The 144,179-nt window shown below is 34.8% G+C and overlaps 8 protein-coding genes, 1 non-coding gene and 1 pseudogene across 12 annotated transcripts; 3 read left to right on the top strand and 7 right to left on the bottom strand.

The window, feature by feature from the left end:
* Positions 1 to 3,256: 3,256 nt before the first annotated feature.
* LOC132281143 (cytochrome P450 94B3-like) lies at positions 3,257 to 5,127 on the bottom strand (annotated as a pseudogene).
* A 10,088-nt stretch (positions 5,128 to 15,215) lies between these two features.
* Positions 15,216 to 19,850, top strand: LOC132284263 (SNF1-related protein kinase regulatory subunit gamma-1). The gene is made up of 6 exons (XM_059786351.1): positions 15,216 to 15,536; positions 16,305 to 16,477; positions 17,575 to 17,775; positions 17,900 to 18,175; positions 18,857 to 19,020; positions 19,295 to 19,850. Exons 1-6 carry the CDS (start codon positions 15,335 to 15,337, stop codon positions 19,590 to 19,592), a joined length of 1,314 nt encoding a protein of 437 aa, XP_059642334.1. The 5' UTR covers positions 15,216 to 15,334; the 3' UTR covers positions 19,593 to 19,850.
* Positions 19,851 to 21,385: 1,535 nt separating this feature from the next.
* Positions 21,386 to 26,537, bottom strand: LOC132282383 (exocyst complex component EXO70B1-like). Of its 2 annotated transcripts, none has more exons than XM_059784044.1 (2): positions 24,258 to 26,537; positions 21,386 to 22,001 (listed from the first exon to the last, which is right to left on the bottom strand). In XM_059784044.1, exon 1 carries the CDS (start codon positions 26,227 to 26,229, stop codon positions 24,271 to 24,273), a length of 1,959 nt encoding a protein of 652 aa, XP_059640027.1. In that variant the 5' UTR covers positions 26,230 to 26,537; the 3' UTR covers positions 21,386 to 22,001; positions 24,258 to 24,270. The 2 variants fall into 2 exon arrangements, with proteins under 2 accessions (XP_059640027.1, XP_059640028.1); XM_059784045.1 differs by lacking the exon at positions 21,386 to 22,001 and adding an exon at positions 22,622 to 22,761.
* Positions 26,538 to 52,361: 25,824 nt separating this feature from the next.
* LOC132287252 (U6 spliceosomal RNA) lies at positions 52,362 to 52,467 on the bottom strand. The gene has a single exon (XR_009472969.1). It is a non-coding gene; the product is annotated as a U6 spliceosomal RNA (small nuclear RNA).
* A 21,209-nt stretch (positions 52,468 to 73,676) lies between these two features.
* Positions 73,677 to 81,752, bottom strand: LOC132281142 (exocyst complex component EXO70C1-like). Its single transcript, XM_059782875.1, has 2 exons — positions 81,662 to 81,752; positions 73,677 to 74,560 (listed from the first exon to the last, which is right to left on the bottom strand). Exons 1-2 carry the CDS (start codon positions 81,750 to 81,752, stop codon positions 73,677 to 73,679), a joined length of 975 nt encoding a protein of 324 aa, XP_059638858.1.
* Positions 81,753 to 84,229: 2,477 nt separating this feature from the next.
* On the bottom strand, positions 84,230 to 85,701 carry LOC132285251 (F-box protein At1g67340-like). 2 transcript variants are annotated; one of them, XM_059787421.1, is made up of 3 exons: positions 85,457 to 85,701; positions 85,203 to 85,365; positions 84,230 to 85,081 (listed from the first exon to the last, which is right to left on the bottom strand). In XM_059787421.1, exons 1-3 carry the CDS (start codon positions 85,603 to 85,605, stop codon positions 84,452 to 84,454), a joined length of 942 nt encoding a protein of 313 aa, XP_059643404.1. In that variant the 5' UTR covers positions 85,606 to 85,701; the 3' UTR covers positions 84,230 to 84,451. The 2 variants fall into 2 exon arrangements, with proteins under 2 accessions (XP_059643404.1, XP_059643405.1); XM_059787422.1 differs by having other exon boundaries at positions 85,463 to 85,699.
* A 13,124-nt stretch (positions 85,702 to 98,825) lies between these two features.
* On the bottom strand, positions 98,826 to 99,506 carry LOC132286107 (non-specific lipid-transfer protein-like). Its single transcript, XM_059788371.1, has 2 exons — positions 99,106 to 99,506; positions 98,826 to 98,996 (listed from the first exon to the last, which is right to left on the bottom strand). The coding sequence occupies exons 1-2, from the start codon at positions 99,438 to 99,440 to the stop codon at positions 98,981 to 98,983; spliced, it is 351 nt and encodes a 116-aa protein (XP_059644354.1). The 5' UTR covers positions 99,441 to 99,506; the 3' UTR covers positions 98,826 to 98,980.
* A 3,367-nt stretch (positions 99,507 to 102,873) lies between these two features.
* Positions 102,874 to 105,175, bottom strand: LOC132281141 (uncharacterized). Its single transcript, XM_059782874.1, has 4 exons — positions 104,804 to 105,175; positions 104,244 to 104,716; positions 103,017 to 103,249; positions 102,874 to 102,935 (listed from the first exon to the last, which is right to left on the bottom strand). The coding sequence occupies exons 1-4, from the start codon at positions 105,173 to 105,175 to the stop codon at positions 102,874 to 102,876; spliced, it is 1,140 nt and encodes a 379-aa protein (XP_059638857.1).
* Positions 105,176 to 110,542: 5,367 nt separating this feature from the next.
* LOC132282839 (proline--tRNA ligase, cytoplasmic-like) lies at positions 110,543 to 130,738 on the top strand. Of its 2 annotated transcripts, none has more exons than XM_059784643.1 (13): positions 110,543 to 110,810; positions 113,814 to 113,878; positions 113,987 to 114,072; positions 114,921 to 115,013; positions 115,932 to 116,048; positions 116,580 to 116,767; positions 120,001 to 120,067; positions 120,439 to 120,561; positions 120,673 to 120,825; positions 122,204 to 122,488; positions 124,036 to 124,254; positions 124,619 to 124,712; positions 130,538 to 130,738. In XM_059784643.1, the coding sequence occupies exons 1-13, from the start codon at positions 110,647 to 110,649 to the stop codon at positions 130,600 to 130,602; spliced, it is 1,719 nt and encodes a 572-aa protein (XP_059640626.1). In that variant the 5' UTR covers positions 110,543 to 110,646; the 3' UTR covers positions 130,603 to 130,738. The 2 variants fall into 2 exon arrangements, with proteins under 2 accessions (XP_059640626.1, XP_059640627.1); XM_059784644.1 differs by having other exon boundaries at positions 110,672 to 110,810; positions 113,794 to 113,878.
* A 1,647-nt stretch (positions 130,739 to 132,385) lies between these two features.
* Positions 132,386 to 141,426, top strand: LOC132283506 (ubiquitin-like modifier-activating enzyme 5). Its single transcript, XM_059785452.1, has 14 exons — positions 132,386 to 132,711; positions 133,453 to 133,521; positions 133,616 to 133,729; positions 134,387 to 134,515; positions 134,791 to 134,859; positions 137,437 to 137,589; positions 137,776 to 137,812; positions 138,665 to 138,747; positions 139,151 to 139,225; positions 139,559 to 139,633; positions 139,861 to 139,947; positions 140,054 to 140,169; positions 140,439 to 140,485; positions 141,127 to 141,426. The coding sequence occupies exons 1-14, from the start codon at positions 132,622 to 132,624 to the stop codon at positions 141,267 to 141,269; spliced, it is 1,287 nt and encodes a 428-aa protein (XP_059641435.1). The 5' UTR covers positions 132,386 to 132,621; the 3' UTR covers positions 141,270 to 141,426.
* The last annotated feature ends 2,753 nt before the right edge of the window (positions 141,427 to 144,179 follow it).

The following is a 144,179-nucleotide window of genomic DNA, read 5'->3' as shown; positions in this document are numbered from 1 at the left end:
TCAGATTGTGCGACACTGAGTCATGAACCTATCCTTTAAATTTCAGCTCGATCGGACCACGGACAAAGCGGGTCGGATGTTTGATGAAATCTGGGCAGAATGGAAAAAAACATGTGCGACCCAGTTACTGTTCACGAGTACGAATCACTATTCTTGAGGTCAAACTCTGATCTTCATCATTCAGATTGTGCGTCACTGAGTCGTGAACTTCTCCTCCAAAATTCAGCTCGATCGGACCACGGACGAAGCGGGATCGGATGTTTGATGAAATCTGGGCAGAATGGAAAAAACATGTGCGACCCAATTACTGTTCACGAGTACGAATCACTGTTCTCGAGGTCAAATTCTGATCTCAACCGTTCAGGTTGTGCGTCACTGAGTCGTGAACCTCTCCTCCAAAATTCAGCTCGATCGGACCACGGACAAAGCAGGATCGGAGCTTTGATCAAACCTTGGCAGAATGTGAAAAACTGCGTTTTTCCTTCTCCACTTCCACAAAACGTGTGCTTTGTTTAAAAAAAACCCTACACAGACGTCTACCTTATACTTATAGAGTTTTCCTAAACCCTAGGTTCATTTAAGTCCAACTCACAATCCTAACCGGCCCATCCAATTAACGTAAAAACTTACGACGGCTATAATATAAAACCCTAATTTATACTGTAATTAAAACCCTAATTAGATATATTTACCTAATTACCCTATTCACCATTAAATACTTAACAAATAATCTAATTGAACAAAATAATAATTAGTAAACCCAATTAAACTAAATAAGATACACATAAAATAAGACACACATAGAATAATTAAACCAATTACACTTAAACCATTAATGCCAATTAAATAATTAAAACACTAACAAGTAATTCCAATCAAATAACTAAAAATAAATATCATTTAAATAAATTAAATCACCACAAAAGAAATAAATTAAATCACCACAAAAGAAAACAATTAAGCACCTAACAAAAAAAATAATGACACATAATCAAATAAAATGCACTTAAATAATAAATTAAATATCATTAAATACCAGGAATATCCTTTTTAAAATTAGGGGTATTACACTTGATGAATAGCAATTCATGACTACAATAACATCTTCAAGAAATTCAATTAATTAAAATGTAAGAACGACCTATCAAAGCTCCACATGCTTAAATTACCTAAACTATGGTGCAATCCTCAACATGCTCACTAAGCTAGAGATTGTCAAACAAGTGATCAATTGATGAGAGCACATGATAACAAGTCACAAGGTTAATCCATCAAAAGAAATTCTTAAGCAATGAATTAACAAGCTACTCAAAATCACGCCATTAAAACCATTCCATAGTCTTAGCTCCATTGTCACTATGAAACTACAAGCCATACAACCATGAGATTAAATCATCTAAGACAAGAGTATTTAATGCAACATGATCTTTAGAACATTAAAACATCCATTATATTATGTAACATGCTCTAGATTATGGAACTAGTCAAATACACATTTCATTCCCCTAAATAAATCAAGAACTAGACATGCTTACAAGGAGGAGTTTCATCACCTCCCTAGAAGAGGGTTTAGTTACCCATGGTGGCCCTAGATGAAGGAAGAAGCTTGCACTTTTCCTTCATTTTCGAGCTCCCTTCCTTTTGCTCCAAGAACTCTCTTCTTGCTCCTCTTTCTCTCTCCAAAAATCTGATCCAAAAGTGAGATATGAGATTGTGTGGCTTTCCTCCCCTTATCTACCTCCAAACAAGGCTCTCTCTCCCCTCCAAAAACATCCCCAACCACTCCATAAAGAGGGAGATAAAAAAATGAGGAAAATAAGGTGCAAGTGGCTGAATTCCGAAGGGCATTCTGCCGAAATTTCGACTGCTCGAAATAGGGCCTCGAGCACTCGAAAATGGAGCAGATTGCTCCATGCTTGCCTTGCTTCGCCCGGACCTACTTTGGTAAAACAGCCATAACTTTGCGCTCCGAACTCCGAATGATGAACCGTTTGAAGATTTGGAAAGCTAATTCAGAGCTCTAATAACTTTATGTTTTGGTGTAGATCTAATTCTCAAGTCTGGTTGGTCTAAATTGAAGATAAAGACAGAAATTCATTGCTGCCAGGCAGTTCTGAGCACCTCTGATAAGAAGATCATAACTCTCTGCTCCAAACTCTGAATGATGAACTGCTTAAAGATTTTGAAAGCTGATTTAGAGATCTAAATATGTCATGTTATGAGGGAAGTCCAGTTCTCGAGTTTTCAAGGTCAAAATGGTGAGCAAAGCCCAGGTTCCACTGCTGCCAGAAATTCAGCATTGTGACATTTGATTGCTCAAGATTCCACAAGGCCTTATTCTTGTTCCATTTTGGCTAATGAACCTGAAAATATACAAAAACGTGCAAATGAAGATAAACTACATACAATAATCAAGTAAAGGACTTAATTAATGCAATTTCGGACGCTTGAATATACAATATTCGGCGCTTATCAGAGTCCGGCACTAATTACTGTCCCGAATAATACTGACCCAAATATTTATTAGAGACAGTATTTACCGTCACTAATGGTTTAAATGGGAAATGGAAATGGAATCGGAACAACGACGGTACTGGAATTTAGAGAGGATATTTTTGTAATTTAAAAAATAATAATTTTTTATTTTTAATTTAACATTAAATGATAAGGTTAAATTTGTCATTTCACTGTCCAGTTAAGTGATTGGACTTGGATAGTGGACTAATGTGATAATTTTTTTAAAATGTTGAATTTTTATAAACAAGTTGAGATTTTATTATCAAAAATAGAAAGTAGCGAAGGTTTTATGATTTAGCCTTATCTTTTAAAAATGATATAACGTACTAAAATTAAACACATCAGTGAGTAAAAAATGGTGTGATTAAGTCTTATAAATGACGAACAAAACAAGGTAAAAGAGCAATAAACAGTTTATAGATGGTATATGGACCAAGGGATGGCTGTCGATACCTAAATGACCCATCATCCTATCCTCCGGAGTCCTAAACTTCTCCTAACCTTGGCCTATTCTTTCTGTTCAAACATATTCAGTTATACTTTTATCACTACCTTTTTTTCTTGTCAAATTTTGCCTTGATACGATACAATTAAATCATATAATACGTATTAAATATTTGCCATGCGTACATATATATATATATATATATATATAGATATTGAAAAAAAATAAAATAAAGCTGGTACAATTTCTTAATTAGCACGTTTAGACAAAACTTCACATGCAACTAATTAAGCCCTAAGCATAATGACTCCTCTTAGACACCCTGACTTTGAACCAACTAGCCATGTGAGCTGTTAGGAGAGGAACAAAAACAGGCTGGACCGAATCGGCCGGCCTGATCTCGAACCGCCTCAAAACCGAAGCCATCACACAGTTCATCTGCATGAAAGCCATTTCCTTCCCAAGACACACCCTCGGACCAGCCTGAAAAACCGAAAACTTGTACGGACTCACCATTTTCATACCCCAATCCCCATCGAACCACCGGTCCGGTCTAAACTCTAACCGGTCCTTCCCCCACAACTCCTCCATCCTCCCCATTCCATAAGGAAAATAGGTCACCCCGTCCCCTTGCACACCGGCGTTCCGTCCGGCAACACGTCGTTGGCATTTTAGCAGTTTTGGGCGGGGGTGGGGACGGGGGCGGGGTTTTTAAATGGTTGTGGGGGCGATGCTTAAATATTTTAGGTCATTTTGCACCCCAACTTTCTCTCTCCTCCATCGATGTTCTCTGTGGCAATTTAGGGCGATTCGACTACCAAAATTCAAAATTTCCATTTTTTAGGCTCAATGACCTGCATCCAAATTCCAAAATGCATGCTCTCGGGATCTCCAAATTTATAAAAGTTCGATCGATCGTAAACCATTTTGATCGATCGAACTACCTAGTTTGAGGGTAAAGATGTAATCATTTCTTTAGTTAGCCAAGATAGCAACATAATTTGAAGGGATTTGAGATATTTTTGGCGAGATTGGAAGAGAGAAAAGGGAGGAGAGGAGAGAGTTTTGAGTGGCTACAAGGTTGAGCTCGAAAATGGGCTCCGGCGTGCTTCGAGTCCCATGCCACCGGCGGGTAGAGCCTCATGGACTCACACAAACACGCCTTCATATACTTTATATCCTTCAGTCCATCATAGTCCAAAGGCTTTGTGCCATTGTCTACTAACATCACTTCCTCAACAGTCTCTTTTTCAACATTGCTATGCCCCAACAGCAACCAGAACAGCCACGTCATCGCCGCGGACGTGGTGTCTCTTCCCGCCATAATAAAACTTATCACCATATCTCTCACCACCTCCTCGTGATGTCCGGCCATTAGCAACCTCGACAAAAGGTCACCGTAATCACCATCGCCATCTCCGTTTTGTAATTTAATTTTTTTAAACCGAATTATCTCAAGAACCGAGCTATGGACGAGCTCAACCGCCTCTCTGAGCTTCTTCTCCGACCCCACATTCAAGAATCTCTTCATTTTCCACACGGCCAAAACCGAGGCGGTGTCAAATGCCTCCATGAGAGGCGGCACCGCCTTAGACAGGTCGAGACAAAAAGGGTCCACGCCTAGTGACACCCGGCACACCGTGTAAATTTAAACCGCCTCAGAACGTCCTGCAAGTCCAAAACCCTGCTGTGGCACTCTGCGGCCGTCTCGAGAATCGGGACGAGCCGGGTTTTAACTTCTTCTTCAATTATCTTGACAACAAACTCCTTAGGGACTTGGTGCTGAACTCGTGACTCGCTAACTTGCGCTGGGTGTTCCACAGCTCCCCGTCCGTGTTGAAGATGCCGCGGCCGAGCAATTCTCCGAGGATTTCAGTGAAGGGCTGCCCTTTCAGGTAGTTGTTGAAGTTGGTCTTGAGGATGTACTCCACGTTGGCCGGGTTGGCCGTGACGACGGTCCGGCGTGCTCCGAGCCTGTTCACGACAATGGTGAGGGTATATGACTCAGACAAAAGGCCGGTGTACCAGTCCAAGAGACGGCGCCGGTTCTTGTAGAAAGAAATGAGGCATCCGAGGAGTGGGTGTGTTGGAGGTCTGCCATTGATGGATGATTTTTTTGAATGACGGTTTTGAATTTGAATGAAGAGGTGACGTAGGAAAGTCATGAAGATAAGTACTAGAGAGAAAAAGAGGATGAGAGAGAGAAACATGGCCGATTAGTCATTAGACTAAATTTTAATTTGCTAAATTAGACTATAATATATATATATAATTTTATTATAATATATATGTCTCTCAATAATAGAATTAGAATTTGAAAGTTAGGGCATTGTTGACATCAACAATTTTTTTTTTGCTAGCCATATTGATGTGTTATTTACATATAAATTAAAGAGAAGATTAATGTAATTTGGTAAACAAATTAAGAGAGAAATAAATGTAATTTGACAAATAAAGAGGAGGCACGCTATTTTTGCCAAATTTGACAAATAAGTTCACTTAGTATTAAGTTAAATGAGATGGAAGTCTTAATTAATTCTCATAAATTAAATTAAAAATAATATTATTATTTCACATTAAAAAAATAGTAGACTTAATTATAAAATAGTAGAGTGCATTTATTACTTATTATAATTTTTTTAAAATAATTGCACTCTTAGTTTTATTAAATTAAATGAGATGTATGTCATAATTAATTCTCATAAATTAAATTAAAAATAGTATTATTATTTCACTTTAAAAACATAGTATACTTAGAAAATAATAGAGTGCATTTATTACCTCTCATTAATATTCAGGCTATGTTCAGCTCATTCATTTGAAATCTTGAAATTGGAATGAGTAAAATCGAAAAGAAAAAATTAAAATAAAACAACTCACAAAATTAAATTTTTATTTTTTTCAATTTTATTAATTTCAATTTTTAAGATCTAATTACATACAACTGAATACAGCGTAATACTCTCAAGTCTCAAGAGAGCTCCTTTGTGAGAAGAACCATAAGTTTTTTATATTTAACCACTCAATTGAAATAATTTTTTTAAAATTAAAATAAATCAATTAAAACGGAGAGGTCGTGATGAATGAACTCTTTTCAATATTTCTCTGAGAACCTCGACAGTGGACACTACCATTGGTGTAAAGAAATAAATATATAATAAAAACAATTATTAAGAGAATTCCATGTGGATCTTTCCAAACCCCTTTTGGGGAATGCAAATTAAAATATGTAATAAACAGTACATCACAATTCACTGGACTAGACATCTAAAGGTGTTGTATGGGGCCAAATTTGTTACTCTCTCGTCCCAATTTAAGTGTCATTTATAAAGAGTGGTAATTTTTAATGAAACACGTGGGATATGTATTATTTTTCTAAAAAGTTATTAACTTACTATTTTAAATTTTAGGGTTAATTACAGTGACACTCCTTGAGATTTGGGGTATTGACAGACATATATAAGTTAGCCATTTTTTGAACACTCACACCCCTTGCCAAAAATTTAATCCAAACAAGTCCTTAAAAGTTGTGTTAAGACGATATTGCCCTTCGATAAAATACCAATTATTTATCTAAAATATCAAAAATATATATATATGACAGAATTACCCTTTTTTAATAGGTTTTTCTCTCTACCTCTGCTCTAAAAAAATCCCCCAAAATTTTGCTCTCTATCTCAAAAACCCAAAAAAATTTGTAAAGTGGTGGCGGCAGTTATGGCAGGGCCGTGGAGTGGTGACGGGGCTGTGATTTGGGGGTGGCGGGATTGTAAAGTGGTGGTGGCGGGTGTAGAGCTGTGATATGGTGGTGGTAGGTATGGGTGTGGGTGTGGGTGTGGCGGGGCTGTGAAGATAAGAGGGTTGAGAGAGGCGTCAGTGGAGGTGGCGGTATAGTGATGGTGGCTATGGTGGTGTGCCGCCAATGGAGGTGGCAACTCGGACCTTTGCCACCACTGAGTCTAACTCAGACGATGATGGGCGACGACGAATTTCAAAATTTCCCCTTTCTCTCTCTAAAAAACCTCACCGACATACCACCAATTTCAGAAATCTTTGGTGCCTCACCGGTCCGACATCAACCTCTCCCTCCAAGACTGCCCTCGATCTCGCCTGCCCTGCCGTCATCTCCTATGCCGATATCATCGTCGTTGCTGCCCGGGAGCCCGTCACCATGATGGCTCACCTGCCCCGCCATCGTTTCCTTCCCTTGATGCGCCGTCGTCTCCTGCGCCGAGATCCTCACCGGTGTTGGTGTTGTGATTGTTTGTATATGTGTGTGTGTGTGTGTGTGTGTGTGTGTGTGTGTGTGTGTGTGTGTGTGTATATATGTCTGTGTCTGTCTATATATATATATATATATATATATATATATATATATATATAATTTGTAAATTTACAACCCTTCGTATCCTGCGATGTTAAACAACCCTTCGTTTCGCCGGTAAGCAGAGTTTGGTTTGGTCTTGCATTACAAAAGCCCCATATTTCAAAATTAGGGTTTTGATTGTCGGCGCATACTCTCTACTCTTCCTCTGCTCCACCATTCATCCAGAACAGGGATCAACAGACCTGGAAAGATTAACCCTTAAACTTTGATAACAACTATAATATATATGTATATATAAACTCCACCAATTTCAGAACTTAAAAGACACAGAAAAAGATCTATTACCCAGTTTATACCACCACTCCACAAGACATTGAGAAAAAGATGAGATTAAAGCTATGTTTGTCTATGAAAAAGAGATGAAAGAGAAAGATGAGATGAGAGGGTAGTTTGGTCATTTTAGGTGAGATTAAAATATACCTTAGGGCATATTAGAAATTTCATGTTACTTAAGACTATGTTTGGCAGCATTTTTTAAAAATGGGGTGTTATTGTTCAAGTTTGCAAACTTAGGGGGTCTCATTGTCCAGAAAAGGGCTAACTTATATATATTTGTCAATACGACAAACCTCAGGAGGTGTCGTTGTAATTAACCCTAAATTTTAAATACTCAAATTTGAAATTTTAAACTCAAATGACATAAATAGAAAGAAGTGAAATATATTATTTGAAAAAAGGAAATGAACTATTATTTTGAGAGAGACAAAAATAGAAAAACATGACATTTATTTTAAGATAGAGGGAGTATTATAGTGATCCGTCTAGCCTATAAAACCAATTAAGCCTTGCTCCTATTAAATGCTTCTCTCCATTAAATTACATCCCTAAACCAAATTAACAAAGTTGTTTAATTAAGACCATACATATCACCCTTATTTAATTCAACACCTAAGTACTTTAATGGTTAATTTTTACTTCAGCTATTAGCGCAGTTGGTATAATTTCTCTTTCTTAAAAAATGAGTCATGAATTGAATTCCGGTAATTAATAATTTAATATTTATTTCTGTAATTACTTAATTAAAATGCACTCAATGTGCCATTTAAAATTTAAATTATAAAAAAATGGTTTTTAACAATTTGTATTAATTATATTGAAATTTCAAATGTTCAAACTTCACACACAATAACTAATTAAAAAAATAATAATAAAATAGTCACAATAGGCTTGCACACAGGAAAGAGTGAGAAATTCGTTTCAGGGATGTTCAAGACGACAGCTGGTTCAATAAGATAACAAGTTGAGAAATAGAGCATTTAATAATTTTAAAAATAATTTCTGTAATAATAATAATAAGATCATTTTTAAGAATGAGTTATTAGAATATTTGTTTTTGATGGCATAATTTTGTATTATTTCTACAAGTACTGCTTTAGTGTTTAAGGAAACCAGTTGGACATTGGATAAAGAGTTCTCAACTGAGATATTCAATTTTTTCAGACTACTATTTTGATATATACTACAAAAAATTATACTAGTTTTTATGCAGTTTGAATTGGTTCAGATTAATATTTATTTTGGCTACATTTTATGAGTTATTAGAGAATCTACTTTTACTAAATATTATCCATGTTATTGATAATATTTAATTATTTAGTAAAAGTAAATATTTAACATTTACATGCCATACATCTCTAAACCTTATAGATCTATTAAAATAAGAAAATATAAAAAATATAAATTTATTGATAAATATAAATTTTTTAACTAATAGGGGCAAGTTTTGGGATGTGAGAGGTTTTGACTCTTGTGCAAACCTGCCCTACTATATAATTAATCCAACATGTTTTGGGATGTGTGAGGGATGACAATGCCATATTTGGGTGTGATGGGATTTTTTGTGGTCTCAAAATTGAATGAAGAAAGTAGAAGTACCTATGAATTCAATTTCTAAGTATCCATCCAACCTTGATTGGATTGGGACATCTAGACACAACTAATAGTAAAAAAATAAAATAAAAAGTAAAATAAAATAAAAAATAAAATAAAATAAAATAAAAATTAGGTCATCTCATTGCAATTCCAATACATACCACATATATTACTCTTTACTTGAAAGATAATGATACAGAGACTGGTCATTTGGTTTCGTGATTTTGAATTTAGACTTGGGGTAAGTGTTACTTGAAATATGATGTTTAAGATTCAACTTATCATTCATAAGCAACCTAATAATGTGACAATTGTCTTGAGCTGTATAAAATAATAATTCTAATAAATGGACCAATTACATAAATTTTCTTTTTTTCGTACTTTCTTATTATTCCCTCCGTCCTAAAATATTTGTCCATCTTTCCATTTTGGGATGTTCCAAAAAACATGTTTTATTCCAAAATTGAATGTACTATTTTTTGTTTTTTATTCATCCGGACTAGGAACTTTCAAGTGTTACTTTAGAGTTTTGATGGGTTCACAGTCATTATGATTTAAAAAAAAAAGTTGTGTCATAAAATGATATAGAACCTATATATAATACTTCACCTTTTTTGATAATGTGGGATCATAATATTCTATAATCTGTCAATACTCGCCCACATCATACCAGTCTATAAAAATGGTTGCACCTTATTTATTTATTTATTCAAAATTTATCAATGGTTTCTCATAAATTTTGTATTCAAATAGAATGTTGACACCTGACAAGACACCTACCATTGAATTCAAGAAAATAGAAGAACTTTTTGAATTCAATTTATGAGTATCCCATCGAACCTTGGTTGGATTGGGACATCTAGACACAACTAATAGTAAAAAAAAAACAAAAAAATTAGGTCATCTCATTGCAATTACAATACAGACCACTCCTTTTTAAACTTGATTTTGTGGCTCTTTATTTGAAAGTTAATGATATAGAGGATCGTGGTTTTGAATTTAGACTTGATGTAAGTGTTATCTGAAACATTAAGTTTAAAATTCAACTTCGCGTTCAGAAGAATTGTATTAAAATAATAATTCTAATAAATAAATCGGTTATATAAATTCTCTTGTTTTGTTATTTTTTATTACGTACAGGGCCATCTCATAAATTTTAAATTTTAAAATTATTTTTAATTACTACCGCCGTCTCTCCTTGTCGACATGAAGTGGACGTGACATATATATTGAGCACGTTTTAGTAATTGTGAAAAACTTGACCATCTCCCAATCCCTTTCAATCAATAATTCCCTCTCGCGTAAGCCTAAAAAATGATGCGGCGCAGTATTTTCTCAATAAAGGACGGACCATAAACTTGGGCCCACATGGGCCAAGACAAATATAGTTCGTTAGTGGACCATCAATCATCTAAGTGGGCTCAAAATCGAACCACACACACCACTCATTCGACCCGATCTCTTACGAATTCATCTCACTTGAAGGGTCAGTTCTATGGATATTTTTAGAGTAAGGTAAGTGGATTGAGTCATAACATAAAAGGCTGGTCCCAAAAGACAATTTTACCATCTCTATTTCTTCTAGAGTTGGTAAGTGATAGAGTCATAACATAAAAGTTTGGTCCCAAAAAACAATTTTACCATCTATATGTTTCCTGTATATATATGCACGTTTTTTATATGGAATTTAAATGTATAATTTAATTGTATGTCTTAAGAACACATACATATATTTTTGAGCTCTAAGTCTAGGTATGTCTTTGACATTTAGGGCATATGCCGTTGTATTTATTTGTTCATTTTTTTGGTAAAAAGTAGCATGTATAAAAGTACAAGAAGTTAAATAGAGATGCAACATCATTATTTTTAATTTCGAAATGATAGTGATGACTTGGAATGATAGTTTTACATATTGATTTGATGTATACCCATGGAGGTTGCAACATGATTAAATCGAGATGAAATGATTTTTTATTTTTTGTCTCAAAATAATTGTATTTTAGTTTCTCCTATAACATATCAATCAGTGTGCAATATTATTATTTCTAAGTGTGTTGTAGTCTTAATTTAATCGTGTTTTATCCTCCATCATCATCATCCTTGCCTTCAGACACGAATCTAGTATATAGGCAATGGGGCAATTGGCCCTACTTTTACCTCAAAGAAATAAAAATAAAATAGTCCACACACTCTGTTACTTTAATCATATATAAAAAGTGAAGCGACTCAAATTTAGGAATGTTCGTGTTGGCATGTCTTGTTAACACTTGGGCATTTTGTTATATAAGTTGATATGAACACAAGATGATTATTAATCATGTTAAGAAACATTGACACAAACACAATATGATCATTACACAAATAACACGATACGACACGTGTAATCGATTTAATAAATGATTTAAGACTTAAAATATTATCTAACATGTTTAATTAAACAGATCATTTTTAATACGAACATGACATGTTTAATTAAATGAGTTGTAAATAGATTTATATGTCAAACAAGAATATAATTATAGTGTTAATTTGAATTGACACTACTATAACATGAATAATGTGCCAAAATCAAATCTACTTTTATTTTGAATTGTCTTATGGCGTCATATCAAATAATTAACGCACCCCAATGAGATTGAGTCAAATTCAAACTTAATTATTCCTTATTATGTTCTAATTCTGTTATGGTGTCATGTCAAATACCACCAACTATTCATCAAATCTAACTTTAAATGCAAATATCATTTTCTTAAAAGGAAACAGTTCTTTGAATCGGTAAACACACTCCCACTTCTTTGGTCGTCAGTGTTTGTTCTTAAGTGTTTTTTCTCAACCATTTGTTGTTGCTGGTACACTTGTAGTGGTGTCGTAGATTTTTTGTGATTTTAAGGCGTGCAAAAAAGAAGAGAACTGCAAGCTGACTGGGTTTTTTTGGAAGAGATTTGAAACATGTGCATGAAAAATACTATATTTTATGTCGATACTCGAACTTATTTTTCACGTGTCACACAAAAATCTATTTGGAAAAAAATTAGTAGTTATGGTACTTGTCGATTAATATTTGATGGGCTGATTCAATTCAGACTCACTGATTAAAAATGAACTCACAAAAATATATTAATATATTTTAAAGAAATTTCAACGACGGTCTAAATTGAACTAATTTATCACACAAACTGCATTGAGAAGTGAAAATGCATTTTAAAACATTTTATTTTGAAATCCTTTGTCCCACATTTTGGATGTACCATTTTGTAGGGTATAACATAATTAGGATTGGACTTAAGTTAGGTCGTGCCTATGAAACACGAACACAGACACATGATACGAGTACGACATGACACGAATATGACGACAAAAATAAGACACTTCATGCGACAGAGATACGCCTATGAAATTATATATATATAATTATATATTCAAAATCTACAATACTATAAATCCAACCTTCCCAACAAAATTAAGAACCAAGCAAAGTTTTCAACAAAATTAGACAAATAAGATCAAGTACATTTCTAACATATTTAACATTCTTCAGTCATTAGTTCATCGCCCGTGTAGTTGTTTTTTATTTTTTTCAAAATTTTACTTTTAAACATTTAAAATTACATTAGGTACCCTATTTTTCTTTTAAAAAATTACAAAATATACTTCGCTGTATCTAGTCCGTGTCATTCGCGTGTCCAATAAAAAATAGTTTTTGGACACTTCACAAAAGTGTTGGATACGTGTCCAACACTAGTACGGGACTTCCTAGGGTAAATCGGGCCCAACCTGAAAACAAATCGGAATAATATTATATTTATTTTTTAAATATTATATATATATATATATTGTGATCACCATTTTCCTTTCAAATTTTTTTAATCTTAATTTATATATTAATACTTTGGAAAATTAATTTTTAAAAACTTGTTTGTAATTTTTTAGAAATTTAAATTAAGTTTAAATTTTCTTTTTTCATACTTCAGAGTAATATAATTGAAAACTAACTTTAGATCAACTTGATATCTCTAACTCGGGTTTAATTTGATGTTAAATTTTTTGAATGTGAGTTGGACTAGGATAGTGAGCTTGGGTTGAAAGTTGGGCTCAACTTGGGTTGGGCTCAGCATAATGTATTAGGGCTAACCATGCGTCGTGGTTTGAAATGTTCAGGAAGTGCAAAAATGAGAAATGAATAAAATATAATACAACAATATAACAAATAAATAAATAAATAAATAAGACTGGGATGTATATGTCAAAAAAATTTATTATATAAAAAATAATTTTGCTGATTTTGTTGACATTATCATCAATATAATCACTAATTTACACTGGATGTTACTTTTATTTATTAAAATATTATATTATATTTTCTAATTAATCACAGTAATTTTAAAGTCTAGGAGTGCCATGGTCGTGTCGACCCGAACACACTGTGGAACACATCGTAAACAAATCCGAAATGGTTAAAAGTGTCTCGAAATTCAAATATATATAGGAGACGTCTAGACCACCTTCAAAGACATGGTCAACCCGCTCCATTTCAAGCCCAATCTGATTCTTTGAAATGAATTTTGTACCAAACTATATCTCATGTCAACCCGCTCCATTTCAAGCCCAACCTGTCTACATTTTCATTAAATTATCAAACTATTTATTTTTGACACATACCTTGATTTCAAGCTCAATCTGTCATCCAAATTTCACTAACTAAAAATAAAAGAAGTTGTTGAATTATGAGAAAATGCTACAAAATTATGTCTGACATATTGTATTTTCAAATGAGATGGAAGTAATTCATGTAAATATAGAATTTCACTCTAATTTATTTAAAATAAGGAATCATGAAGCAAGTTAGATATAACTAATCTCTCATTTTATTACCGTATTAGAACAAAGTGTATTGGAATTCGAAAGTGTAATGTCGTATGTTAAGTCAAATAAAGTAGGAGCAGAAACGAGAGCAAATTTGAGAACCGGAGCGTGAGAGCGACAAAATTAAGTCATAAGTAGTGAAAATTTGAGCAAGAGTACTCGCGGAGCATGAGAACGGAAGCGCGCTCGGAACATAAGAACGATACCTGTTGAGAAAAATTGTATGACTTAGATTCTCTCCTCCTCAAATATAGGTATCCTTTAAAATTTAGCACATTAGAAGTGACTTGTTCGAATTGGACAGTGTGTTGTCATATGAACTCTTCTACTCAAATGTTTAAATACTAATTACAGTTAATGTTATATATATTGTTCTTATAAAAAATATAACAATAAATAAAAAGTTGAGAATTATATTGAATTGATAAATTTTGTAGTAAATTAGTCATGATATATATCTCAATTGTTTTTATTTGAAGAAATTCTAAATGTTTTTTTTTAGCAATTGTATTATGAAACTTTCTTTGGAAAAAAAAAATTATATTTCATTGTTCAAAAATTATTAAATATGCCTCTTGAAATATCGAGAAGTATCAAATAATGTGTAAAAAAATTATAATTATAATTACAGGCAGTTTCCATACTTCATAAATTAACAGTTGAACCAGTCTCTATGATTTTGTATTTTTTGTCGATAAATATTATTTGGGAAAAGTTGTAAAGAAAATGATAAACTCAAAATAAATATATATTTTTTTAGGGGCGAAAGAAAAATAAAATAAAACCAATCAAACAAAGAGTGACGTGTTGATAAATACGACATTGGTATGCGCAAAGCACGCTCCGGCGCATGTTAGTGCGGCCGCCAATAAAACCCGGATAAGTGTGTTCTGAAAACTATGGATAAGAAGAGCGAATAGTGCTCTGATCCAATTTGACCACCACACTCCATCACCAATGATACACCCCCAACCATCACGACCACAAACGTGTCATAAAAATCAGTGGATCAAGTCAAATCAAATCAAACAGTCGATGTGGTGGATAAGCACGATTAAAGCTATGGTGTTTGTCACATCTAATAAATTCCCATTCCCAATCATTCATGCATATATTATTCTTGTCACCATTGTGACTTTAGAGTTGCAGAAGAGACGGACTTTTAGAGAGAGAGAGAGAGAGACACAGAGAGAGAGGGAGAGTTTGAGAGAGAAAAAAAGAGAGTTTTAGAGAGAGAAAGTGTGGGAAAAATGCAGGGGATTCGGCCAGCAAATATGCAAATGAAGGAGGAGAGTCCGCGAAGTGAAATGTCGAGTCCGGAGGCGAAGCTAGGAATGCAAGTGGAGGATCTGTGGGACACACAAGAGCCGCAGCTCACTCCTACTGAGAAGCTCAACGCTTGCTTTGAGGGCATCGCTGTCTCTGACTTCCCTCATGCTCCTTCGTCTCAAGGTATATACATATACATCCTATGTGTGTGTGTTTTTTTGTGTGTGTGATATGTATGTGTGTGTGTGTGTATATATATATATATATCTAATTGATGTTCCGTGTACTTGATTTGGCTTTTGATTAATAGGAATTCAACTTGGTAACTGAAAGAGGGAAAGGAATTTGACAATGAAAATTGGAAAACCCATCAATCTTTTGCCCTGTTTATTTATTTTATTTTATAATTTGTGTGAGCTTTTGATGATGGAAATTTCTTCCAATTAATTGTGAATTGTGAAATTTGATGATTGAATTTGTCTTCAATTAAGCTTGAGATTGGATGAAAGTGAAAGATAGGAATTGTAATTTCGTCAGTATTCTGTTTGGTTGGCGAGAAAACTGAAGAGTAGGAAAGACGATAGAAAATTTTACAGCTTAGCCGAGTAGTTTATTACCAATTGATGAAAAAAATTCAAATATATTTGATATCTTTGGATTCCCTAATTTTTCTCAGCAACCAAACAGACACGCATATATGCATGTGTATGTGTACAACTAGGGGGATTAAAGCAGGGACCCTTATTTGAAGTGCTAGTAAGATATTCTTTATACAAGTCATTGTGTGGATTATGTCACATGCTTCTATATTTATTTTTATTTTCGTTACATGTCATTGTGGGGATTATGTAGCTTTTATATATGACCTTTGTGATGTCCAATATTCTATATTCTCTATATTTATTGGGTGATATGTTGCCTTAATAAAGTATTTTCAAATCTTGTGTTTAGTTGTTGAGATAAACTCGAATACCAGTCTGGCAGAGGCGGTTCAATTACTGTCCGAACACAACATTCTGAGCGCACCTGTTGTGGATGTCGACGCACCTGAGGATTCAAGTTGGATTGACAGATACATGGGCATTGTTGAGTTTGCGGGCATTGTCGTATGGATTCTGCATCAGGTTAGCATGCCAACTTTTACACTTGAAAACAGAATGGCTTACTTTATTTTAAATATTAGGAAGACAGTTTGATTAAACTCATATTACTGATCAAGTGCAATTTTGAAATCCATGGCTTGATGGTGGTTGTTTTGCTTTAAAGGGAACAAATACATTTATGTTAATTTGTGGATTATTGCGATAGGGTTAGTTCATGCATATCATTATATTGAAAGTTTGAAACATGCTTTGTTTTGGACCAAAGGTTAAGCACATTGTTATGACAAACACAGGCAAATCAGAAACACAATAAAGAATTGGCAGAAAACAAAAATCACACACAACAAAACGCAAAGATTTAATGTGGTTCGGTTTATATCCTACGTCCATGGTAAAGATCGGTAAAAAGTTTTCACCATATACGAAGAAGAATGGAGATTACAAGTCTCTCAACCCTAATCCCAGTACACCCTTTGTCTCTCTCTCACTCTATATCTCAGTTTTCAATGTTCTCTTTGAATTATACAAACACCAGCACCTTTATATACGAAGTTACATTAGATACTAGAATCCGGGTCAGAGACCCATGAGACAAAACCGGGTTGCGGGGCTGAAAGCGAATTCGGGCCACAGCTCAACACACATTTTATCTTGGAATTCAACATTTCTCCTGGAATAGGTAAGCACAGATAGGAAGTAACACTCAACTGGAGAATAAAAATTCAAGATTGCTATTTCTTCCCTTGTACCCACATTTCAAGTGCACAGGATTGACAAAAAATGAGAAGATTTCTCTATAGTGCTTTTTAGTATAATGTTTAATTTCATTGCTGGCCTTTTCTCTAACATAAAATTATTTTACTTCTCTTTAGTAAGATAGAAATTTTGAATAATTTGGCCAAGGGAATTGACTGTGAAATGAAGAAAAGAGTAAAAATTCATTTTCTTGATTAATCTAGCATGAGTGGCAGCATTTGGCTCTTGTAGAAGGAGATACTTTAAGTCTTCAAATATAACATTTTTATTTTGTCAAAATGTTGATGGCTAATTCATTGGTTCAGCATTTTTTTGTCCTGTCCAAAGGGAAAGCTGAATAAATGGGTTCATTTCTTTTGCAGTCAGAAAGCAAAGATGAATTGGCTGGCTCTGAGTTAGTTACAAGTGGATCAGAAGCAAAGAATGGGCCTGCTGTTTTAGCCGCAGCTAATGGAGTATCTTCTCCTACAAAACTTCGAAACTCAGGCTCTAACTCTGCCACAATAACTTCTGGAAACTTTTTTGAGGCTCTGACTTCTTCTGAGTTTTATAAGAACACAAAGGTTATACTTATTCTATACTATGATGTTCTTTTACAACTTAACAATGGCAGTAAATAATCCATTCATGCTCGTTCATCGTTCTTCATCAAGTACCTACACACACACACTAACTTATGAGTTTCAGGTTCGAGACATCTCAGGGACATTCCGCTGGGCTCCATTTCTTGCTTTGCAGAAATCCAACTCCCTTTTGACCGTGCTCTTGCTGCTATCAAAATACAGAATGAAAAGTGTTCCTGTGGTTGATCCAGGGGAAAGGAAGATTGATAAGGTCATTACACAGTCTGCTGTTATTCACATGTTAGAAGAATGTGCTGGTCTTCATTGGTTTGAAAACTGGGGGGCTAAGAAACTATCTGAAATTGGTCTTCCTCTGATGAAGTCCAATTACATTGTTAAGGTACGTGATTCTGTGGTCATTTCCTTTATATGGTTGTAAGATTTTTAATACTCATAGACAGGATCTAGTATGCTTAAAATTTTATAAAAATCTTATGAAGAATTAATGCTAGGCCAGTATTGATAACTGTAAGGTGAAGAAAAAGACATGGCTTTCCATATAGCTAGGTGATGGATGAAAAAAAATTACTAAAATTGTGTAGCTGACCCGAGTAATTGGATTTTGAACCTTCTTGAGCTAAAATTGTTTCCACGACAATATTGATTAGTAAGTTTAGTCATAAAGTTACCATGGTCTATTAGATTATCCAGCTCACCTTAAACATTGATTTACGTCCTTATTTTGTCCTACTACTAAACACACCTGCTTCTTGCGGTCTATAAACATGGTACTCACCCATGGGAATGAAAATACAGGATATAGTTTCTCACCGTATCTACCAAAAAATTCTCTGGTTATGGCATGAAAATTTTCCATCTTGTATTTTCAAACAGTAAAAAAAAAAAGAAAGGTTATTCGACTGGGCGTGCTAGAAAAAAGGTTGGCCTCTATAAGAGTGACCTTATTACTTATGCCTTCTACCAACGTTTGCTTAAAAAGTGGTGTTATTTGCCAACATGATTTCTTCTGTTCCAGGTTTGCACTTTATAATTGTTATTTAGTGCTATTCTATGTTTGCAGGTCTGTGAAGATGAACCAGTACTCCAAGCATTTAGACTCATGAGACAAAAGGGAGTTGGTGGTGTACCGGTGGTTGAAAGTGGTGGAAGTAAGGCAGTTGGCAATATAAGCATCAGAGATATTCAATTCCTTCTACTTGCACCTGAGATATACAAGAATTATAGGTCAGTAGCTGAACTTATTCCAGCATTCACCCTAATTTTTCTATAATCGTCCCATTTTTTATGTTGAATTTGAAGGTGATTATGAGATGCTAAGTATAATCAAAACGACTAAAATCACCAGTGTCTGCATAAATAGACCTCTTCTATTGTGCCATTCTGTAATTGTATTACTAATCTTGTGAAATGCTTGTGAGGCTCAAGTGGCTGAGTTGCATATTCAAATTTTTAGATGAATTAAAGGGTCTAAAGACACTTATTTGGGATGTCTTTACAGATCTATTACGGCTAAGAATTTCCTTACAGCAGTCAGAAGCTATCGGGTGGAGCATCGAGAGTCATCACCAGTGTTTAAGGGCATGATTACATGCAGAAGAGACAACACTGTCAAGGAAGTTATTCTGATGCTCGACTCCATGAAAATCCATCGGATTTATGTTGTTGATGATGAGGGAAATTTAGAAGGGGTCATCACGCTTAGAGACATAATCTCAAGGTTAGTACATGAGCCGCGTGGTTACTTTGGAGACTTTTTTGACGGTGTCTTGCCACTGCCTGAGAACTACAGAGTCTAAGAGGCAGTAACTTCGTTCTTAACCTTTTGTTGTTGTTGAATGATCTTTGTGTCATGGGGTAGCATTTGGTTTGTTAACCGGAGACCAGCTGGAAATGGTGATTGTAACATAGGCAAGCACCTTGTAATTATTGACACAGTTTGTTTGTCTGTTTATTCTGTTGTATCCTGAAAACTCCATCCTGGCTGTGTTGTTGCGAACATTAAATAAATAAATAAATAGAGGGAAAATCTCCTCTTTATTCTTTTGTCATTTTAATTTGAATGGTTGGTTTCTATGTTAGGCAAAACTGCATTAGTGACCTCATCAATTGACTGCTTAGCTTCTTCAACAACGACAGATCCGACGAGATTATGATTTCTGATATTTTGGCTTCTATTTTTGGTGATATAAATTGAATTCTCGATCTCATTCTTTCTTTTAGATGTCATGCTGGTTTTCTCGTGTCTAGCCATGCCGAGTTTATGGTATAAAGATCCTAAGAATTTCGATGAGAGAGTCCGACTGACAAGAGAGGATGTCGGGTTTGGAATACAAATCAATGGTAGCTCCATTTTGGATCATCCATTTTGAGCCCTTGATTGGGTTTCCAATCCTATTTTGTGTCCTCTCAGGTGGGCTTGGAATGGGAGGAGATGAATCAGGATCTGTGTTGGAATCTTGTATTTGATAATTTAGGCCTAAAGAGTAATCAAGCTGATTTAGTGGACTAAACCGATCAAGAATTAGGCATTCTTTATAAAAAATATCTATCCATGCAAAAGATGCTTAACATTTTTTCCCCAAACATGCCATTAACATATATTATTTTGACCTTGAAACTTCAAGTCCCACCAACCGATTTTTTTTTCGCATCATGTGTCACTTACACAATTAATCACATCGATTACATAACACAATACATCAGTTACACAACATATATAATATGAAGTTATTGGGTAAGCAATTTGAGATTTGTTTTATAAACGATCCAAGTTGTTGTGTAAGCGTTGTAAATTATTACCACAGACATGGACTGAAATGGCAAAGGAGAGAATCCGGATTCCTTCTCCAAATGTTTAAATTTTGTTGAATTAATTTGGTAGAATTAACAGACTATTAAATAATGCAAAGTTTTAATGCATCTACTCTTGCTGAACACAATTTCCAAATTCACATCCAGAGTTACTTCTTCACATCAAATTAGTTGCCTCTCCTCCCACTTGGATGCTGCACCTAATTAGATATCATTTTTGCTTGTAAAAAGCACAAAGTGTACAATATACCACATGTCTTTGCATGTAGCATCTCTTTATTAAATGTAACACGTTCTGCAGTAAGCTGATCAAAATCTCTCCAATCTCGGTTTTTCGCAATTTCATTAGGTGGGTGAAGTTATCGCTATCAATGATGAAATTCGTTACTATAAGAGTCTAAAATTCACTTGCAAGCACATTCACATGAATTTCATTTCATTGTAGTAACGAAATTCATCATTCATAGTGAAGAATTTCATCCACAGGCTGGAACTGGAGAAAAATGTGACTGGAGAGGATTTTGATCCGCAGTAGGTGGGGTAGTGGAGTTCTCTGTACCTGTTTTGTGAACCAAGAGGCTTCGCTCAATGTGCTCTATTTTGGCCCTCCATTATTCCAACCATGATAAGTAAACATTCCTTCTTCAATCCCAACTTGTGAGTTGAAACTCTAACATTGAAATGAACTCAAAAAATGAGCACCCAAATCATACATAGCAAGTATGCGGTCTCAAACCTATTCATTTCAATTGAGTCCACATGCATATCTTACTTTAGCAAGCCACAAACAATACCATCATCCAATTCAAACACTCACTGTTGTCAACAACTACAAAAAAAGCCTCTAACAATAAGAAGCTCTAATGACAAAAAGTATAACAGGGATGTTAGGGCTCTGAATAGGTCAAACCCCCCAAAGCCACCATCCATTTCACTTCATGAGATGAAATGACAGAAATATATATATATATATATATATATATATATATATATATATATATATAATATACACTAACTTATTTTGTTTCATTACCTGTAAGAATTACCAAGGAAATCTACAGACAAGTCCAAGACACTTTGTACACTGCTAACTCAGGTTGAATGATCAACACAAAATGGATTTACACAAGTCGGGTGGGTTAAGGCCTTGACTGAACAAAGATCAGAATGTTAAGGGCTGATTCAACAGGCTGCAAACAAGGAGCCTTGTAGAGCAGTTTCATTATATATATGATATATCCATAATCGCTTCTCAAATTCATCCATCCTGCTCTAGTTATATGGCAATTTCACCTTCAACCTTTCCCTTCTTCTCTTTAACAATGATAGATACTTGATATGTTCTACCTCATCTTGTCCAGGAAAACACTTCATCCTTGAAGGCATTTTTATCTCTGAAAGTATCAAACAATGGTTGATGTACTTAGATGGAGAAAAAGAATCTTAAGATAATTAAAAAATATTTTCAGGGATAAATAATCTCCTCTCTTTTGGATGAATTAACCCTGATTGGATATGGAAGCTTTGTATCATAATTTTTCTAAATAAAAATCTAAGACTAGAGTGAGCTCTATTTATTATGGAAAAAACATATGAAGCGAGCTTGACCAAGTTAAGCTAATGCATACTTATCCATGTACGTATGTTTAACAACCAAATAATTGAATTAAATACTTCTCGAAAACTAAATTAGAGACTTTCTACTTCATCTGATGATAGCCTATTACGTGTAGAGTGCCTCTGTTTCCAGAAAACAGAGACAGAGTTGTATTACTTGTTTAACTTACTCCGAAAATCAAGGCATGAAAGGGGCCAACTTCAAAATGGGAAAAGAGTCGGTATTCGCTTGAACCCAAGGGCCAATGGAGTATAAAAAAACTAGCATAATCTAAGTCCAAACAAAGAAGACACTGGATAAAAATGCAACGACACAATTGACAAAACACGAAATGGCCATCATGACACAGAAGGAAAATGTAAAATTACATTTGAACAAATTACATTAACAAGACAAGAACACAGGTATTCTACAGAATTGTTAAAGCCCAAATTATTAACTAACTAGTAGCCTTCAGAAACACAAAAGGAAAATGCAGAAATACAATTTTCAATCCCATACCAAAGTAAGCATCATAAGCAATAAGGAATCTGAACCTGCGAAGGTACCATTCAAGTCTTTAGCATAATAATAAGATGAATCCTAAGAAACAATCTTTTTCAAAACAACAACAATAACAACCAAAATAAAAAATAACAATAAAAAAAAAAAATAAGTTATCAGATCATAGTCAATGTGTCAACTTCTAAAATGACACATTTAATCTCCAAAATAAGTATTTTATATATGGGTGAAACTTGATTGTGCATCAAAATTTGCACTCACCAAGAAAGAATTACATTCATAGCAGTCCCGAAATATGATTCTAAATCATGTAATTTGTTTACACTATATTACAAAGAGTTGCGCAACCAAATATGATATTATTTGACAGAAATAGTTTCCAAATATCATAAGCTCCAAATTATGGAGCATTGCTTCACATCACATAAAATCCAGGTAGAGCTGATATGTGCCTTTATCATGATTAAATGCCAACCTCACTAAAAAGAAAAGGAGGCTAAGCTGTTCAAAGGAGCTCAAGAAGCAATTACAGTATCCCAAATCTATAATTTAACTTCAAAAGGTAACCCTTATGTCCTTACATAATACAGTGAAACTGCAGGTCAAACCCTGAAAGTTTTTTTCCAATGCAACCTTAGTAACCAAACTAAGTGCTCAAATAGAATGTTTGGTGAAACAATGACAAACAAAGAAATTTGAATGCATATGAGCTTTGTCTGTTCTCGACCAACATCCCCTCATGCAGGGACTGTTGTTGCTCTTTGACAACTACTTTTGATGCATGGAAGGCAAAAATTACTTGGCAAAAAAATGTTTCTCAGTAACGAATTTCATATAATTTATACTAAAAACCCACACTTAAATGAATTCGTAGTACCCACTTCTTCTACAGACTCAAGGAACTTCCCAGTACCCTTCAACCATATGAAGCATACGCTTCAACAAAATGAAGCTCATATGCTCCATACCCACTTCCTTTACACCTCTAACACTTCGCACTTGCTCATTAAGAAAATCATTATGGGAGGAGGAAGAGAAAAATGGCCTCACTAAGAAAAAAAAAATTTATTCAAATCTGGAGGAAATTGGATTACACAAGTGGACTTTAATCCTCCATTACGCAAACATTCAAAAAATAAATCATTTAATGAGTTATTCATTTTTCTTATTGGTTTTGGGGGATGTGGTGTCTCCAGTCACTTAACAATAGGATATGCTACAAAAACATAGAATCGTGCAAATGTAACACCATACTAAACCAGCATTCAGTGTATGAAGTAGCCCTTCCATGTGATAAAAATATTACCGCGGTTTTAGTTCAACTACAAATGTGATTGATGACAACAAATACATGAACCCTGATAAGTTTCACACATTAAAGATATATAATACATGTACAGCATTATTACAGTATATAGAGGCAAGTATGGCTAAATTTAATCTGTGATCGATACCAACAATACAGCACAGCATCAAGCCAAATCAGGAGATGAGGTAAATCCCAACTAGTCCTTGATGAGAGGCTTACCTGTTACGAGAGCCTATGTACTTTTTCTTCTCAGGTGGTGCTGAATGCCATTGCCTGGTGTTCCTTCAAATAGATCCAACAAATAGTTCTCTAAATCATCTGGTGTGTACTTTATGTACTTCCCAGCATGTCTTCCACCCTCTAGCTGACTCCCGAACCTTCCCATAAATGCCCGATAAGCTGGAAGCACTTTCTCTGATATTGATATCCGAAGCTCTTCACGAAGTTGAGCATCTGGGACCTTCCAAGTTGACTGTGTCCTGTAAATATCTTCAAAGCACGCATTAAAATTTTTAAACCTTTCCTTCAGAGCAACCCTTGAGGCATTACTTGTGCTTCCACCAATCCCTTCATCCTTCAAGCAGGACAAGGCCTTGCTCCATGAAGCTCTGAGGTAGCTTGTGGCATGTTGGCGAATCTGACCACGTCTTTTTCGAACATATTGATCTCCCAAAATCTTTCCAAGCTCGGAGTCTTTTATTTTCTGGACTATGTAAAGGGTATTGTTCATTAGGAATATATATTGCATTGCAATATCCTCATACAGTCTCGATTTCTCCTCTAGGTTTGATTCCAAAGAGGTTATTAGCAATAGCAATCGCTGTGCTACCAAAGACATGTCTTCTAAAAGCAAATTATGTCTATTATCACTTAGTAAATGGTTCGGTTTATCCACAGTTATTTCTAAAACTGCATTCAGAGAATCACTGTAATCAACCAGCAATTTCAGATAATTCATCACATAACGGGTCAGCGGGTGAATCTCCCCACCTTGAATTGGCTTCCGAGATGCCTCACCCTTAACAGCATTTTCAAACTCCACAAGTGTGCCAATTGCCGCATCACCCAATCCTTCCACTAATTTTCCAGCGTCACTGCAAACTAATGTACCTGGTTCATCAGTAAACAACATCTGCAAATCAGGCAAAACATCCACCAGCACATCATACATATCAAGTATACGAAACAGCTTCTCCGAGGACCTCTTCCCTATCGCCACTGCCTCGCCGAAATTCAACAGCTGCATCATAGATGCCTTAGCAGTTTCAACAAAGCACACTTCTTTAATCAGTTCCGATCCACTAAAAATTTGCTCACAAAGCCTCTTCTCGCCAGACAAAAGAACCCTAACGGAAATCTTAATCGCATGAACCCACTTCTTCATCTTCTCATCCAATGATTTCCACTCAATCTTCTGAACTTCATCAATACTCAGCCTCTCAACTCCAAGAATCGACATGCACTCATCCAGAACATCACGACGAACATTGATATACGCTTGGCAACACTCCTTCTCATAACCAGACCTAATCATCCGATCCGCAATCTCTTTCAGGTCAACAACCGCATCTGGACTAATCAAATCCACACACAAATCATCCCCCAAACTAGCATCCCTCTCATGACAGTAACCCAGTTGATCAATCTCACCAAAACTATCAAAAGACTCAATTTCCACATCATTCGACGCGAACGACAACGAAACCCTCCGAATCGATCCGTAGAGCCGGTCCGCATCAAGCGGAACCGTGTTCCGAATCAAAATGTGACGAAACTCTTCCTCGAGCCGCGACATCGCCATTTGCAGCGCGATCTCAGCTCGATCCATGATCTCGCTCTCGGACCCACCACCACCATTGAGATCTTCGGTCAGTTGGAGGATCTCGTCGACGGCGGAGAGGTACTCGGCCGCCTCGTCCGGCAAGTCCTCCCACGGCAGAGAGTGACGCGACAGCTCGGAGTTCGACTCCCACCGGAGAACGATCTTCTCGGCGGCATCGAACCGCGAATCGGTCTCGCAATCACCGATTTTCGTGCCGGACATCAAATCGGTGATGCTCGACAGCCGATTGTCGAAGCTCTGGAAGATCATGATCATGTCCTCCGCCGCATCTTTCGATGTGTTGAGACTCTTCACTATCTGCTGAGCAGTGGCCATAACCCTATCCTGACCTTCTACAGTCGCCGCCATAACCAAGCTCTGTGTATATAGATGTGTGTATATAGATGTATATGTGTGTGTATTTATGGATTTTGTGTATAAATTAGGGTTTGGGGGAGGAAGGGGAAAGGACGGACTGACCTTTTGATGTGGTTGAAAAGTTCAAACGCTTGGGGTTTTCTCCATTGCTTCGGTGCGTGTAGCTGACTCTCAGTTTCTCTCTCCTCTTTTTGGTTTTTTTTTTCTCTCTCTCTCTCTATCTAGAAGTAGTGAACTGTTTGGCCGGCGGCTTGTCAGCGTTTACCCAAAAAGTGAGTAACGTAATTTATGGCTTGGGTTATGTATGAACAACCAATTGGGTTTTTTTTGTTGGTATGTCAATGTAAGAAAAAGGTTGGATTATATTGATTACCAAACAAGAGTTGAAGGAAGGAATAGGGAAAGGAAATGAGGTAACGTCCGGTTTGAAATCGAGAATTCTTAAAATACTCAATTTTACGTAATGAAATGGATTAATTCTAAAAATACATCAATACTGAATTGGTAAAAATATATTTTTAATGATTTTTCATTAAAACATGTACCATAAGTAATGACTTATTCTTTATTTTGTGATGATGTTACTAAAAAAAAATGTTTAGTAATCACATGTTTTACTAAATTAATGAACAAGATTATATATTTAAGTGTGTAATAAATTAAAATTCATACCATACATAAAATATGTGAATTAAAAATAAAAAATAAATTAAAAAGTAATAATCTAATACAAGTCCAAAATACCAAGACAATTACAATACATGTAAATAAATATGCAAACAGATAATATTTTTAAATTAATGAACAAGATTAGATATTTAAGTGTGTAATAAATAAAAATTCATATCACATATAATATATGAGAATTAGAAATTTAAAAGAAAAAAATCTAATACAAGTCCAAAATACCAAGACATTATATGCGAACAGATAATATTTTTAAATAAATAAAATAATTGTGCAAAAAGCTTATAAAAAGATGATGTGGTATGGTGGTCAAAGCTCTAATTAACCCTTTAAATACTTCTAAAGTGAAAGCTTTAATTCTTGCATGTATAGCGGTGACAGCCGATAATTGATATGAGAGTGTTCACACCATCCCTAGTTTGGACTTGTGGATTGTTTGGTTACTGTCAATGTCTTCTTTTAACTTGCACCTACCAAAGAAGAATGATGGGATGGAAAAGGGAAAGGAAATGGGGAAGAATGGAACAATTTCTCATTTGTTTGGAACCGGATAATAGAAGGTTAAGAAAAGTACAAGGGGGTTGAGTGTTTTTCCATGGTAGGGGGAATAATGAATAAAGAATGGAATTTTAAGTTAACGAATTCAATTTACTTAAGTGAGACACCGAATTTTATCATATAATATTATCCTAATACTATGTGATGAGATTTATCGTAAAACAATTAAGACAGTCGTTTAAGACCCAATAAAAGATGAAGTTAGTATCTCATTATATATATATATATTAGTGAAATAATTATGCTTTCATACATTATATTAATTACCAAATAAATATATTTGCGGTCAATACAAGATTCTTTTGTATTGAATTTATATATATATATATATATATATATATATATATATAAATTATTTATACTTTTGTGTATTAAATTAATTGCTAGATAAATACAACTACTCTCGTATCTGTCCCATACAATTTTTTTTTAATTACCTTTGTTTTAACTCTCAATGTTTATTGACTCTATTTCACTAAATTTTCAATTAAATCACTATGTATAAAGTTTCAAAAAAATAAAAATAAAAACATAAAAAGTGTTCTTATATTTCCTTGAGCTTATTACAAGTTAAGTAGAGAGAATTTTCTTTAATAAAAGTTATTAGTATTGTATATAGTTAATGTGAGAAAGAGGTCTACTTTAGCGATTTCGTTTCCAACCATGAAGCCATAGTATCTTAACCTCTATCAGTTTCGACCTAAAATGTTTTCAAGATAATATGTCATTTTTTAATAAATATAGTTTAAACCGGCCGAATCAACTGATTTATGAAGATGCGTAACAATATTGGACTTTAAAAAAAAAAAATTACAAACCAACCAATACATCATGTATCAATCAATATGACGAAGCATGAATCATATTAAACCCCAAAATATCTTGAACTCTAGTAAACAGTGAAATACACCATGGATGTTAGTTGTTACTGCTTAGAATTTTTTTTTTCCTTCTGGTAGGGACAGAAACCATCATCAACTTTTTGGTTGGAATGTTAAATTGACGATTTCACAGAACTATCAAAATTATTGGATCCAACAACTCTCAAATCCACCCACCTTAACCGTTATTCTTTGGATGTCAATTTTTCTTTGGATGTCAAAATCATTGTGCCCTCAGCAACACAGTGCATATATGACTTATCAACTATCAACGGCCATAAATAACGGAGTATATATATATATATATATACGCGTATATGCATGAGAGACCATGTTTGGATTTGTTTTAATTTCAAATACATTTTCCGTTTAAAGAAAATGATATTATTGTCTTAACTTCATAAAGACTAATGCTTCCTGAGATTTCTCATGAGCTCCCCTCAGTTTTTTGTTAGAATAAGACTAAACTAGAATTATATATTTAAAATATATTTTGTTCAAAAATTTATTAACAATATATCAAAAGAGTCAATCAAAATTTTACATAATTTTTCTTATCTAAATTACATCATTAACTTTGATCGATTCTTGTAATCCATTGTAAATGAATTTTTGAGCGTGAAAAAACTGATTAGGTAGACCTCACAATAGGTAGCATTAGTCCTTCATAAATATGAAAATATAACATTATATAAAATTAAGAACATTTATGTCATTTGCAATTAGAAATGATTGCTACTTCCGAGTGATGGTTGGGGTAACAATTAACATCCATAAGAAATAAAATATGAGAAAATCAGTTAAGATGGTTTAGATATGTGCAAGAAGATCTCTAAGGACCTGATTGGTAGGGATTTGGATTTTGATTTTGGCATTTTATTTTAACTCGAAATAAATCAAGTGTTTTAAATGGTAATAGGAAACATGTTTGGTAACTTTTATTTGTTACAAGATTTTTGAAAATAAAAATATGAAAAACATATTTGGTAAAAAAAATGTTGCAAGTTTGAAAAATATAATGGTTAGTTTAAAAATGTCATTAAAAAATAAAACATTATTGTTCATCGCTACAGTACCAAATGCTATAGTGCAAAAATATATAACAACACTACATTAGTGTTTTGATTTTTGGCCACTATTCACGATGCGTTTTAGCACTTTGCAAAACAAAATAGTTTTTTCAAAACACGTTTTTTTTTCCCACTATTCACTGCTACAGTACCCGACAAAAACAAAAATATAAAAAACGAAACGCATACCAAACATGCCCTAAGTGCATAGGTTAAGAAAAGTGGCATATTACACATTCAAGATAATACTAAGGTTAGTAAAGAAAGATACGATAGCACGTGGATTGAATGAAATTATGACTTTAAATATTTTATACGTATACAAAAAAGATATAATAAACACGTGATTGACTGAGATTATAACTTTAAATATTTTACAGGAACACAAAAAGATAGGATAGACAGCAGGTAGAGTGACTATGATTATGATCTTAAAAATAGCATATAATGGAATGAGATTTATGTAGCCGAGGCTAAATAATTGGAAAAGGCTGAATAGTTATTGTTGTTGTAAGAACACTTGCATCATTTTATTTAAAAATAAACCAAAAAAGGGGGAAATAATAAAGTGCATTTGTTGAAAAAATAAGTTTTGAATGAATAATTCTATCAAGATGTGTGATAAGAAATTCATGAAATCTCATTGGCTACTAAAATTAGCAAGAAGGATTTTGAGACCTGTAGATTAAAATTACAAATTTAAGAAAAGTTAATCTTAATTAGGGATTTTATATAAAGACACTCAAGGCTGCCATAAGGAGAGTGACCTTATAACTATTGCGTGTGTGTGTATAATTATAGGGTCACACATCACTAGCCATGTAAAAATTCCTTCCCAAAGAAATTATTACATGGTTTAAGAGTACATAATCCCAACCAATCACGGCACGTTCAGATTTTTATTCGCATATAGAATCATGTAAAAATTTCTCCTAATTCCAAGCCCTCATTGGACACCTTTACTTCTTGGTTTTTTTTTAACCTTTGCAACTTTACTAAAATCAATTCTTTTTTATTCTTGTTTCTTTGTACTAATATCTTATTAAACTCTTTTTATTTGATCTTGGAACCAACTGTAATGGTCACCTAATATCTTTTACTCAATTTCTTATCTAATTTTTTATAAATTTTGACTTTAGGACCAATTTTAAATTTGGGCACATAATCGGAATCCGAATTTCATAGAATATATATATATATATATAAACTTAAAATCACAAAAGTGGAATGCCTATTCCTCAAGGCCTGTCACATTCTTTCAGCTATATATATATATATATATAATCGATAAACTTAAAATCACAAAAGTGGAATGCCTATTCCTCAAGGCCTGTCACATTCTTTCAGCTCAAAGAGGGTAGAAGCAAGGGGAAAGAACTCTCCTCTCTCTCACATTTCTGCCCTAAGAAAAGAATTCTTCATTTGAGAAGAAAGGATATAAACATAGAACTACTAGTTATTCCTTTCTTTCCTTCCTCCTTTCCTTTATGCTCAACCTAACAGAAAAAACCAAACAAAAAGAAAACAAATATATACCTTATGTGGGAAAAACACACACACACACACACAAACAAAGCTTTGGCTTCATTTCCCAACAATATGGAATGGCATAAACATAATCTCATTGAAAACTTCTGAAGCCAACAACAATTCATTTTCGCTTCCCAACAAAATGGAATGCAATAAACATAATCTCATTGAAAACTTCTGATGCCAACAACAATTCATTGCTAGTTCGAACGCGTACTTTTGCCATTTTCTGAGTTAAAATGCCACCACATTAAGAACATGATAAGAGTTGCACTGGCACCACCTATAACTTCAACTATAACAAGTACTAGGAAAGATAAGGAATGACAAGATCTCCACTTTCCACCAAAAACTACATTAAAATCATCACATGGTAGAAGTAGGAATTACATAAGGAACTTCGAAAATAAAATCGAAGTTCTTCATATTCAAAAGTAGGTGAACTGATCTGCCCAACTATCAGTACTGAGTTCATTGTTCATTATCCAACAGGCGAGAAAAAAGTTATGCCCTGTGGGGGAACAGTGTTGATTAGAGCATGCCCAGCTTTGCTAGCAAGTCAACTTACTAGAAATTTCATCTTAATCTGCATCACGAAAAGATAGTTAGCACAGGAAGAAGGACTCTTCCACAGTTGTATGACAGCAAAGTCTATTTAGCATGAGAAATACCCCGTAATTTACTGATTTAGTACTCTGTTCCATTCCCAAAACAAGAAACATAAGGTACAACAAACTACAAAATAAAATAAAAATGAGTCCAAATTTCTAAAGCCTTTATTCAAAGTAAGTGTTAAGAAAAGACACCTTTTTCTGTTATCGCAATGAACACTACTACTATGTATCAGATAATGGGCTGATTCAGATTCCAGTTGGATGACCAAAGTTCAAATGGTAATAACAAACACTCATGAGACCAGTATTCTTCATACAATTTGCCAGTGGATGCCATCCGTTCAACTTCCAGTTAGACACCTTTTTCTGTTATCGCAGCGTTATATCGCCACTAACGCTAACTACTATGTATCAGATAATGGGCTGATTCAGTTTCCAGTTGGATGCCATCCATTCAATTTCCAGTTTTATATGGCTCTAGCAAAATCTAACGAAAAATGTGTTATTAATCCATTATTTTCATATGGTAGAAGTTCTGAGTTGTGTTTATGGTAGTTCGTGAGTAGGATGAGGAGATCATTCCACGTCTGTCGGGGATGCTGAGATCAGAGGCTAAGTGGAGCTCCAAGTAGCACAAGGGATTCTCCATAAAGGAGATTAAGAGAGAGAAGGCAGATTTGCTTGACACCCATGGTGGCACGAGTCCTAAAAGACCATTACTTATGGTTATAGTTAGGGTGGTGTATACGCATTTTTCAGCCCCCTTAAATGGTGGGTGTTAAGCCCTATTTATACTACTTCATTTGGGTAAGGACCATTGGTTATGAGAGCTAACTTCCTCTTTATCCAATGGTCGCTTTACCTAGGTAAGGACCCTTGGTTATGATGGTAGCTCTTTCTTTATCCAATAGTAATTCTGTGAGATATATATTTAGTGTATTATGTGGTCTCTATTACTCGAGCTCAGCTATTGGGTGTTAAACATTCTCTCCCCCTTGTGTAGATCTCGAAGTGAGGCGATTCCTTGGAACTCAGCCACCTAACCACTGATACTCAGATTCCCGTAACTGAAGATAGGGAAAGAGCCTTCCTCGGGGTTTCGCCTTCTCGGCCCCGCAGGCTCTATCCTAACTCTGTGTCTCGAGGTCCTTACAGTTAAAGGGAGCTCGAGAGAAAAATGCCCGAGGTTACGCCTACAGGAAGCAACCTCGGAAAAGAGGGGAGGAGGGGCCCATCCGACTGGAGCGGGGCGCGTCCACAATAAAGGAAGGGTAGCGACCCCTTCCTCGGCCAGTGAGTTCAGTTATAGAACGAGTAGCTCAAGGATACTGTCCTTTCAGGAGCACGCCAGATAAGTACTCGCCAGGTGTGCCTATTTTCAGAGATAGTGCCACTCAAGCAGACGTCGTGGCACGTATATCAACATTTTGCCCCCCTGCTCGAGGTCGCGAGGAGAGAGCTCAAAGCTGCGAGGAGGGAGCTTGAGCAAAAGACTGAGGTAGAGAAGGGAATTCTTTAAAGATATAAGTGAACTAACTGAGTTCCCTACGAGAGTATGAGAACAAACCCATCAAGGAAAGCTTATAAAATAGATGAGTTTACAAAGGTAAGCTAAATGAACTCTTTAAAGAAGTATGTAAATGAACTCCTCAAGGAGAGCTCATTAGAGACAAGTTTGTCTAACATAAATGAATTTGTCAAGGAAGTCAAATTTGAGGAGATGAGCTTTCTCGAGGAGAGCTCATCAAAGATGGGCGTTTTACAAAAGCGAGTCATATAAAAGTGAGGAGATTTACACAAAGGGCGAGCTGATCGAAAGAAACGCTCTAAATTAACTTTATGAAAATGAGCTTGCTAGAGAACTCAAATTTGCGAAGAAATGAACTTACTGAAAGGAATTCGTAAAGAAGTCAGTTTTTGTAAATGAGGTAAAACGAATGGAACTCGATAGAGTGGTCAGCTTTATGAAGATGTGGTTAATCGAAGGGAGCTCCCTAGAGAGCTAATTTTGTAAATGTGAGTCAACCACGGGGAGCTCAGTAGAAAAGTCAGTTTCATAAATTTGAGCTAGCTGAGGGGAGCTCAATAGAAAAGTCAGTTTGATAAATGTGAGCTAGCCGAGCTCTGCGTCTCGAGGTCCTTACAGTTAGAGGGAGCTCGAGAGAAAAATGCCCGAGGTCACGCCTGTAGGAAGCAACGTCGTAAAAGTGGGGAGGAGGGGCCCATCCGACTAGAACGGGGCGGGTCCACAGGAGAGGAAGGGTATCGACCCCTTCCTCGGCCAGTGAGTTTAGTTATAGGACGAGTAGCTCGAGGATACTCGGTCCTTTCAGGAGCATGCCAGATAAGTACTGGCCAGGTGTGCTTATTTTCAGAGATGGTGTCACTCAAGCAGACATCGTGGCATGTATATCAACATTTTGCCCCCCTGCTCGAGGTCGCGAGGAGGGAGCTCGAGCAAAAGACTGTAGGTAAAAGGAAAATATTCGTAGAGAGGATCTTAAACAACTCATTGAGGTTTATCCGTAGAGAGGAACTCCTCATTCTTTTTTTTTGTCTTTTAGCCAGAACCGAGACTGATCAGTGCTCAGCTGTCAATTATTATTTATATACATAAATAGGTGCACCTCATGGAGACTTATGTGTGTTTAAAGTTCCCTCTGGATAGCGTAGGGATCCCATGGAGATTCGTCCTTTATTATAGACAGGTGCACCCCAAGTCAATGTACTAAGTACATTTTATCCAAGTTGAGATGTTCCTCGCACAACAAAATCATATTGTTAGAAAACAGGTTGTAATAGAATGTAATAATTAATAAAATAATTCTATCTTAATTCCAATTCAGATTATGTGGTGTAATTTGCATCACTTAGTAAAGTCATGAAATAGTGCAAGATGCAGTTTTTTTTATAACAGTAATGGTAACTAGAATGAATTTTTTTTTAAACAAAATGAATTGATAATCGTACCTCTTAATTTCGACTCAACAGTGAAGAGATCGATTTATCAAGGACAAAAGCATTATGATGTAGTAATAGAAATATGACATAATGAACAACAACAACACCAGTAATAATAATAAGAATAATAATAAAAGAAAAGCGTAACTATTAGTTAGTCGAAATAAATAAAATAAAAGGGATTGAGTATAAATATTGAGAGCCGTGCAATGCTGACCCAAGGCAGGGAAGTTGTGAGAGATGTTGTCCTAAGATGCAGAGGCACCGAGAGAGAAGGTGTCGCTTTGAAGTTGCACTCGAGTTATAAGGGGTACTCGAGTGAGAGATGTATTTTGTGAGGTGCACGCTAGTCTCGATCAAACTTTGTCAAGATAGTTAAGATCAAGCACGGAAAAGGAAAACAAAGGTAATCAAACACCCTACTCGAAGGAAAAAATTTGATCTCGTAATAATTATAAAAAAAAAAAAATTCATAAGTCCCTCGAGAAGATACATAAAATATATATAGAAAGAATCCTCTTTGACAAGGCTCACAAGATTATTTTATAAAAGCCTGGTAATCCCTTTTTTTTTGTAGAAGGCTGCTAGTGTCATATCAAAGCAACTAGAAGTGCTTGTCCAAAGGGGTGCTCAAGTAGACCTGAAGCAGAGCTCAAGCTATGGCGGAACGCTAATATGAAGCATTGCTCGAGCATGCACTCGCTGATGTACGTCCTTGGAGTAGATCAGAAGGATGTCGATGTCGACATCGAGGTTGTAGTCGGCAAAAGCTTTGTCCTCTATGTGGGTTGTTCGGATTCGGCCATTGTCGAAGGCCTTGGCAATTGTTATAGAGCTTTGTTTGTGTTTTTTCAAAAGATGAGTCCAGTAATCTGACATTATAAGTGATGCACTGAATGTGTCGTTGTATATAAGAGGCTGCAAGTGTTTATTTTTTGGTAGCCTTCGAGGACCAGCTAGGTATGGGTACCTATGTACTTGTCGTACTAAGAATTTATGTGGATGGTTCGAAGAAATGCGAAGGTCCAGGCTCGAGTTCGAAAGGAGGTGGGCAGTTTACTTGAGCACTCTTGGTGATTTTGGCAACAAGTTTAGATGGATGTGAGGTGCGAGACCTCACTTCGTGAACAGCGGTCGAAGTGATAGAGGGAGGCAAGGTTCGCTGCGAGGCCTCACTTCGAGAACAATGGTCGAAGTGATAGAGGGAGGCAAGCTTCGCTGCTACTTGCAAACATAAATAAGGAAAATAATAATAAAAAAAAAGTTTGTTTCGTACGTTGGTTCAACTGGGTTTTTGGATTATGTTGATCTACATAGAGCGAACCAGGAGGAAAATTATTTTGTTGAAACGACTGGAGCTATGTTCAAGCCGCGAGGAAGTGCTAGCCGAAGCGGTGCTCGAGCAGCACGAGCTGACCTGAAACAACGATCGAGGTAATCTAAAGCATTGCTTGAGCATTTATAAGGAGAGAATTTCGTTTAAGATGAAGTGACCTCGAGGAGGTTGCCAAAGTCTCTAGAGATTAATGGGGCGAAAAGAGAGGCAGCGAGTTACAGATGCTTTGGAAATGGGGAAATCGAAGAACAACATCTGCAGCGGCAGAAGATTGAGGGGACCGAACTCGCTCTACAATTGATCAAACCCACATCAACAATCCTATGAAAATCAGAGATTATAAGGAATTTATACTATTTTCACAGATTTCACTATCACAGATAACCTAGAAAATCATTGGATTTCACTACAATCATAGATTTCAAAATATCCAGAAATAGAAAACAATAATAATAAATAAATGACTCCAACTTGAAGGCTTTGAAGATGAACAGAAGTATAAACTCTAGACACAGTCAAGATTGTGTAATTTATGTGCAAAAGATAAGTTATAGATGGGTGATGTTTGATGGTACGAAGAGGTACAAAGTTTGTGTTTAAAAGAGTTTGGCCGTCGTTCTTTGAGTGTTCGAAGAGATACCCATGCTGAGTTTAAAGGGAATCGACGGTGTGTGTCAAGTGCTCAAAGACGTAACAAGTTCTAGGTTAGAGTTTGAAAATGAGTTAGATGGTCGAGGGTTCGAATAGGTACAGGGCTCGGATTCAAAGGGAGTTGGACGACATTCTTCGAGAGTTCACAAGCATACCAAGCTCGAGTTCGAGGGAGGTCAGACAATGTTCTTTGAGGTTTCAAAAAGGTATCACACTCGAGCTTCAAAGGGGTTGGATTACGTTCCTTGTTTCGGCCTAGTCAGTTTACTCGGTTGGCAGCAAGTTTAGTTGGGTGTGAGGTGCAAGATCTCACTTTCAAAAGGGTGGTCGAGGTGGCGGTCAGAGTTAGACGAGGTTCGCTATTATTTGTAAACACAAGAAAGAAAAAAAGAAAAATAAATGAATAAATAAATTACTTTGTTGGTTCAAATGGGTTTCTTGATCATGTTTCATAGAGCCAAGCAAGGAACCAGGAGGGAAAGAAACTGAAGTTATAAATCCAGCGGAAAAGAAAGATAAAAGTGAGAAAGACCGATAGAGCTAGTCCTCAAATTAATGACCAGGTTAATTTTTTGTAAAACATCATTACTACTATATTTTTGTTCAAACAGTTGTTGGCATTGTGCTCAATCCGCCGGGCGAGCGTTGGCTCGAAAAGGAACTCGAGTAGCAAGAGGAGCAAGGTCAAAACAGTGCTCAAACCACAGAGGAATGCTAACCCAAAGCATTTCGAGCATTCAAGGAAATTTTTTTTTTATGAACACTCTTAATCCTTTGCCCCCTGTATGGTAGGAGTGTTGTCCAAACAACTTCTAGCATACAAGAGAAGATGTTTGAGACTAGATGTTTCTCAAAAGATTGGAAGCTTACTCGGCACCACAGGGAATTTTCAATGAGTATGATGACAGGCTTGACCTAGAGGGAGGACTAAGTTGTGACAAAAACTCCAAATTTGCAATGAAGGATTGAGCTCGTGGAGGAGCTCTGAGAACATAGAAATCTTAAACATGAGGACCCAAGGGAGAAGAGAGAGCATTATAGCACGAGGAAAGCTTGGACACCAGGGGGTACTTAGAATGAGAAATCAAGTGTGACACAAAGGGACCCGAGCTCGGGAGAAGAATAACAAATAAATAAATAGGAAGTAAATTTTGGGAGTCCTCAAATCATGGACAACGTTGGCAAAACTAACTATCGTTATTAAAGTGTTGGCCCGAAACAGGCTCGAGCTATGATGTAAAACTGTTACTTTAAGCTACGAGGAACGCTTATCCGAAAAGTTGCTCAAGCACTAGAGCGAGCACTAGAGTTATCATTATTATTTAAATAGGTTAATATATCCATATAGTATGTATATCATTGCACGTTGGTATAGACTCAAAGATGAAGTCTCAGACTAAACAATGTCAGTGAAAAAGATGTCAAAAGATATGTGACAACTCACTAATATAATAATGGCTGACATGGTACTGTAAAAACAGTAAAGAGAAAGAGGATTTGATGGGTAAATGACACAAAAATAAATAAATGAATTAAGATTGCCTTTTATGGGTTCAAGATGAACCTTTCCAAAGATTGACATTTACAACTGTTACGCTACATGTGCAAAATATAGGGTCAGGCAATCATTTTATATATGTGTGTGTATATATATATATATATTTTGTTAACTAGCACTATATTTACTTGTAGTTGTTATATTTTACCAGCAACAATGAATTCAGATCAGGGAGCTAATTAGACTTAACAATAATACAATGTTTAAATTGAAAACAGGTAAAGTCAGGTGCATATATAGCACATATAGCACAGGAAAAAGTTAGTTAGTCAGTTATAAAAGGTTGTGGAATAATAATAAAATAAAAGGAAGAAATTTATTTTCACTCTTGTTTTTATTTATCTATTATTTTAACTTTTATGTTGAAGTTACCAGGAGGCAATAACTAATAAACAAAGATGAGGTGTGCACAATATTTGATATAGCCAGCACATGGCGTAACAACTTGCTCTCACTACATGGTTGTCAGCTTTTATTTTAATTACCACTTATAATAATGATATAAAGACAAAAAAGATGAAGACATGACAGATACAATATTTCATCTGAGATATCAAGCAAGGGTCATCTCTCGAGGGAAGCATATGTCAGAAGGATCAAAAGTTAGGAGTAGGTCTGTTGGGTCTCCACTCTAGGGTGATGGGTAAATAAAAAAAACATGTATTACAAAGAAGAAACAAGGGACAAACATCTGAGATGCTCCTACACGAGGTGAAGTCAACATGATGAAATGCTCGAGAGCTCGAGGAGCCGATGCCTGTATGCCTTGAAACGAAGTAATTTTTTTCTTTAAGCAGATGGTGTGCCAGAAACAGTTGATGAATCATGAACAAACAATAAAATAAAATAAAAAATGAGTTTTAAAGAAACAAGAAGAGTATACAAGTCATGACATGAATATCATATTGTTGAATGTAAATGACAAAACATGGTATATCAATATAGATGAAATAAAAAATTTAAAGACTGAGCATGTCAGTTTGAAACTAGAGAGTAAGCAACAAGACAATGAGTTTGGAGTGAAATCACCGGTCATAGAAAACTTCTTCCATATCAATAAAGGGCAATCTCTAGCAAGCTCGACATTGATGGAATGCTCCTCCCCAGTGAAGTCGCCAAAATGTTGATGGTAGTTCGTGAGTAGGATGAGGATATCATTCCACGTCTGTCGGGGATGCTGAGATCAGAGGCTGAGTGGAGCTCCAAGCTAGCACAAGGGATTCTCCATAAAGGAGATTAAGAGAGAGAAGGCAGATTTGCTTAACACCCATGGTGGCACGAGTCCTAGAAGACCATTACTTATGGTTATAGTTAGGGTGGTGTATATGCATTTTTCAGCCCCCTAAAATGGTGGGGGTTAAGCCCTATTTATACTACTTCATTTGGATAAGGACCGTTGGTCATGAGAGCTAACTTCCTCTTTATCCAATGGTCGCTTTACCTAGGTAAGGACCCTTGGTTATGATGGTAGCTCTTTCTTTATCCAATAGTAATTCTGTGAAATATATATTTAGTGTATTATCTGGTCTCTATTACTCGAGCTCAGCTATTGGGTGTTAAACATTCTCTCCCCCTTGTGTAGACCTCGAAGTGAGGCGATTCCTTGGAACTCAGCCACCTAACCACTGATACTCAGATTCCCGTAACTGAAGATAGGGAAAGAGCCTTCCTCGGGGTTCCGCCTTCTCGGCCCCGCAGGCTCTATCCTAGCTCTGTGTCTCGAGGTCCTTACAGTTAAAGGGAGCTCGAGAGAAAAATGCCCGAGGTTACGCCTACAGGAAGCAACCTCGGAAAAGAGGGGAGGAGGGGCCTATCCGATTGGAGCGGGGTGCGTCCACAGTAGAGGAAGGGTAGCGACCCCTTCCTCGGCCAGTGAGTTCAGTTATAGAACGAGTAGCTCGAGGATACTGTTCTTTCAGGAGCACGCCAGATAAGTACTCGCCAGGTGTGCCTATTTTCAGAGATAGTGGCACTCAAGCAGACGTCGTGACACGTATATCAACAAGTTGTACCGTGGAATTACCTTCACATCAAAGGCATTGGTAAGTATGACTGGAATTTCTTGTGATTTGTTTGCATTTTAATTGCTTACATATAAATTTACACACTGCAAAAAGTACCATACTCTGAGTAAAAATGATTCCACCAAGTCATCATATACTAAGGTGGTTAGGTTTTATCTGCACATCCTTGGATGATAACATGTATCACAATGTGGCAAATAAGACCAAGGCATAGTCTCTATGCAAAAAATTAAAAGAGCTTTATAAAAACAACTACAACTGCGAACTAAAAAGCATGGACACGAACAAGGAATAAGTAGAAATATATAAAAAGAAGAGAAAAGAGAGAATTGCGTAAAGGCTTGAATGAGATGAATTACCCATTCACAGCTCTAGTATTTATAGATAAAATGAGCACATGCTCATATTATAAGAAATGAAACTAAATCAAATCATTGCATATTCTGTTCCTAGACATATGCGTAAATAAAGTCAAATACATGATTTGTGGCTATCATATCTCACAGATAATATGGTAAATCACATCCCATGATTTGGGCCTATCATATCTCGGCTATTATGGTAAGTTATACCATAAATCGTGGTATTATAAATGCTAACACCCCCCCTCAAGTTGGTGCGTGGATATCTGAAACGCCCAACTTGGACAATGCATTCTCAAACACAATCTTGCTAACGCCCTTTGCAAGAATGTCTGCAAGCTGCTGAGAGCTTGTGACAAATGGAGTGCAAATTTGACCAGAGATGATCTTCTCTCGAATGAAGTGACGGTCCACCTCTATATGCTTAGTCCTGTCATGCTGAACAGGATTTGTTGCTATGCTAATGGCAGACTTGTTGTCGTAGTAGAGTGAGAATGGAAGCGACACTGGAAGGCACAAGTCTGTCATCAAGGTTTTCAGCCAAAGCAACTCATCTATCCCAAGAGCCATAGCCCTATACTCTGTCTCTGCACTAGATCGAGAGACAACATCCTGCTGCTTACTGCGCCAAGTAACCAATTTACCACCAATAGTGGTACAATAACCTGAAGTAGACCTCCTATCTGAAATTGATCCTGCATAATCAGCATCTGTCCAAGCCTCAACACGTAAGTGACCATGATTAGCAAACAAAATACCACGGCCTGGACACCCTTTTAAGTAGCGAATAATCCGAATAGCTGCATCAAGGTGTGGGGCACGAGGAGAGTGCATGAATTGACTCACGACACTCACGGCATAAGCAATGTCAGGTCAAGTCATGGATAAAAAGATGAGCTTCCCCACAAGTCGTTGATACTGACCAATATCTGACAACAACTCCCCCTCAGATCAGCCAACCGATGATTCTGCTCAATCGGAGTATCAGCAGGACGAGCGCCAAGCTGACCAGAAGCAGAAAACAAGTCGAGAACATACTTACGTTGAGAGATGAAAATGCCAGTCTTGGAGCGAGCCACCTCAATGCCCAAGAAGTATCGTAGGGGACCAAGATCGTTAATCTCAAACTGACGGCCAAGATAGCTCTTAACCTCATTAATTCCGGTAGTATCATCGCCGGTAAGAATAATATCATCGACATACACAATGAGAGCAACTGTCTTACTGCCTGAATGACGTAAAAACAAGGTATGATCAGCTGCACTTTGATGGAAACCAAACTTGAGCATAGCAGTGCCAAAGCGATCAGACCAAGCTCGAGGAGACTGCTTGAGGCCATATAGAGAACAACGAAGACGACATACCATACCAGAATGAGCAGGAGAACGAAAGCCCGGAGGAGGAACTATGTACACCTCCTCCTGCAAATCACCATTAAGAAAGGCATTCTTGACATCTAACTGAAATAGAGGCCAAGATCGAATTGCAGCAACGGAAAATAATACACGGATGGTATTCATCTTGGCAACAGGGGCAAAAGTCTCTTAATAATCTATGCCATAAGTCTGAGCATAACCCTTGGCAACCAATCGGGCCTTGTAACGAGCAACTGACCCATCTAGATTATGCTTGACTGTAAACACCCAACGACAACCCACAGCCTTTCGTCCAATTGGAAGCGGAACCATGTCCCAAGTCTGATTTTTCTCAAGTGCTTGTAGTTCTTCTGTCATAGCATCACGCCATTGAGGTTGTGCTAGCGCATCTGCAACACTGGAAGGAACAAGAACCGAGGCAACAGAAACAAGAAAACTCTGATAGGAGGGTGAGAGAGCATAATCAGAAACAAAATTAGAAAGAGGGTAAGTACAAGAACATTTATCCTTTCGAAGAGCAATGGGGCGATCATCAAGCGAAACAATAGCTTGAGAAGGCGGAGCTGGTGCCGAAGGAATAGGGCAGTCGATCGTGGGAGTAGAAGCTTGTACCTGTTGTCTAAGATTATAAACCTGTGAAAAAGGAACAATTCCCCCTGCTGGAGGGGTATCACGAGGAGGAATTATAGAAGAAGAAACAGGTAATGGTAGAGGAGTTGAAGACGGAAGAAGGTGATCATCCATTATATTCAATGGGAACCATACACTCTGAGAACCAACTAAACCACTATAGTATGGTGTATGCTCAAAGAAAGAAACATCCATGGATATAAACCGCCGACGACTGGGAGGATGGTAACACCTATAACCTTTTTGAGAGTGAGAATAGCCTAAAAACACACACTTCAAAGCCTTAGGGTCAAGCTTTGTACGAGTTTGCCCCAACTGCTGAACAAAGCACACACACCCGAAGACTCGTGGAGGAATCAAAAATAGAGATGAATTGGGATGTAAGATTGAGAGTGGGGCTGCAAAGTTAAGAATCCTAGAAGGAGTCCTATTAATGATGTAAACAACGGTAAGAATTGCATCTCCCCAAAATGACTGGGGAACATTCATACCAATGCAGATTGCTCTGGCTAAGTCAAGGATGTGGTGATTCTTTCTCTCATAACGACCATTCTGTTGAGGAGTTTTAACATTAGCCAGCTGATGCGCAATCCCAAATTCTGTACATAACCGTTGTACCTCCCCATAAGTGTACTCTGTACCCTGGTTAGATCTGAATTTTTTAATGGTACAACCAAATTGAGTCTGAACCATTGTCATAAAATTTTTAAAAATGGTGTATACCTCATTTTTGGTTTTCATAAGATAAACCCAAGTAACATGACTATGATTATCAATGAACAACACAAAATATCGAAATCCAAGACTAGAAGTAACTGGGCAAGGACCCCACACATCTAAATGAACAAGATCAAAAGGTGTTAAAGCAGATTTATTACTACTAGCAGGATAATTAGAACGAAAATGTTTAGCCATATGACATGTTTCACAGGATAAATCTGACACTGCCACGTTACAAAATAAGGAAGGAAATAAATGTTTCAAATAACTAAAAGAAATATGCCTAAACGCATGTGCCAACGCATAAGCTGGGCTTTATTAGATGAAACAATATTAGAAAATGAAGCTGAATGTGCTTGCGGTGACAAAGGAGCATCCAACAGGTATAAACCATCCACTTCACGCCCACTGCCAATCGTCCATTTCGACACCAGATCCTGAAAAATAGAATGAGAGGGAAAGAACGTTACACTACAATTTAATTGTTTGGTAACGCTACTAACAGAAATAAGATTTGTAGTCAACTTTGGAACATGAAGTGTATTTGACAAAGTTAATGAAGGAGTAACTGATATGTGACCCTTCCCAGCAATGGAAGATGGAAAGCCATCCGCAAGGCGGACCTTGCATTGGCCAGAGCAGATACTACAAGATTGGAAGAGTGAGGACATACCAATCATATTGTCTGAAGCACCAGAATCAATAATCTATAGTGTTGAAGATGTAGATACGCTATGTGCAGATGCAATAGTACCTGAGTGGGCATAAGTGGAGGTTGGCTGAGATGATGCCTCCATTTGGTTGAAGAATTGCTTGAACTTGTCCAAATCAGCTTAAGTCAAGGTAACTGTGGCAGAAGATGTAGAGGCAGGGTTGTCAGGAGTTGACAACGAGACTGGTTGTGTAACAGAATGTGCAGAGGATCAAGGCTGTTGTTTCTGTTGCGATGGACGTCCATGTAGAGCATAACAACGAGATTTGATGTGACCAATTTTTCTGCAATGGTCACACCTTCCACGTTGTCGTCCCAGAGGAGGACCGGTGGTAGTGCTTTGAACTGACTGGGATGGTGAAGTTCTTGAAAGGTTGGGAATCCGAACTGCCATAGCAGAACGATCAACAGAAGCAACACCTAATGGATGAGTCCGGCGGCTCTCATCTGACAACACATAGGAATATGCATCCTCAAGAGTAGGGAATGAAGATAAGCCCAATAAATGAACACGAGCATACTCAAACTCGTCGTTCAACCCGGCAAGAAACTGAAACACTCAATTCTTCTCCACAATTCCCGCATATAAAACTGCATCATCTGGATCCTTCCAAAAGTGGAAGGAATCATAATATGACATCTCCTCCCAAATAGCACAAAGCTTGGCGATGTAACCTGAAACTGTCAAGTCACCCTGAGAAATCTTGGTGATATCTCGCCCCAGCTGGAAAATTCGTGCATTATTCTGCCTCTGAGAATAAGTGCGTTGAACTGAATCCCAAATCTGCTTAGCAGTCTTCATAAACATATAGCCAACAGCTATGTTTGGTTGCATCGAATTGACTAGCCAAGACATAACTATAGCGTTATCTGCAAACCACTGTGGATATGCCTTCTCTGACTCAGCTGGCTCTTTCTCAAAACCAGTAATATAGCCAATCTTGCCTTTGCCACCAATGAACATCTTAGCAGACTGTGCCCAAATCAAATAGTTGGAACCATCCAACTTCACTGTGGTGATTTGAAGTCCTGGATTTTCTGATGAGTTGGTGGGAAAAATGGCACCACCACCCACAGAACGTGAGCCAAGAGAATTAACAGTCGAGGATCCTGAATCTGCCATAATCTGTCACATGACAATAAAAAGAACTCCAAAAACACCACAAATTCTGTTAATAAATCAAAGGGTCTCCTCAGACCATAAAAAATGTCTCCTCAGACCATTCCTGAAAAATCCAAATACATACCTTTTTTAAGGAGCGCTGCCCGCTTACATATAGCAAGACAGCCTCCTTCTTAATATTCGGAACCTCTTTGTAAATTATTTTTTTTTTTACCCAAGCCATTCTAGGTGTTGGAAACCAACTATCCCAATTTACCCAACCCTAGAAGAGTGAAAAAGAAATTGTAAAACTTAAAAATACCTATTTTTTATCACAAAACAGCAACACAGGAAAACATGTGTAGGCAACGTCACACGATGTCACAAACAGCCTAAGGTAGCTGTCGCACAGGTAACATGGCTGCTGAAAGGTGTGGAAAGGTGTTGGCTGTGATTCCAAGTAGAAATATATAAAAAGAAGAGAAAAGAGAGAATTGCATAAAGGCTTAAATGAAATGAATTACCCATTCACAGCTCTAGTATTTATAGATAAAATGAGCACATGCTCATATTACAAGAAAGGAAACTAAATCAAATCATTGCATATTCTATGCCTAGACATATGCGTAAATAAAGTCAAATACATGATTTGTGGCTATCATATCTCACAGATAATATAGTATATCACATCCCATGATTTGGGCCTATCATATTTCGGCTATTATGGTAAGTTATACCATAAATCGTGGTATCATAAATGCTAATAGTATACGACAAAGATACGTGAACACGTTAAATTCTAAAAAGTAGGACACGGACACGGGCGCGGACACGGCATATATAGATATTAATTTTCATTAATTTATCTATTGACTAAGACAATTACAGAGCTTTACTTAATTTACAATTTCTATACTAAAGTTACATAAGTTTGAAGATTAAACATTTCAAATATAAATAAATATACATACATTATATGATAGTAATCTCTATTCTTGTCATCGTAGTTATGTTTTTGTTTATTACATACTGTGACCTGCCAATTTTTTAAAGAAAAAGAGGTTGAACACTATCATGTATGTTTTTAATGTTGATTCTAGGATTGTCATGTGTTTGTTTTATATAAAACCAAGAATGTGGAATGTGTTGGTCAAGTGTTCAAAATGTGTTGACCAAGTGTTCGAGATGTGTCGGCCAAGTGTCCAATATGTGTAGTCCGAGTGTCCGAAATAATAAAATTTATTTTTAAATTTGGACATGGCCATGAAGTGTCAGACATGTGTTATGGAGTGTCCATAAAATGTCGGTGTCCAACACAGTGTCCGATACACGGACACGGCACCTTCGTAGAAGTGTCCGTGCTTCTTAGTCTATGAATAAAACTTTCCTCATGAAGAATCTTTTGAACTTATATAAAGAGAGTACTCCTATTATTGAACTTGTATGAAGACTTGAGACAGTAGAGAAGCCTGAACCATTTTTGGATGCTCTGATTGATTTGACTCTAGTTCCTATACCCATGGAGCATGATAATGGTAGAGAAGATGTACTTAAAGATCGTGGTGATACAGGGGATGTTGATGCTCCCACCAATAGTAATGATCCAGTATTATAGAAAGATCAATTACCTGGAGAACTACCAGGATGGAAACATACTCGGGTTGAGAAGATCCACTAAAGAGTACCTATTACCTAGGAGTATATGAATTGCTTACAAATAGGGAAGAACCAGAGAGCTATCAGGAGGCAAATGACACATGATCAGAAAGAACGGTGGTTGAAAGCCATGCAGGAAAAGATGAAATCTTTGCATTAGAACCACGTATAGACAGTAAATTTCCTAAAGGACAAAAGGGCACTCAAGGACAAGTGGGTGTATGGATTGAAGATTGAAGAAAACAACTCCCATCAAATGTATAAAGAAAGACTGGTTGTGAAAGTATTCAGTCGAGAAAAGGGGTGATAGACTTTGACGAGATTTTCTTATATGTAGTGAAGATGTCACCCATTTGAGTCATTCTTGGTTTAGTTGCTCGTATAGACTTAAAGATTAAACAGCTTGATATGAAGCTTGCCTTTCTCCGTGGTGACTTGAAAAGGAGATCTATATGGAGCAACCACAAAATTCCGAAATTTAGAAAAAGATACTCTTATTGGCAAACTAAAGAACTTTTATGGGGTAAAAGAGTCACTTAGGCAATGGTACAAGAAGTTTGACTCATTTATGAAGAAGCGCGAAAAGATAACTTTAGGCCATTGCGCATTTGCCAAGATTTCTCATATGGAGACTTTGTTATTCATTTTCTCTACGTTGATAATTGGCCGTGACATCAGTAAAATTGAGATGCTGAAGAAGGAGATGTGTGAATCCTTTGCCCTGGACTTGGGAGTTGGGACCAATGAATAAATTTATTGGCATGAGGATTACCCATAACAGATCGGCCACAAAGCTGTGGCTATTGACGAAAAATATATTGAAAAGGTCTTGAAAGGTTATATTAAGTCAAAGCAAAACCAGTTAGCTCTCTTCCCGCTGATCACTTCATTTAAGGCCCTACACAAGGTCCTAGTGAGGAAGTGAAAGAAAAAATTGAGGGAGTTTCTTATGTTTCTAAAGTATGCAGTCTGCTGTATGCAATGTTGTGTACAAGGCAGAAAGAGCTTGTATAGTTGGTGTTATCAACAGGTTCCTCTCTAACTGTCACAGAGAATTCTGGGCTGCAACAAAATGAATTTTCAGGTATCACAAGGGCACCAGGGTTTATCTTTGTGCAGGAAATAGTAAAACTAGTTTAGAAGGGTATACAGATACAGATAGGCTAGATTTATCAATTTCGATACTTGATCACTATTGCAGAATGAGCGGTATTGTGGCAATCCAAATTACAGAAATGCATTACTCTTTCAACTACATAAGCTGAGTTTGTAGTTGCTCTTTCTACTACTAAAGCTGCATATGCAGCAGCAACAAAAGCTTGCAAGGAGATGCCATGGATGAAAAGATTTCTAAAAAAATCAGGGATAAAGCAAGAGATCCATCTTAGCAAGAATCAAAGTTCTCAATCAATTCGGAGCACATATAATTGAGATGGGTTTGACACAAAGTTGTGGAGTGAGAAAAGAAAAAAAAAAATACATGCTAACAAGAATGGCTCAAATTTGATAACCAAGAGATTACCCAAGGAAACTATAAAGCTTGTAAAATTATGATGGGAATGGTGGACCTCTGCACAAGTCCCGAGGGGAAAATTTGTTGGGTATTCCTCATATGTAGAGGAAGTGGACTCAGGCTTAAGCTCAATTGCCTTGCGCCCATGGGGAAGTTTGAGCCCATATAAAACTCATTCCATTCCGTACTTATTCACACATGTGAGGGTGCAGATATCTATAACATGTTTCACCATTGGTGTTTAGTTTAGCTTCCTTGGGAAGATTCCCACATATAGTATGTGCAATCAGCTGGGTAGGTGATATTATGGAGGATATAACAGATTGTATGAGAGGAGAAAACGCTACTCCGGTGAGAAAAAAAGTGAAAAATAGCAGTCCACTTCCAGTATCAATCAAAGGTGATTCGGTTTATGATCAAGCTTTAGGAGATTGCATATGATGTTGCCATGTTGGAAGCACGACATCCAACTGTTGGATTCCCATTTGGGCTGTCTAACAGTACTTTTCCTGTAACCATTTCCAGCCCCACGCTGATGAGATTTTCACATTCTTTATGTTGAAATCCAACTAATTAGGAGAAGTATACTCATCGCTGTTATCTTTGTTAATGATGAAATTTATTCTCTTACTGAATATACATTGTAAACGCATTATTTTCATATAGTGATGAATCTAGTTGAAAATGTCTCATGTTTTTTCCTTTCACATCAAAGAATTTTTTTCATATAAAATTTGGCGTCATTGTTGGAATTTCTTGTACATTTTATTTGCTTCCATGTATATTTGTTCTCTCTCTTCCCAACAAGGTTTCACAACTTTTTAAGTATAGTAAGCATTTAGGTATAGTAAGCATGTTTGTATAATCTAGTTGTATGTACACAAGGGCAGGCTATCTAAAGTGTGATGCATTTAAAAGTATAGGTCTATGTCTGTGCACATTTATTATTGTGACATCAGATGTTGATTCAGTTCAGTCAGCCAATTGAACAGAGGTTAGCCAACCTGCTCTCTTTGTCCAAACATCCAGCAGTTAGAGAACCACTTCAAGTTGTCAATGCATCTAGCACTTGGGAGAACCAATAAAAAAGGCTGTTTGGGGGATTATCCTGAGTTATAAATAAATAAATCAACCCAATGACTCAAAATAGTGTATGAAAACCATAACTAATGATTGGTGATCACTGTTCCAGTAGCCAAGCAGACACAATATAGATTGCAGCCTAGCTTAACCAGGATTAAGCATTCCAACTGGAAACCAGAAAAAATAGACACAGGGATAAGACATACCTTTCTAGTGGAGAAAATTTTGAACTAAACCGTATTCGTCCCCAGCGACAACTGTATATTGGATGTTTCACTGTCACCCTGACAAGGTTGTCATTAAACATATTGAGATAAGACACAATTAAGAGGTGCATTCTTATTGAGAGGAGCATATAGCAACTTGACAAATGTAGAAAGGGCAAAAAAAAAAAAATTCTAAGATAACACTTACAGTGCTGGATAACTGGTCTCTTATACAATACATGGACCTCAACATTGTTTCCAGGGTATCTTTAGCCAACTGGAACTTCACATCCATCTCCCCAGGGTTAGACTGTGCATCATTTTGGAGCTGCACAAAGCCACAAAATACTGAAAATATTTATATGCACATAGAATCAGGTCTGTCCACTTTGCAGTTCTTTGTGTTTACTTCCATTTTTTTCCAAAACTTCTATTTTATTTCAAATTGGTCTGAATTGTAAGAGAAATATGTGAAGCAAGTTGTATACAAAAAGGCCAACTTGTTAAGAGACCTTCAAATTGATAACTGCCACTTTGCAGTTCTTTGTGTTTACTTCCATTTTTTTCCAAAACTTCTATTTTATTTCAAATTGGTCTAAATTGTCAGAGAATTATGTGAAGCAAGTTGTATACAAAAAGTCCAACTTGTTAAGAGACCTTCAAATTGATAACTGCCACAGGGTCTGTCAATTCTTCAACCTGGGTTGCCATATTCCATGTCATTGACTTTAAACGGGGCAAAGTAACCTGAATAAGATTTGTAGAAAATTGAAACTGTTGAACCAATGTACTACAAGTAGATCAATGCAATAGCACATATCGTAGTTGAATTTATGACCTGATCCTTGAGTACTTCTTGCCGCCATTCTCTTTGAAACTTTTGCAGTAACAGTGTTAACAGTCTCTGTAACTCAGGAAGGACCTCAACGGGAAACAACTTTTGAATCTCATCCTTATTAATATTCTGATATACACACCTGCGGATCAACATGCGAAGGCATACCAAAAGCTGCATATTATAGAAGTAAATTCTTTCAGCACTGTCAAGTTGGATAGAGTTAAAAGCAGCAACATAAATTGAAAGCCCTAAACATCATTGTGCTTCTTAAAGCATCGTACCAATACAAACAGAACAAACAAAAACAATTTTTCCAGTACTATCAACACATTTAAGGTTAATGATTTTTCTTATACCTTGGGAACAGAGTTTATTTTCACCCAATTCCTTCCATTTAACTTAAATACGGTATAAATCAGCAGCTTCAACAATGAACTTAAAGTCCCAAATTCTGACTATTACACTCAATTTGACTTGGTTCAACTTAAAGCCCATTTAAAGGGTATGCAAGAATTCCTTGCTTCTAGGAGACATAAGCTATTTAATTTTTTTTATCAGACACTTCTTGCATAAATCTATATCTATATATCAAAAAAACATTGGACTTCTTTAGAGCCCCAATCCGACACTTCACATCTTTCCTCACCACCAAATCCCAAATCCAAATTAGTGGCTTCCATGAATTCTTAATATATCTTATTATTTCAGGCCTATATTTCAAACAATTCCTATACTAAAGCATATTACTCAACATGGGATTAGTATAAAGAGCTTGGAATATAAACTGGGTAAAGTTACAAATAAAAATCCAGTCATGGTTTATTCAGTAGTCCTAAAACACAATCAGCAACACCATGACATTCATATGTGTGTATGTGTTTGTGTGTATATAAATAGGGAGAGAGAGAGAGAGAGGGAAAGAGGGTTGTACTGTACAGGATCAAGGTCAGAATCATGTTGAAGTTGAAGCATTTCTCGGATGATATCGCGGTCAGCATCATCTAGACCAGTCTCGCGAGTTCTCCAAAGGGCTTGAAGAATGTATTCAACTGATTCTTTGGAGTTGGCTCTCACCAGCAGTGGTAAATGGCCCCACAGACTATGCTCCATAACAAATTCTTATTTCTCTCTATCCAGCAATTTGTTCCCTAGGAAGAGAATAAATGAACCCAAAAAAAAATATACACTGTCTTTTACTTGATTATTTGAAAGAGTATGTATCAAGAATGATAGCACACAAAATACCCTCACGCATTTTACATAAAGGTCATCCATAAAGAAGAACAATATGATGGTGACACTAACTTATGTTTTACTAATATAATTAGGGTTTAATAGCCTAGCTTCTATTGTGAGGAAAGGCATCTTAAATATTTTACAAAATTCATAGAAAGTAAGCATATACTGATGAAGTTGGCATTTAAATTTGTGATGAATTGAAGAAACCAATTAAGGGACAAATACACACATACACACACAGATAGATACATAGAAAACAAACAAAATTTCACAAATAAAAAAGGGGTTGGAGAAGCAAAGAAACAAATGAATTCTGAAAAAAGAACTACTAGAAGTCTAGAACCAAAAATTGCTAATGTCAGAAAGTAACCCACAAAAAACGAGAGAGAAACCCAGATGAAAACCACAACTCGTGATGCTACTACTACTACTACTACTACAACTACTACTACAGGAGAAGTCAAAACAACCATTGAAGCAAAAACTGGTTCTGAGTTGAAACTTACAATGAACGAACACCTTGGCCAAAATCAAGCACAGTTATGCGTGTGTGTATATATATATATAGATATATCTATAGAGAGAGAGAGAGAGAGAGAGAGAGAGAGAGGCTATTGAAATTGGTAGGGGGAAACACGGACAACAGGAAGAGGAAGGATGTGGAATTGCAGAGGTCGGTCCACCGTAAGCTTATGGTGAGTGTCAAAGAGGAGGAGAAGACACTTGGAAAGGTATCGGGACAGTGTAGGAAGGTAAAGAATTACAAGGGTATTTCCGTAAAACAACATGCTAAAATCAGGGGCAAAAAGGGTCAAAAAAAATTTGGACCATTTCTCGATTTGTGCGTGTCATCCTTGCGCAGGGGCCATGCTAATCTTCTCTGTATCGTTCCAATTTTATCGTATTTCTGATCACACCATATATTAACTCTAAAGACTTCAGCTTTTTTATCGATGTGGGACTTTCTTTGTTTTAGACCCTTATTACACAACCTAGTAAACCTATAACTCTGCCCTATATATATAGTCTACAAACTTTTGTAATGCATTTATATTCTCATCATCACGACTCATTTATCTATATCGATCTCGTAATTTGTGCCTAGTATAGCGTTTGGATGTAAAGAAACAAGTGGAAACAAAACATACTGACACGTTCTATACATTTACATACGTTAGATATTCTATAGAGTTTAATGTATAATGTGATTGTTCTTAAGAGTATATACTTAATTATAATTAAAATTAAAGGCAATACGGTGAAAAAAAAAAAAAGTTTTCATCCATGTAAACCTCCTTTAATATCAATTAAAAGTAATTTGCTTAAAAAATTATATAACATTATGTAGGAATTGTTGAAATTTTATCACTTCAATGTGGCATATATATATATATATATATATATATATATGCTATACTAGATACATCTATGAAGATGGTTTTAAGAAATTAATTAAAAGGTGATCCAATATTAAGTGCACCTAGTATATAAAATACTAAAAGTGTAAGGATAAATACACTTATAACCAATTTGAGTTGCATACTCTTCAATTAAACTAAGTGATCAATACTTCACTAATGTAATTGGAGTTATTGGTCACTTAATGAAGAGTTAAGTGATTCTTTAATAACTCTTGAAGTTAGCGTTCACTTAATGAACAATTTATGAAGAGTTAGAGTTAATGAAGTCTAACTCTTGGTTTCTTATGTAAATCTTAAAGTCTTTGATTTGAAGGCTAACAATGGACTAGGATTATATAAAAGTCACAAACCATACTCTCTCATTGCGTAACTTGTGAAATGAAACACCACATTTAGTACCCATTAACTATAGAGAGATAAGTGGTTTACTCAACATTGACGAACCTATCTTTTGGCTCAAGTTGAAGTTCAGTCAGCATCGATAACTAAGGTTCAAATCTTTTTCTCATAATGGATCAAGGTAAGATATATACCACTACTAAATTTTATAACTCATGATGTTTTTGTGCATCACGGTTGACTCCTAATGGACAAATTATTGTTAAAAAAAATATCTTAATGTATCTAACAAGTGGTATCAAAGCCAATGTTCTTAATTTTGATGCATGAAACTTATATAAATTTCTTGAATATCTCTATAGATTATTGTGATGGTTAATTATTACTAATGCTCAATATTGATTAATATATGTTACAAAATTCTTTTTGGTTCACATTACGAAGTGTTCAATTTTCAAGTAGTGTTGATAAGCCCAACGGAAGGTCAATGTTATGAATAGTTGGACATTGTGAAATAATTAAACCATATAAAGTTATGATCAGCCCAACGGAGGATCACTATGGTTAAATGAATGTTATAATTAATATATAGTATATTGGAGTATTTTTACCCAATGTGATATAATTCTATATTTATACATTTGACAACCTCATTTATATGGTGGCATAGGTAAGGATGATTCTTATGCCTTACACCTTTTTTGTTTTTGAAAATATATTAATAATATATTGTAATTCGGCCCAACGAAAGAATTACAGTTGTATTATTGGTTTCTTATGATGATATAGTGAATCTATTGATTTTATAATATCTAACTACTTATGATTTTAGTTAGATTTATTGAAAGTGTGGTGTTAATTTGCATGCATAACATATTGTTAATTAGATTATTTTTTTGTAGCTATGAATCATACTGCAATTACTGGATTTATAAGACACAAAGTATTGAGTTTTACTTTTATTTTCTAACCAAGACTTACCTGACAATCTTTTCTCATATGTCATTTCTTATTACAAAAATGACAACGCATCTTATTCCCTTTTGGACTTGATGAGCATCATATTAACATGTGTAGTTTTCAGTTTTGAGCATCTCTTCTTCTTTAACACACATGGCAATTAACTCGCTTATCTTTTACTTCTCTTTTTGTACTTTATAATTAATTTTAAATTGACCAAATTGTGTTGGAAGAGAAGTCATAATGAAGTGAACGAGGAATCCTTTAGAGATTTCCATGTCAATCCTTTCAATTGAAAGGCTTCATCTTCATGATATGCTTACAAACACCACTTTGAACATCATATTTCATTGTCATTATTTTCATCATCAAAGTACTTGCAATAGATTTGGAAGTACCTAAAAATTGTTCTTCAACTGATTTCATATAGCTCATTACATTATTAAAGTTAGAAATAACTCCTCTAATTGCAGGCATAATTGAGCTTTTCATAATCATTAGACTCATGTGATTAGAGTGCTCCCATTTCTCTTATAAAGCCTTTTGTTCTATAGTACTTTCAGCAGTAAGCTTTGTGAGTATAGGCTCCGTAATGCGTAGTCTAAATCCATATAACCAAGAACAATTCAAATATATTCCTTCTATTTCTTAAAATTTATTCCACTCAAATCCTCAATACCAGACAAGTAAGCATACCTTATTGATGTTCTACCAAACACTTAGTGGATTGATACTGGTGTAAGTATTCACATAACAAATTCTATGTAGGGATACCTTACAAGCAAAAGACTAAATAAATGAGAGTAGACCATTACGTTGGGAAATGGAACAGAAGTGGACGTTGAGACCATTGGTACTCTACGTCTAATTTTAGACACTGGTTTCACTATGGATTTAGTAGATACACTTTATGTTCATGTATTTACTATAAACCTTATTTTAGTTCCGAAACTTGATTCTTATGATTATGAATTAAAGTTTGAAAATAATGGAGTTTCTTTATTCCATAATTCGCATTTGGTTGGCTCTGGTACTCTACAGGGTAATATTTATTCATTGAATTTATATTCAAATTATGCACAGTCTCTTCTATCCTTTAATGTGAATGATGTTACCAAGAAAAAGAGAAATCGAGTGAATGAGAATTCATCCATGTTATAGCATAAACGTCTAGGCCACATATCAAGAGAAAGGATGGCACGTCTTGTTAAAGATGTAATTATTAATTTACTTGATTTTTTTGATTTTGGTACTTATGTGAATTGCATAAAAGGGAAGTACACAAAGATTAATAAAAAAGGTACTTCTAGGACCACATAATTGTTAAAAAATAGTTCATATTAATATATGTGGACCTTTTCCAATCTCATCCATTAATGGACATAAATATTTCATTTCATTTATTGATGAATTTTCTAAATATACTTATTTGTATCTTATTCGTGAAAAATTTGAGTCACTTGATATTTTTAAAATCTATGAAGCTGAAGTTGAAAATCAACTTGACATGCGGATTAAAAGTGTGAGATCCGATTGTGTGATACCCCTCAACTCTGAGACATGGGTTGATCAAGCCCAAGCTCAAACCCAAGGGAATATCAAACAATTAAAGTATTTAAACGAATACAGAATACAAAATGAAAAAAAAAAAAAAAAAAAAAAAAAAAAAAAAAAAAAAAACCTGAAAGAATACTAATTAATAAATCATCATTAATTAATCCAATAATAAACTTCTAATAACAAAATCTTCTGATACCAGTAATTAATTAAAATTACAACTTGAAAATCCATCATGTGGACTCTTAATCTAAAATCCAACTGAAATAAAATAATATCTGACTAAAACAATAATAAGGAAATCATACGTTAAGACGGATGAGTGAATAAATCGTCTCTGCTCAGCACGAATAATCCCTAAGCCTTGAACTAATGAACACTTGAAAAATAATGGTGGGTCTGGCCAACAAACAAGTTCTAATCTACTACATCCCAAACAAAGACTCAGAACTCATATACATCCTAGTCAATCCAACAATAAATACATAGTCCGTATATATATAGATACACATTAAAGTAACCTCACTAGACTATAAGGTTGTCTTAACCTAAATAGTAGGCAACATGCAAAATGCACATATAGTGGGCATGAGTACCTAGACCTACCAGGGTACACAACTACACTATATCTAGCTACACATCCCTAGCAATATACGCACCATAAACATGATCCTGAGACTCAAGCTCATATCATGGCATATAACTATATATATATAATCCGTCATATCCAAACATAAAATAAATATCTGGTATGTCATCCAACTGATTCAATTGACCTAACATGAAAAAATGTAGGATTTAACATTTTAGTTAATCCATTCTGTTATACATGAATAGGTATGACTTAACGTTTTTAGTTAATTTGTCTCTAATATGCCACCATCCCATACTGGTGCATATAATGCATACAATTCATAAATGATGCTACAGTTATGATATCACATCAAATAAATTCATACATAGCATAATATAAATCATACAGATATTCCTTTGCATTTAATTGAGCAAAATATAACAATTCTAAATAGCATGTATTAAATTTATCTTATAAAAATTAACATGCATCTCAAATAATTGTACTCATAAAAATTAACATGCATCTCAAATAATTATACTCCTCCACAATCAGATCAAATTTATTTAAAACCAAATAATTGATTAAAATAATTTAATCCAACCATATTTAATTAATTTAACCTTTTAAATAAATTAAATTTTATACTTAACATGTGTACTTAAATCATATTTTTAAAATCCTCCATAATCTAATTTAACAATTTAAAAATCATTAAAACAAATTAAACAGCCCTAGTGTAACAACCCGAAATTAGTGGCTATTGCAAAACATGATTTGGAAATTGTCCGACTAAATTATCCAAAAATCATCCAATATAAAAATCCATAGTCCAGTCATAGTCCCAAATTTACTTAAATAACCTCAAACACACTTCCGTTGCGCTACTCCGATAATTACTCACTTAAACACATCACAAACAATTTTAAAACAAAATCTGCGCTGCAATTAGTTAAAAATTCGTAGAAAATTCATTTTAAATCAAAACGGAGCAAACAAAAATGATTTGAAAACTAGATTCAAAGTAAAACATAATTGAGCAACTCACAGAGGCTGAAGGTTTTCCATTTAAATCAGATTTGAGAAGTAAATCAGCAATACTTAGTTTGAAGAAAACCTAGCAGCAGATACTTCAGAATTTTTAGAAAATTCGTTTGACCTCCAGAATTGGCAAAGTAAATTTATTTTGATAGTAGACTTATGAAAGAATCTGGAAGTTTTGATAAAGATTCGGTGTCAAGAAGTTGGTGAAATAATTTATTTAAAATCTGATTTCCGGCAGATGTAAAATCTGGATAGCAGGTAATCTCGATTTTTTATAAAAATATATACTAATCTAAAAATTATGAAATTTTATGGAGAAGTACTAGATGCATAAAGGAAACTGTGGTAAAAATTTGAAAACTTTTGGATCAATACAGCTCATTGGAGAAATTATTGAATTGCCACAAAAATACAAAATCCTTGTTTTCTTACTTAAGCTCACAAATACCAATTCATCACAACTACAATAAAAGGATAGGTACAACCAGTCCCTATGTGAATATAGAACGGTTTAGATACAGCATAGGCACTTAAACTCACAAATACATCCAATTCCTCAAATATAAATCCATACAAACAATTCCTCAAACACTTTATGCACAATATAAAGATAGTCTCCATCTGTAATACCCCTAATTTTTAAAAGGATAGTCTCGGTAGTTTTGTTTATTATTTTATTGGATTTTTATTTGTTTAATTATTAATTATTTGTTTAATTGGTTTTTCTGGTTGTTTAATTGATTGCTTGCCTTTGTTTATTTATTTAGTGTATTTAAATTGATTAATTGTTTGGTTGATTTGTTTATTGACTTTAATTATTTAATTATTTTACTTAGTTTAATTTTATTTGCTTAATTGTGTTCTTTAATTCTTTGTTAATTGTTTTATTTAATTTTTGGTAAATTGGTAATTAAAATAAATTAAAGTTACTTGCTTTCCTAAATTCACGTTACTGTAGGATTGGTGGTAAGTAGCCGACATGTTTTCTTTTTCACTTAGATGGTGTTATGGGCCGATTAGGTTTCACATTAGGGCTTCAATTAGCTGTAGGTTTTGTGTAACCTTATAAATAGATGTAATAATGTTGTACTAGGGTTTTTTTTAAAAAAAAAACAAAACAAAACTCAAAACACATCTGTGGAAATAGAGAGGAGGAACAGAGGAAGTTTGCCGTAGGAATCGCCGAAGATCGTAGAAGACAACGTAGAAATTTTTTTTAACAAAAATCTCAAAAGGCAATTTCTATCCTTACTCTCTCCCTTAGGCTTCGTGTTCTTTGCATTCCTAAACTGTTCCAGAATTAATTGTAACTTAAAAAGTTTCTCTGTTCGTGCTAAAGTTTGATACACACTAGTATGTGTTGCATAGTTTTTAAACTGTTGAAACTTGATAGTTGTGTGCATAATTCTTGATTTAAGTTCATGATTAATAATGGTATAAGGACTTAAACATGGACTAGGAACACGCTAGGGTTAGGTTACAGGATTTGGAAGCCATAACAGTGAGGTGTAGAGGCTGCAGAGTTCATCGGAGGAAGGAACGACGAAGCAAAGAGGGAGGGAGCCGGCTCTCCCTTGGAGGGAGACGGCTCCCCTTAGTGTGGAGGCAGATCCAAGAAATTGGAGCCGGCTCCAATGTTTAAAGGAGGCGGCTCCAATTTTTGGAGACGTCTCCTTGCTCAGTTTTTGTGATATTCTTCGTTTCCAGTCAGTTTTGCATGCAATGGTTGATTTTGGAATTTTTAATTGACTGCAGAATTGAATATGGAAGGTCTAAGTAATGTATGGAGATAAATTAAAGCTTCAGAGGTGGTGTTAACTAAGGTTACTTGTGTAGAAAAGTCTGGACAGTAGGGTTTTAAACAGGTAGTTTCATAGTGTTAAATTATGTGAGTACACTGTGTTTAATTCTGAAATCTTTTGAGACGAATGATATAATTGGAACATGTATAATTCTATATCATGAGTATGTATCTGAATTACACTTGTTTAGAATATGGTAGTGTTGAAGAATAATAATTCTCAAATTAACACTAATGGGATTTTGTAAAACAACCTAAACTAAGTAGGTATATGTACCTACTGTGGTTCTATCTTGATACTTGCATTAGTATTATTAGTATCAACTGTTGGAGGAATGGACTTTGTTAATGGTTATCTTAAATGTCTGTAATATCAACTGCTGAGTATTGAATGATAATTTAAAATAATTTTATCATTATATCTGATTGAATGAAACAACCTAAACTGAGTAAGTTTGTGTTTATACAGTAACTATAATTCTTGATACTTACATTATGTCTGTTAGTATCAATGTTGGATATAGAACTGAATCTTTTTATGTATATATCTGATTCTTTTTATTGATGCTTACACTATGCCTGTTAGTATCAGTAATGGAAATATGGATTTAGCTGATGTTTACTTTAATTGTTGATGTTATCAACTGCTGGATGATTGGATAGTATACACTGGTATGGGACGGTGGTATGCTAGGGATGGTTTGGTTTCAAAATACCAAAACCTACCTACTCTGGATTAAGAATTGGATTAACTAAAAGTTAAGTCCTATTAATTGTAGTGTCATGGCAACGACTAGTTGAGCGGCACTACTAGGATTCGGGATGGACTTTAAATATATTGTTATGGTACCTCGATGTGAGCTTGAGTCTCAGGATCGACGGTTAGGAAGCGTATATGCATTGGGATGCATAGGTACGTATGCCCACTTCGTGTGCGTTTTAGCATGTTACCTCTATTCAGGTTGAGACCGGCCTGTAGTCCAGTGAGAGTCCTTTAGTGTGACTATATATATATTTACGGACTATTAGCTATTGTTGAATTGTTTAGGATGTACATGCATATCGGGCCTCTGTTTGGATTGTAGTCGTATAGAACTTGCGCGTGGGCCTGACCCACTTCTATTTTTCAGGTATACGACAGTTCCAGGCTTAGACGTGTTCGTGCTGAGCAGAGGTCTCTATTCACTCTTCCGACGATGTAGGATTCTCTCCATAGTTTATTTCTAGATGCTTATTACAGTTGCTTTATTATCCGTTTGGATGTTTAATAGAGGTTCGCTAGGGATGGATTCCCGAGTTGTAAATTGATAGAGTTTTGGAGTTTAGGTTTGATGGATTTTAATAATTATAATATTTTGCGGATTCTATTTTTAGTTCCTTTCAGCTTTAATTTCATTTCTTAATTCATTTTGTATTCCGTGTTCATTATAAAATATTAATTGTTAGATATTCCCCCGGGTTTGGGCCTGGGCCTGATCAACCCGTGTCTCGGATCCGAGGGGTATCACACCATCTATATGAAATTTAGCAACTCCAATTCCCCAATTTGATCATGGCACCTGAAAAATGGTAGGGTGAGACAATAGTCCCAGTAGAAAAAAAAATAACAAGGGTTTCTATAGAATTTTTTAGATCACAAGAACATGCCATTAAAACAAAAGGTGAGCCTATAACAACATAGTCATAACAAAGATGTAAACATAGTCCAACAATAAATAACAAAGAATTGATTAAATAAAAATGAGATTTTCAGAGGACTAAACTCAATTAGAACAACTGATCAGAACAAATCAAAAGGGCAATTGAACAGGAACCTTACGAACAGGAACCTCAGACAAGGATATCAATGGCATCACCAAAGAATTCATACACAAAATCACTCAAATAAACAAGTGTTATAGCAAACCCTACTTTAGACAAAAATATAGATGCTGAGAAGATGATGTTGATGCTGAATTTTCTGCCTTGAATTTCTCCTTACATGGCTGGACCAAAATTTCTCTTACTACACTCTCGGTTGTCCCTTTCTTGCTCCCCCTTTCCTTTTTCCTTTCCCTTTGATTATGGTTTTTGCATGTAAAATTGAGAAGGCGAGGTATAAGGCTTGGACACAAAACGTGTCCTATGGATTGTGTAAGGAAGACAGGTGGTTGCTTGGCTAGATCTGTGGCACATAGGTTCATTTGGTGCTTACATTTGGATTTCACTAACTCACACTTTTCTAAATCACATTAAATCCCCTAGTAACTAAAATAATGACACCAACGACTCCACTTTAAATCTAAAACCAAAAATTATATCACAAAAAGATCTAAATAAAAACTCCTAAATGATATAAAAGAGTCTCCAAAATTTATTTAATTTCCAAAATTTAGATTAAAGCTTAATCTAAAACCCGGGGGATTGCACCTAGCCTCTTTCTTCCTCTTTTCCTTTTTTTTCTTCCTTCTTTCTCTCTAAACTCTCTGCCTTTTTCCTCTAAAATATACTACGTGATTTAATTTCTTTCCCAATCCAAGTCAACTTACTAAAAGAAAAAAATAATATTAAAATATTAAAAAGTTAACTAAAAATATATTACGTACATAATCTATGTATATCCTTATTATACAAATATATAAAATATATACATCAGATTATTAATACTAAGTTACAATAATATTAAGTAATAAATTACTTTCCTTTTATATATATATATATATATATATATATATATATATATATATATATAAAACTATCCATGGGTAACTAAAAATATGTTACGTATATAATTTATGTATATCCTTATTATACAAATATAAAAAATATATACATTAGATTATTAATACTAAGTTACAATAATATTAATTAATAAATTACTTTCCTTTTTATATATCTATATATATATAACTATCCATGGGTAACTAAAAATGTGTTACATATATAATTTATGTATATCCTCATTATACAAATATAAAAATATATACATCAGATTATTAATAATAAGTTACAATAATATTAATTAATAAATTACTTTCCTTTTATATATATATCTATATATATATAACTATCAATGGGTAATGATAATTACCCATTAAACTTTATATCCAAGTAGTTCATATGACCCAATTGGTTGGTCCATTACTACTAACCATATCTATAAAATAAAATAAAATATAAAATAAAACGAAACAAAATAAACATTTAATTATTTAATCTACAATTAATTACAAATAAACAAAACACATTAATTAAATCAATTAATTCAAATAACATTCAAGCACATACTTTCAATTAATCAGTTAAGTCAAATAAAACATTTAAATAAATAAAATATTTAATTAATCAATTCATTTAAACACGTAATCAAATTGCCAAATAATTAAGTAAATAAATAAAAATGCAATTAAAACAGTTAAAATACTATCGAGATTATCATTTTAAAATTAGGGGTATTACAGATAGAGGCAGTGAATATTATGATATATTCACTGAGCCGGATCAAAATCAGAATCCTTTTGCCTTAAATTTGAAAGAGAACAGTATTGTTGCAAATTATCTAATGCCAATTAAGCACACCTGAACAAAATGGTATTGCTGAGCGTTGAAACTATACTCTAATGGAAATAGTGAGAAGCATGATATGTAATTCCTCTTTATCTGAATTTTTGTGAAGCAAAGCTTTGAGAACTGTAATACATATTTTAAATTGGGTTCCTAGGAAAGTTGTGCCTAAAACTACTTATGAGTTATGGGTTAGTAGGAAACCGACTTTAAACTATTTTCGTATTTGGGGATGTTCAACAGAAACTAAAATATTCAACCCATAATTAAAAAAAATTGTACTCTAGAACTATAAGTTGTTATTTTATTGGTTATCCAAAACGATTGAAAGGGTTTAGATTTTATTGTTCTACTCATAGTACTCGAATTTTTGAAACTGGACATTCCGTGTTTTTAGAAAATGGGGATGTTAGTGGGAGAACTAGGCGTAGAAAAATTTCTTTTGAGGAAGACCTTATTCTTATGCCATTACCAATGATCCAAGATAAGGTAGCACATGTAGATATTATGGAAAAATGATGATGCTAAAGAAACTTCCCATATTAAGGAATTTACTCCAGTTGCGGAAGTACCTTTACGCACATCCCAAAGAGAAAGAAAGTCAACTATTTCGAATGACTATGAAATTTATTTAAATGAGTGTGATTATGATATTGGCTTAGAAAATTATCTCGTTGTAATGCTCAAACCATAAGAAGCGATAAATCAACTCTATGGCTTAATGCCATGAATGAAGAGTTGAAATCCATGAAGGACAACGAAGTCTGGGACCATGAGAATTTCCTGAAGAATCCAAAACTGTCAGTTGCAAATAGATTTTCAAAACCAAACGTGATTCCAAAGGCAATATTGAAATATACAAGCCCAGATTAGTTGCTAAAGGATACACTCAAAAAGAAATGATTGATTATAAGGAAACATTTTCTCCTGTTTCCAATGAGGACTTCCTTTGAATAGTCATGGTAGCTCATTATGATCTAGAGCTACATCAGATGGATGTCAAAACAACATTCTTAAATTATGACTTGCATGAAGTGGTCTATATGGACCAACCTGAAAGCTTTCAGGATAAAGGCAAGACCCATAAGGTGTGTAGGCTTAAAAAGTTCATCTATAATCTAAAGTTAGCTTTTTGACAATGGTATCTTAAGTTCCATGAAGTTTTAACTAACTTTGGTTTTAAGAAGAATCTAGTGGATTCATGTATGTACCTTAAGATCAGTGGGAGTAAGATTTGCATTATAGCGTTGTATGTTGACAATATATTGCTTACCAGCAATAATACGGGAATGATACATGAGACAAAACAATTCATTTCAAGGAATTTTGATATGAAAGATCTGGGTGAAACATCATTTGTTATTGATATTGAAATTCACCGAGATAGGTCTCGTGGTCTTTTAGGATTATCCCATTGAGCCTATATTGATAAGATTCTTAAAAGATTCAACATGCAACATTGTTCTAATAATGTTGCCCTTATTGTTAATAGTGACAAATTTGATGAATTTCAATGTCCCAAAATTGATTTTGAAAGGGAACAAATAAAAGGAATTCCTTATGCTTCTGCATTTAAGAGTATAATGTATGCTTAAGTTTGTACACGTCCCGACCTAGCGTATGTGGTAGGTATGCTTGGTTGATACCAAAGTAATTTAGGTATTGATCATTGGAAAGCAGTCAAGAAAGTGTTGCGTTATCTACAAGGAACTAAAAATTACATGCTTACATACAAAAGGACAGATAACCTTGAGGTTATTGGTTATTCAAATTCTAACTATACTGGATGCATGGATACTTGAAAATCTACTTTTGGATATGTTTTTATGCTAGCAGAAGGGCCTATTTCATAGAAGAATCGAAAACAATCACTAGTTACTTCTTCCACTATGGAGGCCGAATTCGTAGCATGTTATGAATCCACATGTCATGCAATATGGTTAAGAAATTTTATCACATGATTAAGTGTTGTTGATTCCATTACAAGACCCTTGAAATTTTACTATAATAATGATACTGTTATTCGATTCTCCAAGAATAACAAAACTCTTGGAGGATCGAGGCATATTAATATCTAGTATCTTGTTATGAGAGAAAAGGCTTTTAATCACATTGTTTCAATTGAATATATCAGTATTATACTCATGTTAGGAAACCCATTAACAAAAGGTCTCTCACCTAAGCTCTTTTAGGATCATGTTGCGCGCATGAGCTTAGTGGAAAGTCTTTTGTGTTTGGGTTAAAAGCGTATTGATATTTTTTTGTGACCACATTATGTTTAAGACAATATGATGATTATGTTGTATTACTTTCAACTTTCGTGCATATTTAAATATAAAAGCAATACTGGACCGTTATTGATGAATTAATACTAATCACCAATACTTTGCTAATGACATCAGTATTAGTTAAATCTCGCTTATTCATGTTGACGAAAATATTAATGCTATAACTATTGAATGGTATTGAATCGATGAGTGATTCAATAACTACAACGGTTTGGCATTAGTAGTTTCATTGAACAAAATCTAAAGGAGATGGTGCAACCTCTTATTTGGAAAAGTGTGATGGCCATATTATGTGAATAATCTAGTAAATGGTATAATTATGTAGGTTAAATGGGAGATTGTTAGAAATTTATCACTTCAATATGGCCTTTACATGATTATACATATGCTATACTAGATACATCCATGAAGAGGGTTTTAAAAAATAAATTGGAAGGTGATCCAATATTAAGTACACCTATTGTATAAAAAACTAAAAGTGTGAAGATGGATATACTTATAACCAATTTAAGTTACATGCTCTTTAATAAACCAAGTAATTAATACTTCACTAATGGAATTAGAGTTATTAGTCACTTAATGAAGAGTTAAGTGATCTTTTGGTAACTCTTGAAGTTAGCATTCACTTAATGAACAATTTGTGAAGAGTTAGAGTTAATGAAGAGTTTTTTGTAACTCTTGATTTTCTTATGTAAATCTTAGTGTATGAGAAGACTAACAATGGATTAAGATTATACAAAGGTCCCAAACCATACTCTCTCATTACGTGATTTGTGAAATGAAACACTACATTTTGTACCCATTAACTATAGAGAGAGAAATGGTTTGAAGATCTTATATTTTGCACAACATTAACGGAACCTATCTTTTGGCTCAACTTAAAGTTCAGTTAGCATCAATAACCAAAGTTCAAATCTCTTACTCATAATGGATGAAAGGTAAGATATATTACCATTACTAAATTTTATAACTCATGGTATTTTTGTGCATCGCAGTTGAATCCTAATGGATAATTATTACTAAAGTATATTTAATATATCTTTTTTACTAAACAAACATAAGAAATCAAATAATAATCAATGGATGCCAAAGTTCATCATAAGCAATTACTTACTTGTCCCAAGTTCCCAACGGTGCCTATGTTGTGCAAAGATTTTGAAGATTTAATGACAAATGACTGTTAAATCAATTTTAAGAAAATAATAAATTATTCCAATCTCAGTGGTTAGGAAAGTATAATGAAAATAATAATGTGGATCTACAAGAAATTAAGATATTAAGAAAGATAATTTACATTAATTTTCTATATTTGGCTTGGTTTGGAAGAAAATATAAAGAAAAGATGGAAGATACAACTTTTTCATCATTATTGTCTTTATTGGTATCGACTGAATAAATCACACGAATTCTCATTTTTTTCTTATATTCTATTACAAATCACGTCTTTTATTATGCTATGTGAATTTTTTATTAATAGTTTTATCTCTTACCTTCTATGTAAATAATTTTTTCTTTTTTAACCCGAGCATCTATATTAGTCTACGTTATATATAATCATACCAGGGGTGGAGGGAGCATGTGCCTGGCCCCGAGGGAGTCCCCCCTATTATTATACGCATTTTGTTTTGAAAGTTCAAAAATCTCTCCCCCCCGCCCGCCGCGCCAAAATATATATATATATAACTAAAAAGAAAAGTTAAAGTGAAAACATGCTAGAATTTGCAAGGGCTAAAGGAGAAGATAATGTTTAGTACTGTATTATGTATAGGGTTAGAGTCTAAAGTGAAAGACAGTTGTTAGTGGTGTGTTTGAGTGGTGAAGAAAATAATAATGAAGTATAATTTGTCGTTGGTACATGTGTCGATCAAATTTTGAACAAAAACAATAAGATCTTTATATAAAATATTCATGCTCTTTCTGCCCTTATCCTTGCTCCATTTTTCAATTTCATTTTACTTACATAGTTCAACATCAGAATCAAAATTGGAATAGAAATCAGAATGAATCTTCTATTTTGCTGTCAATCTATCATCAACTCAGCTCTCAATGTTCAGGTTTTTTTTTTTTCCTCTAAATTAGCAGGTAAAACACGCTCTTTTTTTTTTTTTTTTTTTTTTAGAATATGGAAACCCAAGTTTTGTTTTGTTTTGTTCACATGAATCTATCATATATTTTAGAGCAAATTTCATAAAACCCCCATTGCTTTCATTTTTGAATCATAAAATCCCAACCTGTTTCAAAAAACCCTATATTTTTAAAAAGTGTTCACATTGCCTCAATATCCGTATTCGACCAGTTAATTAGGCTGTGAAATAACAAATTTGAACTTATCATTTAATATTAAATTAAAAAATAAAAAATATTTTTATTAAATTACAAAAACACCCTTAAATAGTAAGCATAGTGTCACGGACTTGAACCTTTTCAAGCTCCCGTGCGGCCTTAGACACTTTCAAGCCCCCTTGAAGCGCTAAGTCAGCCTACCCGAGTGTGCTAGCTTAGTGAAGACTAAGGCTAGACAAGTGTTTTGCTTACTTGGGTGTGTAGGAAGAGGTTAGGCAAGTGAGCAAGAGAGTTTGGGAATGTATAGAACTTGTATTACTTGAGAGGAGAGATTACAACTTGGTTGCTTGGTGAGGAGCAAATGAACTCCCACCTCCTATTTATAGGCCTTTGGCCTTACAAGAACATTCTAGATGTGTACAAATGTATGGCCTAGATTTAGTATCTAGAATCCTCCAGAAATATCTACACAACTCTAGAACTATCTACTATGTACAAGACAAGTCTAGAGAATTCTAGAGAATTCTATAGAACTCTAGACAAGTCTAGAAAAGGCTAGATAACTCCACACTAATCTAGAGAATTCCGGAAAGTTCCATACTTGTGTAGAGAAGTCTAGAAAGCTCCAATCCATGCAGGCTCCATGTCATCGTCTGCTGGGCGTCTGCGTGGCGCCTGCGTGGCATAGCCTCTTGGTAGCGGGGTGTGACATTCTCCCCCACCTAAGCTCGCGACGCCCTCGTCGCGTCTTCTTGCTTGAACCGCTGGATATACTCTGCGAACTGCCATAGTGTATCCTCATGCTCCCAGCTCGCCTCGCTATCTGGCAGGTTCTTCCACTTCACTAAATACTCTGTATATTTGGGCACACCTCTCCTGCTCATCACACGATCTGCAAGGATGCAATCAACTTCCTTGTCAAAGGATGTGACAACGGCCGTGGGTGCCCTATGCGATATGCCCCGAGTAAGGTCTTCCGTGTCTTCATGATAAGGCTTGAGCATGCTGACATGGAAGACTGGATGTATCTTCAACTTGGGTGGAAGCTCCACCATGTAGGAGACCTTGCCCACCCGCTTGACGATAGGGAACGGGCCCTCGTACCTCCTTACTAGCCCCTTATGCACGCTTCGAAAGGACTTAAACTGTTGGGGTAGTAGCTTAACCATCACCTGGTCTCCCACTATGTACTCCACCCGCCTGCGCTTGGTGTCGGCCCACTTCTTCATCTTCTTTGCCGCCTTGTCAAGGTATGCCCTAGCCAAGTCGGACTGCTCATGCCACCTCTTGGCAAATTTGTAGGCCGCCGGACTCTTACCATCGCAAGTCGAAGCAATGGCGTTGGGTGTCATAGGCTGCCGTCCGGTAACAACCTCAAATGGACTGTGATTGGTAGCCTCACTCCGCTGCAAGTTGTAAGAAAACTGTGCCACTCCAAGGAGTTTGGCCCAATCTCGCTGGTTGGCACTCACATAGTGCCTTAAATAAAGCTCCAGAAGAGCGTTGATGCGCTCCGTCTGCCCATCTGATTGGGGGTGGAAACTCGTAGAGAAGTTGAGATCCGTCCCCATCTTCTTGAAGAGTCCCGTCCAAAATCTACCCGTGAAACGCGGGTCTCTATCACTGACAATATTCTGCGGAACTCCCCAAAGCTTGACCACATGGTCAACAAACAACTCTGCTGCCCTCTCTGCGGTGCAGTCTGCTGGTGCAGGTATGAAGGTGGCATACTTGCTGAACCGATCTACCACCACTATAATGCTCCCGCAACCCTCTGACTTGGGCAAGCAAGTGATGAAATCCATAGAGACGCTCTCCCATGGTCTCTCTGGAATAGGTAATGGCTCTAGTAGGCCTGCAGGATGCTGTTGCTCAATCTTATCTTGTTGGCACACAAGACAAGTCCTCACATATGTCTCCACGTCATCTCGCATCCGAGGCCAATAGTAAGAATCTTCTAGGAGTGCTAGTGTACGCCGCATACCTGGGTGTCCAGCCCATTTGGTGTCATGGCACTCCCGTATCAACTCCTTTCGCAAGTTGCCCCACCTGGGCACAAATAGTCGGTCCCCTGTAGTGAGAAGTAAATCATCCCTTAGCCAAAAGCGCCGAGTCTTCCCTTCTTTAGCCAGCTGAATAAGGCTTTTGGCTAGAGGGTCATGCTGTAACCCCTCCTTGATCCGTTCCACAAGAGGGTGCTGGGGCCGACTTATAGCTGCGAGCTCGGCCTTGCGACTAAGCGCATCCGCCACCACATTGGCCTTGCCCGGCTTATATTCGAAATGGTAAGTGAACTCCGCTAGGAAGTCCTGCCAACGAGCTTGCTTGGGGCTAAGCTTCTTCTGTGTCTGGAAGTAGCTGGTGGCAACATTATCCGTCTTGATCACAAATTGTGCCCCGAGCAAGTAGTGCCTCCAAGTACGTAGGCAATGGATGACCGCCGTCATTTCTTTCTCTTGCACAGTATAGCGCCGCTCAGTGTCATTAAGCTTGCGGCTCTCATAAGCTATGGGGTGTTCTTCCTGCATCAACACACCCCCAATAGCGAAGTCTGATGCATCCGTGTGCACCTCATATGGCTTGGAGTGGTCGGGCAAGCTAAGTACCGGCTCCTCCGTAATTGCCCTCTTCAAGTCATCAAATGCCCCCTGGCACGACTCTGTCCAACTCCAAGCACGCGCCTTCTTGAGAAGGTCCGTCAGTGGGGCTGCTCTCGCCGAGTAACCCTTGATAAAGCGGCGGTAGTAGTTGACAAGCCCAAGGAATGAGCGTAGCTCTGTCACCTTAGTGGGCGGCTCCCACTCTTGAATGGCCCTCACCTTTGCCTCATCCATCATTAGCTTGCCATCCCGTATCTTATGCCCTAGGAACAACACCTCCTCTTGGGCAAATGAGCATTTCTCCGTCTTCACATATAGGTCGTTTTCCCGTAGGACTTGGAAGACCGCCCTCAAGTGCTGCACGTGCTCCTCTAGAGTGGTGCTATACACAACAATATCATCCAAGTACACCACCACAAAGCGATCCAAGTAGGGATGGAAGAGCTTGTTCATCAAAGTACAAAAAGTAGCAGGTGCATTGGTGAGGCCAAACGGCATAACAAGAAACTCATAGGAGCCATACCTCGTTACACACGTAGTCTTAGGCTCATCCCCGTCCGCTATCCGCACCTGGTAGTACCCCGAGCGCAAGTCAAGCTTAGTGAAGTAGCGTGCTCCACCAAGCTGGTCAAAGAGATCGGCAATGAGAGGAATGGGGTACTTGTTTTTGATAGTCACCTTGTTGAGCGCCCGGTAGTCAATGCACATGCGCAAGGACCCGTCCTTCTTCCTTTGGAACAACACCGGTGCGCCATATGGGGCCTTCGATGGTCGAATATAGCCCGCATCTAACAGCTCCTTAAGTTGCCTCCGCAACTCCTCCAACTCTGGGGGTGCCATCCGATAGGGCACCAAAGCAGGGGGTTTAGAACCCGATTCCAGCTCAATCTTATGATCCACCTCCCTCCTAGGTGGAAGCTTCTTGGGCAGCTCTTTAGGCATCACGTCCGTGTACTCGTCTAGCACGGCTCGTATCTCCTTAGGCACCTCTTCTTGTGGGGAAGGGACTAGCTCATCTTCGGGTGTCTCCAGTAACGTAGCAAGGTAGCTAGTCTCTCCCTTCTTGAAGCCCTTCTTGAACTGCATAGCTGACAAAGCTTGGGCTTCCAACTTGGCGCCTCGCTCCACTGGCACCATGCATGCTGTGTTGCCTTCCATAATACACATAGTGTTAGCAAAAGGGATGGGGAAAGCTCTCACCTTATCTAAGAACTCCAACCCAAGGACTAGTTTGAAGTCGTCCATGGGTACCACCGATAGATCTATGTGGCCACCCCACTCGCCAATGCATGCTTGGACGCCGTGTGCCATGCCATGTATAGCCTTTGCCGCCGAGTTAACTGCCTTCATGGAGCCCCCTTCTTTGCTATACTTGAGGCCCAACCTCTTGGCCTCGTCAAGGCTCACAAAGTTGTGGGATGCACCCGTGTCCACCAAAGCACGTGTGGGTGTCCCATTAATGCTCGCCTCCACGAACATTAGCCCTTTAGCTGCCGCCTTAGGGACTTCAGTTTTAGCCTTGATGGCATTAAGGATTTGCAATGAACCCATCTGCGCCTCCTCCTGCTGTTGCTCTTCGTAGCGGCTTGTCATGGCATTGAGGGTCTTCCGCTTTGGGCAATCTCGTATCCAATGTGGTCCATCACATATGAAGCAAGAACCCTTAGGCTTGGGTGCTCCTTCCTTGTTCTCCCTTCCCTCTTTGCCTCCATGGCCACCACCTGGCTTACGGGACCAATCCTTGTGGGGTGCAGCGCCCTTGTCTCCCCCACCTTTGCCGGCATACCTCCCCTTGTCCTTGTCTTTGTCTTTTGGCTTGGACGAGGGTTCCTTCTTGGAGCTGAAATCAATAAAGGACTCTGCCTCTGCAATAGCTGTGGCAAGGTCTTGCACGTTGCGCCGCCTCAACTCCGTCTTAGCCCACAACTGCAATCCATCCATGAAGAAGAAAAGAGAGTCCTTGTCGGATAGATCCGGGATCTCAAGAGTCAAGTTAGTGAATTCCTTCACATAGTCCCGAATCGACCCAACCTGTTTTAGCCTTCGGAGTCTGCCCCTAGCTTCATCCTCGGCATTCTCAGGATAGAAATGCTTCTTAATTTCCCTAGTGAAATCAGCCCAAGTATCAATAGAGACCGTACCTTTGCCTATGTCACCATACTTTTTCCTCCACCATAGCATGGCATGGTCGGTGAGGTAGTGGGTCGCCGTACGTATCTTGATGGTCTCATCGGTCATGCCTGTAGCCTCAAAGTATTGCTCCATGCTGAAGAGGAAGTTCTCCAACTCCCTCGCTACCCGGTTCCCACCATAGCACTTAGGCTTGGGAATATCAACCCGGGGTGCTACTACCCCCGTAGTAGCTGTGCCGGACGCCACCGCCCGTTTGCACAATGTCCAGTCCGCTCGCATTTCCTCCACTTGCTCGCGGAAAGTGCCAAGCTCCTGATCAACATAGCCACGTAGGGTGGCAAACTCCCCCAACATAAGTTCTCGAAGTGCTTGGAGCTCCTGCCGAAAGTCACCACTTAGGGCATTGAGTGACCCTTTGACAGCATTTTGGACCTCAACGTCCTCCGACTCCAGCCCATCCATGCGCTGGTGAGCATCCTCAAGCTGCTCCAACACGTTGGCTATGGACCCCTCCATGTTTGCCATACGTGCCTCTAAGCCCGCCATAATGTCTTTCGACCTAGCCCTCGTCCTCACTCCGCCTGGAGGGGGATTTGTTTCCCTTCCACGTAGAGTCTCCTCTTGGGCACCAGTCACGTCTGATAGCTCCGCCATAGCTTCCTCCACACAAGGTGTGACGCCTCACGACCTTAGCTCTGATACCAACTGTCACGGACTTGAACCTTTTCAAGCTCCCGTGCGGCCTTAGACACTTTCAAGCCCCCTTGAAGCGCTAAGTCAGCCTACCCGAGTGTGCTAGCTTAGTGAAGACTAAGGCTAGACAAGTGTTTTGCTTACTTGGGTGTGTAGGAAGAGGTTAGGCAAGTGAGCAAGAGAGTTTGGGAATGTATAGAACTTGTATTACTTGAGAGGAGAGATTACAACTTGGTTGCTTGGTGAGGAGCAAATGAACTCCCACCTCCTATTTATAGGCCTTTGGCCTTACAAGAACATTCTAGATGTGTACAAATGTGTGGCCTAGATTTAGTATCTAGAATCCTCCAGAAATATCTACACAACTCTAGAACTATCTACTATGTACAAGACAAGTCTAGAGAATTCTAGAGAATTCTATAGAACTCTAGACAAGTCTAGAAAAGGCTAGATAACTCCACACTAATCTAGAGAATTCCGGAAAGTTTCATACTTGTGTAGAGAAGTCTAGAAAGCTCCAATCCATGCAGGCTCCATGTCATCGTCTGCTGGGCGTCTGCGTGGCGCCTGCGTGGCATAGCCTCTTGGTAGCGGGGTGTGACAATAGGCCCACCTTGGTCAACTCAGTTCCTTCAAAAGTCGGTCTCAAACTCACCAAACCAACCCTTATCTGTGTGTGGTGGTCTCTGCAACCGTGAATTAGGGATTGTTGCAAAAAGGATCGCAAGTGAACCCTTTTCTAGTGACGACGGCGGTTTAACTAGTGCTCTGTGTGTTCGTTTAAACTGAAAATTCAGAGGACCCATGATTGGCAACCTTCATGAACAACTTCGGTGAACGTTCAAGATTTATTCTCTCTCTAAAACTGGGTAAATTTAGAGAGAGAATAATCGTTTCACATACCCGTCTTCGGAGCTCTGCGACGAGCCAACAATGGTGACACGATATTGGGTGGTCTCTCTTCTCGTTCAAAATTCTCATTCCGATTCTCTTCTATGGAGTCGCTTGTGAGAATCCATCTCCAAGAATTCCTTCGACACTCCTCTCTACAGGGTAACACACACGATGCATTAAGCGCCAGGTGAAGCTGCATAAATTTTGTTAGACTACTGCCAGCTTCGTTAAGCATGGCTCTGCGGGTCCTGGGCATCTCTCTCAAAGCAATCCTTGACATCCCAGAAGAGCAGCACCCACTGGTGCCTAGTTTCTCCGGTCTCATACTGGATTCGATTCTCAATGTTGAAACTCTCACATAGTGGATTAAAAGTCTATATAATTTGTTTAACAAATGATTCCCAATCACCATCCTCAATTCTGAACAGCCTATAATTTTCTGAAGAATGTAAAGAACATTGTCCACCATGAACGAAAGAGCCAAGTCGGCATCATCGTAGTATTTGGACTTGACATTCAACTGGCGTACTAAATTTTGAATAATCCAAATTAAATGGAGTGCCAACGAAGTTTGCCCCTCAACTTCTATATAGTCCATATGAATAATCGTCTCATCATCCAAATATTTCAAATATATTGATGGCTTAGATACAATTATTGAAGTTAAAGATTGCTTGTACTCGGAGACCCGAATGGTATAGTCCATCACATACCTAGTCAAGCTGTGAATAATCCCACCAGGAACCAAAATTGTTGACTGCTCATGACACACTTCTTTCTCTAGCTGCAATAGAGTCCCCCTGACTGCTTCCTTGAGCTGAGAAAGTATCTCAACAGCCTGGATTTGAATAGGTGACTCAACAACCTCGATTTCAATAGGTTCTGCTGATTTTATTGAAAAAGAGCGTCCACTTCCGGCAGATGGTCTGTTTTAGAGAGAGAGAGAGAGAGAAGGGGGTGAAGAAGAAGAAGACTTTAAGGGTATTTTTGTAATTTTAAAAAATAATTTTTAGTTTTCAATTTAATATTAAATTATAATGTCAAGTTTGTCATTTCACAGCCAAATTAACGGGTCGGATACAGATATTGGGGCAATGTGAACACTTTTTAAAAGTATAGGAGTTTTTAGAAACTGATTAGGATTTTATGATTCAAAAATGAAAGTAACGGAGGTTTTATGAAATTTGCCCTATATTTTAGTAATTTCTACTTCATATGAATCTATCACATGAATTAGATCAAGAATATTAAACTGCTCCTTAAAAATTTTGTGATTTTGTTATAATTTTTTGTTTTTATTGTTTGCCTTTTGATGTAAAAAAAATTATTTATGCCATGTTAGTAGGGTTTTTTTTTTTTTTTTTTTTTTTTTTTTTTTTTTTTTTTTTCAAATACATTATGGCCCCTCTAAGATACAATCCTGGCTCGGCCCCTGGTCAAACCACTACACTTTATTTTCTTTTATTTTTATCATAATTAGACACTACTCTTAATTTTTCTCCGAATATGTTGATTATTAATCATCTCTCTTTTAAGCACTCTTATCATCCATCATATTATTCTCATTTAAATTACATGAATATGTTGTCCTTAATATTTTTTTCAGTGTCTAATATTTTGCTCCATATAATATAACTAGTCTAAAAATCATCCTATATAATTTTCTGTATTTAATATTCGTTTATCGCAAAGATACAACAAATCAAAAATAGTACAGAATTATAACAATAATACATAAAATAATAATAATATTAATATATTTGCTCATTTTGTCCCCATTAGCATTAATGAAATCACTAATTTGTAGTTTTATTGCAAAATATTGATTGTTTTTATTTCTAAAAAATTTATATTTTTTCCAATAACTCATAATATAATTTAAAATTGATTTGAAATCAAATCTTAAAAAAAATGCTAAATTAAAGTGTCCACATAAGAGAAGTGTGTGGGTGTCAGTATATTGCAGACTGCAGTCCACATGGCAGCATCACATTATCAATAAAGGCTCACAAATTTTGGTCAAAAGATCAACAGGCGCTACTTCAGCAATAACGGCCCATATTTTACAGTCAACGGGTCAAAGTTACCATGTCATCAGCATAACGATGCTAGAAGGTCAAGCGGCGTATCCCATTTACGATGCTCTAAGGTCAAGCGGCCGAGGCAAGCACGGATCTGTGAAGGTTTAAGTGGCGGCGTGCTCCCAATGAAATTTTTTATTGCTATATTTTCATTTTTAAATTTATATTTTTTTATATTTATATTCATAAAATTTTAAAATTGTCCCTACTAAAATTTTTTAAAAACTTTCTATATAAATTTGTCCCTTCTCGTATAAATTCATCTTTCCCTGATTGAGGTGAATGATTTTTCTACACTGCCATCCTCGATCTCTTTCGATTTTGTATGGCTTCCACCTCTCTTAGTCCACCTCAAATCCTATTATATTTTATCTGACGCCTCACCATTTATAATTTTTTATGATTTCCAACATGATAACTACAAAGTGTTTGGGCTTGGAAGAAAAAAATTTCTCAAAACAAGGGACAATCCTCCACTTATTTTTATTTCATTATATTTCTTGCTAAATATATGGAATTTTGGATCCAACTGTTCCAAGCATATTTAAGGTTCTTAAAAGGTTTAACATTGATATTGAAATTCACCGAGATAGGTCTCGTGGTTTTTTAGGATTATCCCAGCGAGCCTATATTGATAAGATTCTTAAAAGGTTTAACATGTAACATTGTTCTAATATTGTTGCCCCTATTGTTAATGGTGACAAATTTGATGAATTTCAATGTAACAAAATTGATATTGAAAGGGAACAAATAAAGGGAATTCCTTATGCTTCTGCTCAAGTTTGTACACGTCCCGACCTAGCGCATGTGATAGGTATGCTTGGTTGATACCAAAGTAATCTAGGTATTGATCATTAGAAAACAGTTAAGAAAATGTTGCGTTATCTACAAGGAACTAAAAATTACATGCTTACATACAAAAGGACAGATAACCTTGAGGTTATTGGTTATTCAAATTTTGACTATGCTGGATGCACAGATCCTCGAAAATCTACTTTTGAATATGTTTTTATGCTAGTAGAATGGTCTATTTTATGGAAGAATTGGAAACAATCACTAGTTGCTTCTTCCACTATGGAGGCCGAATTCGTAGCATGTTATGAAGCCACATGTCATGCAATGTGGTTAAGAAATTTTATCACATGATTAAGTGTTGTTGATTCCATTACAAGACCCTTGAAAATTTACTATGATAATGATACTGTTATTTGATTCTCCAATAATAACAAAACTCTTAGAGGATCGAAGCATATTGATATCAAGTATCTTGTTGTGAGAGAAAGGGCTTTTAATCAAATTATTTCAATTGAATATATTAGTATTACACTCATGTTAGCAAACCCGTTAACAAAAGGTCTTTTACCTAAGCTCTTTAAGGATCATGTTGTGCACATGGGCTTGGTGGAAAGTCTTTTGTGTTTGGGTTAAAAGTGTATTGATATTTTTTTGTGATCACATTATGTTTATGACAATATGATGATTATGTTGTATTACTTTCAACTTTCGCGCATATTTAAATATAAAAGCAATACTGGACCGTTAACGATGGATTAGCACTAATCACCAATACTTTGCTAATGTCATCAGTATTAGTTAAAGATCGCCGATTCATGTTGATAAAAGTATTAATGCTATAACTATTGAATGGTATTGAATCGATGAGTGATTAAATAACTGCAATGGTTTGGCATTAGTCGTTTCATTGAACAAAATCTAAAGGAGATGGTGCAACCTCTTATTTGGAAAAGTACGATGGCCATTTTATGTGAATAATCTAGTAAATGGTATAATTATGTAGGTCAAGAAGGAGATTGTTAGAAATTCATCACTTCAATGTGGTCTTTACATGATTATACATATGCTATACTAGATACATCCATGAAGAGGGTTTTAAGAAATTAATTAGAAGGTGATTCAATATTAAGTGCACCTAGTGCATAAAAAACTAAAAGTGTGAAGATGGATACAATTATAACCAATTTGAGTTACATGCTTTTTAATAAACCAAGTGATTAATACTTCACTAATAGAATTAGAGTTATTGGTCACTTAATGAAGAGTTAAGTGATCTTTTGGTAACTCTTGAAGTTAGCATTCACCTAATGAACAATTTATGAAGAGTTAGAGTTAATGAAGAGTTTTTTGTAACTCTTGATTTTCTTATGTAAATCTTAGTGTATGGGAAGACCAACAATGGATTAAGATTATATAAAGGTCCCAAACCATATTCTCTCATTACGTGATTTGTGAAATGAAACACTATTGTAGGTGCAAAAATTTGTTCAACTTTGACAAGTCAACAATATCCCTAAAATTACTACACCCAAAATAACATAGAGAAAAAACAGCAAATTAGAGAAATTGTATAGAGATAAGGGGTATTTGATGATATGACTGAACCTAGGATTACCTAGATTGCCTACGTATCCCGCCTTATAGAGCGTGGGAATTAGGTCGGAACGTAATTCTAGCGATGAGAATTGGATCCTCTTTTGGGGGCTTTGCCCTTTTTTTTTCTTAAATTTTCATATAAAATTCTTTGAGGTACAGAATAGTGCTGAGAAATAAACTTACATGAAAATTACCTACATCGCCACCATCAAGGCATATTGTCCCAGCTTTTTCAAGTGATATGAACTTTTGGTTCACTACGGTTAATCAATACAATTCATTACACTAGATCTGATTAATCCCTTCTAGTTATGATTATCAAATCAAACTAAAGGGGATTGGGGGCAAAATCTCCCCTTCCAATTAAGACAAGGTACATCAGCACATAAGGGGGTCACCACAAACACTAAGACTATTCAACCTTCAAATTGGGCCTCTATAAGAAGCTTAGGTCGAGTTAACTAAAACATAATGGGCATAACTCATTAAGAAGGCCTGAAATGATGAGACTCCAAGCCCAATTACGAATATATTACTAAACCTATTTTAGTAACAGTTCTATTAGAAGAATGATTATAATCTATCGAAACCAAATAAAATAAATCCTTATTATAAGGATGGTAAGATGTGATTCAGATTCTTAAGGGACAAACAATTCGAGTCCTAAAAGAAATCAATTAAAGTTTTTTCCTATATAAAAAAGGCTTAGGACCCTCAATAAATGATAGACAGAAAAAGGGCAAAGCCCCCAAAAGATAGATCAAATTCTCATTGCCAAAACTACGTTCTAACCTTATTCCCACGCTCTATGAGGCGGGATAGGTAAACAATCTAGGTAATCCTAGGTTCGGTTATATCATCAAAATACCCCCCATCTCTATACAATTTCTCTAGTTCGCTGTTTTTTCTCTATTTATTTTGGGTGTAGTAATTGTAGAGATTTTGTTGACTTGTCAAAGTCGAACAAATTTTTGCACCTACAACTACATTTTGTACCAATTAACCATAGAGAAAGAAGTGGTTTGAAGATCTTATATTAACGGAACCTATCTTTTGGCTCAACTTAAAGTTCAGTTAGTATCAATAACCAAGGTTCAAATCTCTTACTCATAATGGATCAAAGGTAAGATATATTACCACTACTAAATTTTATAACTCATGGTATTTTTGTGCATCGCAGTTGAATCCTAATGGACAAATTATTACTAAAGTATATCTAATATATATATATTTTTACTAAACAAACATAAGAAATCAAATAATAATCAATGGATGCCAAAGTTCATCATAAGCAATTACTTACTTGTCCCAAGTTCCCAACGGTGCCTGTGTTGTGCAAAGATTTTGAAGATTTAACGACAAATGACTGTTAAAGCAATTTTAAGAAAATAATAAATTATTCCAATCTCAGTGGTGAGGAAAGTATTAATGAAAATAATAATGTGGATCTACAAGAAATTAACATATTACAGACGATGATGCCAAAGTTCATCATAAGCAATTACTTTCTTGTCCCATGTTCCCAACGGTACCTATGTTGTGCAAAGATTTTGAAGATTTAACAACAAATGACTTTTAAAGCGTCTCCCCACCATTATTATATGCATTTTGTTTTGAACTGCCCCCCCCCCCCCCCCCCCCCCCCAAAAAAAAAAAAAAAAAACTAAAAAGAAAAGTTAAAGTGAAAACATGCTAGAATTTGCAAGGGCTAAAGGGGAAGATAATGTTTAGTACTGTGTTATGTGTAGGGTTAGAGTCAAAAGTGAAAGACAATTGTTAGTGGTGTGTTTGAGTGGTGAAGAAAAGAATAGTGAAGTATAATTTGTAGTTAGCACGTGTGCCGATCAAATTCTGAACAAAAATAGTGAGGTCTTTGTATAAAATATTCATGCTCTCTCCGCCCTTATCCTTGCTTCATTTTTCAATTTCATTTTACTTACATAGTTCAACATCAGAACTAAAATTGGAATAGAAATCTGAATGAATCTTTTATTTTGCTGTCAATTTATCACCGACTCACCCTTCAATTTGCAAGTTTTTTTCCCTCTAAATTAGCAAGTAAAACACACTCATTTTTTTTTTTAATAGAATATGGAAACCCAAGTTTTGTTTTGTTCACGTGAATCTATCATCTATTTTAGTAATTTCAATATAGTTATGTTCTGTTCACAACTTCCTATGAATCTATCACATGAATTAGATCAAGAATATTAAACTGCACCTTAAAAATTTTGCGATTTTGTTATAATTTTTTGTTTTTATTGTTTGCCTTTTGATGTGAAAAAAATTATTTATGCCATGTTAGTATGATTTTTTTTTTATTTTTTTTTTCCTGTCAAATACATTATGCCCCCTCTAAGATTAAATCCTGGCTCCGCCCCTGATCAAACCAGTACACTTTATTTTCTTGGGTTAAGTGCATTAAACCCCCCTCAATTATAATCCGATTGCAAGAAACCCTCTTGAAGTAAGTAAAACCCCCTAAACTATCATTTTGTTGCACTTAGTCAAGAACCGTAAGGAGCCGTTAACAGAAAATGAAAATTACCATTTAGCCCTCCGTGTTGAATTATTTTTAAAAAAAATAATTTATTATTATTATTATTTTTGGATACGCTGATGTAACAATTGTAATCTCTATGTCCAATCAAAATTGGCCAACTCAGAATTATTTTATTGAAGTGGACAAAAACAATTCTCCACCAATAAGAGAATGACAACTCAATTAGTGGAGAATTATATATATAATAATTGTAATTCTTCTCTATCGGCAGCCACCACCACCCTCCTCTCTGTGTCTATCTCGTCAATAATATTTCTTGGGGCCAACAAGAAATTGAAGGAGACGAGAGGAAATTGTGAAGTAATAACATCAAAATATCAAAATGGGTTCCAATTTAAATAGGTTGTATATTGGGATTGATCGGATTTGGTGCATGTCTCTCTCCATTTAAATATTTTATTTGTTATGGTCGGAGATCGGTAAACATAGACGGTTGACCTTTTTTCAACGGAATTAATCTCAATTCACGGTTCAAAGAGCATTAGTAATCACTGCAAATTGTTTATTATATAGCACCTTGGAAATATGCTAAGAACAATCCTTTCCCAGATATAAAAACTCTTAGAGTAGGAGATAAATTATTAGTTATAGTCCAAGCACCATTCAAAACCAGACCATTCTCGTAGTCTTTGCTATCAAAATCTCATACATCCATAATTGGCCTGAAGAAAGTAATCATTTTCACCATTGAGAGCATCATATGCTGAGAACGAACCCAAGAAATTGCAAACGAGGACTTGGTCTTGAGTTTGGATATATATATATATTCATCATATCGCAAGAACCCCCAAATTTGAAGCCCTAATTTTCAGTCTCAGCAAATCCTCTTTCATTCGCCATTGATTTTCAGCAAATCCTTCTCATTTGCTCTCAAATCTCCATATTCAGGTGACTCGATCTCAAATCTCCATATCCAGTTCAGTTCCATTGCTCATCGGTAAGCTCACCGACATCTTCCAAATTCATCGCCACCATTGCCGTAATTCATTGAAGCTTTGCGACTCCTACAGTCGTTACCGCCACCGTTCTGATCCGCGACCATCGTTAAGAACAATCGTCGCCGTCCCGTGGGTTCATCCTCGCTTGCCGCCGCCGTTTCAATTCAACTCACTACCGTCTGCCTATGTGGTTCAGCGCCGCCATCGCGAATAGTCATCGTGTTCTCCGGTAAGCTCCCCGTCGCCGAGCACCTCTGTCACTAACGCTGCAGAACAAACCCACTTCTCACCGGTATTGAAGTTCTTGTTGTTGCCGGAGTTGGAGGCCAAAGAGAGGGAGGTGGATTGGGGAGAGAGCGGTTGTGGTGGCGGCCGTGGACGGTGAGGTGGTTGTGAGGGAAAAATATTGTGTGGGGGAGAGAACGGTCGCGGTGTCGGTGGTGGCCATGGGCGGATGGTGGAGGTGACGGCCATGGACAGATGCCGTAGGTTGTTTGAAGAGAAAGGAGGGAGGTAATATATATATATATATATAGTTGTGTATCTGTATATGTTCCTTTCGGTCTTCCTTGACGATACATTGGTGTATAAGCAAACTTTACACATTCAAGGTTATTTTTGTCTTTATTGATTTTAACCCAGTCACGCGAGTCATGTGCCTTCTTTGGACGTTAGATTTTAAACGGCCCACTAACGTTTTGCAATAATTGAAATAATTTAGGGAGTCAAACGTACTTCACTTAATTCAGGAGGGTTTATTGGGAAAGAGAAGAAAGTTGAGGTGGGTTTAATGCACTTAACCCTATTTTATTTTATTTTTATCATAATTAGACACTACTCTTAATTTGTCTCTCAACATATTGATTATTAATCATATTTCTTTTAAGCACCCGTATCATCTATCTTATTATTCTCATTTAAATTACATGAATATGTTGTTCTTAATATTTTTTGCAGTGTCTAACATTTTGCTTCATATAATATAACTAGTTTAAAAATCATCCTATATAATTTTCTTTATTTAATATTCGTTTATCACAATGATACAACAAATCAAAAATAGTATAGAATTTTAACAATAATACATAAAATAATAATAATATTAATATATTTGCTAATTTTGTCCCCATTAGCATTAATGAAATCACTAATTTGTAGTTTTATTGCAAAATATTGATTGTTTTTATTTTTAAAAAATTTATATTTTTTCCAATAACTCATAATATAATTTAAAATTGAATTGAAATCAGATCTTAAAAAAAATGCTAAATTAAAGTGTCCACATAAGAGAAGTGTGTGGGTGTCAGTATATTGCAGACTGCAGTCCACATGGCAGCATCACATTATCAATAAAGGCTCACATATTTTGGTCAAAAAATCAACAGGCGCTACTTCAGCAATAACGGCCCATATTTTACAGTCAACGGGTCAAAGTTACCATGTCTTCAGCATAACGATGCTCGAAGGCCAAGCGGCGTATCCCATTAACGATGCTCCAAGGTCAAGCGGCCGGGGCGAGCATGGATATGTGACGGTTTCAGTGGGGCATACACCAATGAAATTTTTTATTATTATACTTCACATTTTAAAATTTATATTTTTTTATATTTATATTCATAAAATTTTAAAATTACTCCCACTAAAATTTTAAAAAAATCATTCTATATAAATTTGTTCCTTCTCATACGAATACCGGAAACCGGATTCTACACTGCCATCCTTGATCTCTCTCAATTTTGTATGGCTTCGACTTCTCTTAGTCCACCTCAAATCTTATTATATTTTATCTGACACCTCACCATTTATAATTTATTATGATTTAGAACATGATAACTACAAAGTGTTTGGGCCTTGGAAGAAAAAAAATTCTCAAAACAAGGGATAATCCTCCACTTATTTTTATTTCATTATATTTCTTGCTAAATATATGGAATTTTGGATCCAACTGTTCCAAGCATATGTAAGGTTGGATGAAAACCATGATTTTTTTGTCTCTTGCTTTCTTATTTTCTCACATTTCCTAGAAATTCCTTATGCAACCAAATTCAGTCTCTTTAGTTTGTCCTTACACCCCCTTTGTCTTATATCAAGTCCTCACCGGAAAATACAAATCATCACTGATTAGAAAATGTCGGCACAAACGGTCGGTCATGATCCTTCCAACAAAGCTACTTTAAATTGCATAATGAAGATAAATTAATAAAATATGAGTAAAATAATATATAATATTTAAGTTTATTTGTCCGCCCAAATAGTAGTTAATTATTACTCCCCAGGACTACTTTAATACATCTCAATGTTATAATCAAAGAATTGACTATTATTTCATTATAAAAATTAGTAAAAAATACTAAATACTCAGAAAAATGGTACCTCAAATTAATCCCAACCCTTAACGTGGTGGGATCCTACCACTCCATCCATGATCCAACGATTTATATTGTATATGTATTATACCTGTTTAATATATATATATTTTTTCCTTAATTTGATACTTACACACAACCCATTAAAAAATCACTGACCCTTTAGTGATATTTAATACTTTTTCAAAAATTACTCCCTCAATCCCATTAAAAAATTAATAATAAAAACTATAATTGTCCTCCAAAATCTCCTTTATATGTACAAACATTCAAAAGATATGGACCACAGAAAACTTACCATGAACAATATGTACAAACTTTAAAGAGACATTTGACTTCGATATCTATGGTTAGTCATCATTCATCAAATAGCCTGGCCCCCACAATAGATTATCCAACCTCAGCCATCCGATCATTTGCCATCACCACCGTCCGGATCAATTCCGTGGGCCATGCGTGCCGCACTCCGCCTTGTGGCGCAACTTCCAGTCCAGCGCCTGACACCCACGTGAGCAGTAGTTCACCGCCCCACACACGGAGCACCTCCGAAACTCGTTTCGCCGCGTCTCGGTCCGACCACAACCCGAATGCGAGCACCTCACATCCGGACCCGACCCACCGTCCCTCGACCCGAACCACTCCGTCAAGAACCGGTGCGCAGGGTGCACCTCACGTGCCGGCACATGACAACCCCCCACCGGTGGGGGGTTCTGACAGAGCCACGTAACCAAATCCGAAGACGACCGCACGGCGGCGGGTAGGACGCACGCGAGCTCCCGCGCGTTGGCTTGGATAAGGAGCCCGCGCCCCTCGGCTACGTTTTGGCTCACGCCGTAGCCGTCTTGGAGGCAGTAGCCGAGCTCACGGAGCGCGTCGATGTGGCCGAGGGAGGCGGCTCGGGCGCACAGAGCCACGCCGGCTCGGAGGTCCTTATCGTCTTTGGAGCCACCACTGCCGTTGAACTGAATCACAGCGAGCGAGTACAGCGACGGCGCGTGAGACTTCATCGCCGCCTTGGCCATCAGCGACGCTCCGCTCCGTCGCCCTTGAAGACAATAATATCGGATCTGCAAAACCACATTAAATGTAGATACATGTCATATATATATATATATATATATGTTTATGTATTTATATATATGTGTGGATGTGATATATATATATATATATATATACACACACACTGACCATTCCGAGAGTATAACATGCTTCGATGTTGCCGGAGTTAACACAGTTTTGTAAGAAGCGGTGAGTGGACTCGGACCAGTTGTTGGCTTTGATAGAAAATGTTTTTGGACCGGCTCGGGAAAGAACCAGTGGATGGAGACCCAACCGGTTTAGTCTTTTGCATCTGTTTAGCAAAAAGAAAGGTGAATTTCAATTACAAAAATAGATACATATATATATATATATATATATATATATTGTAGACACGCACATACACGTACGTTAAGAGAATATTGATGAAATCTGAAGGGCATCTAGCGGTGGAACTGAGCTTGCAGAGAATGGAGATGATGATATCATCAGGTAACCCATCAAAGAGATCAGATCTTTCTTGTGAAATTCTCTGTTTTTTCATGTGAAACATCGATCTCTCTTCTTCTCTTCCACTTTTTGTTTTTCCTCTGCTTTTCTCTCACCTCTGTTTCAATAAAAGCGAATTGAGAGGAGGACTTATATATATATATATATATATGGTGGTGATAAATATGAGAAGACAGAAACTTGTGTAAAGAAAGATACCACCAACTGCAATTAGAGTCCTCAGAAAGGTCGATTAATGTAAAATTAATTAGTAATTACTTTAAGTTTAAAATATTAATCAATCTTACTAACTGATGGAGGGTATAATAATAATTACAATAAGCTTATGACACACGCACAACACGTGAGCATTTCATGGAAACCAGTGCAGTGCAGGACACTGTATTAGAAATTTAAAAAATTGCTTTTGAAAGGACAAAAATACCCTTAACACCTTAAAATGGGTTTAACAATGGATATTATGTTTATCTATATTGCCATTAACATGACTCGAACCCGGGTTAAATGTTTAGTGTAAACTCAATTTGAGGTAGTATAAGATTTCAATATATGTTAAAGTCAATGGATCTACAAACCAAGTTTTCTAATCCGAATTCAACTAACACCAAACCTTTGAGTTCATTATTAGATTGAAAATCTGGTTGTATTCAAATTGACAACAATCCAAATGATTTGAAATCGCCATCTATTTTTTAAATTGTGCTTAAAATTTTTAGTAGAATTTAAAAAATTTATGAACTAACAAAATCTATCAAATTATCCAAAAATTGAAAATCTGATTGTATTCAAATTGACAACAATCCAAATGATTTGAAATCACCCTCTATTTTTAAAATTGTGCTTAAAATTTTTAGTAGAAATTAAAAAATTCATGAACTAACAAAACCTATCAAGTTACCCTAAATTCGTGACCGACCTATTAAATGGGTTGTGAAATGTTAAATTTCACCTTACTATTAAATATTAAATTAAAAGGTATAAATATAATTTTAAAATTAAAAAATGCTCTTTTATAATAATATAATTTATTCTTAGATGGGTTTGTTATCTTACTAACAATCAATGACTCATTTTTGACCCCAATATTATTTTTATAATTTTAAAATAATTATTGTAGCTTTTAATTAAAAATTAAACAGTAAGATCAAATTTGACATTTTACAACCCATTTAATTGATCGGTTATGGGTTTGGGGGTAACTTGATAAATTATGTTAGTTTAGGTTTTTTTTGTTTTTTATTTTATTTTTAATTCTAGGTTTTATGCACAATTTTAAAAATAGATGTAGCTTTTATGATTTTAACCCATATAATTATTGTGTATTCACGTAAATTCAATTTAGTCCCAGAGTGATAACCGGAGTATAAATTTCTTGTGATTTTGTGAGGTAATCTCCATTCTTCCGGTGCTATAGGATCTAGGTTAATTGGTTTGGTTACTCGATCTATACTTTAAGTCTAACTCGAATTAAATTTAATATGAATTGCACTATATTTTAACTTAATTATAGCATAAATCAATTTAAGTTAGAAATTTTCAATTCAAACCCATCCAAAGTTCTGATAAGTGGTGTGGATCATTATCATTATTCTTACCGTATTTGTACGTGAATGGGGCAGTCACATTAAAAATTTCTTCAATATGTTCTATAACATGTCAATTTGCATGCTACATTTAACTTTTTAAAGTTATTTTAAATAATTCCGTCCCATTTGTATTTTTAGTCGCTTACTTTTTTCTTATCAGTTATGACAACTAATTTTTCTCGTTTGCGTGTCACCAAATCTCTGATACATGTGTCCCCAAACATAAAAAAACATCCAAAGTTTTTGAAAAGTGCGGTGGGATCTTAGTTGAATTTAAGTTGGCCAATAGAAATTACAATTCTATTATATAATGGTGTCCCAATTTTTGGGATCTTAGTTGAATTTAAGTTGGCCATAGAGATTACAATTCTATTATATAATGGTGTCCCATTTTTTGTTTCACTTCCCTTTCCAATCATTCTCCATAGTATGTCACGTCGTCTCGTCCCCGGTGCATCGAAGAGTACCTATGACAATAGGTGAGGACGCCTATTTTGCATGAAGACCACGGGTCATGCCATTGACTTCATCATTGTTTCCATCTCTATGCCTATAGATTCAAATTTCTTCCGTGTAAACTAATGAATTTGGGTCTCAAACTCCAAAGGTGTTCTTATATTTCGGTAAATCTATATAGTACGTTGGAATCCAAAAATGTTCTTGTAGTAAACTTTTTGACTCTTTTATAACAGTGCTATTAATGTAACTTGGTACCACATTGATGTCTCACACCAAAATTATTTGGATGGAAGAAAGAGAAGAATTGATTCGTGAAACATTTATATTTATATAGAAAAGTTTTATCTTTCTCCTTTTTTTCGTTTTTTTTTTTTTTTTTTTGGCTCGGTTTGATAGAAAATAAGAGAATAATCTCATAATTTATTGCATTGATTAGGAGGTAGGGAAAGAGAGAGTTTGAAATTATTTTGACCATTATACTCATCAGTATCTATAATATTATAATTTATAAATGATAGTATTATAATTTATAAGTTGTATAATTTAGGATAGTATTGTAATTTAAAATTTCCATAATAGCACCACTTATCTTCCTTCCTCTTTTCTGCTCATATTTGAAGGGATGAAAATGTGTAAAGGAGGAAAAATGACTCATCCTACTTATCATTTCTCTCATTGTCTCCTTTCTACAAACAAGGAAGTTCACTCCTTCCTACTTAATTTTTTTTTCACCCCTCTTTCTCCCTTCCGACCTAACAAAGCATAAATATATTATAATAAAGTATAAATTTTATTGAAAAAGAGATTCTCTTCTTGGTTGCTTAGTAGATGTAAGGGAGATGATAGCTTTTCCAGGTGATAAAACAATAATTTACACTAAAATATTATGGTGATCAATCTAGAAAATATTTTGAGACTTTTTTGTTGATTCAATTTTCAAAATGATGGGAAAAAATAATCTACCTTGACCAGTCGCCAGATAAAGATTTTTCTCGGATAAGAATGATAACATTTCTTATCCAGGATAATGAATGATGGTTCAACAGGGTGAGGATAACTTGGCACAATTTGAGGAAGTCAAATGAGTAAATCTTATTCCCGACAAATCTGGCAACAAACGATATTTCGCACAAGTGGATCTCCCGCGGGATCAATTTGATTCCAATCGACAGCATTAAATAGGGCACCAACTCGTTAAAGAAGGTACCAAAAAAAACCCTCGTTTCGAGTAGTGAGGATTTCCGCATCAACACAAAAGAAAAATAAAAATCAAAAAATTATACCAAATCAGGTTTCTGGAGATTGTTTTCTAAAACCTTAGTTAAAAAAATATTCGTGTTTGCAGAGAATTGTCTTTATAATTTTCGAATACGATTTTTTATTTTCTGAATTCGAAAGAACTGTTTTCAAAAAATTGAATCATACATTTTTTTCATTGAAATATGAAATATTTTAATTATAATGGATTTTCAATATATATTTAAAAAAAAAAAGAAAAAAAAAAAAGAAAAAAAGAAAAAAAAAAAGAAAAAGAAAAGAAGATTATTGTGTTGAGCGGTATAACCAAAACAGAGGGCCAAAAAATTTAGATCCCTTTGATGCAACATAGCGGAACCCACGTGAGTTTCACTGTAGTGCATTAGATGGCCCGAAATTGGTTCCACATGGGTGGCACAACTCTTTTAAAATTAAGGGTTAATATAATATGACGCATCTAAGGGAGTCATAATTACCATAATGTAAACACTCAAAAATACTCCATCAAAAAATAGTTTAGGCAACAGTACCAATATGTCAATTTTCACTTTTCATGAAATAAATAAGAGTCCAAATTATCCCTAAACACTCTTGAAGACTTACAATCCTACCCTTAAGCATATTTTTACATTCACTAAGCTAATATAGGGTTTGTACTTTTTCTATCTACCAGCCCCCTCGATCGGCAACAAGAAAGAGAAATCCAACACCCAAAAGCCTCCGGTCTTCAAAGGAATTTTGAGAATTGGGTTGGGGAGGTCGCGGGAAGATGTGGTCGGAGGAATATCTTTTACATTTTGAAATATTTTCAAGTTTGACATCATGTAGTAAATGTTTTACATTAATACAGTGAACATCTTACATTAGTGTATTAAACGTTTTACATTCTACAAAATTAAAAAAGTTTACCAAATAAGTATAGGGGTGCACTGGTCACATGAGAGGATACTGGTGGTGGTGGAGGAATTTTGAGAATTGGGTTGGGTACGAGAAAAGGTGGAATATCATTTATACTTTGAAATACTTTCAAGTTTGATATCATACAGGAAACGTTTTACATGAAACGTTTTACATTAGTGCATGCAGTAAACATTTTACGTTAGTGTAATGCTTTACATTATGCAATATTGAATTTTTAAAACAAAACAGTGTAGACGTCACCGGAGGTAGTTGAAGGCAGGGGTGGAGCTAGGGGGCCATCCCCCCTAAAAAAAAAACTTTTTGGAATTTTTTTTTACTACCTCATAAATGTTGATTAAATTATTAATTTTGGCTCTAAATCTATTAAAATTTTTAATTGGCCCCCCCAATATTTTTAACACATATATTGACCAGCCAAATTTTTTGAAAATTCTATTAATAGCCCCTAATATTAATTAATTTGTAGATTTTGTCCCTCAAATTTATTAAAAATTTCATTAGCCCACCAATCCTTTTCAAAACACATATATTGACCCAAAATAAAGAGTTTGAAAATAAATTTAGTTTGTTGTCTCCTTGAAATTTAATTTTTTTCAACTTACACTATTTTAACTATACTTTTAAAGGCTCAAATATATAAAACAAAAATTTAAGCTTATTATTATTAATTTATTATAGTAATTTTTTTTTTTTGGTAAATAATTATTGTAGTTGTTATCGCAGCACATTATTATTTTATTTATATATACATGTACTATAATATTAATTCAAAAGAGAAAAAAAAAAAAGAATAAAATAATTAATGTTCCCTTATGTTTGATAAAAATGCATGAAGCATTTTTTGTCAAACATTTTTGTAAAATGGTATTTACGAGAAAAATATCTAAAATCATATAACAATCTTTATTGGCAAGTCCTATGAATATTTAGAAAGAAGATAAACTAAACTATTGTGAAACTCTCAATAACAATAATAATATCATCTATGCTAATACTTTTAGTTATCACTGTCTAAATAACAAATTTTATAATTATTTGTATCTTGTTTAATAATTCAATAATAATCTTGTTGAATTTTTTTATTTTTAAATTTGAGTTAAATGTGGAATCTAAGTGCTTAATTTTCTTCTTCCAAAAATTAGATTTTGAAAAATTAAAACAATTGATAAAGAAAAATTAATTTTCTAACAATGCTTATTTCTTTAAGTTTCTTCTCCATAATTTTTTTCTAAAATCAATATTTATTTATTTATTTTGTCCAAGTTGTATTTTTTTTATTTATAATTTTTTATAGTTTCTGTTATATAGTTCAAATTCGGCCCCCAATCTAAAATTTCTTGGCTCCTCCCTGATTGGAGATAGGTACAACCATTGAGCGATGGAGATAGGTACAACTATTGAGCGATGAGAGATTGAGGGTAACTCACTTGCTTATCTAATTGGATCTTCTGAGCAATGGAAGAGCAGCTGAGTTATTGTGCTCTAGTTATGCCATCACCAGTCCAAGAGAGAAGGAAAACAATGATAGGTTATGGGAGATTTGAGATGGAAAGAGAAGCAATTATGTAAAAAGTTATTTAGTAAATCTCGGAAGGTACTGGTAATTTGGACGAACTCCTGTGTATATTTGTAATTATTTTTTGGATAGAGTTAGTTTTGAGTGTTTACATTGTGGTAATTATGACTCCTAAGGTGTTTTATATTAAATTAACCCTAAAATTAATTTCCGAACAACACAGAGTGTGATGCTTTCCACCGTCTCTCCAGTTCATTTCACTTTCTTGAAGTGTATAATATTATTTCGGCTAGAACTAATTTTTCGAGTGCCCACAATTTTTAAGCTTATATTATTAATAGGGATAAAAACATAAATAAAATAATAAATGTATTGGATTATTTGTTGAAAAGCTCAAATTTTGGTGATTGAGCTGAATCATGCCCTTTGGTCGGGAATTGGATTTATATGGGAAAGAAGGTTAGGTATCTTCAAGTGGTTTTGTTGTTTTAGGATTTCAAATCAGACCTTGTATTTATATTAGATTTACATGCACTAGTTCTAGTCTCTATTTTATATTGATGAAAAAATAAAATGCATTTAAGTGCAATCAAATTCAACAAGCTTTTCAACTAAATTTAATTAAGGGCTAAATTATAAAACCCTCTTCTTATTTTAAAATTTTATTAAATAACTCCCTCAATTAAAAAAACTATCATATTATTCGTTAATGTTTTAAAAAGTCTATCATAACACCCTCTTCCATTAGTTTTAAAACTAACGGGATCATATCATATGAAAATCACGTCTAACAGTTGTATCATTTTTTAACCAAAATAGCATTGTAATTTGTAATGACCAAAATAACATTGTAATTCATAATGACGAAATTACCCTTCTCATACTATAATTTTAGGTTAATAAAATATTAATATATTATCAATTTCGTTATAAAAAAAAGAACGTGATAATTTTTGTTAGTTCAGACAGTTATTTGATTAAGAAGGTTATACAAAGCTTTTGAAGTGATCGAATCTTGCCGCCTCCCTTGTTACCTTCAACTAACCTGTTGCTGTAACTGTAGGGTCGACTACTGTATCCCTAGTTTGATGCTTTTGGGGTGGGTTCGAAGGGCCTTGCTTAGGGAAGTTCTGGATCATTAAAAAAAAAAAATGCTTTTGAAAATAAGAGAGATGTTTTTTAAAACTCTTTATTTGGAAGAAGTTGAAGGACAATTGTAGTAGATGGTAGTTGGCTTGGCCATGACTAAGCTAGGAAAAGAAAGTGGGGGGATAGGTAGGGAAATGGGAAAGTGGTAAAGTTGGATCTGTCAACCACGGGGGCAAGCATGGGAGTGCATGAGAGATGAGAGAGATTAGAGAGAGAGAGTGGTGTGGCATGATATGGAGAGGGACATAAATCTTGTCTGGTCAATTTCAAGATTGCTCCGATTCATTTGTTTATTGGGTTAGTTTAGCTCGGACCACTATTAAGCTCTTGACTTATGTCTATGAATTTATTAATTCCAACTAACTAGTATTGGTTGCAAAGTGTCACGGACTCACAATAATAATAGAGAAAAGTATAAGAGAGGACTTTTAATTTCATTGGTTGCTATTTTTTATTTCTAAATTTTAAAATAAAATATAACACTGATCTCGATTTATCAATGGGCAATTTCTTCAAAAGGGAGGTAAGAAATCTAGGATTTAAACTTTATTTTCTTAATATTTTTTAAAGAAAGTATGTAAAAAAAAATGATAAGAGTTGCCTACTCACCGGTGAGTAAGTCATTTTACTAATTGTTTATATTGTCCAATCATAAATGTATAAATAATCTAGTAATTATAAATTTTAAAAAGTGATAAATGAGGAAATCAGGAAGGTGGATTAAATTTATTCCAAAACAAGTTATTATATTTATTTATTACTTTCTTGATTTTTGTAATTATGAATTATTTATAATTGAATCACATCAGCAGTTAGTGGAGATGACCTACCCACCGGTGGAGTAGGCAAGTCTTGTCTTTTGTCTCGAGAAGAAAGGATAAGACTTACCAACTCATTGGTCATCAATAAATACTGATGATGTGGTCTAATCACAAATGCAAAAATAAATTGTAATTATAAAATTAAGAGAGTGATAAATAACTATAAAAAAATTTTTTGCAATAAATTCAGTCACGCTCACCGATTTCCTTATTTGTCACTTTCTAGATTTTGAAATTAATGTGCATTTGTGATTGGACCACATCAGCGGTTAGTAGGAATAACTGACTCACCAGGCAAGTCTTTTTGTACTTTGGAAGGAAAATGATAAATGGAATTCATTTTATTTTATTTACAAGATTTGTCTGATGTAATGCAATCACAAATGTACAAATAATCAGTAATTACAAAATTAGAAAAATAATAAGTAAGAAAATCAAAGAGCATAATTGAATTTTTTCCAAAAAATATATTGTCCTTATTTATCATTTTTCTAATTTTATAATTACATTCTAGTATTATTTGTAATAAAATCACATATCAGATAGTTAAATATATAGAGCACATGCACTCTTCTTTGTTTTTTTTTTTTTAAATGAATGTCTCTTAAAGTTGATTTTCAAAATTTGTACCAAGAATTTTTTACCTTTAAAAAAGAAAAAGAAAGAAGGAGATTCAAATTTTGAATTTTCTTTTCAACGACATTGACAGAACTATAACTGAGTAACCGACACTACAATTCATTTTGATTGAAATTCTACCAAACATACTTTCAAAAGCAGTCCGAGCATGATACTCCATACTATAAAAGTCCATGTGAGAAATATAGCATATAGTTTTACAAATCGAGCACATCTTCTTTTCATGGGTAGTTGTCTTGTTGGGCGCTAAAAGATGGTTTGGTTTCATGCAAGTATTGGCTCAGGAGACACGGATACTTCTTACATATTGATACATGAATACGGTTTGAACATGCATCGAATATGATTAAAAATATACTGAATAGTAAATATTTTATTCACTTATAGGATATTGCTGTGACATAGCATGAACATCGTTTTGAATACTTTAAAAATACGGTGAAATGATTTTGTAATTATTTATTTTTTTAAACGTGAATACGGTTAATACGGCGAATTGATTTTGTAATTATTTATTTTTTTACAGAAATAAAATTCAATACAATTTAAACATATTATGGGTAAAATAAAAATAATAATATAAAATTTAAGAAAACAAAAATAACAAATATTTTGATCTAAACTATAATTATTTATTTATGATTATATGAATAAAATGATAAAAAAAAATATTTTATATATGTATATATATAATGATATATACAACTTTAGTCTCATTTTAGATATCCATGTCTCAAAATGAAACTTGTTAAGAGATTGATTTTTAATCGAATTTTCAAATTTACTCTTTGTTTTGAAACTCCAAAAGCTTAAGCTTCTTGTTGTGATACTAATTGTAACAAACTGGGTGGCTCGCGGTATGATTATAAAGTTTAAGTTATTTCGTATCCTACTTGATAGGTCCAAGTAGGGCTGGGTTGATATCAATTATAATGGATTGGATTCTTCGCGGTCTGATAAAAAAACTTAAATTATAAAGTGAAGCTAATACTCAACTTATTTATATCCATTTTATTTTCAATTCGGATTCGACGTGAGATAAAGACTATTCTCGTAACAATTGTCTAATTCGGTTTGGACTTTTGTTGGGTTAAGAAAGAAAAAAAAAAAACCGATTTGGATTCAAGCCATCCAACACTTTGATGTAAATTAAAATAAGATCGAAAATTTTCAACTGCGGTAGTGCGGTTCAACTCTCATTCGATGTCTGAATAAAAATCAAATTCAATTTAGATCTAAGTTTGAGTTGGACCCAAAGTTACACATTTGACTAGTATGGTACGACAAAATAGAGAAACAGATTTCATAACAGACAACCTTGTTCAAGTTTTTCCCTAGACAAGGAACAATAAATTAGGAAAAATGATACACAAAGTAGACATAGTAAAAATACGATACCCAAAAAAAAAAAAAAAAAAAAAAAATTGAAAATGCACGAGTACAATTTTATTAATTTTTTTTTTTTATAAAAAAATACATTATAAAAATTTAGCTAATAAAGTAGAAATATAAAAATTTGAATACAAATACATACGTGTACATTGTAAGAATTAAAATTTCCAAACCAAAATTCGGCTATATATAGACATTATTTATTTATTTATATAATATATCCTTATAAATTATATTAAAAGACAATGTAACAAATAATAAAAATAAATAATAAAATAAATTTAGAAATAACAAAATAAATTTTCTTTTTATGTAAATTGACACTATTATGGAAGAAATAAACTAATTAATAACTATAAGATCATAAATTCATCACAAATTAATAAAAAAAAAAATTATAATTTAAATATTCAAGTATGTTTATCTATAAAGATTCTAATTCAATCAAAGGAAAACTCTCTTAATAATAATAAAAAAGGAAATACATCACAATTTAATAATAATTTATTATTATTATAATATTTTTTAGTTGTGATAAGATATCTTGTCGCTATAAAAATTTAAACCATGAACTTCCACGTATTAATTTGTACCATTAAATTACAAATCTTTTGTTTCATGTTACATACACATGATTGAGATTGACAAATTATTTAACTTCCATACGGCACGTAAATGTGTCGTTTGACCTTTGCTTTTTTGTCTTCTCTGTCCCCGTGACTGACTCTAAAAATTCCTGCCGCAAGTCACGTGACTCACAACCCCTACTGTGCTGTGCAAGTTAGCAAATGCTAACCTGCGCCAATGGTCACCATATAAGAAATTAGTGTTAGTAATATATAGTCCCTGAATCATCTCAGGTGAAAAATCATCCCAACATTTTTGTAAGATGCATACAAAATTAGACATAACAGGAGTTATTGTTCGAGTAGGTATTCAATGTGCCTGGTGCATCGATCACATCACAGCAGTTCGTGTCCTGCATGCTCTGACGCTTACACAACACGTGAGGATATGGACGGTTGTGATTGCCAAGTATGTTAAATTCTCCTACTGTTAGCCGGAGAGGATTTTGTTCCTAGATAGGGAGTGTGACTATGGGATAAATTTAGCTAATTTTGTGTGAGTAGTGATTGATGTGGCATTATATTAAAGATATTACGATAATATTAATGTACACTTATATTATATTTGGAAGTACTGAATTCATAGTTTTAATTTAAGATTGGAAGAAATTTAATATAAATTTTGTATTAAATTTTTTTCAATTTCAGATTCAAAGCATCGACACGATGCCCTAAAAGCAACATTACTCCATGTTGGTAACAATAATGGAACATCACCATCTTTTATGTCTTAATATCTAACACATGGTGCAAGTTGAGAGTGCCCAATTGACAAGCGTGAGAGTTTTGCGCATTAAGCAAAGTGAGATTTTTGTGGGGACATAAAATAGAACAACAGTAGATCCCCACTATTTAATTGGATGAAAAATGGAAAATGTAGGTTTGGATAAGGTTTGAAGTTGTGGAGTGGTTGGAACACATAATCTCTCTGTCTCTCTCACTAGAAAGGTTTGGTTCTTGGTGTGGTAGAAAATGAGTTTTGCATTGCTTCTACGTGTCAATCACATTTTCCCAACCAATTGAGTTCTAAAAACTAATTTCCTTTTTTATTTATTTATTTATTTTTTGCTTTTTAACGTTTTGAACTTGAGCATAAATAACAAGCTGAAAGGCTCACAACCCTTAGATGCGTTCAATGAATGAATCTAAGGATTATGTTTTGTTGGCTAAAATAGCGCTACTCATTTAGATTACTATCATGTAATATATATATATATATATATATATATATATATATATATATATATTAGATTACTATCAAACTAAGGTCGATGTTATTTTAAATATTTTGTTAATTAATAATTATTTTTTGAAAATAACAAATTAGTGTTGTTACAAAATTATCTCTCAACTTCTGTGCCAAAAAAAAATTATGCCTTCCAGATAAATGAAAAAAAAAAAGAGGCACTATATGTGTGTGTGTATATAAAAGTGGGAACTCAAATAATGAGGATTCTAGCCATGTTATTTATAAAGAATGATGTATCTGATTAACTATGCTCAATAGCAGGGATGGAGCCAAAAAATTGTGAGGCCAGTGATAGTGTATATTTTTAATAATTTCAGTAGGGGCGGTAACATAATTTTGTAGATATATTATATAAAAAAAAATGTAAATTAACAAGATATATTACTAAAAAAAAAAAATTTATTCAGTGGGGGCAATTCTCCCCCCTCAATAGTGAATACTACCAAAAAGTTACCATGCTCCGTACTCACATTTCTAGATTAAGACATACATTAACGGAAATTGCAAATGTTATGCTTGGGAGCATTGAATTGACGGTTTGAATTTGAAATTGAAAATAACTAAATTTCGTTCAATTTTAAATTACAGAAATTACAAATGTTATGTTTAAAAGAACCGAATTAACGGCATGAATTTAGAATCAAGGAAAACTAAATTTCATCCAATTTTAATTTCAAGTTGTGAATTCGATATTCTCAAGCGGAACAGAAGGGTATTGACAAAAACTTATTCGGAACAGAAGGGTATTGACAAAAACTTATTCTGGCACATCCAAAGGTTCAAACACACACAGCTCACAGAGTGAGACCATTAATTGATACATAAGATTTTGAAACCAATTAAACCAGATAAGGACAATATTTGGGCTGTCTACGGATAACCTTAGGGCACTTAATTTCCAGACTCTCACTGCAATAGGACGTTGCAAGAGAATATGCTCAACTGATTCTTAACATTCCACCACTTTTTTTCCAGATGTAATAGAACTGGTAATTTGTCCTAGCAACAATTCCAATAAAAGTAGAGAATTTTACCCCATCGTTTGGTTAGATGGAATCAACGAGAAAAGAAAAGAAACGCAATAGAGTTATTTTCTCCCAAAACCTTTCTGGCACCAAACATACAAAAAAATTATTATTATTTCCATCTAACCAAACAGAGCCAATATTCGAGTTTTGCCAAAACAAAGGGTTATTGGATTGCCTGCTTCTGCCCAACTCTACAAATGAATGATTTCTGTCATTTTTGTGAAGAGATAAAACAAGTTAACATATAGATTGTGCTTTAAATGATACATACTATTGGTTAATTTGGACTAACAAAAATATTAGGAGTTAGTAGTCATAGCGGGGGAGAAGGTACAAGGCTCGAACACTAATAATAAAGTCAATCAACCAATCAAACAATGCCACACTTGCTGCTAAACTTTTACAAATTTTCACCGGTCAATTTTATATTGTATTTCTTGGTGGTTCAACCATATGATTAACTACAACCATGATGATACCTTTTATAACTGTGTATATGTTTTTTTTAAAATTATGTTGTTAGACTGCAAAAACTGAGTCAGCTTTCACACACACACAGCTAGTAAACTTGCACATAGTTTATAGAAACATGTAGTTAGTGATTCAATTTCCCGCCGTATCAATGTACATCACAGTATATCATTTTATTTTGTAGTAGTACTTCTTCTAAATATTAAAAGAAGAGACTGGATTATTATTATTGTCATACAGATATATAAAGATGTTTCATATCATACTAAGTAATTCTTCTAGACATACTGTGACGGTTGGGATTCTAGCTGTGAGTAATCCTGCATGAGAAAACATGCATATATAGTTATCTTTCATGATATATATACATGTATAATATATATTTATATATATATAGAGAGAGAGAGAGAGAGAGAGAAAGGTAGTTACTTGGTACAGTCAGTGTTACTGTCTATTGGAGGCAGAACAATACGAGTGAGTCCACATTTTTGGGGAAGAGGAGGGATCCGATTAGGATCGTATTTAAAATTAGACAGGGCTGCCTTTCCACAGGTACAAATGGTTTCCCGATCATCTTGGGTTTTCGCTTCGCCAATCACTTCCTTAAAGCCTGCACAGCAGTCCCGGGATGGCTCACTACCTTGCAGGTAACTAACGCACGGCGCCAAATTTTTACGAATCTCTGCGCATGAAGGTGCACACATGGCTGACCTTGAAACCAGTAAGAGAATGGCGGCCAGAGACCATAGTAGGCGACGACTCATCTTAATTTGCTGTTCTAATTAGGATGATTTCGGATTAGATGGTGTGGAATTAAGTTATTCTTTGTATGTTACTTATATAGGGCATTGTATTAGTTCATTTTCTTTAGCTAACTACTTAAAGAATTAATTGTCGAAGTTTATATGACCTGTTTGAATTGTCACATCCAAAGCGGATTAGTTTTTATTATATCAACCGAAGGGGAGAGGCATACAAATTCAGGAGATGCCCCTGGATTGAATGTAAATGCATGTAATGGCCAACCAAGAGTTGGGTAGACCAAACCGTGCATCAAATTGCATTGGATTTTTGTCGTTTTTGACCCGTTTCTAATTCCATGTTATTTTGGGTTGGATTCTAGTCTATTTTGTTTTGAATTTTTATAGATCGTCTCATTTCGTGCTTTGGGATTTATTTGTTATTTTTTGTAATTTTTAGAGGTAGTCTGCAACCAACTAAATGTTTTCGACTTTTCTAGGATCATTACCATTATCAAATTATCAAGTCAATGCTATGTGTGTCTCAATGTAAATGCATGTAATGGCCAACTTGGGTAGAAATCGGATATTTCAATCCTACCAAATAGTAGTCTATATTTCTCCAATAAACTTGGTTTCGATTTTCGAGAAATCAAGTTGTTTATGCAGTGAATTTTAGTTGTTTTTGGCAGTTTTCTAATTCCATGTTGTTTTTGGGTTGAATATGAGTCTATGAATCTTAATAGATTGTCTAATTTCATGCTTTGGGATTTATTTATTATTTTTCATAATTTATATAGATTGTCGAGCTTTGTAATTTATTTATTATTTTTTGTAATTTATGTAAATTGTTTAATTTCGTGTTTTGGAATTTATTTGTAATTTTTAGAGATCTTCGTTATTACCTAAATGTTTTTGAATTTTCTAGGATCATAACCAATATAATATCAATGTTATGCGTGTCAATGTAAATTCATGTAATGGCCAACCAAGAGTTGGGTACACCAAAGGGAACTCCAATCCTACGGTCCTACCAAATAGTCTATATTTTTCCAATAAATTAAGTTTTGTGAAATGAAGTCGTTTCTGCGTTGAAATTTAGTTGTTTTTGATAGTTTCCTAATTCCATGTTGTTTTGAGTTTGAATTGAGTCAATGTTTGAGTAATGATATATACTTACATCGATGAATTAGGTAGAATTGTTAGGCCTATTACATTTGATTCGTCAATACATATTAAATATAAAAATATAGGATCTCCACTTTCTTATTTAAATATTTAATGTATTAATGACCAATCAAATTTAGTAGGTCTTACAATTCTGTCTACCTCATCGGTGTAAGTATCATTACTCATGAATGTTTTTGTGTTTCTGATTTGTATAGATTATTTAAATTTGTGCTTTGAGATTTATTTGTTATTTATTTGTAAAATTTAAAGGTTGTTTGATATTAGTTAAATATTTTCAACCAACAGTTGGGTAGCAATCCGATACTTCAATCCTACCACATAATGTTCTATATTTCTCCAATAAACTTAGGGCCTGTTTGGCATGCGTTTTACTTTAGGCGTTTTGTTTTTGGCTAAAACAGAAATATCGTTTTTACTATTAGAGTGTTTTGGCAAAAATCGGAAGCACGTTTGGGAATGATGTTTTGCTATAGAAATGTGGGAAACAAAAATATGCAAAACACGTTTGATAAGTCATGCGTTTCAAGAATTTTAAAAACAAAACATGTTTGGTAACTCCAACTGTTGTAAACAAAATAAAACAGAAATAAAAAATATGTTTGGTTATCATTGTTTTTAATTTATTTTTATAAATTTTAAATTTATTTATAAATTTATTTCTATATAAATAGTCTATATATTTTTAATAAATTTATTGAAAATTGAACACACAAACACACACACACACACACACACACATATATATATATATATATATAACCAAAGTGTAATTACAGAAGCAACTGCTTTAGCGAAAATGTAGAATGTTAGTTCTAATAATTGAACTAATAATTTCAACCATTTTGCATGTTATCTTGATCTGAAACTACACTTCAAGTTATTTGAAATTTCTTGGTATAGTTTGTTCCTTTGGTGATGATTGTCCATAGGTTTTTATTTCATTTATTTTGCTCATTTTTCGCATTAGCGAAAGAAGAAAAAAAAATACTACACAGCTCTGATAATAATTTTCGACTCTTGTAAGTCTGCACTGGTGGGAATTTAACTCCAAAATACAGATTCTTGCCTTCTCTTTTGTAAAAAAATGTAAACCCCCACCAAATTATATATATATATTAATTTTTGCAATAACCTATTTACAAGTTATTTGCAATAACCTACTTCAAATTTATTATCATTATACCTGTATAGTCCAATTCAATATTAAAAATAAATAATCTCTAGTCACATTTTACTATACTACATGAGAGTCAACATTTGTAAAAAAATTTGCAATAACCTATTTACAAGTTCTTTGCAATAACCTGCTTTAATTTTATTATCATTATACCTGTATAGTCCAACTCAATATTAAAAATAAATAATCTCTAGTCACATTTTATTATACTATATGAGAGTCAACATTTATAAAAAAAATTTGCAATAACCTATTTACAAGTTCTTTGCAATAACCTGCTTCAATTTTATTATCCTGATACCTGTATAGTCTAACACAACATTAAAATAAAAACAAACTCAATTGAAAACATAATTGAAATAGAGTATATAACATTTACAAGTCCTGAAATATTCAACCAACAAATTAAACACGTTTAAGTTGTACATAAAATGTTTGGAACAAAGCATTAACAATACGTAGTTGTCACTAAAAATTAATAAGAAGTTCATAAAGTGGATAACAATGGCAACGACACATCATCTTCATAACAGCACATATGGCCTTCAAGAGAGCATCAACACACTTCATATCTGCAATTATAGCATTTAAGTTGAATTATATATCTGCAAAAAATATTTATATTACATATATATATTGCAAGGTCACAATAGCAACAAATATATTACATATAAAAGAAAAAATATACCATCACCTTCAGAAGGATCAAGAGTGCTGAAGAGAATTCCAAATCTGATCAGCAATAGTATTACGCAATTGATCCATTTCTCGAAGCTGAGCCGAAGGCACATGCTCAACAATCTCATCATCTTCGCCATCACTTTGAGGAGGATCATTACCATCAAATATGTCATCAGGCTGATGCTGATTTTTGATAAAATTATGTAATGTGCAACAAGCCATTACAATCAATACTTGTATTGAAAACTTATAAGGAGGCATTGCCCTCAAAATAGCGAATCTCATCTTCAGTAACCCAAAGTATCGCTCAATTATATTTCTCAAAGATGAATGCCTATAATTGAACACTTCCTCCCGACCACGAGGTTGTCTAGTCCTACGGTATTCCTGAAAGTGGTAAGTATGACCTCAAAATGGAGCCAAATAACCAGGCTTATTGGCATACCCTGAGTCCACCAAATAATACTTACCTGCCATGTTTAGAATACATAAAGATATATACAGTATAATAAACTAACCATATATTAAGTGAATTTATAAAAAAATATTACCTGCTGGTGGAGCTGGAAAGTTCATTGCCTCATTTTCAGTACACTCATTTAGGATTCTCGAATCATTAGCTGAGCCTTCCCACCCAACTAGCACATATGTGAACCTCATGTCAAAGTCACATACAGCCATTACATTTTGTGTGGTATAACCCTTTCTACCACGAAATTGAAGTTGTGTACTTGCTGGCAGAGTTGCAGGAATGTGGGTTCCATCTATAGCTCCCACACAATGCCTGAAGTAAGGGTAAAACCTAAAAGATTCTCTAATCTTATTCGGAATCACAGAAAAATTAGGAGGGGTAATGATATGGGTGCCCAACTGACATACTGCATGCAACACAGCATGGAAGTGTCTAGAAATGGTTTCAGTGGAGTGTTGAAATCTCTCTGCTACAACACGATTCCTTTAATTATGAGATAAAGTGAGCAAAAAGATTGCCACTTGTTCATAAACAGTTAAAAATTTAGAATCCTTCAGCCCTATACCTTTCAGGGTACTACACAATATTCTAAAAATTTCAGGGTACATCCTAAAATTTTCATAACATCTTTCTCTATGGCCGTTTAAAATCTCCATAACATATGTTTCCCCTTGTAAAATGGAATCCCTACAACGCCTCTCTTGATAGAAGTTCTGCTATTCTAAAAGAGCAGCAAATATTAAGACACTCTCATTATCCTCCTCATCGTCAGATAATTGAATTATTCTTCTTATATTGTTCCACACATCCATTGCCCTATTTAAAGATTTAATACAAGCAAAGCATTTAAGTTAACAAGCAAATCAATTAAATAATAAACAAAACATTTAAATAATAAAACAAACATTTAAATAATGGTATTAAAGTATTTGAATACTAACAGGCATCCAAGAAATAAAAGTATTTAAGTTATTATAGCCATCCAAATGTGAGATAATAAAAGTATTTAAGTTATTACAGCAATCCAGATGTGAGATAATAAAAATATTTAAGTTATTACAGTAATCCAAATGTGAGATAATAAAAGTATTTAAGTTATTACAGTCATCCAAATGTGAGATAATAAAAGTATTTAAGTTATTACACTCATCCAAATGTGAGATAGTAATAAGTAAAACGATGACACAAAACACAATAATCCATAAAGAAAAACTCAAACATTCAGTGCCCAACCAATTCTTACATCTTCAGGTGCCGAAAGAAAAAATTTCTGCCATTTCTCAGAATCATGTAATAACTTCGATACCTTAGCGAATTGGGCCATCTCAATTCTAGGTATTTTTTGTAAATGGAGCATGGAGGCGTCAAACATTTCATAATCTCTATCCTTTTTGAGGGAGAGAGAACTTCATCATCTCCTTTCTCACATGAAGATACACGAGTAGAAGTAGAAGATGCTTTAGCTGCTTTCTCTATTGCAGCTTCCATTCTCTCAGCTCTCCTCTCAGAATTCTCATTCATGTTTAACAAGAGTGCAGCTATACCAGGAGATAAAACATCTCTTTTGGCTTTCTTACCTTTACGTAAAGGTAGGGGACTGACCTCACAACCCTCTTCCTCATCATCGTCATCATTGGGAGTGGGCAAAATGATTGTGGGTGGTGCTGTAGTGGATGGGTGGGCATGCATCCCTCTTACATATGTGTCCCCAAATATAGTCAACATCTTGTCAAAATGCTTACATCCATACTTTTTATACTTATTTGCATTCGTAACAACCTACAAATTTTGTTACAATATTAACCACATAATCAATAATATACAAGATTTTATTATTTATTTATGACTAATAATTAAATTACTAACCTTGCACAACCTGTCCCATCTCTCTTCCTCAACTATAACCATGCCCGTCTCATGGTTATATCCCACGCCAGTCTCCGATAATAATTTCTTAAACTCAGTATAAATTTTCCTCAAACCATTAAACTTATTCCGAAGTTGGGTTAAACCAAATTTTCTCCCCGTGTGAACATTCATTTGTTTGATTAAATTACTCCAACCACTTTTACTAAATGTTGTGCCACTACGATTATTAGCCTTAACTTCTTCCACCATAATATTCACGAATTTTTCAATGAGTGACTCATCCCATAACAATTTTCCATCGTTCGTAACTTCAGCCACTTCTTCAATTGTGAGAGAATCACCGCATTGTTCCACATTCTCAACATTCATATCTATCTAACATATTAATAACAACACAATAATTAATAACAAAAAAAAAAATAATAGTACACATACGTGAGAGGAGAAAGGAAGCACTCTTACTCACAAAATTTCACTAATAATTTTGGGTGAGATTTGTCCAAACTCAAAGGAGTTTCAATGATATTGTAATCCAAACTTAGGGGTGTATGTGAAATTCACCCTAAAATGTTAGTACTTTGACATTTGAGACAGGTTTGTCATGCATGTCACTGTGGTAAACAAACAAGTAGTATTAAAGAATGATCAATTGATAGGTTAAACCACAGAGGCCTCTGCTTTATTTGGAGATTGGTATTTCCCAAAATAATATGTTCTTCCAAACTACAGGGAATTATATAAATTATGTGTGTTGCATTCAACCATTTTATGAAATATAGGTCAAACAAAAGAATGAAATTGACATTTCAAAGAACCTCTTTCTAATAGAAGAAAAGTAACTTTGTCCAAGTCAAAAACAAGTCTGTTATTCTACCACAGACACTATTACCCACAATATAATCATTTGTACATGTTAAAATTTGTATGTAAAGGTTATGGAGTACAAGTCTGTTCAAACTCTTTTCCTTCATTGCATGGGAATCAATTGGATGTTTCTAAGGAACAAGACACCTAGTGAGAGTAATATTAAAACAGTCAATTTCCACTTCATAGGAAACTTAAAGGATGTTTCCCCTTCCAACGAATTGACTGAGATTCTTCCGAGTAAAAAGGTTTGTTCCTAGCACAAGTAGGTACGCTCACTAATCTGCACGCCACATTTTGGCATTATAACTAATCTCACATTTCTATGTTCACCATTTACCACATCCATATGTGCACATTTCTGTCAATAGCAAATTCAAAGTGTACATTGACATATAGAGCAGAATTTGGGGAATTTCGTATTAGATTCTTTCAACAAGGTACCTCTTACCCAATGTTGAGAGATAATTTTCTGATTCAACAAATCATGCTGGTCTTTTCATTCAAATTTAGTAAAAAATGTAGTATAAATATGTAATCTGATTCAACATGTGATGTTTTATTACACTTCCTTGCATTAGATATTTTTTTGTTTTGCCCTCGTCTTAAATTAAATTTTTTTTGTTACGTCCACATTGTGAAACCAGCTCACTCAATTTTTTTTTTTTTTTTTTTTTTTGTCACTAGTCACTTCAAGAGAGCAGTTACAAAATGATGAAAGGGCAAATACCCTGATTCAGATAAATTAATAGCATATATATGAATAAGAAAAATGTCTACGCCTACGATATTATAATTGGTTCAATCTCAAGGGTGAAGGAAGGAAGCGTACACAGTAAACTCTCTTATTTAGTCCTTTAAGTTCAATTGATAAATGAGTTCTATTAATCTATCTAATCAATATTTGATTCTTAGTAATTGTTATATAATAATTTATCGGTGGCTTATGCATAAACTTCTAGATCATGTGTGCATAAATCAGTAGTAAATTGTCAAGAAACGTACGGTGAGCTTTTAAAGAAGGCATCGCCTCATGATACATTTCAGATTTAATCATTGGGCTTCAATTCAATCTCATTTTAGATGTTCATTGCCATCTACATTTCAGATTTGATCATTATATATCAATTCAATCTCATTTTAGAAGTTCATTGCCATCCCTTTAAAAGTTGTTCTCGATCATTGAGACAGACAAGGCTTCAATTTAAAAGTGGGGACTTGAATCATAACAGTATGATTTAAATATTATTGTTAACAAGTTGCACTACATGTGGCTACAATGGCCAATCTCATGTGACCTCTGATATGTATTTACTTAAAATTATGCCAATGAAGCAAATGCCAAGAAAGGATGTAAACAATTTTCCTGAATTCTATGATGTCCAAGTGAAGCAAAAAATTTAATAATGCAGCTTTTGTGTTCATCACCAAAATTCTAGCATATATCTGAATATTTCTCTTTTTATGGGTCGAGTGATATGCGTTATAAGCCCAATTCTAGTAGCCTCAAGGTAATTTTTCATTTCCAATATCAGTTGCATAGGAAAATATCTTGCATATGGTTTATTCATGCACTTGGTTATGATTTAAATAGTCTATTTCATTATGATACGCAGAAGAAAGAAGAAAATATCTTACCATCAATCCCCGATTGCGTGAGCGAGGAAGATCTTGTATATATTTTTCAAAAGCCTCTAATCTTACTTTCCCTTTAACTTCTAGAAATTCAGCCCAGTTGACATCAAGCAACTTCTCACCGCTACATAGAAATATGTCATTGACGAAGTTAAATATATATATATATATATATATATATATATATATATATATTATATATTCAACCTACAAAAATACAAGGGATATAGCTTCGTAGGTCACAAGCTTATTGCCCCAAAAATAATTGAAACAATGCTTCCTACAATGTTCTACACTGCTAAAAATATCCTAGTGAACGCATGTAAACAAACTCGGGAAAGAACAAGCAAAACCAGTTTTTCTAACATTGACTGTGTCAAGCACTCTTACATGAGAAGCACAGTCTTCTTGTTTCACAACTAAATCGAAGACAGAGTGTTTAAAGAGGATAGAAATAGAAGAGAGAGTACTCACCACAGTTCGTGCTTCCGATTTTGTGCTTTTCAAAGACTTCGTGCTTGCGATTCCCCTTCGCCTCCCAAATCGCCTTCTCTAGGGTTTCAGATTCCCTTTCGCCTCCGAAATCGCCTTCTCTAGGTTTCAGAGGAGAGAGAAAAGATCGGGCCAAAGTGTTGCAGACGACGTTTTAAAGTTACTTCCTCCACTACAGTTCAAGACCCAACTTACTTCAAGCGCTACAGTTCTTTTTATTGGGCTACAGTTCAGAAACAACAAAAACACCATTTCGGTGTTTCAGTTTTGGGCCAAAATTGTGTACTGTTTAAAACAATATTTTTGTACTGTTTAAAACATAACAAGGGCTATCAAACATGTTTTTGGGCCTGAAATTGAGCCCTGCAACAAAAACACCAAAGTAAAACACATAACAAACAGGCCCTTAGTTTCGTGAAATCAAGTTATTTCTGCATTGAAATTTTATTGTTTTTGACCCTTTTCTGATTCCATGTTGTTTTGGGGTTGAATATGAGTCCATTTGTTTTTGTTTTGAATTTAATAGATCGTCTAATTTCGTGCTTTGGAATTTATTAATTATTTTTTTCAAAATTTTTAGAAGTCTTTTGCCACTACCTAAATGTTTTCAAGACTTTAAGCTGTCATGATTTTGATGCTTTGGGATTTATCTATAACTTAATTACGTTATGTAAATACGGTCCGTTTTGTATTTCATAAATGTTTGGGATTTTCAAAATGCATTGTCACCAACTTCTCCCCGAGGAGGAATGTCACCTGCACAAAAGGCCTCAAATCAGAACTCAAACTCCAACTTGGGTCAATTAGAATGTCACCTGCACAAAAGGCCTCAAATCAGAACTCAAACTCCAACTTGGGTCAATTAGAAGAATATATTAAATGTTATGTTAGGAAATACCGAATTGATACCTTGCATCTGTGATTAAGAAAAATTTAATTTAAAATTTATACTAAATTTTCTTCAATCTCAAATTTAGTACGTAGCATCATAAAAATATTTCCGGTCAATGAAGAAAAATAACAACTATAGTAAGGTTTGTGATTGATATATACAGTATATAGGTTCTTTTATCGTAAAGAAACTAGTATAGAAAAAGGGCAAAACAGTCCATGCAACATTGAAGGGTGCCAATTTGTTTTCCAAGTGATCACCCCAATACAAAACAAGAACGATTGCTCTCAAGTCAGTCACCTTTTGGTCTCCTAATTAGTTAAATAGTTCAATCAACTTTGGTCAAAATTTAAATTTCTTCGGCTTAGAATTGAAATGAAATGTTCCAAACATGTGTAGTCAAAATTAAATTGATTTTTTTTCCTTACTCTATATCAATAGAGAAATTAACAAAAAAGTAATTAAAATAAATTTAGAATCTGCTTCGTTTGTAACACTGAAAATAATTCTCAAAAATTCCAAAAACATAAAATAGTTATCATAAAATATTTTATAATTCACTGAAAACATATATTTTAATAACTGAGTTTTCATAAAATATTTTATAGTTCACCGAAAACATATATTTTAATAACTGAGTTTTCAGAAAACTCAACAATACAGTTTTTTTATTTGTACAGTTTTTAATTTCCACAGTTACAAATCAAGCAGGCCCTTAGGAACGACTAGTTTGCTTTTTGCGATAGCTATTTTCAATGCTTGTAGGACTAAAAAACAAGAAACACTAAGGCTCCGTTTGTTAGAATGTAAAATCTTTTTTAGAATTTGTTTTTTCTTTCTTAGTGTTTGATTGTCATAAATATTTATCAAAAGAAAAAAAAATTAAAAACTAACAAAAATAACTTACCTGTTGAACTCAACCTCAACCTCTTAAATCTAGACCTTTGTTAAACATTGAAAAATAAATAAATAAATAAATATATATATATATATATATATTACTTGAAAAAATAAAATTTGTTTGATTGATAATTGTCTGAAAATTGAGTTAAAAATATGACTTATTTTCAAAGATAATATTTTATAGTGGTTTGAAAACGGCCTTCTCCACTCTAACAATGTCCAAGATGGAAGGAAACTTTGCTTTTCATTATTTTATTTTTCGATAACAAATAAATAACTCACCCGATAACCATTCTAGAATGAATGATTTACAAACTTCCTATTGCAAGCTACATTTATAATTTAAATTTAAGTGTTTTTGCACAAAATCGAATCTAGGTATTTTTGTACATAATCAAATTTAGGAGGTCCGAATTTACAATTCACCTGAGAGACTCCCTTTATTCACTTTTGCTTTCCATTTATTATTCTTTGGAGATTTTTTTCCTCCTTTTCACTTGAAAAATATGCAACTACATATATCATAATTGTATCTAATTTTTTTTTTTTTTGATCAACATAATTGTATCTATTAGTTTAGCATATATCATGTTAAATTATTCATAATGTTGTAATAATATTAAATTAAAAAATTAATACAGTCACCTAATTGTTACATTATCAATTTAAAATTATTACTTTTAAATTATTGCATTCACAGTGTACCCCGTAAGACACACTAGAACAAAAAGAGTTTTGTGAAGAAGAATAAAATGTGGTGACGCTTTGATAATTGCCAAGTGTACCCATTTCAAATATTAAAAAAAGGCTAAGAACAAAGAAAATAAATAAATTATACAATAATTTCAAAGAGATTTTGATAATATTTTTTCTCACAAATATAACAAATGGATACAAATATAACATTACCAAAAGTTTGTTTTTAATACACCGCGAAACAAACGCTTTTTTCTACAATGAAATTCTCTTTTTTCTTTTTTCTTTTTTTTTTTTTTCCCCTCAATCAGCATGAAATTCATACCTCCAACAATGGAACAAAAAATTTTAAGTTTGTATGGCGAAGAGCTTTAAAAAAACCCTAATCTCTATTACCCGGCAGTTGACTACAGCCGAATCACTCTGTGAGACTCCAAACCGCTTTAGCCAATACCTGCGCCACCCTTTCTCATCCTCACCGTCGCCGGCCACCATCACTGGTCGATCTCAGCTAGCCGACAGGTGCGTCTATCTCTCAACAGTGTCGCTTTCTCTCTCTCATTTTATGTATCTTATACACCATCTATCGCCTCTCTCTTTTATATATATTCATTTTAAAAAAAATCCCTAAGTTCAAGATTTGTTTATGAAGATTCTTAATCCGATCACATCCATGCATGTCAACATGTTCTTGTAACCTACATACTAAATTTGATGTGAGAAGTCTGATATAGTGGCATTGAATTTCACCTTTTGTGTGTTTTTGCAAAATTAGTGGTTCCACCGATCAACCACAGAAATGAAACTAACATTGCACTACATATAGGCTAAAGTGATACACTGATATTAATTATGTTTTTTTTTTTAAATATATAAAAGCCCAAATTAATAAAAGTTTATATATGCAAGTATGGATACAAAAAATATTTATGGAGACGAGACATAAATAAAAGTTTATATATATGCACCTCGTAAGCTTTGATTTGAGAAATGAAAACATAAATTGTATGCATATGGAAACATGGGATGAATTAACATAACAGATTGATGCCAAAATTTTTTATAGAAGTACGAATTGTTCTTTGAGTGGAAAAATTAAGGGATTTTTTTTTTTTTTTTTGAGTGGAAATTAAACAGAGCGGGAGGCGGGGGCGAGGAAGGGCCTCCCGCCCCCAAATTAAACAGGGTTTGTTAATCTGAAGAGGAGGTCATTGTAACAGAGATAGCTGTTAAATAAAAGAAACAAATAATGAGAGACTAGTGACTTATCAAAAAAAAAAAAAAAATGAGAGACTAGTGAAACCAAATTAAATGAAACTAAGAAACCGCAAATTCTACGAGAAAGATGCTGGTTCCTATATTAGCAAAATGATCACTTAGGTAAAATGAAAAATTGCATATTAGAATAAGAACACAAAAAGAAAATAAATGACTCAAAAAATTAATTTTCCCCCTTCAAAGTTCTGTCATTTTTCTTTTCTTTTCTTTTCATTCTTCTCCTTCTTTTGTTTTATTTTTTCCACTTTTTAAACTTCTTCTTTTTGCATTAATGTATGGTTTATGTACCGTAACCTTTTTTTTCTTTTCTTATTAATTTTCTTCTCTTCTTTTATAACTGTAATTTTATGGACTTAATTTGTTATTTATAATTTTGAATTTTTCTTTACTGCAGTTTTTTGCGAATAATGACGTACTATTTAAATCTTAATTAGTGCATCATTACTGCACTTCTATTTTTTGGATACCGTCTTGCTGCACTGTTAGTCATCGTGTTAATTGAAAACAAAATTATTTTATCATGTTCAACATGTCGCCCCTGAAATAGATTTCTGGCTCCATCACTGTTTATATTGAGGCAATCATACATTGCTAAATTGATTAAGGCTAATTAAATCAATGGAAAAACCAATGTGACATAGATAATGAGGATATATAATTGTATTCAATGGAAATATTACCAATCACTATTTTGGTTCTTATATTTGTCAAGTATTTATCTTTCTTATACTACTCCTTGATTAGCATATTATTTTACAGTAATTTTTTTTGCTTATTTGCCTTTTGATTTGAACAATCTATCTTTATTATTTTAGTTGATTTAATTTTAATTTTAATTTTTATCAAGTACGCTGTGCACCCCTGAAATGAAATTGTTGCTCCGGTCCTAAATGCATATAGGGAACGATAATCAATTTTAGGTGTTATTTGGTTACTCAATTCAGCGCATAATTCTAAACAGATTAAGCGCTTATCTAATTGAGTGTCTTTGATAACGCAATTTGAATATGACTGGAAAGGTAAGCGCCACTTAAAACGCAATTTGAATATGACGAAAACGGTAAGTGCCACTTAAAATGAGGTAACATTTTAAGTGACAGGGTCATTACTTATCACTGAATGGAATATTAAAAAATATTTATTTTTTTAATTACCACTTAAAAACTTCAGCGCTTAAAATTCAGCTCTTAATATTTTTAGTACTTATTTAGTAATATCTCTTTTCCACATCTTTCCCGACCTTTTTAGGCTATTTACATTTTAGTCTCCATCTCTTTACCTGGTTCCAGACCCAAAGATTCGATTTTTTACATGTTGTCAAAATCTGAATACAAACACAGAAATCCAACATACGAATCAAACTCAACTCTATGTAGTTCTATTGAGATTTTATAAATATAAATCTTGAATTACATATGCATGCACTAGCATATATGCAGGGGTGAGACAGAGAGAGAGAAGAGTACCTTCACCGCTTCATGGAACCACGATCTGATCTGATGTAGCTGTTATAGATTGGAATGAGTGTGCTGATGACCTGCATAAGAGAGCCGAGAGCACGAGTGGGGAGGGGGGTGGGCTTTGGAATCGGTAGTCTGGTAGAATAGAAAGAACAGGGAAACCCTAACTTTATAAGGATATATATGTAATTTTAACATAGAATTGGGGTGAGACGGGTTATCTATAAATCCGTCTCTGCTTCGAACCCGGTTTAGCTAAAATTGCAGATATCATCAATTTTGATGCCAACATTGAGAGTTGGTGGTCTTTATCAGGGAAAGGGAGCCTCTTATTTGTTTTTTGTTCTTGACACAGATTACTCCATCTCTCTGTATTTCCATAAGAGATGTACTTTTAGTTGATAGGTTCATCTGTGCACAACAATAGATCAAATTTGGTTGTATTCCTTAAGTGATTTTAAGGAGAGGCATTGATTTGAACACAAAGGGCAATTTTGTCTTTGCATTGTATTAAAATAGGGTCAGACATGTCATTTCATATAAAATGTAGAGGGTATTATTGACTTTCTACACTCTTGAAGGGTAAAAATGGAATCACATTTCTTTTTTGGCCAACATCAGCTTCACAGGCGTTGATTAACAGAGAGAGTAAATTTTTCTGAATGGTGTGGCTCCGTACTAGCAATTGCATGTAATGTGATTAAGCAGGTTGATGTATTTCTGCAGTACACCCATTTGAGGGATCTGATCTATAAATCTTATTTAAGGTTATTGGTCTCTCCCCCAGGATAGAAAGGTTAAAGGATATGGCCACCAAGGATGCTAAAAAACATAATGTCAGTGCCAAAACTGGTAAGCGTACTTTATCTGGCTCTCACATAATCTGGTTTGATTGTTTGAATTTTGTTTGAATATGGTCTTGCTCCCATTGACCTGAGTATAAAATCTTGAAATTTTCAGGTGGGAAAAAGAAGGAGGTGAAAAAAGAGACTGGGCTTGGGCTTTCCTACAAGAAGGATGAGAATTTCGGAGAGTGGTACTCTGAGGTATCAATTATGTCTTTTAAGTAATTTCAGCATTTCGATTTTTGGCATCGAAGACTTGCAATAAAACAAGTTGATGCCCCTTACTGTAACTTAATTGAGAACCATTTGGTTAGGCTATAGAAAGTACCTTTTATTTTTATTTTAAAAAAGAAAATAATAAATGATCCCCTTTTAGATTTGGTGGCAAAAGCTGAAGGAAACGTACGTACGGTAAATTATATACAATGCATTTCTCTTCTTTGTTACATTCATTTGGTTATGGTTGAGTGAAAATATGCATCTAGGTATGCAGTCCATCAAAATTTTAATCATTACAACATGGAGACATGATTACATTTTGAAGTCGTTCAATATTCTTCTTCAATACGTTGGTAAGAATGGATTGAATATCTGAACATCTAAGCCAGTATGATTTGCTTGTTTTCCCAAATACTTATGTCAATAAAGAAATTATTGCGAGGGGTGTTGGCATAAAAATATTTTCATCTTCCTTTAGTTGGAGAAAGGGAAAATGTTTGGCAATTTCTGTGTGTTGGACATATATTTTTATATATATTTTTATTAGTAAGATGTATTAAAAAGCGATGCATTCAAGATGTTCAGATATTCAGTCTGTTGCTGATTTCAGGCTTTTTAGCTTATTTGTGTCAAAAGGAAATAAGTAGTTTTGAAATGTGAACCTGATTGTGCCTTGTATTACAAATTTACAACCCATTCTTTATTTAGGAAGCTTTGGAACTGCAAAATTCATTCCACCCTTCAGGGTTTCTTTTAATGTTCGGATGTTTGCAGGACATATGTAATAAGTTACTTGTGTTGATGTTTTATGTGCTTGGTCCTTCTTGCAGGTGGTTGTTAGTAGCGAAATGATTGAATACTATGATATCTCTGGTTGTTATATTTTAAGGCCATGGACAATGTCAATATGGGAAACCATGCAGGTAAGTGATTGTATTTGATATGCATTTGTCTACTGTGAGGATTGTTAGTTTTGTGAATGATATAGTGTCGTTAACCTACTTGTTTTTTTCTATATTGAGAGTTCTGTAAACTTGAATGAATATGGCCTTCTTATCCTTTGTAGCACCCTCAACTTGTAATTATCTTTCTGTTGTTCTCAGCATTTCTCTTCTTTGTATTGTTCAAACATCTTGGTATCTATTCTTCCCCAAATTATAACTGTGGGTTCTATTATTGGTTTTTATTCAGATACCTAATGTTTGACCCATAAGTTTAACAATACATCTATTTTTATGTTCTCAAAACCATCCTTTTGGCTTACAGATATTCCTTATCATCAAGCTTGATGAAAATGGTTGCTGTTTAATAGAATATGCTCATTTGATTAGAGCACTGTCACTGCTTAATACCTAGAAGTACATTGTTGAATGGTAATTTATGTAGAATGACTTTTTATTATTATTATTTTTTATTTTTATAATCCATGTAGAAGCACATTGCTGAATGGCTATTTATGGTTTAATAATTTATTTAGAGTGGTTTTTGTTGTGCTTTTCCTTTTTCTTTTTTCTTTTTTGTTTTGTTTTTATAATGCATGTAGAGGGATGGATTGGTATTAAAAAAAAGGAGGTGAGGTGCTTTGACGTGTTTTAGGAACCCAATTTATTTTCTCTTTGGGATCTGAGCATTATTGATTGCCCCTCTGGTTGGTTTCTCCGTGTGGTTGTGAAGTTTATTGTCATATCGAGTCCAACTTACTTTTGTACCATGTACTTTTCTTCATATTCAAAGTTCAAAACTACCTATATGTGAGCAGGCTTCATTCTTTGCTCCAAACCCCCTTACCTAATTTCTCTCTTTTTATGTCGTTCAATTTTTTGATGCTGTGAACTGTGCAGGTTTTTTTTGATGCAGAAATAAAGAAGATGAAAATAAAAAATTGCTACTTCCCTCTTTTTGTATCACCTGCTGTCCTGCAGAAAGAAAAGGATCACATTGAGGGGTTTGCTCCGGAGGTGAGTAATTACATGTCAGCATGATGCATCCAACACAATGTCCTCGTTACCAACTGGAAGGTTTTATTAAAATGTTTATGTATACTTCTTTTCACCCTCTAGCAAATCTTTGGTTATCAAGAATTTTTTTGTTCTTTTCAAGTTTATTACCAATGTTAAAGAATTGGTTTCAACAATCAAAGTAGGAACTTTAATTTTCTCTTTGTTCGCTTACCTTATTATTTAGTTTTTTAGTTTATTTATTCGTTTTTCCTATTTTCGTTGGTAATATAATATTTGCTTTTGCAAGTATGGTAGATCCTTGATATTCCCCCAACACATCAACCCCCCCCCCCCCCAACTCTCCTCCTCCTCTCTGGGAGATTTCTCTATTTGAGATTAAGTGGTTAAATGTATATAAATGTCGAAGTTATCATATTTATTACATTCACTTTCTGGTGTTCTGCTTTGGCATATGTTCTAGAGCTGTGCTAAAGTGTGTTCTTGCTTACCTCTCTAATGTTGGGTTTTTATTTATTTATTTTTACTTAGGTTGCCTGGGTCACAAAATCTGGAGAATCTGACTTAGAAGTGCCTATTGCCATCCGTCCCACAAGTGAGACTGTTATGTACCCGTATTTCTCAAAGTGGATAAGGGGACACCGTGACCTACCTTTAAAGCTAAACCAGTGGTGCAATGTTGTACGATGGGAGTTCAGCCATCCTACTCCATTCATTCGGTAGTCTCTCGTGGACATGTTGGTTTTCATTTGTTCGGTCTTATTTTTCTATTGATACTTGATAGTGCAAATTAGTTTTCTTCGCCAATGCGTTATTTGCTTCTCTTTCCTTTATTATGCTGTTGCAATCCTTGCTTTGCCTTTATTGGTATGCAAACTGTTTTCTTGCCTAGGGGGATTCCTTTCTTAGACTTTTGATAATAAGTTTATGGTGAGGAATAATGACGGGCAATACCATGCATGCAACTATAAATCGAATGAAGTGATAGAGGAACTCATGGTTTACCATCACGAAAGACGTGCACCCTTGTAATGCAGGAACTAGGAAGAGTCCTTTGCTTCCCGTGAAGTTGATTTATAAGAAAACAATTTGGAGTTGAGGTTTTCTTTAACAAAGCTAGGCACACTCATAAAAATCCTCCAGCTGTACTTTCTCCCAATGTCCCATATAAGTGGCAAACAAGTCACCTTCCAAGCTTTTGTGAAGACTGAGATTTGCCACCTTTTGTGAAGGATGCATGTGATGGATTTGGGAGGAACCTGACACAGACCAAAATAGAGGCAATGTCAGAATAATATTGATAATAGGAGGAAGAATTGTTTTGTCCTGCACAATCAATCAAATTGAACAGTTTATTAGTTGAAGAATTTGTAGTCAAGCTGGGATATATCAAAGTTTAGCACCCTTTAGTCTGGATGTAAAAAGAACGATTTAGAAGACCTTAACCTTATTATTGTTAAAAGCTCCTACTTGACTAGAATTAAAATTCTTCATGCTGTTTTTGTAAAGAGATTTGACTTCACTACATTTTCCCAATGAGACAATGAAGCCTCATAAGTAACTTATTTATGAAATACGAATAGATAGATATAGGTAGATAGACAGACAGATTTCCACTACTTAGTCCAGTTATTCTAACATCAAAGGATTGTCACATCTTATGATTCCTGGACTGAAAAAAGGATTCCTGGCAGATTTATATGTGTAGTTGGTGCCATAAGTTTCACTGTTAAAGTTCATCAGATAGTTGAATTAAACTAAATAACTGTACCATTAATACTACCAGTCGTCCCCCTTAGCCATAATTCCCCCAATCCTGATGAAAGCTGGATTGGATACCATGTCTCTAGTACAGCTTGATGGAGACTTAGGTGCTGTTTGATAAAACTGAAAATTTAGCACTGAAAATTTCAAGTACTGAATTTTAAGCGCTGAAATTTTATGTGTCTGTAAACTTGTTTGATATTGTATTAATTTTGAGCGCTGAATTCATTAAGATTGTTTGTTAAATGTAAAAGCTGAAATCTGTATATTGTATATATTACATTTTTGCCTTGAATATCTTCTACACATAATATTATTATAAAAGATACTATATTAAAACATAAACATTTATATAAATTAATGAATTTCACCAAAGAAATATATCAATTTAATAATGGATATTAATGTCAAAACTGATCATAAAAATTTCAAAATCAACATATAAAATGAATAACTTATGAAAATGAAATATTTATAAGAAGAATATTATAATTCACGCACAAATCATTCGATTTTTATTTATATAGTAGATTTGCATCAAAACAATCGTGTGAGGGTTTCATTGCATGATTGTTGATTATAAACTTGAGTTAACCATACAGTTTATATATATATATATATATATATATATATATATATAAATATATTTATTTATTTATTTATTTATATTTTGTTGAATATTATTTATATTTACATTATTTAAGAAGAAAAATACAATGAAACCTTTGAGAAATTGGAGTAAATTAAAAAAAAATATTAGAAATAGAAAGTCCATCAATACGTTTAATTTCAAGAGTAGTATCAATACGTTTAATTTCAACAGTTGAAAAAGTGATGGAGAACCTAAAAATATAATATTTGAGGGTAACATTGTCACTGACATAATATTTTAAAACCAAAATTACTTACCATCTTCTGCGATAAGCGTTAAGCAAGTTCCGTGACGCTTAAAATTTTGGCTTTAAGCCTCTTTTAAGCTACTGCGTAACATTTTAAGTGGTAACCTAAATGTTATCAAACACGCTAATTTAAAAAATTGGTAACCTAAATGTTATCAAACATGCTAATTTAAAAAATTGGTAACCTAAATGTTATCAAACACGCTAATTTAAAAAATTTACTTACCGTGTTCTATGTTAAGCGCTAAATAGTAATATGAATCTTATGCATGTGAAGGGATTAAGACCTCATTGGGGTTGTACCAGGAATTTGGGATAAAATCCTACCTTCATCAGGTCGGGGGGATTTTAGGGTACGAAAGAGGGCTGCTATATCCTATTGTTGACTTCTGAGTCCTTAAAAACAACAAATCAAAAGAAAAACTAGTCAAGCTACCGAAAGAAAAATAGAATCTTTAGCTTCACATTATCTGATAGATTGGACCATATTGTAACTTGGTCCCTTTTTGTTTTTTTCATGTCAGCATAAAGTATATATCACTCAGGCCAGGATGCAAGTCCTGACAAGTTATCACATTTAAATCTTTAGCTTGTTCCAGTTAGTCATATATTTTTGCTTCTTCCTTTGGACCTCATGAGGTTGTACTTTAACTTGTCCACTAATATATCTATAGGTTGTTGAATGATAATGAACGCAAATATTGTGTTATGTTTATTCTTTGGTAAGTGGTACTATCTTCTTTTTTTTTTTTTTTCCTTTTTTTTTTTGTTATGATTTGCAGTTATCACGGGGCAAAATTTTTCTTCCTCTCCCCCTTTGTCTTTTTTAGTTTTCTGGTGGCTTTGATCAAATCAAGTATATTCTTGTGCAAATGATTGAAATCTGTTAATTCTGTGGAAACGTTATTTAAAAACCAAGCTTTACCTTTGCATGAAGCAGTTAATCAATATTTGAAGAAATATATAATTCTGTTAATTCTGTGGACACGTTATGTAAAAACCAAGGTTTACCTTTGCATGAAGCAGTTAATCAATATTTGAAGAAATATACTTACCTTTTTCTGTTCATCAATATGAAGGGGAGATTGTATTCTGTGTTGATTATGCTTTTCTTACGAGTTCACATGTTTTTGGTGACTATGTTGCCTGAAGGGTAGTTTATTTGTCTGAATACTCTCAGTTACAATGTACTTATTTGTGCATTTCTGGATTTGTTTTTTTTCCAACTGTTGCCTTGTTCTAATAATATTACATGTGTATTCTTGCCATATATGATTTTTCTCTTTTAGAAGTCGCGAATTTCTTTGGCAAGAAGGGCATACGGCATTTGCCACAAAGGCAGAGGCGGATGCAGAGGTATGGAGTTGCTCATGTTTACATGTGTCTTTTTGCCTTGAACTGTTGGTCATTTATTAATACTGTGTTTCACAGATTGCGTCTTTATTTTCTATTAGTCTTCTTGTAATAATTTGTGCAGTATCTGATCTGTTGTGTCTTTCCAACGTCTTAAAGCACTTGTCGCATGCTGAATTTGTGCCCATTTTATATTTGCCTGTCTTGTAGATTTTTTAGTTTAAGGCATGTTAGAAATTTCATTGCCTTACTTTCTGTCTTTTTTTCGTTTTTTTTTTTTTTTTTTTCATTTCTTTGAAAAAAAGAAAAAAAAAGAGTAAGGTCTTACTTTCTGTCTTGATATCTTGGTTTGCAAATATTTATCCTGATTTTAGGTCCTTGAGATATTGGAGCTATATAGACGAATATATGAAGAGTATTTGGCAATACCAGTTGTGAAGGGTAAAAAGAGTGAGCTGGAGAAATTTGCTGGTGGCCTTTACACAACAAGTGTTGAGGTACTAAATACATCCTTTGTGGCTTTAATTTATCTGTTGTACATTTTACAATTTAGCCTCTCCTGTCATATGTTTGTGTATATTTACCTTATACTTTATTACTGTTCCTAGGCCTTTATCCCAAACACTGGTCGAGGTATACAAGGTGCCACATCACATTGTTTAGGTCAAAATTTTGCTAAAATGTTTGACATAGATTTTGAGAACGAGAAAGGGGAAAGGGCTAAAGTTTGGCAAAATTCCTGGGCATACAGTACTCGCACGGTAATTCTTTATTTATTTATTATTATTGTACATATAGAAATTCTTAATCCGCTAGCTCTTTTTTCCCCTTGTAACGAGCAGAGATTTATGTTTTTGGATATTTCTTGTCAGTTGACAGTATTCAGTATTCACATGCATCAAAAAGGATTTTCTCTTATAGATTCCTTCTTGTGAGAGGGTGGGCCTTGGTGCAACAGTAAGTTTGCTCCATTGTGACTTCGAGGTCATGGGTTCAAAAATGGGAAACAGCCTCTCCGTATGTGGAGGTAAAGGCTGCATACATTGAAACCCTCTCCAGACTCCACAATGGCAGGAGTCTCATGCATTGGGCTAGCCCTTTCATTCATGTGAGAAACCATGACGAAGCTCTTCACCCCACCCCCAAGCAGAGACTTATACCTCTGGATATTTCTTATCAGTTCTCAGTGTTAACATGCATTAAAAATCCTGACTGTAGAAAATTATATCACAATTGATCCAACCTTATCAAAGATATATATATATATATATATATATATATATATTGATCCAAAGGACTAAAATGCTCTGAGACTACAAGAGGATATGTATCCCGGTATATTTCTTTAAGGGTTGATCAACTTTCTAGAATTTTGAACCAAACTACAGCAAAGAGGGCATTTTTTCCCCAGGAAGTTGCAGATTTGGATGGTGGTACAGGAGACTTTGTTTTTTAGCTTTTTGAAAATTTAAATGTTATGAAACTTGTAGCGACCTTGTGGGCGGGTGTGTGTGAGCGTGTACAGGGGGCACCAGTAGGCTACCACACTGGGCGAGCTACAGGTGCACAATCCCACATTGTCTGGGTGTGGATGGGGCAAGTGCTATATGTAGATTCAACACCCTTCTATGACACAACGCGTTTTAAAGCCGTGATGGCCGTGAACCCATCAGAACTCTGTAGTTAAGCGTGCTTAACTTGGAGTAGTACCAGGATGGGTGACCCTCTGGGAAGTCTCTGGTTTGGGTGAGCCAAAAGCGGACAATATTGTGTCTGGCCAGGGTGAGGGTCGTTACAAAACTGGTCAACACTAAGTTTTTTTATTATATGTATTTCTTTTTCGTGAGAAAAGTTACACAAATATTTTGAAAATTTATGTTTTTCTGAGATGGTTTTAAGTTCTGTCCCTATATAGTAGTCTTTTGTGCATGTGCATGTGGGTATACATAAATATAAACATGCACGACAACCACCATTTATGAAGATCGTCGTCATAATCAGTTCATGCATCTTTGTGGCCTTTTGATTCAGTGAAAGAAGTTTGTAAGATTAATTATGTGCACATGATTGTTGTATAAACAAAAAAAAAAATTTTAAGAAGTGGGTTGCTGTTTTGTGCTCTTCTTTGTTTAAAATCAGATTGGGGTGATGGTGATGGTTCATGCAGACAACAAGGGCTTAGTGCTGCCACCTAAAGTGGCATCAACCCAAGTTATTGTGATTCCAGTGCCTTACAAAGATGCTGACACACAAGCCATTTTAGATGCCTGCTCTAAAACCGTGAATACTTTAAGTGAAGCTGGTTTACGTGTTGAGGCAGATTTTAGAGATAACTATTCACCTGGTTGGAAGTACTCCCATTGGGAAATGAAAGGTGTTCCGTTGAGGATTGAAATCGGGCCAAAAGACTTGGCTAATAATCAAGTAAGTTTGTCCTTTCCTTATTGTTGCCTCAGGTCTTTTGATTATTTATTTCCCTACCCATCAAATATCAACTTTACCCCCCTTCTGTTTTATTAGCAAGGAATGGCAATGGGTTAAAACCAACTTCTCCCTACTGTCTTGGCATGATGTTTGGACGTTTTCATTTCAAGTATTTAGGGTCTGAGTGGACAAAATTTCTCGGCTTGCATGCTAATAAAATCCTATATTAAAGAAGATAGTATTATTTTTATAATTATTATCTTTGTTTTGGAAGTTAAAACACACACACCCGTTATCCACAATATGTTCCTAGTGGGACTCGAACTCTCAACCTCCCAAAGAGGGGAGGAGAGATCATACCATTGGGCTAGAGGCGCTTTTGTAATAAATTATTATTATCTTAAAATGATCTAACATGTCCATAATCTGTAATAAGACACTATTTGTATTAAAATGAGCTATGCTAAATCAAGCCTAGCACATCCTTGCTCTGCTGAGATTTTTTTGGGCCAGGATCAGGTCAGTAGCTTACAGCTCAGCTCTGTTCTCATTGACTCTTATCTTTCTTGGTTCCAGCTACAAGACTGATGAGGTTTGGGTTTAAGGGATGGTTAAATATCTGAGTTGTGTATATCAAAAAACGTAAAAATTTATTTTGTTCAAGTGTTGTTACATTCTTTGCATCCTTCAACAACATAAAGATAAAAAATATTTACAGTTCAGAACAATTGTCTTTCATCTTGTTGCAGTTGCAGTTATAGAGTGAAGAAAAATTGTAGCCTTTTTGTGTGTGGGTGTTTTTTTTTTTTTTTTTTTGGGGGGGGGGAGGGGATTGTTTTCTCAAACAAGGAATCAATTCTTACAGTGGAAGCTGGTGTGTCCCTTCTTTACTTTTTCCATACAGATTCATATAACAAGACCTCTTCCAATGTGATCCCTTTCAATATTCCATAATTAAACACATACAAGTGAAATTCTCCAACTTGTGATTTTCAATCAGTCCCTCCAATATATAGGAAGAGGGTCGGTCGGTACAAAAATTATTCCTCTCGCTTTCTCCAAAATGACAAAAAGGTCTCAAAGTATTACCAACAATGGAATAGCACAAATGACAGGAGAAAATATGAACTAGATTTGGACATCACATCAAAATTCTAAAATTTAGTGTGTCGGATTATTTAACTTATAACAAATTATGTGGAAAGAATAAACTATTAACACATTTGTTTTCTTTAATGACTTCATTTAAGTCATTTTGGTCTTTGCATGATTCTTTCTGATGGGGGTTTTGATGAACCAATTCAGCCAATCAGTAGAAAATGAATATTTTACTGTATTCTCAATTTGGTAAATTTTGAATTTCAGTTAATCCAATCAAAACATCACAATCTGGGCTTGTACTGATAGTTAACGATAGCCTATTTTACTATGATAATGTTCTTTGGATTATTCTGATTTATTGCTAGATGGTAGTACACATGGTTTTGGTATAAATTCTTTGGTTGATTCATTGGAGGAGTTGGGAATGTTATGATTTTGGTCTACAGGTTCGTTCTGTTCGCCGTGACAATTCAGCCAAGGTGGACATTCCCGTGGACAAGTTAGTTGAACAAATAAACGACATGTTAACTGCCATTCAACAAAGTCTGTTTGACGCCGCAAAGCTAAGACGAGATGCTTGTATTAAGGTTATAAAGACATGGGATGAATTTGTGGAAGCCCTTGGCCAAAAGAAAATGATCTTAGCTCCTTGGTGTGATGAAGAGGTGCGGTATTTATTGTTATATATAATGTCATGCCAAACATTTTAATCGCTATTAGAATCAGTCAGTAGGCTTCCATTTTCTTGACAGTTCGTTGCTATGTGATACTTGCTATACATGGTTGCTACGTTGGTTTATAATTTTGTTTTTGTTTCCAACCAATCACAATTGCCTTAGCTAACGTATATTTTCTTTGTTTGTCAAGATTTTGTGTTTGTATTTGTTATATACAATAGTCGTATATCTTTAAACTGTTCCTTTTAGATTTATTTTGAAATGTTCCATTTTACTTGTACATATCATTAGTTCTACGTTTTGGTATTTGTTAAGTCTCTTAGTATTGTTATCCGTGCTTTGTTGTCTTAAGGAAGTAGAAAAGGATGTGAAAGCAAGAACAAAGGGTGAGATGGGAGCAGCTAAAACACTTTGCTCTCCCTTTGACCAGCCCAAACTCCCTCCAGGTAATTTTCTTAGCTTTATCGAAACTTGAAGCATCATCAGTACCACCACCACAATACATACTCGCTGCAGGGTTGGTTAAAAATTGAAAGAACAAATACATTCATCTAAGAAGCATGTAAATAGATATGGGAAATTGAAAAAATATGACACAGGCAGGTTGACAAGCTAATGGGACAGAGAAATTGTGAGGGCACGATGATAAAATATTTATTTTATTCTACTAGTAAATATTATTGAATAACATGAATGTGGAACTTTTAAATTATATAATTATAAGCATCCGTTCCATAGGGAAAAATGTACCATTAGCAAGACACAACATATATCCATATGCTTGTATTGTGTGTAATTATATAAAAAAAATGCTTGTATTGTGTGTGTGTGTAATATATATTCAAATATATGTATGTATTTGTGCAGAAACATAATTTGATATATACTTTCCTACTGCCTTTTCCACTCTTTCATATAGTTTCACATTTTTATGCACTAAAAGATGGTCCAACGTTCAAAGTTTATTGTCACATGATAGCACGTGTCCAGCAAGTGTTGGTTACGTGTCTCAAATTAAGAATTTTGTTTATAAATTGTGGACCCATTTAAGATGTATGGGCCACGTGTCTGGGAGTGTGCGAGAAATATCATTGTATGACATGTGTTGTTCATTGCTTTTGCATAGGAGTTTTTATGTTCCTTGGAGTTCAACTGATTAAGACAAAAACCAAACAAAAAAATTGATGACTATCTAAAGGAATCCCTTTGGAAAAGAGCAACTAGCTTGCAATTGTTTGCAGAGGTATCTTTGGCAATGTGGCTTAATTCTTTATGAGAAGAAAAAATTCATTTTGAAGAGTTTGTAGATGATACCACTTCATAAGCCAGTGAGAGCAGTGTTTTTCAGAGGCTTCTTTGGCGATGTGAGTTCTTGGTGAAATCTCCTTATTTCTTTACAAGAATAAAAAATTCATTCCGAAGAGTTTATAGATCAGACCACCTAATAGTCTCATACGCCAGTGCGAGTGTTTTGATATAAGTTTAACGTAGGGATGGCAACGAGACAGGTTTGGGACGGGTTTGATTCAACCCTACTCAGCCCTGTTACAAAATATAACATACCATACTTGTTGAAAACCCATCCTGAGAAAAATTCAAAGAACCCATTCCTGCAAGGCACCCGTTTCCACAAATAGGGAGAGACAGAACTGATGAACCAAAAATACAGATTTTTCAGACCTCATCAATTTCTTTCCAATTGCAGCAAGAATCTATTTACATGTTTTGAGAGAGAGATACAGATTTTAAGGGTGAAGTATTAGATTTTGACGAGAGCGTTTTATATATAGATGGAAGGATGAGCAGTAGCCGATATCACGATAAGATCTGATCTAATCTAATCTAATCTAATCTAATTGGAGTGTTCTCCATATATATATATATATATATATAAAGAGAGAGAGATAGACTTGCTGACGGCATGGGAGAGCGGGGCTGCAGGAATGAGGTGGTTTTGTTGGTGGTGGGTGGGGGGAGAGGCTGGTGGCTCGTTGGAATTGTGGGACAATGGGAGAGTGGGAGTGGTGGTTTGCTTGCAGCAGGGTTGTGGGGTATGGCGGCTGGTAAAACCCTAAAGAGAGGTTCAAGTTACACATCCTCATCCCATTCTCATTAGGAGCGTGGTGGGATGGGCCAAATTGCCACCCCTAGTTGAATGTGTAGAAAGGATACAAGGAAGTCTAAAACGGACATGGCTTGAGGCTGTGAGAAGGGACATGGTTGTCTCAGGTTTAAAAACTAAATTGCTTTACAAAGAGACATTTGGGGACAAGGTATCCATGTACTTGACCTTAAGTAGTTTGTATAGGGCAGCAAATGCACCAAATTGTTCACAAACAGACCGGGCTTGGCTCGGGCTCTTTCATTAACTAAATGAGCCAAGCTCGAGCCCATGTTTCAAGCTTGTTTAATAAACAAGCGAATCTTGAACAATGTTGAGTTCGGCTCGTAAACAAGCTTGTATAGCGATGGTGGTGGTTGAGAAATCAGAGGTCGACAAAGAAATCAGAATGATAAATTTCTTCTACATGTATTTACATACATAAATATAGGGCTGGAAATATACCGAGCAGAGCTTTGGGTTGTTTGGGCTCGGCTTGTGTTCGGATGAGCTTGGCTGGGTGGAGTTTAGGCTCGGCTCATCATAGTTCAGCCAAGCTCGGGCTTGGCTCGTCATGAGCTCGTTTTTATATATAAACACGTGCACATGGATACATGTGTACAATCACATATGTAAATACAACGAATATATATATACAATCAGAATAAATACACCCAGAAACATATCTTTATACATAGTTAAGTACATATATATAAGTACCTAAATGTAGAAGAAATTGATTGTTGTTATCTGATGATTTATAATTGATAATGTTATTGCTGTTATGGGCCTTAAGAAGATGGGTTTGAATTTTATTTTTAATTTTTAAGAAAAGGCTTGAAATATGTGTGAGCTTGGGCTACACACATGACATATGGGCTTGAACTTTAAAATTGAAATCTAAAATGTATTGAGCCTACTATATGAGCTTGTTCACATGCCTAACGAGTCAAGCTAACCGTTGTTCAAGCTCAACTCGTTTATTAAATGAGTTTGAAACGCGAGCTCGGTTTGTAGAACAATATATGTTTTTGGGTGTCTATATATATTTATATAAATATCTGAATATGTATATATATTCTTGGTATTTACATATCTGATTGTATATATTTGTAGCTGTGTGTGTGTGTATACAAACAAGTTCATAGTGAACCGAGCCCGAGCTTGGCTGAATGATGATGAGTCGAGCTTGAACTTGGCCTAGCCAAAGCTCATCCGAACAAGCTGAGTTTGGTGAGCCGAGCCCGAGCTTGGCTGAATGACGATGAGTATAGCTTGAACTTGGCCTAGCCAAAGCTCATCCGAACAAGCCTCTGAGTTTGGTGAGCCAAGCCCGAACAACCCGAAGCTCAGCTCGGCCCTGCTCATTTAAGCCCTAAGTTTGTATCAAGAGTTGTCTACTGTTATCTTATGATACACAACACAAAAAAAATAAGGGATAATTTTACTGACACCCCCACTAGTTTGGCCAAATATCAGTCTAAAATATCTTTCGAAAATAACTGTCACTCACATTACAAACGTTTGCTCCGTTTTTCACTCACACCCCAAAAGTTAGTTGACAGGTGTGTCAGACCACTTTTTATATGTAAAAAGACATTCTTACCCTTTGACTTTGGTTTGACCCAATAAATTATTTTTTTAATGATTAAAATTACATGTTTACCCTCATTTGACTTTAGGTTGACTATTCAAATGACATGTTTACCCTTCCTTTTCCATATACAAGAATAAATAAAGTAGGTGATCAACATCATACAGTTTGGTATTGAGGGCTATTATACGCCATACAAGTGTTCGGTTTTATATTTTTTTTATGGAAATTAATGAAATTTTAAGTAAGAAAATTTTATTTTTTTAAGAAAATTAATTAAATTTAAAAAGAGGAAGAGAAAAATAAGAAAATTTTTAAAAACTAAAATATAAAATAAAATAAGAAAAAGCAACCATTCATATATTTTTTTAAGGAAATTAATGAAATTTTAAATAAGAAAATTTTATTTTTGTAAGGAAATTAATGAAATTTAAAAAGAGAATGAGAAAAATAAGAAAAAATTCTAAAAATTAAAATAAGAAAAATCATCCATTCATATATATATTTTTAAGGAAATTAATGAAATTTTAAGGGTTATCGTACGTTTTAAGAAATTGAATGTGTTTATATAGAGGGAAACAGAAAATGGAAGTTGTTGCAGGAAATTTCCAGTTCCTTTATTGCTCAGAGTACCGAATACTGGTTCTTTGTCAAAAAACACACTTCGTTACTCTTAGAAGAAAATAAAAATTATTCCAATTTTTTGTCAGAAGTAATGGTGGCAACTGGAAAACCAAATATTCCATGTACTCTATTTCATACTAACAATATGTATTACTAAAACGGTACTCGCATACCTGTAAAACAATATATTTTGATACTTAATACCACCAACTACATTCATATTCTTAATTTCATTTTCTGTCCAAACATTATTTCGCAGACAAAATTTCGGCGAACTCCACTCTTGATCTGTCATTCAACAATTTCACTGGAGAGATTCTGGAATCACCTGTTTTCTTCAACCACGAAACGAAATCATTTTTCGGAAATCCGAAATTGTGCGGTAGACCACTAAGGAAATTATGCCCAATTCCTTCCACCAACTCTTCTCTGCACCAACCACTTCTCCGCCGGAAATTGCAGCGATCCCGAAGACCATAGATTCAACTCCGGCCCTCTCCTCCAGAAACCTTACTGGTATTCTCTCATGGTGGTTCCTCAGAAACATGTCTCACCTTCAAACCATCGACCTCTCCAACAATTCTCTCAAAGGCTCTATTCCAGGTTGGTTCTGGTCCAGCCCATCTCTCACCAAAGTCAATCTCTCCAAGAATCAATTCGGAGGGACCATTGGGTTCGAACCCACTTCAGATATAGCTTCATTTTCATTGATTCAAGTCCTCAATCTTTCTACAAACAGGTTCACTAACTTGGCTCATCTCTCTGGTTTTCGAAGCCTCTCTGTTCTTGACCTCTCCCACAACAATCTTAAAATATTACCTCTGGTTTTCCCAACATAACCAAACTTCAATAACTCATCTGCCATGAATGATTCCACAGCTTCAGGTGAAGCGAGCGTCTTTTCTTCTGGCAATCAAATAGTACCAGCAAAATCAAACATCAAAGAAGAAGCGAATTTTGGTTGCCGGCGGCTTGGACAGCAGGTACTTCGCCCACTGATGAGTGAAGGGGAAGAAGGGGAAATTTGGGTCTGCGACTTGTAGCCATATAGAGATAAAGGAGAGAGAAACAATGTGTGGAGGGGTACAGAAGTCATTTCCATTATCTAATATTTTGGAATAAGTATGATTAAAAAATTAGGGACAAATATGTCTTTTCTCATGTTTTTAACGGAGGCTGTAACGGAAAAGCGAAAATGGACCTAAGTGATATTTATTTTCGAAAGATGTTTTAGACTGATATTTGGCCAAACTAGTGGGGGTGTCAGTGAAATTATCCCAAAAAATAAAGAAATTAGTATAATGATTAGTGCGTAACACTAGATATGCCTGCACAATTTTGACCGCTATGGTTGGGAGTTCTATGCTGCAAACATGAGTTGATATAGTGTTCACTTGATGCAGTTCTGAATTCCAACTTATCGTATTAAGTCTAAAGCTAGTTACATGTCGCTTTTTAAAGAAGTGAGACCCTTCCTAGATTCCACCTGGTAGCCTGAATGTTTCGTTAGTACATCAATGCAACCAACTGAAATTACGATGATACATCGTGGGTCTAGCTAACCATCACATACGTTACAAGCGTATTTTCTCTTTTTTCCCACTGAACATTTCGTAATTTCATTGTTATTTTTTTTTGAAGAAACTGCTAACCGGACCATAGTTTTCGTTCAACTTAATTGTTTGCTATAAGTTGTCCAGAATGATTTCTGGATGAGTAGGTATAGTGACCAGATCCTTGCTTCTTTGGTTTTAATTGTTCATCTCATTAATATATTCAATGTCAAATTGATCAATGTACTTGGCACGGCCTGATTGGACTTGTGAGTAGTATGATTTACTCGGGTCTAAGATATTTCTTTGGGGGTTTCTGGAATTTTGGTGATTTTCTTTTCTTTTCGTTCTCTGTCTCTCTCTCTCTCATTCTGAAACTTGAATTGCACTCTTATGCAGAGACTCTTTGCTTTGCTTCTGGTAAGCCTGCAAAGAAGTGGACCTACTGGGGGAGGAGCTACTGAAATGAGATGCTTATTGTTTTGTCTATTGACTGGATTGAAAGTCCTTCCAGTGATTGGGAAAGAATCTTATTCTTGTAATCTTTTCACACTGGTCCAGATTTTGTTAGTTTATATATATCACATTATTTTCACTTAATAGCATGGTTCGCAGTATTGGTTGCGCTGAAATAGTATCGGCCGTGAAAAAGTGTCGCGTATGGTCTGATATGGCGAACTGCTTAATACATATGTTATCTAAGTATTTCAGATTTGGTCAGATCTTAAGTAATGAGTGATGAAACTGTTACTGTGAAGTGTCTTCTCAATGCTTAATTTATTCAAGAGTGGATTCAATTTGATCAGAGTATATCAATCAGTATAATTGTGTTAAAAAAACAATAATAATTATAATAATAAATATTTAAAAAATAATTAAAATACAAAAACTAACGCATAACTTTATTATTTCTATCTATTGTAGGATTATTCTCCAATCCGTGTGTCCTTAAACTCTTTAACTTGTACTCAAAATTTTGAGCTCCAGTTGAGTTTTGAGTTAGAAAAATTATATTGAAAATTATTTTTTACTTTAAAAATGATACTATTATTCTTAAATTATAACAATGGATTTTTTTCCATTAACTAAATAAAAAAAATCATCACACATATTTTTTCCTTTTTATTTTTGGTGAACAAAGTGGGTCCAAGTGGAATTACCTGGCATGATTGGGCTTAGAATGCTCATATTCTGTAATTGTCTGACTTTGAAAATTGTTGCCATTACCTGACGGTAAAATGGACTTCTTTGGAGTTTTTTTGAAGGCTAGCGTAAGGGTTAATTTAATTGTGATGAAAAACTCGTTAAACAATTACAGCTCTTTCAAATATTATCTTTAATAGTTATGACAATTTCTATTCTCTTGAAATATATATATATATAATTGTTATGACAATCAAGCAAGAGAGAACGGGAATAGAAATTGAAGAGTTCTAAATTATACACAAAGGAGGGCAAATATGAAATAAAATATATATATAGGAATCAAATATTCTATTGTACATGGACTTTTTTGTAATTTCAATTTAAGAGAAAAGAAAACGGATTTTTCTTATAGAGCTCCAATATCAGCGGTCATTTTAATATCATTATTATTAGGGTAAAGTGTAAAAAAAAAAAAAAAAAAAAAAAAAAAAAAAAAAAAAAAAAATCAGAAAAGAAAAAGAAATACTTGTACAAATATCTGACATTTTATTAATTTGAAGACTGAAAAACTTAAATGCCTTTAAGACAAAATAAGAATAAACACCGACTTTAGCTGTTAAGGATATTTTAAGGGTATATTGAGGGTTTTTTTTTTTTTTTTTTTTTTTTAAAGTAGGTCAAATTTACCGATAGCACATATTTTTAAATGTTAGGAATTTATATGCACCTACTAATAGCAGGGATATTTTTTGCACATTTTTTATGTAGTAAGATTATTATTATTATTATTTTCACTTTATCCTTACTATTAGTACCTTACAAGAAACTTTGAAATCTGAGGATGAACTTCATTTTCATTGTTAATGTGGACAAATAATAAATAAATAATATGGGCACATCCTCTTTAATTACCAAATCAGAAATGATGGGTACAAACTTATTATTTGACCTTTTTATTTTCTAATTAAAGAGGATATTCCCAATTATAAAAATTATATATTAATTAAAGTTTTAATATTATCTTACTTAATACATATATTAATGAAAATTTATATTTATATTAGCCGTGTCCAGAAAGCCCAATGGGCCAGATCTCATCAGTTCTACAGGCCTCGGTCTTTTTCCGAACACCAAATGAGATCACCGAGCAAACTGACCAGTACTGTTATCACACTGAAACCAAAGATTTCGATAGTTCTTGCATTCACCAAAAAGTGTGTGTAGGCATCGAAATCGAATCTGAAACCAAATTTGTGAGTCGATTCAATTCTTCCTAGAGACAGAGAGAGATCTGTTAGAGAGAGAAAACAAGAAGAATTCTCAAAGGAATAGCAGCAATGGAGGTGGAGCTTAAAGAGATGCTGACTGATCTCGAAACTCTCAAACAATCGTTACCAGACCCCTCTATTCACTCTTCGATCGATAAGGCACACACTCTCTCTCTTATATATATATATGTGTGTGTGTGTGTGTGTATATATTTGTTTTGGTATGATTAGCTGCTTCTATTGTATGATCTGTTGCTTGTATGAAATATATTTTGATCTAACCATACGTATTGAGATTTCTTATGAAATTTTTGGTGGTTTTTTTTTTTTAATCACTCGATTTGGTACGTTTTTGTTAATTTACAAAACTTTGTCGCTTATATTGTGTTGTATATATATAGGTTGTGTGTATATAGTGGGAGTACCATGATCGCAAAGTTTGGTAAAGGTTGCCAATATATGCCTATTTAATTCTTAAAACATCTGTCTTTTCAAGCAATTTTTGGTCTTTGATGTCTGGGCTTAATCAATTAATGAAGAGTTGCTGAAGTTGTATTTTGTCTTTCCTGGGTTTTTTGCTGCAATTTATTTTGCTGAGAATGTGCGCTGAACATACCCTTTCATCCCTTATCCATCAACTGAAAAACGAAGAAGGAACTCTTCTGATTGAGCCTTGTACACTTATCTGGCTTTGTTGAGCTGAATTTTTCAGTTTAAAACAACAGAAACAACAGAAAACAAAAGTGCCGATTTTCTTCTCAGAAACTGAAGTTTTAAAGAAATTGTAACCATGTTTTAGTGATGGTTTTAAGAATGGAGAAAGAGAACACTGTTCTTGACACACTTCCAATATGTAACTTTTCTTGTGTTTTTCATTTTTTTTTTTTTTTGGTTTTGCAGATGTGTTTGCGTGTAGAACATCTTACCAATCTTGCAAAGTCTGCACCTGGTCGGCGTTCAAAAGTCAAGGTCCTTGTGTTTCCATGTTTTCTCTCTTAATTCTTTATTTTGGTTATTAATTGTGATTATACTACTGATGCATGTGTAATTGTTTTGGTGGCAGGATATGAGTGCTGAGGTGATAGATAGCAATCCTTACAGTAGGCTTATGGCACTTCAGAGGATGGGTATTGTGGAGAATTATGAACGAATACGGGAATTTTCAGTAGCCATAGTTGTCTGTATTTATCTCCTCTTGATATAACTGTTGTTTTTTTTGGAAATATCGTGTTAATACATGCATGTCACTAATGATTATCTTAGAAATATTTTAGATATAAAAAGAATTTGTGTAAGAATAGCAATATTCGTTTGAAAAACTTCTGGAGTTCAGATGTGAAGTCTTCTTTATTCTTCTGTACTAAATGAGTGAGGAAAACCATCTACTTGTATTCTTCATGGACATCACAAGTAGAAGAAGTGCTGTGACAAGGGTGTTCAGTTGTATACAAGCACATTATAATGTATATCAAATTTGTCTTGATTACTAGTTCCATGTCTAAAATGCATTGTGATTCTTCAAATCCCTTGTTGGGGACTAAGAATATAATGCCTGTAAGATCATAAAGTATTTCATTTATTATTGTGACAAGATATGTTTCACTATGAAGTTGGGTCAGAATAACTAGCAACAACGATCTGCCATGTATGGTGCCTTTGAGCTGTACATGGATTCTGTGATTTTTTTTTTTTTTTTTTTTTCCCCACTTGTAATTCTTTTGTAGGTGAATGATTTATATATTTGCAGTGCATGCAATGGGTTCTAATCTATAGGTTCTGCCATAACAACCAGTGATCAATGAGGTATAATGTTCTTCTATTGGTTATTCTACAGGGGATAGGCGGAGTAGGCAGTGTTGCAGCGGAGATGCTAACTAGGTGCGGCATAGGTCGCCTTTTATTGTACGACTATGATAAAGTAGAGTTGGCTAACATGAATAGGCTATTCTTTCGTCCAGAGCAGGTGTTCCTTGTTTTCATTCTTTCTTTTCATTTTTCGTTCTTGGATATGATATACTTTGTAGGTTTAATGCACTGCTTTTTAGATTTTATCTCACCAAAAACCCTTTTCTTTTCTTGGTTGCCATGGTGATTTAGCTTTAGTCACACAAACTTATTATTCAGATTTTGGACTTCTAGATGTGTAATAATGAAAGCAGTGTCATAATCTTCAATCTTTTTAAGAAATAGTATTACCAAGTCCTGTTAATTTAAGCATTGTGATTTTTCTATTTTCAGGTTGGTATGACAAAAACTGATGCTGCTGTTCAGACTCTTTCTGACATAAATCCAGATGTAGTTCTTGAGGCAAGTGTTTCATGGGAATTTTGTTTCTTGTGGCTTGACAGGTTATGCTTAATTATCACTTATCTTGAACCCTTGCTCTCTTTCTTGATTGATTTGAAAATGAAAATGTTTAGTTAGTCCTAGCATGGTCATTATGAAGATGGAGAATTTGATATTTTTTTTATCGCAGTATCTAAGATGACAGATCCATCTGGTTAATTTACGTTTTTAGCAAAACTAAGCAACATGGTGAAGCATGACTAGGTCAAGCGCAAGTTAAAGTGTCTAGTCATGGAACTTATCCAAAAAAAAAAGTGTAGTCATGGTGCACATAAGAGGGTAATTTTTTAATTTAAATTATGGTAACTGAACATGAACTTATATTGGTTATCTCCTCAACGAATTCGGATCAACATAGATTGGCCAACAAAATTCCATTGCGGAGGGTAACGCCTCTGTGTTTGGTTGTGCTTATGGACTGAAAGGAATATGAGATCCTTTGATGGCAAGAAGGCCCCTTATTGGAGCGCTCAAGTTCTCTATTATTTGCTCTCTTTTTTGTTGGGTTTTGGGGAGAAATTGTAAATCCATGGGGGAGATGTTTGATTTTTTGGACTCTTTGAGAGTTTAGTGGCTTATTTGGCCTTGTGTAGTTCTATGGGATGCGTTCCCCTTTTGAACGCTTTCTAATACAATCTTATCAACAAAAAAAAAGGGTTGCTGCTGCTGCTATATGCATATCCAATTCAGTGCAACAGGAACAAGAACATTGAGTTGTTTTGTTTAGGAGAAGATCAAATCAAATTTACATTCTCTTCACACAATTGCAACATGACTTGATGGTCAATAATTCTCCTCATGGTTTCTTAGACAAGCTGGACTTAGAATAGAATATGCACCAAGTGGAGGGAGTTTGTTAAGAGTAAGCATGTGAAGAATTTCTTGCAAAATTTAGGGGTCGTTTGGTGGCGTTTATGTTACGTATTTAATTTTTGGTAGTTATGTTTACTAGTGTTCATGTTTAATTATCAGTTTTCTGAAAATAGGAACAGCTTTAGCCATTAGGTATCCATTTATTTTTTTCATAAACAGAAAAGAAAAAACATGTTTAGTAACGTACATCTGATTGGGGCATAGGATAATGAATGAAAGTATACTAAAAACCAAACCCACCAGATTTGGGTCCAAATTGCTAATTATGCATTTTAGAACTAGCCATTACTTGGAAAATTTGCAACCTTGGCACCAAAAGTAATTAAAGCACAGGATTATGGAACCCTAAAATGTATCTCTAGGAACACCCAAGCACTGCATAGCATAGTTAAGTCATGTGATTGAGTGGTAGCATCTTGATCAGCTCTAGTAACAAAGTAACATTGAGTAAAAAAGTATGCACCACATTATTAAAATCAAATTTAGGGCATAGATCCAAAGTTCAAATTCAAATCATAAAAACTAGGACCCAAAATCTAGAGCAGTATGTTACGAAAAACACTGCTACAAAGATCGTGTGGGCATCCATATCTATACAAATCAAAACCAAACTTAAGCATAACACGTAAAACCAAACCATAGATTCTTGGCATAAGGTGGTTTTATCAATTGGCATCTGTCTGATCGACTGTTAGCTAGCTTTTGGCTTTCTGACTAGCATTTTTTTAAAAAAAAAAAAAATCTGAATCTACTAGTATGACCTGTATGTGTGAGGTCATCACAATTGATTGATGTCATATGAATTAGGACCTCTATGCTATGTTACATGGACTTGGGTACGAATAGGCGGTGTTGGAGTGTGTTTAAGTGTTGGACATCCGTGAATCACAAAATTTAGGATACGATCACTTGGCTTGAAATGTGTCCAAAACTTGGATACATGTATGTGGACATTTGTTGCACATTTAAGTACAGAATGTGCTATATAATAGCATACTACATAATTCTGTACATGCTTTAACAAAAATACTTAATTATGATTTGAATTTAATGAAATATGGAGAAAAGAAGTGAAGACTCCATCTATCTGAAAAAGTAAGAAACCCTTTTTATGCTATCAAATATGAACTTTTCTTTCTTCCATCATTACATGTAGAGGATCCAGGCATCCGTATTGGAAAAGTTTGGCAGACGTATCTTATAGCCTTAGCTGTGTCATGTCATGTGATGCGGGTTTATTGATAGAAATAGGAGAGTCCATGTAAGACAGCCTATGTGTGAGGAAGATTCAGAAATTAATGGCAGTGGTCAATATGGTTATCTGGTATCTGACACTTTGACCTCTAATAAAGCTGAAATGCAGTACAAATATAGCACAGCCTTAACTGTGATGTATGGGAAGGGCAAAATTTGAAGTTTTGTTGTCATGTAGCTTTTAAGTTCTGAACGCTCATGTCAGCAGTATTTATGTAGTGCCTGGCTATCTTTTCATTTTTACTACTTTTTATAAAGATCATACGATGAATTATATATTGTCTACTCTAAAAAATATGGAGGTATTTTTGTAGCTATATTTTAACTCATATTGGGTCGATAAATTTTAATTTAATTCTACTGATCATGTTCTGTTAGTATTTCTAACGGATCTATTCATTTTGTGCTCAGAGCTATACACTGAACATCACAACGGTGCAAGGTTTTGACACTTTTGTTTCAAGCCTTAAAAACAAAACATTCCGCACTGGTAAAGAAGGTAGTGGAGTGGATCTTGTTTTGAGCTGCGTAGATAATTATGAAGCAAGAATGGTTGTAAATCAGGTATGATGACTGCTTAATAGACCCGCGACCCATGCTTTTTTTTAGTGGGTTTAATTTGATAATCTATGAAATTTTTGTTTAATTTATTGTATTTGCAAGTTATCTAATATTGCTGTCTTAATAGTCCTATTGTTTGTTTGAAAACTCAATTATATATTTTGTAACTAATTTAATTGTGGTTTACAGGCTTGCAATGAATTGAAGCAAACATGGATGGAGTCTGGTAAAGTGATATTAACCCCTTGTTATTATTTTATGAGTCTGTAAGAAAACATGTTGACCTTGTGCGAAATTCAATTACTATATGGTGGCATGAATTGGGTCTGTCTGTCAGATACATCGAAATAAATTAATTTTTCAGACACATTCTCCCAGTGTAGTTCTTGTGTTCTGACAAATGTGCAATGCTTGGGTGCATGTGTGACCAAACATGTCAAACATGGAAAGAAGGTAGTGGAGTGGATCTTGTTTTGAGCTGCGTAGATAATTATGAAGCAAGAATGGTTGTAAATCAGGTATGATGACTGCTTAATAGACCGGCGACCCATGTATCCCATGCACTTACTAAAGTAACTTGAAGAGTCGATGTAACTTAGTCGCAGTTGCATAGATAATCCCTCCTACATCAATGGTCTCGTGAGTCATTTGTGAGCTCTATAATGGGCTCTATCCACAACAGGCACTTTTTGCTTAGACTTGTGTGCTATACTTGAATGCATTTGCACCTTAAACCATCTATTTTCAAATGTGGGAATTAGAAGCAGAATGGTGGTTAAGTTTTTTGGCCTTTTTACTTGGTGAGCTTTGTAATGGGTCCTTCTTGGCCATGAACAAATAGCACCCTCCTTCAGCAGAAATGCAATTGAAAACTTTCTCCATACTAGAATATATTTCTTCAGGTGTGGGAAGTTGAAGCACAATGGTTAAGTTTTTAGGCCTTTTATCTTTTTCTTCTTGATTGTAGCTTATATATGACGTATTCTTGAGATTATTCACATGGGAAAAAAGAACTCGACTTTTTCACCTTTAATTTTTTATTTTGGGGGGACTTCACATAAGAGGAACTTTCTGGCAGGTGTGTCTGAGGATGCTGTTTCGGGTCATATACAGTTGCTGATTCCTGGAGAAACAGCCTGTTTTGCATGTGCACCTCCTTTGGTAAGTTCATTCATTTCCTCAAATATGGATGATATTGTAGGAGTTCTAATCTGAAATATTGGGGATAGAGTAGTTTCAATTATTATGATGTGAACTTTTCTTTTTTGCTGGGGAAAGGCAAGGAAAGGGAGTGAAGGCAAACTGGCTTTCCTCATTGGATCAAGACATGAACCCAGGCCTGGAACTAGGAAATTTTAAGCGTTGCCACTCAGTCACACTCAGTGGTGGTTTCTATGATGTGAATTAAGACATTATGATTGTGTTTAATTTGTCTTTGTAGTAGAAATTGAATGATATCACTTCTCTAAATTGTTGTAGTTCATTGTTACATCTTATAGTGTATGGGTGAGTTAAAGTTCAGAAAATAAAGATTGGATTTGATTTTTCCTCTTTTCCCTCTTAGGTTGTAGCATCTGGAGTGGATGAACGTACTCTTAAGCGTGAAGGGGTCTGTGCTGCATCTTTACCCACTACTATGGTAAGAATTTTATGCTGCCATCTTTCGAACTCTTCTGGCAGCTCTCTGAATCTCTTTATAAGGTTTTACTCTTTTACACGGCAAGGATTCATGTTCCTCAATACCATGTTCTCATGAATAATAGAGTACAGAGTTTCTAAAATACTTGTGAGTTCATTGTTGTTGTTATCTAGAAGTTTCTTCCTTTTCCCTCTGTAAAATGAGCAAGTGGATCTATCATGATAGTGAATAGGACTTCTAAGTGTTGATTGACTTGTCAATAGCCTGTCTGTGTTAATCCCTTTAACCATGCCGCTAAATTTTACATCTTGATGATTTTAATTGGTTTTGTAGGGGGTTGTTGCTGGACTTTTAGTTCAAAACACACTTAAATACTTGTTAAAGTTTGGACATGTTTCCCCATACTTGGTAAATCCTGAGCCAACTCTCTCTCTCTCTCTCTCTCTCACACACACACACACACACACACACACAAATTGTGACATCATTTGGAACATAAAGTTACTCATATTTATGAAAAACAATACTTGATTTGTCAAATTCTGTTATCAAGCCTAACAAAAACTTGAAATATTGCATGCTGATCATCCTGAATTGAGCTTTTGACAAGTTTTGGCTTTATTGCTTGATTTTAGGGATACAATGCTCTCAAAGACTATTTCCCAACTATGGAAATGAAGCCAAACCCTCAATGTTCAAATGTAGCTTGCCTGGAACGACAGGTGACATGACATGAGCTTAGTTTACTAAACAGTTGATCTTATGACATATGCCTGTTGCTGATTCTTTGGTTTCTCTCTCATGATTAAACCAACGTTTATTCTGTAGAAAGAATATGCTCTTGAGAAGCCGGCTAGGGATGCTGCAGCTAAATTAAAGCTTCAGGAAGAAGCACTATCAGCACCAGAGTGCCCACTTCATGTGGATAATGAATGGAACATAAGGTAACTTTCTGGGACCGACTTTTTTAACTGGTTTCTGATCCAAGTCTTGTAACTGTGAGATCTGTTTGGGAGTATGGGCTGCTTTCTAGATATGAATCTGTTAAGAGAGCTCCATCTTATGGCGTTTATTTTGGTCTCCTATGGATTAAAGCTTTTCAGAACTTACAATGATAAAGCTACTGATTTTTTGGCCACATGATTCAGTATTTTTGTTTCCTCAAAGCATAAGCTGGGCAAGTGTATTACACTCTTTTTGGTTGTGTTTTCAGTGTTGTCGATGACGATGAGCCAGATAAGGCAGATGCTAAAAATAGAGGTGATCTTTCTCATTTTTATGCTTTTACGCATTTTTACCTTTCCAGTGGAGAAATGATGCAAATTACAAAAAAAATCAAGAAACGTTAAATTTAAATAATAAATAGTCAGAAATTTGCTCCGTATCAAGCCGAGAGGCCAGACACACACTAAGGACCCCTTGGAATAAAGTTCTAATACCTGCCAAGTCTTGCTTTCTTTTTCTTTTTTTCTTTTTTCGTTTTATTTTTAAATCAAGGGTGTTGTGATAATTCTTGAATATGCCCACAGTATAACTGTGAGTTTATTATATTCTTGAATGAATCATTTCATTTGGACCTAAAAGTAAATTTAGTATCTAAGTGAAAAGCCAGGAAACATTTATGCATGACTAAACTATTTAAATCTTTTCGAAAATTGATCAAGTGAAAGAATCACAATGAGTATGTTATTACCATTTGTCTGAAAATTTGCTTTAAACTCTTTAAAACATCCAAAGCTTGGACACTCCTATTTAAGCGAAATCGACCCTTGAAAGTTGTTTGATAATTTTGATTTATTATTTTCATTTTGTTTCTTGTCCTCCCATCTTCTCCGAAACCAACTGAAGCATTAACGGTCCACTATGTCATTACCTTTTTCCCTTTTTGTTGCCTCTTTCAGATGCTGCACTTCCTGAAGGCCTTACTCGTGAGCTCCCAAGCGCGGACGAGTTTCAGAAACCGCCTGCTTCTCAAGACACTGCCAACTCCATCGATGACCTTGAAGATCTCCGGAAACAACTCGATGCCCTAAATGCTGACTAAAATTAATAAATTATAAGATTCCCATGTTAGAAATTTTTGCCCTAATTATATATCAAGCAAATCACAAGGATTTGAAGCTGTGTTGTTGTCATTTGGAATTTTCTTTCTTTTATTTTTTATTTTTAAAACCTTGAACTATAAAATCATTTTACAGATACTCTTCATTGTTGTTATTAACATCTTTTGTATCTGCAGTAGCAATTGTATACTCATTTGCAGTTTTGAGATTGAGTTTCGATTTAAGGTTTTTTAAAGGTTTGTGAACCCTTATGTTACATGGACTCTTCAATGGTAGTGAAGTACCCGTATTCGGACACCTATTGCTTAGATATGGGTATGAGATACGTGTCACTTTTGGTTGAACATGTACTTAAAAAGCATATCTAATCATTTAATTATATTATATTATTATTTTAAAAAAAGTTAAATGCTTATATTAAATATTTATTAGATAAAAATATTACTTTATTTTAATTAATAAAATGAATATTTTGTCTTGTCTTTCCTCTGTTCGGAAATTATTTGACACATCCTACCCATATAATGCAAATTGGGCTTTGATTGATTAGCAATCAAAGAAGTCCAACAAATTGGCCCTTTATTCCCCAACCCTCATTTACCTTCCCAATTCTTTCTTCTTCTTCTCTTTTTTTTGAAAAAAAAGAAAATTTTCTAAATAATAAATTATTATTATTATTATTATTATTTTTTATTCTTTTCTCTTTTGAACTCTTTATTAAATAATAATTTAAATTATTTTAATCCTATTATCTTCTTTCTTCAGAGTTACACGATCCTTTTGAAGAGAGTTACACGATCCTTTTGAAGAGGTACAGTTTTCACACTGCACGAATTGGCATTTAGATCGTGAATTCAATTTTTTTAATCATTGAATTCAATTTGCAAATCCTTAATTCACAACAATTCATTTATTGAATCTTGTATTGTGACATATATTATGGATGGCAATTATCAAAATATATCTAAAAACATGTATAAAAATTTGAAGAACTACGAACAAATTGACAAAAATAACAAATCCTTACACATCGATGACTGATCACAGACACAAAAATATTTAAAAACAGATTATAGATTTCTAAGGTCCATTTTATTAAAATAAAAATTACACTATAGTTTTGTATTTTAACTTTTACTTAAAAAGAAAAAAAGGGCAAATTACAATGACCTCCCTTGAGGTTTGGACTAATTGCAACTAAACTTGAGGTTTGCCATTTTGTTGCAAAGACCCCCAATGTCAGATTTTACAGTAAATTTACATATCTACCCTCATTATTATATTATTAAAAAATTAAAATACCTAAAAATAACAAATGACCTTTTTACCCAATAACATTTATCCTCTTCTTCTCTCTCGTCTCCACCAATTACTCTACCCAGGCCATTTCTACCATCCACCATCACCACCCACAGTGCCACCATCACCACCAAAATGGGTTTGTATAGCAAGTGACATACGGGTTATATGCGTGTAAATATATATATACCACCACCACCAAGCACCATCACCTCACCACCCCTACCAAGCACCATCTCCTCTTTTTCTTCTTCAAAACTGAAACCCATCTCCAATATTCAATCTCAAGCCTATCTCCTCAGCCGGCGGTTCCGTATTGTACAACAATGCTTTGAATGTAAGCATTTAGGTTAGACCGAATTGAAGGCAAGCTAATCAGCCAAGGGCAAGGTTTAGACACTCTATTGATTCCAGCGAAACAAAGAAGAAACTAGAGCTCAACCCAAACCGTGACGAAGAAGATCATGCTGAAACTTCATTGATTCAGGCCAACTCGAGTGACGAAAAAGGAATCTGAATGAATCAGTGATGGTGGTGGTGGTGGTGTTGGGTTTGATTAGGGCTCTGCAATCGGTGTCGCGATTGTGGTAGTATTGGGTTCCGATTACAATCGGTGATGGCAGTGGTGGATCGATGAGGGCTCTGCAACTGTGCCACCACAAATTCCTCAAGCGGGTGGTGCAACAGTGGTGACGGACTGGCGAGGATGAGGATGGGCTCGGCTGCGGTGGCTCAGATATATGTTTCGACCGTAATGGACGGTGGGCGGTGGTGACAAATTCACGGCGAGCAAAGATCTGGTCACGGTGATGGTTGCCGTGACTAGTTCGGAAGTTCAGCGGCTATCACGGATTGCCGTGATTGGTTTGGAAGCTCAGCGGCGGTGTCGGACTGCCGTGACTGGTTCGGATCGGACTGGTCTGATCTTTATATATATATGTATGTATGTATGTATGAATTTGTAACTATATATGTATTATGTGTGTGTGAATTTTGCACACAAAACACATTATTTTATTTGGGTGTTGCAAATGGATTTAGCAGAGCTGCAGAAGTGATGGTGGCGATGAAGAAGTGGAGGTGGGTTCGGAGAGAGAGACAATGGTGACTAAGTGGTTTAAGGGTAGTTTGGTCCACTTATTGCCATTTGTTTCCATTACAAGGGTAATAAAGTCTTTTTACGTTGTTGACGGGTATTTTAGTCACTTTAAACTAATTTTTTGATAAAAAATATTATTTTTTGTACGGAGGGGAGGTCATTGCAAAATGGGGAAAACTTCAGGGGGTCACATTGTAACAAAATGACAAACTTCAGGTTTAGTTGCAATTAATTCAAACCTCAGGAGAGGTCATTGTAGTTTGCCCAAAAAAAAAAAAATTAGACACGCAATAACATATTAAGTGTACAAGAGCACTCAAGTCACTCTCGCCTTGACTGAAATTTAAGTTTTGCCGCATTCCTACATGGTGTGTGATTTAGGTGTAACGTGTCGCTCTCTCGGACTAACTGTCGCGGTCAGCACCAACCACCATCGCAGACCGCCCTCCCTCCCTCGCAAACACATATCCGGTTAGGTCAGTGTTCTCTCTAT

Source organism: Cornus florida, unplaced genomic scaffold (genome assembly GCF_030987335.1).
Source record: "Cornus florida cultivar Cherokee Brave unplaced genomic scaffold, ASM3098733v1 CherokeeBrave_3.0.0_Hap2_Chr11, whole genome shotgun sequence".
In the NCBI taxonomy this organism is placed as follows: Eukaryota; Viridiplantae; Streptophyta; class Magnoliopsida; order Cornales; family Cornaceae; genus Cornus; species Cornus florida.
The sequence above is the reverse complement of the archived record's forward strand: the minus strand, read 5'-3'. Positions and strand labels throughout refer to the sequence as shown.

Excerpts from the sequence above, each read along its gene's own strand:
- LOC132281142 (XM_059782875.1), bottom strand. The coding sequence starts at position 81,752 with ATGGTCGCGGATCAGAACGGTGGCGGTAACGACTGTAGGAGTCGCAAA. Across the intron at positions 74,561-81,661 it reads TGGCGATGAATTTGGAAGAT|CAGAACCTATTGAAATCGAG; the intron begins GTCGGTGAGCTT and ends CAATAAAATCAG.
- LOC132282839 (XM_059784643.1), top strand. The coding sequence starts at position 110,647 with ATGGCGAAGAGCTTTAAAAAAACCCTAATCTCTATTACCCGGCAGTTG. Across the intron at positions 116,049-116,579 it reads TTGAGGGGTTTGCTCCGGAG|GTTGCCTGGGTCACAAAATC; the intron begins GTGAGTAATTAC and ends ATTTTTACTTAG. Across the intron at positions 120,826-122,203 it reads GGGCATACAGTACTCGCACG|ATTGGGGTGATGGTGATGGT; the intron begins GTAATTCTTTAT and ends GTTTAAAATCAG.
- LOC132286107 (XM_059788371.1), bottom strand. The coding sequence starts at position 99,440 with ATGAGTCGTCGCCTACTATGGTCTCTGGCCGCCATTCTCTTACTGGTT.
- LOC132285251 (XM_059787421.1), bottom strand. The coding sequence starts at position 85,605 with ATGTTTCACATGAAAAAACAGAGAATTTCACAAGAAAGATCTGATCTC. Across the intron at positions 85,366-85,456 it reads AATATTCTCTTAACGTACGT|ATGCAAAAGACTAAACCGGT; the intron begins GTATGTGCGTGT and ends TTTGCTAAACAG. Across the intron at positions 85,082-85,202 it reads CATGTTATACTCTCGGAATG|ATCCGATATTATTGTCTTCA; the intron begins GTCAGTGTGTGT and ends GTGGTTTTGCAG.
- LOC132281141 (XM_059782874.1), bottom strand. The coding sequence starts at position 105,175 with ATGAATGTTGAGAATGTGGAACAATGCGGTGATTCTCTCACAATTGAA. Across the intron at positions 103,250-104,243 it reads AGATGGCCCAATTCGCTAAG|GCATTGTGTGGGAGCTATAG; the intron begins GTATCGAAGTTA and ends CCCTTACTTCAG. Across the intron at positions 102,936-103,016 it reads CTTTCCAGCTCCACCAGCAG|GTAAGTATTATTTGGTGGAC; the intron begins GTAATATTTTTT and ends TAAACATGGCAG.
- LOC132284263 (XM_059786351.1), top strand. The coding sequence starts at position 15,335 with ATGCAGGGGATTCGGCCAGCAAATATGCAAATGAAGGAGGAGAGTCCG. Across the intron at positions 15,537-16,304 it reads TCATGCTCCTTCGTCTCAAG|TTGTTGAGATAAACTCGAAT; the intron begins GTATATACATAT and ends TCTTGTGTTTAG. Across the intron at positions 18,176-18,856 it reads AGTCCAATTACATTGTTAAG|GTCTGTGAAGATGAACCAGT; the intron begins GTACGTGATTCT and ends CTATGTTTGCAG.
- LOC132282383 (XM_059784044.1), bottom strand. The coding sequence starts at position 26,229 with ATGGCGGCGACTGTAGAAGGTCAGGATAGGGTTATGGCCACTGCTCAG.
- LOC132283506 (XM_059785452.1), top strand. The coding sequence starts at position 132,622 with ATGGAGGTGGAGCTTAAAGAGATGCTGACTGATCTCGAAACTCTCAAA. Across the intron at positions 138,748-139,150 it reads TTGCATGTGCACCTCCTTTG|GTTGTAGCATCTGGAGTGGA; the intron begins GTAAGTTCATTC and ends TTTCCCTCTTAG. Across the intron at positions 140,486-141,126 it reads GGCAGATGCTAAAAATAGAG|ATGCTGCACTTCCTGAAGGC; the intron begins GTGATCTTTCTC and ends TGCCTCTTTCAG.